General features: G+C 37.3%; 1 protein-coding gene across 3 annotated transcripts; it reads left to right on the top strand.

Moving 5' to 3' along the window:
* The first annotated feature begins 28,760 nt into the window (after positions 1 to 28,760).
* Positions 28,761 to 121,112, top strand: GNAI1 (G protein subunit alpha i1). 3 transcript variants are annotated; one of them, XM_053609699.1, is made up of 8 exons: positions 28,761 to 29,180; positions 92,581 to 92,623; positions 92,720 to 92,861; positions 102,861 to 103,018; positions 107,445 to 107,573; positions 114,340 to 114,469; positions 115,537 to 115,690; positions 120,352 to 121,112. In XM_053609699.1, exons 1-8 carry the CDS (start codon positions 29,063 to 29,065, stop codon positions 120,540 to 120,542), a joined length of 1,065 nt encoding a protein of 354 aa, XP_053465674.1. In that variant the 5' UTR covers positions 28,761 to 29,062; the 3' UTR covers positions 120,543 to 121,112. The 3 variants fall into 3 exon arrangements, with proteins under 3 accessions (XP_053465674.1, XP_053465676.1, XP_053465675.1); XM_053609701.1 differs by lacking the exon at positions 28,761 to 29,180 and adding an exon at positions 53,046 to 53,086; XM_053609700.1 differs by lacking the exon at positions 28,761 to 29,180 and adding an exon at positions 90,816 to 90,917.
* Positions 121,113 to 144,179: the final 23,067 nt, after the last annotated feature.

Genomic DNA, 144,179 nt, shown 5'->3' with positions numbered 1-144,179 from the left:
TTCAAGCTATCTTATCTTTAAAAATCCAAATGTCCCATGACTCTATATCCCTCCCATGACTCTATGTCACAGTCACGCTTTTGGAAAGTTTAATCCACATAAATTCCAATACCCTCTTGTACCTCCAGCATTCCAATGAACTGCTTTTCTCATCAGGGTCCCTGACGACCTAATTTCCAGTACTAACACACATTTCAGGATACATGTCTCGAATAAACTGCAACATTCTCTACTGCTGACTACTAGATCCTCTTGACATGCTCTTCTCACTCACCATCTGTGAATAATTTCTTTTTATGGTGCTCCTGCCTATCTCCCCTCTATGGGCCCCTTTTCTTCTGTTGAAAGATTTTTAATCTCCAAATTTCTGTCTAGGCCCTCTTATTTTATTTCCTCTCACTGGAATTTTGCATGAATATTTCTAACTATACATTTACCTTCAGAGAATACATCGTTCGACTTCCAGAGTTGTATGAGCAAATGCTTTCTGTATATATCATGGATCTTTCACAATGATCAAATCCAAAACCACGCACATTATCTTTTACCTCCACCGAGTAACATTCTTTTCTTTAACATTCTTTTCTTAATGGTCCTACCAGGAATCTCATAGCCCCATTGCTCCTTTTGTAATACCGAAGGAATTATGTAATGAGAGCAGCATATGTATGGAAGCCAAAACAAGCCGGCTTAATTCCAACTCTTACATTACCTAATTGGTAACCATTAGCATATAAAAAAAATCCTTTCAACTTCATGTTTTTCTACTTTAAAAATGGATGCCTGATCATAGCATGTCACTACTTTAAAATCGTCAATAAATTCTGATAACCTCCAGAAAATCAAATCCAATCTTCTTGTCACACTATTCAATACACATTAGATTCAGATCTCTGCCTATTTCTTCTACCTCGCCCTTTCCACATCTCCTTCCTAACCTGTGTCCCCACCTCCAGCTTTCACTAACTTTTACACAAACCACTTCTTTGACATACACGTTCCCTAACTCTAATTAAAGCTACTTATCCTACCAAGCAGCCTTCTCACAGAATGGAAGAAACTTGTCTCCTGGGGCAGAGAATATTTATCTAGGGGTAGGGGCTTTTCCAACTGCCTGTGTCCCTTCCCGCTTGGAGATTCTGATCCATGGCATAGCAGACGATGCATCATCCTCTACAGTAAATAAAAACCACCGTCACAGCAAGTCAGCACCATTGAAAGAGAAACAAGAACTATTGTTACAAAGGTTCAACTAAAGCAATCAAAATTCAGTTACCTCTCTCACCTCTCCACTCTCCTAGATTCTTACACATACCTCTATCATGTCATAAGAAGAATAGAATTATACAAACATTATGGCCCCCATGTATTTTAAAGTAATATCTTTCTCACTACACTGTAAGTTCCTTGAGTATATCCCGTGGCCATGACTGGTACACAAAATCAACTTTGAAAGTGAAAATTGACTTCAATAGACACATCTTCTAAAAGTTTTGTCAAAACTAATTTAAATTATAATAAATTCTGATATGATAAATTCTCAAAGATATTCTGAATTGTCACTAAATCATAATTTCTTTTTAGTGCACATTCCTATAATCATAATCAAGATCTCCAGGGAATAGGAATTAAAAAAAAAAGCTGCTCCTCAAATTTCTAGACTGACTACATAAATCAGAGAAGAAAGAAAGCTTAGTAAATTCATTACACTAAGAAGTTCTTGTTTCTCTTGTAAAAATTGTGTTTTTTTTCCTGTGGGCCTCTTTCAGGAGGAGGCACCTTTGAGAAGGAGTCTCTGCACTTGAAGGAAGACCATTACCCTGCAGTTTGCCATTGACCAAAAAATTGCATTTGTCATAGGTCAAAGGATGCCCTCTGCTCAGGGTAGGGCTGTTTCACTGCCAGGCAGGAGGCTTCCAAAGGCATAGGTCAGGAGTAAAACCCTCCTCTGAAGAAATCTATGCTTCCATTTATGGAAGAAAAATAGAAAACCGTAACTAGTTATGTCCTCATCAGAACTCCTGCCCTTCCCTCCCCCGGCACTCACAGCCTGGTCCCCGATTTCCACCTTGCAAACATCGGGGCTAAATTCATTAATCTTCTCATACCAATTAATGTCAATCGCTAGAAGAGACCCAAGATTCCTGGGTCATGGTGCTGCCTGGTAATTTTTCTGACCTTTACCTCACTCTTCCCATGTCCTCACACTGTGTCCACTAAAACTCTTGGTAGGCCACCTTCTTGCTTTAAGGAAAACCTGGTTTTTCCTGGAAGACCTTTCTCATTTATAGCCTTTTAAAATAACAGCTGATTTCATTTCCACTTTCTTCTTAACAATGTGCCAAAGAACCACAGGGTATCTTGCTGTTCTTTGCTACTTGAAGCCCATTCTCCTTTCATCATCCCTGGAAGTCTCCAGCTTTTAAATTTGTGTCATCAGTGTATCTCCTGTTGTCCCTCCTGAGTGTAGTCATCTGTAAATCCCAAGGTCAGCTTACCCACCTTCCTCCTTGAGTAAAGATCACTGTGTCTTTAGATTGTTATCATGCTCTCTAACATTATTCCTGTCAAACATTTTGTTGACTACAACTCAGTTCCATTGGTTTTTAATTCCTGGACTTCCTCTCTGCCAAGGGTCTCCTCTTGCATTTTCTTCAGCCACTCAATAACGTGATCTTGATTATACTGATAAACACAATCTCTTTGTAGTCTTTATCATCTTCTTTAATACCATCTGAAATTTTTCCTTTTCTTAAAACCTAAAAATTATTTGCTCTCACCAGCCTCTACAATGCATTGAGCATACCAAGCTGCCTTTTCTTTTCTTTTACATTCCTTAAGTCTTATGGTCAATCATCATAATTGCTTCCTTCTCTGTGTCCTCAATTCTCCATTTGTCTTACTTGGTTGGTGAATCCAAAACCTTGGTTGAAGACCTTGGCCTGCCTACTCCTTAATGTAGTTTCACAGCTGAGTACAGCTAGAGAAAAAGATACAGCATGCTCACTTGTCTCATTCACTTTGAATTCATGATCATTCACCCAAGTCCTGAAGCTTCTGATTGCTGTAAATCCATATTCTATTGAATCTCTGACTCACTTAGATGTTATTTCTTCCTTTATGATCAATTCTCGACCCTCCAACAATTGTTTTCCTATCTATAGTCTTAACTGATGATTTGACTTCTTTCATTAAAAAAAATTGAAGCAGGGCGGCGCCTGTGGCTCAAGGAGTAGGGCGCCGGTCCCATATGCTGGAGGTGGCGGGTTCAAACCCAGCCCTGGCCAAAAACCACAAAAAAAAAAAAAAAATTGAAGCAATCGAAAATGATTGAGCATGGGCTCACAGCACCATCATATACACCGATCTGAATCTTTCTGTCCTTGCCTGTTATTACGAGTGAACTGTTCTTTATGGTAGTCATCTGGTTAATTTGTTAAATATTCAAAGTAATATACTTGCCATAGCATAAGGTACTCTGTTGGTTACCTATTACTACATAACATATTATCTCAAAATTTGGCAGTATAAAAATAAGAAACATTTATAATTATCTCACAGTAGTTTTTGAGAGTCAAAAGCTAGGAGTGGCTTAGCTGTGTGGTTCTGGCTCAAGGTTTTTTCTTAGGGTTTTAATTAAGCTGTCAGGCAAGGCTGTAGTCATCTCAAAACTCAACTGGAATGGAAGGATCCATGTCCAAGTTTATTCACATGTTGTTTGTAAGCTTCTATTTCTCTCCAGCGGCTGTCCAGAGACTTCAGTTTCTCATCATGGAAACTTCTCAGCAGGATTATCATAGTATGATAACTTGCTAGCCTGAGAGTGAGTATTATGGGAGAAGGAGGGGGGACACTCAAGATAGAAGCCACAATCTTTTCATAACCCAATCTCAGAAGTGACTTACCATCATTTCTTCAAAATTTTATTCATTAGAAATGTAGCACTAGGTGCATCTCACACTCAAAAGATGATTGTGAAATGGCATCAGTATCAGGAGGTGAGGATCCCGGCAGTCACCTCAGAAGCTGCTTACCATACCAATATTGTTGGGGTTCCTATGGACCTCAACCTGGGATGGTGGTCAACAAGGGAGACAGCACTAGAACATCAAACAACTTCACACCAAACGCATGGCATAAAGCCTGGAAGCCTGAAATGGCATACACTGTTTCATGTGGCAGGTGGCAGCCTCAAGCAATGCAGCCCTGGTCCTGCTTCTCAGGAGTCTTTCATTAGGTATAGCCATAGAATAAACGTGTAAGAATGCACAGCGGTGAAGTTTAAAAAATAAGAGAGGGTAGATTGTGAGCCCAAGGAAGTCTGGGCTAACAGCAGGATAAACAGGGATATAGGATAATAAAACATCTGAAGTGGCCAGATAACGCCCGCAAGGAAGTGGGGTGGGGAGCAAGTCTTATCTCTTCAGGTGAACATCTTAGCCTCCCTAATCTAAACTACTAATTGATGGTTTTAGCCCACCTGTCCTGCTGATTTCCTCACACAGGGACAGTCACACGGACATTCCGAACTGGGCAACCTCCAGACTCCTTTCTTCTTAATCGGGAGTATAGGTATGTCCTGCTTGAAGGAGCTCAGCCTATCTCCCACACAATGCCAAAGTCTAAGATACTCAACTATCTCTTTATTAAAGAGACTATGTTTTCTAAAACTAACATGGACTAATAAGCATTCATCTGATTATTAGACAACTAATTTAATTTTTTAAGCATTTAAAGTAATATTGTTTTAGCACAGGGTACTGGTTTCATGGAGTCTATAAAAAGAAACAATGAATAGATTCTATCACTGTATCTTTAGGCTACTCAGACACTTTCCCTAATAGAATTAAAAACCTAAATGAATGTATGTGTAATAGTTTGACAACATTGTTTCCTGAAATCATTCCTCTCTCTTTACCATGACTTTATAGATAACAAACAGTATAAACTTGATAAAGTGAAAGTCTATTGCAAACTTATCTAAATACTTGTCTTTTATCTGAATAATATGAAAATTCCTGACAAGCCCTCTTAAAATGTTAGTGTTCGATAGTTTTATTTCTTACTGAGAACTAGCATGTGAAGCTAGCATGGCTGGGTTACGGCTGCCCCATGATTAATTCCAGTTCACCGTTCACTCTGCCAAGTATCCCCCTCCTCAAGGTGTGACCTTGACTGAAAGAAATATTGTTTCCAGAAAGTGCCAATTACAACTTTATTTTATTAGTCTCTAATGATTCATGTGAAATAATTTCCTAAAATCCTAATGATCCTTGAATAACTTTAAAAAATTATAACTTTGGCATATACCTGACAGATAATTCTGCAGAAAGATCAAACAAGAAAACTTGGTGAGCAATTTGATTACACATACCGTTTCCTAGCCATTCCTTTAAAGGTCCTCCAATGTCCTTTTAAAACTATCCTCTGTGCTTTTGTTTGTTTGATAATTACTCTACTTTTAGAGCACTTACTTACTGTAAGGATTTTAGAGCATTTACTTACCCTGCAGTGCACAGTGTGAATATGGTGGAGTTTCTGTGGTCTCCAGGGGAAGGCTACGGGATTGGAGGGGCGCAGTTTGATCTGCAGATGCCATAGGCATTGCCTGGTAGTTAGGAATGTTATAAAAACTAAATTGGGCAAGAACCAGGAGAAATTATCAGATTCCTCTGGAACATGCCTCCCTTGTCTAAACTAGTTATGGAAAATTTGCACCCAAAGTTAGCCAAGTCTAGCCAGGTCCAGACTAGAGTTAGGATTGCAAAACTGGACCAACGAAGTAAAACACCAGGGGAGAGAGAAGACTTACAAAAGCAGGGGAAAAAGAAAAGAAAAAAGAGAGAAAATGCTAATGGTGTTGTGGTAATTATACACAAGAAAAAGACCCACCTAAGAAGGGCTACCATTGTTTGGGGTCCTTCAATAGCCACTTCAAGATCTGACAGATGTTCGTGATCTTTTCCCTGACTGCCCTAAAGTTGCCTCCCCTTCTCAGAAGTAACTAGAAAAAGATAGGACACTATACACAGTAGATAAAGATTCTGAAAAGCAAAATTATTTCACTTTGACTGGATCGCAGGTAGTAAAGTGACAATACTATCTTTTTTGTAAAGCCACTGAAAACCTGGTATCGTTATCTTTTGAAATTAAAATTAAAAAAAGGCAGTTATCCATATCAAGGATCTAGATGATCCTTGATAACACACCACCAACCCCCATCCACACACAGAGAGAATTTATATTCCTAATTATGCCTTTGGTAGCTGTAGGAATATAAACAAGTTATGTAATGAATTTTAAAGCTTCTGTTTCCTCCTCTACAAAGAAAGAACACCTACTTTACAAAGTTAGCCTACACACTGTAGGAAACAATTTTTTTTTTTTTTTTTTTGTATTTCAGTGGAAAACTACATATCTTCTAGGGTATATCCATTTGGTTACCAGATTCTAGCTCTGTTCTTTTTCTTGAGTTATTTCACAATTCTTTGTAACTTCTAGGTACCCGAGAGATAAGGAAATTCTACTCTATCTGTTAGTGTTTTAATTGACTTCTTCCCCTCGGTTGAAAACTAGTTTTTTTTTTTTTTAAGATTATAGTTTTATTTATTTATTTATTTTTTATTTATTTTATTTTTTTTTATTAAATCATAACTGTATACATTGATATGATCATGGGGCATCATACACTCGCTTCATAGACCATTTGACACATTTTCATCACAATGGTTAACATTTGCAATTCATCTCAACATTCCTTCACTCCACAATAATTTGTGCTGTTGTGACACACCCTTTAACTGGTTATAACACCTACCTGGTATATTCTTTTTTTTTTTTTTTTTTTTTTTGTAGAGACAGAGTCTCACTTTATGGCCCTCGGTAGAGTGCCGTGGCCTCACACAGCTCACAGCAACCTCCAACTCCTGGGCTTAAGCGATTCTCTTGCCTCAGCCTCCCGAGTAGCTGGGACTACAGGCGCCCGCCACAACGCCTACCTGGTATATTCTTTCTTTCTAATGCTGTTGTATTTGTTGTATACTATTGGTTAACACATGACTCCAACACTTAGCTACTTATAACAACAATAAACACTTATTAACTCACAATTTCTGTGGGTCAGGAATTCAGAAGCAGCTTAGGTTGGTTCTCCAATCTTTCACAAGGTGGTAGTTAAGATGTTGGCTATAGTCTCAGGCATCTGAAGGCTTGACAGGGGCAAGAGGATATTTTCCCACTCATGTGGGGCTGGTTGCTGACTGGTGGCCTTAATTCCTACCCATATGGACTCCATGGACTGCTTGAACATGTTCAAAATATGTGGCTGGCTTTCAAGTGAGCAATGCAAGAGAGAGAAGGTAAAAACAAGATACAGTCCATGACCCAGGCTCAGAAATGAATAAAAGAAAAAAAAATCAGCCTTCTTGAGATATAATTCACATACTGTACAATTTATCCATTTAAAATGAAAATGTACAATTTATAGTGTTTAATATATTCACTAGTAAGTGTAACCGCCATCAATTTTAGAGCATTTTTGTCACCTCCAGAAGAAACCCCATATTTGTTAGCTATCACCACAGTAAACCCTAATCATTTGGCAACCCAATTCAAGCTCTTCTCTTCAGTGGAAGTAAAAACTATGTCTAGAAGTGGAATTTCTGGTAACTCTAAGTTTAATTATTAGAGAAAATGCCAGACATTTTTTCAAAATGAATGTACAGTTTTACAACATCCTTACCAACACTTGTTATCACATGATTTTAAATCTAGCCCTTCTATTGGTAGTGGGTATCTCAGTATGGTTTTGATTTGGATTTCTCTGATGACTAATAAGGTTGACCATCTTTTCATTTGTTTATTGCAGTGATTTTCAACCTTTTTTTTTTTTATCTCACAGCACACTTGAACCTATAGTTAAAGTTCCATGGCACACTTAAATTGTGTTGATCAAAAAAAAAAAAAGACTAAAGAACAGAATATTACTGTGCTTTGAACTTTCAAAATAATTTAATAAATGATCTTTAAAATTTTTCATGGCACACCTGTGATCCTCTCACAGCACACCAATGTGCCATGGCACACTGGTTGAAAATCATCGGTTTGAATCCAGCCCTGGCCCACCAAACAACAATGATGGCTGGAACCAAAAAATAGATGGGCTTTGTGGCGTGCGCCTGTAGTCCCAGCTACTTGGGAGGCTGAGGCAGGAGAATCGCTTGAGCCCAGGAGTTGGAGGTTGCTGTGAGCTGTAAAGCCAGGGCACTCTACCTAGGGTGACAGCTTCAGGCTCTGTCTCAAAAAAAAAAAAAAAAAAAAAAGAAAGAAAGAAAGGAAATCACTTGTTCTTTGGCTGAAGGAATATCTTCCTTGGAGAAATGCATATTCAGTATTCAGATACTTTGCTCATTTTTTTAGTTGAGTTAGTTGTCTTTTTTTTTTTTTTTTTTCAGTTTTGCAGGGGCCAGGCTTGAACCTGTCATCCCCGGCATATGGGGCCAGCACCCTACTCCTTGAGCCACAGGCACCACCTGAGTTAGTTGTCTTTTTAAAATTGTTTTTAAGATATTCTAGATTCAAGTCCCTTATTATATATTTGTAGATATTTTTTCATATTCTTTGGTTTTCTTTTTACTTACTTGATAGTGTCCTTTGGAGAATAAAACTTGCAAAACCCAATTTATCCATTTTTTTCTTTTGTTGCTCATTCCTTTGGTATCATATTTAAAAATCCTTTGCCAAATCTAAAGTCGCAATAATTCCCTTTTGTTTTCTTCCAAAAATTTTAGCTCTTATATTGATATATTTGATATATTTTTAGTTAATTTTTGCATATGGTGTGAAGTAAGAGTTGGACTTCCTCATTATGCCTTGCCTATCCACTTAACCCACTACCATTTGTTGAAAAGAATATTCTTTCCTCATTAAGTGGTCTTGGTACTCTTGTCAAAAATTAATTGACCATAGATATACTGGTTTATTTATGGACTCTGTATTCTATCCCATTTATCTTTATATCTATCCCTGTGCCAATAGTATACTGTTTTAATTACTGTTGCTTTGTAGTGAATTTTGAAATTGAAAAGTGTGAATCCTCTTTCTTTGCTCTTCATTTTCTGAATTTTTTTGGCTATACTGGGTCTTAGGCTATTTCGGATACATTTTAGAATCAGTTCATTGATTTCTACAAAAATTTAGTTGGTATTCTGATAGGAATTTCCTTGAATCTGTAGAGAGAGTTTTGCTATCTTAACAATTATAAATATTCCAATCCATGAATTTACGTCTACTTTTAATTCCTTTCAATATGTTTCATAGTGTTCTAAGTTTAGCACTTCTGTTTATTTCTAAGACTTTTATTCTTTTTGACACTAGCGTGTCAAAAAATTTTTTTTTTAATTTTATTTTCAGGTGGTTCATTGCTAGTATATAGAAATAAAATTAGGTTTTGTATATTGATCTTGTATTCTGCAATCTTGTATAACTTGTTTATTAGCTCTTATAAACTTTTAATAGTTTTAGTGGATTATTTAGAATTTTATGTATTTTGTATGTAAAAGTATTCCTCAAATATGTGTATAAGATCATATCATCTGCAAAGAGAAATAGTTTTACTTCTTCCCTTCCAGTCTGAATGCTATTTATTAATTTTCATTGTTGCCTATTTGCAATGACTAGAACCTCCAGTACAATATTGAATAAAAGTGGTGAGAGCAGACATTCTTTCTTATTTTTGATTCTAGGGAAAGCATCCAGGCTTCACTATTGTGCATGATCTTAGCTTTATGTTTCTGTAGATTACATTACCACACTGTGGAGACTGCGTCTATAAAGCACCCTTGGGGCCAGGTGTGGTGGGTCATGCCTTGACTTTGGGAGGATGATGTTCTGCTTGTTATTGGTGACCTTCATTATTTTCTCTGGAAGGAAGCATTTTCTTCTTTATGCCTATTATTTTGAAATGTCATATTTTGTGTTGCATTTTCTTTCATTTTTTTCTATGTGCCACTTGTGTTAGACACCTTTACTTTGGAAATTTATATCTTTCAAGTATAAAAATTATTTTTATATTTTTGATAGTTTATTATGTCTTTCCTCTCTATAATTTACATTAAGTAGTTACAGACCTTCATGAATTTATCCTCTTTTTTCTATATTTCCGATTTTCATGTATTTTCATGTGTATATATTTTAACTTTGGGTTCTTGGCTTTATTTATTAATCCTCTAATAATGTTATTTATTTCTTTCTTCTCTGACTTTTTCCTTTTCATATCATCCTACTCTTGTTATATCTAGTTGAGAATATTATTCTACATTAAAAAAAATTCCTGTACTGTCAGTTTCCAATGGGTATATTTTTTATTTGCTATGATACATCTTTCTTATAACTTTATTCTGTTGTTGTTATCCCAGTACATTTTGCAGAGGAAAAAACAAAGTAATATGTGATTAGTCATATTTTTTAAAAATCCCCTTTCCTTTATTATGTTGAAAAATATTCATTTTAGTATTTTTCCATTTATGCTAATGAGGTCTGTAATTTGGAAATTACAGACTGTAATGCATGTCTTCTCAGAATGTGTAAAAAAGGTTTTATTTGGAAATAGGGTCTTTACATATGTAATAAATTTAAGATGATCACTGATTAGGGTAGGCTTTAAATCTACTATGACCAGTGCCCATAATTAGAAGAGGAAAATTTAAGGCGGCACCTGTGGCTCAAAGGAGTAGGGTGCCAGCCTGCCCCATATACCAGAGGTAGCGGGTTCAAATCCAGCCCTTGCCAAAAACTGCAAAAAAAAAAAAAAAAGAAGAGGAAAATTTGGACACAGAGATAAACACACAAGGGAAAATGAATGTGAAGACAGAGGCAGAGACTAAATGTATCTGTAATCTAAGGGACACTAAGGATTGCCAGCATCCACCAACAGCTAAAAGAGAGAAGAAAAGTTTCTCCCTAGAGCTTCAAGGGAGCATGGCCCTGCTGACACCTTGCTTCCAGACATCCTTCCTCAGAACTCTGAGAGAGGAAGTTTCTATGGTGGTGAGTCACCTCATCTTGGTACTTTGTTAAGGAGGACAGGACACAAATACACTATTCTTCCTCATTAAGGTGAATGGAGAATTTAGCAGACGGATTGATTTGTTTTTTAAGTTGTCACAGATTAGTATCTTTTTAAACCATTCTTTTTGAGAAACAGAAAAACTCAGAGAGTTCTGAGCCCTATAATCTAATCATTCCAGGACTGACAATGTTAACTTTGCCCCTCCTGACTCAGTGGTTTCTCCTAGCCCCGTCAGTTCAAGCAACCTGAACAATATTTTCCACCCAATGATACGTGAGCAGAAAAGAAAAACAGTTCTTCCTATGTTCTAACTGAAGACAAAATTATAGTTTTCTATATTTCAGTACTTAGAAGTAGAGATAATAACTGTTTTTCATATATAATATTGGGGTCTGGGAAGTTTAATATCTTTTTCTTTACAATCAGATTAACATTTAATTTTCATTTATTCCTAAGAATTTGTTCATGAGCTCTGCTCATGATTTTACTTAAATATTTTTTGTCCCAAGACTAGTAAGAGAAAGAAGGAAATGTAGGAGACAAACAAAATAAAGGCAATTTGATAAAGGCAGTGATGAGTCAACTCTTATCAAACGCCACAGACTAAGTAAGACGCTGTATGGAAGCTGTTTTATGTGGAAGAAGTTAATGATTTTGGTGTCTTAAGGTGTGCTGGGAGAGAATAAACTGCAGTAGGCTCATGACTAAATTAGAGGTGAGGCAATAGCTATGTATGGAGTGTTCTACTCCTTCAAGATGTTTGGTTTTGAAAGGAAGAAAAGAGAAGAGTATTTTTAAAACAAAAGAGGCTAGGAGTGTCCACCTTTGGAAGGGAGCCTGAGGCCAGGTGGGAGTGGTGGCTCATGCCTGTAATCCCTGCACTTCGGGAGTCTGAGGAGGGAGGATGGTTTGAGGTTAAGATTTCAAGATCAGCCTGGGCAACTTAGTAAGACCATGTCCCTACTAAAAAAATATTCATAAAAGACAGCCTGAAAGGAAAAAGCTAGTGAAGCTGAAGAAGTTGAAAATATAGGAGACAAGGAAAAATAGAGATGAGATGAGAATGGAAAGACAGTGATAGAAAGAGGTAGAGTGAGAGAAGTCAGAACGAAAAGAGACAGCAAGAGAGAAAGGAAATCGGTAGAGAGATTGTCTTGAGCAGGAGGGCATACCGATATCCAGACAACAACATATATGTATCTGTTGGGAAGTAACCACAGCCTCTGAGAAAGAAAAATCACTTACCTGACTGCAACTACGTTTTCAGAAGAGTTGAATGAGGAGACACAGAAAATTGACAAATTTGACTCTCTGGGGAATTACAATAGAAGGCAAAATCATGTGCTGAGTGCATTTATGGAAATAAACTAAATTTAATACGCTAAAATTATTAGTTTGCCCTAAAGCCAAATAGGAATAAAATGACAAGGTAAGCAAGTATGCTGAGAGCTGTCTTTAAAACATCACAGAGAGAGAATCATTGAGTAACTCCTAGTGTCCTAAGCAGGAGTCTTCTTCCGACCCATTAACAGAACTTCTGGATTTCACAGGGCCCATCAATCTTTTATTTTTAGTTCATTTACAAAACAATAAATGACAGGTACAGACTGTGGTTTCAGATACTAAGAGACTGGTAGCTTCTGTTATTTTATCTCTGGAAGGCTCTAAGTATCCTGTTTTGGTTGAAGAAAAAAGTCAGTGCTTCCTCTGAAAGACATCTATTGAGGATGTGGCTTTATGAGGTACATTTTTACTTTATTTGCTGAAGTGCCTGCTCTTCAAAGTGTAAGGAAAAGCTGTACAAAAATGGTATTTGACTTCATCTAGGAATACTGTCGAAGCACTAGTTGGAAGTATGTGGCTCCGACATATAAAATGAAAGTTCCTGACATAAATTTCAAGAATCAGTAAAACATAGATAAGTTATTCTATGAAGTATTTTATGTCAAATTGCTTATTTAGAAAAGAAAGTGCTTTCATCAGCTAAGCATATAATTTATTCAACCCTCTCAATTAAATGAACACTTTCATAATTGAACATGGCACGAATGTTTGCTAGAACGCCAAGAGAAACACAGAACAAGACTCTTGTTTAGTAAAAAGAATTGTATTGCAATCTTTATAAAACACAAAAATTCAAGGAAGAATTTTAAAAGCATTTTAGAAAGTATTGCTCTATGTGTATAAGAGTATTCTAGACAAAAAGAATAATCACACAAATACTATTTTTGTATGCAGCTTAGGAACATAGTACTTGTAGCTAGTTTAATTTCTAGGTGAAAGATCACAGTAATTGGTATAAACCAATCCAAATTTGGATGACAACTCTGTCTATTTCTAGCAAATTCATCCATCCTACTATCATGATGGACTATTTCATGACATTTTTTCCTCCTGTCCATTGGTTTAATGATGGAAGAGCAAAGGGGCATTAAATGTGATGTCTGTCTTCTTGGTTTTTACTTTTTTCTACCAAAGATTATATCTGAATGGAATTTAGTTTTGCAAAATTACAGCACACTGTCATGTTGAAGAATGCTAAGGAAAGATCAAAAATAATTAAGAAATGATCTTAGCCACACTTAAGAACGTTTATTGTACTTATGGCAATGAGCCTGCTTTAACCAAAAAAAAGAATCAGATAGATTTTGAGGGTTTATGATTGCTATAGAAATAGAAAAACTGAATTTTTCAAGTGCTTGTTTTCTTAATAGAGTAGGGTCATATCTAGGCTTTTCAAGGTTTAGTGAGAAACAGAAGCAGGATGTGGACTGAAAGATCTTGTGTATTTCATTTAACATATAATGTATTGTATTTATGATATTTTATATTTTGTACTTTTATACTAGATGTATTAATTCTCTTAGAAAAGATAAACTATACCAGTTTTTATAAAAAGTTTGTTATCAAAGGCGGCACCTGTGGCTCAAGGAGTAGGGTGCTGGCCCCATATACCAGGGGGTGGCGGGTTGCTATTAAATAGAAATTTTCTTTTAACTATATAATAATTAAACTAAGGGAAAAATAAATATTTATAATAATATATTATTGCGCAACAAACAAAAGCACATACACATAGGACATTAATAATGCTATTATTCTGGAATCCTTGAGGAATTTCCATGTTTAATAGTATTGCCACACAGAGTAGGTAGACTGAGTTTTGTGTTTGCAGTTAAGAAACCTAGATAAGCTATACACTGATGGCTTATTCCAGTGGTTCTCAACCTTCCTAATGCCACGACCCTTTAATACAGCTCCTCACGTTGTGATGACCCCAACCATAAAGTTATTTTTGTTGCTACTTCATAACTGTAACATTGCTACTGTTATGAATTGTAATGTAAATATCTGATATGCAGGATGTATTTTCATTGTTACAAAGGGGTCATGATCCATAGGTTGACAACTGCTGCCTTATTCTGATTATCACAGCTGCACGTACCTAAATGTTTTATACTACTGTACATGAAATGATTAACTTACTGGTTTGTTGTAATTTTGGTAAACTCTTAGCTTTTAAAACAGAAAGCTCATTTTTATAGTTCTATGTCCTTAGACAATGCTGGGCCCACTGCTCAGCACCTAAGAACACATCAACATATGTAATCAAGACTATTTATGGAAATTAGTATGTTTTTATTTGACAGAATTCTCTTTATAGAGCATTCCAAATTATTAGTATTTTGTTTTTGTTTTTGTTTTTTTGGCCGGGGCTGGGTTTGAACCCGCCACCTTCCGCATATGGGGCTGGCACCCTACTCCTTCGAGCCACAGGCTCTGCCTGAAATTATTAGTATTTTGGTTGGTTTAGGGCTGGGGTCGTGGATAAGCAGAAGCCACATTTCCTGAGGGCTTGTCAAAAATGCAGAATTTCAGGCCTCTTCTGAGATCTGTTGAATTGTAATTTACATTTAAACAAGATCTGCAGGTGACTTGTAAGCACATTGGAGATGTTCATAGAACTAAAAATTTAGTGTGTTGGAAGACTTAAAGATCTCAGGTGGTGTGGAAAGAAAATCAAAGAAATGTAGTCCAAATCACATTTAACTTTACTTTTTCACATCTTGAATTTTCTTTAGAATCTATATATTGCAAGTCGATCACTGAGTGAGTCTTTTAAAGAAATAGGCATAGTTCGGAATTGTATAGAAATGAGAGATTTTATTAGTACTATAGATTGGGAAATTGCTTTTAAGATAAAAAAATGTCAAGTGATTATTAGTGACTTTTTTGTCTGGTTAATTTCTTCATTATTTTAAATGACAATTTCAACAATTTTCAATATGTCACTGAATCAAATGAAAAAGTTCTTCAACAGTGAAGTGACTAAACATTCAATTAACTTTCTTGAAGAGATTTCCAAATCTGAGGAAACTGTTAACAGCCTGCAAAGTACACAGAACAATTCACTAAACATATGTGCTGGAGGTTTTCCTGCCTTCTCACATTTAGTCCTCTGTAAACATTGAATGAATGAATGAATGAATGAATGAGAAATCAGAGACAAACACTATTCTTTCTACAATATATTGTAACAGAAAAAGATACAGAACAACATCCAAAAGAAGACACATTCAAAATATTTTTGTTTTATTGTTTATAAAACTAGAAAGCCAATTATTATTTTAAAATAAGAATTACATTTTCAAGAAGAAAAGGGGTGGGTGTGGTAGCTCAGGGGCCTGTAATCCTAGCCCTCTGGGAGGCCAAGGCAGGTGGATTGCTTGAGCTCAGGAGTTCAAGACCAGCCTGAGCAACAGAGAGAGGGACCCTGTCCTACTAAAACATAGAAAAACTAGCCAGCACTGTGGTGGGTGCCTGTAGTCCCAGCTGCTCAGGAGGCTGAGGCAAGGGGATCGGTCAAGTCCAAGAGTTTGAGGTTGCTGTGAGCTATGATGCCACATCACCCCACCCAGGGCTACAGAGTGAGACTCTATCACCAAAAAACAAAAAACAAAAAAAAAAAGGAGAAAAACAAAGGATATCTGGACATTCCCTTCCTGGAGAAAATATGTAGTACACGCAATGTTATAATCAGAAAATTACTGTAAGTCAAAGAAAAAATGCTTAGAATGGAAGCAAGAATGAACTGAGGGAGGTGAATGAGGAGCCAGTTGCTCTAGAGCCTGTGTGTATTTGTGCGTGTGTGAGCACGTGACCTCAGGTACCAGTCTGCCTGGAACATGCCTCATTTACACCTGTTTTGAATTTTCCAGGATTTTCCTTTTTTATCAAACTGTTAGCTTGCATTAAAATAATCAGGGGTGAGTTCGTTATATCTATGTATTCCCAGCTTCCATCATAGCTTGTCAGGCACATGGTTTTATCTAGAAAAAAACCAACCTTCAATAAACTTTTACCTTTTCTAAAGTCTTTCCACATTTAATATAACTAATATCTTCCTTTCATGGGTAGTACACAGTATCCTCATTGATAAAACCATTTACACTTAGAAGTGAGTGGCTGGAGACAGTCAACGCTTTGCAATTTCAGGTGGTAACAAGAGAAGTTTTGAAGCTGCAGCCTCTGCCAGGTTGCCAGCTCTGTTGTGGCATCTATCACAGCTTAGAAGAAGCAGGAAGCTACCAGTCAGAATCCAGAAGGGTCAACAGGAAATGTGGTAATGAAAGGTCTGATATACAGAATACTTCTGCCGTGTGATGGATAGAGTACTTTAAAAATCTCTTGCTAGCTTGCTATTCATTAAATCCTATAGATCTACTAATAGTTATTTTATTATTTGGTAAAGCTTTTTTAGTTTGCAAAAGTTTTTTTACCTTGGCAGCAATTAACTCAAAATATGAAAAGCATGTTTAATGAAAATGTTGATACTCAATATCCTTTTTTTGAGTGAATAATATAAACTTGCCTTTAAAGGTTTTCAATGTTACCATTCTCCGTAGGTGTGATGGTAAAGCTAACAGGCACGAGAAGGTTAGAAAACACAATCACTGAGAAAACATCAACATCTACTCCGTTAATAGCTATTTTAAGAGGAATGCTTCCAGAGACAATAATTTAATACCTGCAGCTGCTACATTCCATTCTGAAAAGCATGAGTTTTCATTTTGATAAAGTTGAGAATTTTTCTAAATAATTTATTTTCAATTTTTATTTTTTTGGTGCACACATGAAAAGTGAAGCAATAGCACTTATCTCAGTTTTATGTAAGTGCCACTAAATGCTTCAAATAAGAAATCATGAAAGTCAATTCCACTAATCTTTAAGATATTTTTCTACCAAATTCATGGAATCAAAGTGAAATCACAGTAAAAATTTTGGAGGAGGTGAATTTCTACCATTTATAACATTATATAAAATCAATTTAAACATTCAGCATTTAAGATACAATTAATTATTTTTAAGGCAATTATAGCAATACAAATTTTGGTGGAGCAAGGATTGTGGCAAAAACAATGTTATGGGCTGGTTGCAGTGGCTCATGCATGTAATCCTAGCATTTTGGAAGGGCAACAGGGGAGGTTCATCTGAGGCCAGAAGTTCCAGATCTGCTTGAGAAATGTAACAAGGCACCTATCACTATTAAAAATAGGAAAAAATACCTGGTGTGATGGTGAAAGTCTTTAGTCCACCAGTCCCAGCTAGTTGGGATGCTGAGGCAGGAGTAACTCTTCAGCCTGGGACTTTGAAGTTGCAGGAGCTATAAAGACACCACTACACTCTAAACCAGGCAATAAAGTGACACCCTGTCCCAAAATGAAACAAACAAAAAACAAACAAAAATGTTGAAGCTAATTTAAGAAACATATTGTTTTAATTGGCCATGCCACATTCTGTGGTTTAAAGCATGGATTTTCATGAGTTTGTGGTTAGTTGTCAACAGAAAGATCAGGTAATAGATAAATGCAATAATCAAGAGTAAGATGATGGTGACTCAGAGGAGTGGACAGAAATGAGGGTTTGGGTGGTAGTGAGAAGTGACTGAATTTAAACGTATGGGTGGGTTTTGCTTTAGATTGTGGCATCTGATCGTCAACTGACCTGAGCTCTAGACTGCTGACACCTTATTCCGCATGGTTCTCATCCTTCTTACAGGACTAGGAGGCTAGACCAGGACTGATTCTTCTTATGGTGACGGAAAAGGCTCAGGAGGGCAAGGAGAATTACAAAAGACCTCTTAAAACTTAAGCTCAGAACAAGCACCCTATCAAATCTATCTGTGCACTACTGGCCAAAATAAGCTAAGGGATGGGGAAGTTCACTCTACTCAGAATGACAAGGGCATGAACACAAAGAAAGAATCCAGAGAGTTGGGCCAATTTTTAACTCTACAAACACTTCTGGCAGCAATGAGCTGAAAAACATTGTACTTGGAAGTGTCCCTAGTACACATACAATTATTTGCATCCTTAGAAGTGCAATGTTTTTTAAACAAAACAGAGGAGCATACAGATGTCAAAGTTTACACATTTTATATGTTCACAGAGCAGGTGAACTACAAAATTTGGGGGCTAAAGTTTATGGTAAATAAGCTAGACATACTTCAATCTAGTACTAGCTACTTGGGAGGCTGAGGCAAGAGGATCGCTTGAACCCAAGAGTTGGAGGTTTCTGTGAGCTAAGATGCCACAGCATTCTCCCCAGGGTACCCAGGGCAACAGAGAGAGATTCTGTCTAAAAAAAAAGAAAGAAAGAAAAAAATGTGGGCCAAGGGACTCAGGCTTGCTTGTGAAAAACAGTGTAACCCGGGAAGGCCCTGAACCCATTTAAACACCCAGGTACATACACCAAATGGAAGACAGAAGCTCCTGCAGAGTCTGGCCTGAATCTGCCTGTGCCATGGAGTTGTACAAGCAGAACATAGAGTCAGGCAGTCAATATTCTGGAACCTATTTCATGTCCAAGGCTTTGGCCTACTGAGTTATTAATGCAACTTCCTGGGTGTTAGGTGTTAGGGAGCTGGTTGTAAAGGAGGCAGGGGTACGCCAGGTTCAGGAGAGGCTAACAGGTTTTCTTTTGCTACATGCATTACAGCCCAAGTCACTTTTCTTACAGGCAATCAAGGATCTGATTTTCAGTATTTGGCTGACTGACTCTCCATTTTGCATGCTAATGATGTTAGATATATAGAAGATCTGGATAATTTCACATCTGAAAGCCTCCCACAAGTGATTTTCCCCAATTCAATGACCCAGAACTCTTACAAAGGGATCATTTCCTAAAACTTTAAACATACACATATTTCCTCCCTTTTCCACACATGGAAATCCATACGTGGCCTAATGAGGTATTGATATTCAATAAATGTTTGCTAAACTCCTTAACACCGTCGTTTGGAATGATATTGCCACTGACAGTAATTAGGATGTAAATGCTCTCAGAGCTCCCCTGACTCCCTTGGCTTCTATCGGCCCTTCTGTTCCTGCTGAGCTGAACAAGAGACACACATGTCAGCTTCAGAGCTTAAACAAAGAGCTACAGTGAAAGAAAAACAGCTGCGCCAGCAGGAAGCATAAACAGAGGGGGAGGTGTCAACATAGCTATTTTTTAATCCAATGTAGTAAATAAACACACAAGCTTTAATAAAGCCAGGTCGCTCTTTCCTTGAGAAGCTAGCCTATGCTTCAAGGTTGGCCCAAGGTTTGCTTGATCCTTTATTAGAATAGTAATTTTGAAATTTTGGTCAAGCCAATCAAACACTGGGGCAAGGGAGATGTGACCTCAGTTTAGGCTTATTCTCAAAAGGAAAAGTAGAAAGTTTGAGAACCAGGAAAACACAAGGCAGACAGAAATGATAAAAAATGTACAAAATTTTGGGTGGTGCCTGTGGCTCAGTCGGTAAGGTGCCGGCCCCATATACCAAGGGTGACGGGTTCAAACCCGGCCCCGGCCAAACTGCAACCAAAACATAGCCGGGCGTTGTGGCAGGTGCCTGTAGTCCCAGCTACTCGGGAGGCTGAGGCAAGAGAATAGCTTAAGCCCAGGAGTTGGAGGTTGCTGTGAGCTGTGTGAGGCCACGGCACTCTACCGAGGGCCATAAAGTGAGACTCTGTCTCTACAAAAAAAAAAAAAAAAAGTACAAAATTTTACTGCTGTCCATCACAAGACAAATGGATAGTATAGCATGAAAGTGACTGTAATCTCTCCTCTTAGGATCTGACCTATACCTCTCATCTTAATCTTCAGAGCACTCAGTGGTACCTTATTTCCTTCATCTCTTCCTAACTTGCTCTCTCTTGGATTTGATTATTATTTTTTTTTTCCAGACAGTATGCTGCCCATGAAGCTTTGAACTTAAGAACCTGAGATCGTCCTGCCTCAACCTTCCAAGTATGTGGGACTAGAGATGTGTGACATCATGCCCAGCTATGGAGCAGAAAGAAAAATGTTCCATCATTATGCGCTATGTTGCTCAATCATCACAACAATTCTGATACCTACAGTTTTGCAGTAGAAACAGAAGCTTCTAGATTTCCATTTTGAATGAATACCCATCACCTTAGAATGAATGGCCTGCAAAGCTCTGCAGGACCTTGCCCCTGCCTACCTCGTAGCTCTCTCCTCTCCCACCAATACACTTTAGTCAGACTAACCTGTGAGTTCCTGGCTCAGGGCAACCTCTTTTCTTCTAGGCAGAGACTTTGCACTTGCTGAAGAGTGAGACTGCAATCCTCTTCACCCAACTATGGTTCCTTCTTGTTAGCTGGTTTTTAGCACAAAAGTCATCCTGAACACTCAGTGGAAAGTACCTAATTCTTCCTTCAGATTATCTGCTTGTTGCAGCCATGGGGTGCATCATTTGGATGACCTTTACAGGTAGCCTCTAGCTGCCTCATCTGTAGATCCAGGGCAGTGTTCATACCTAGGTCTGAGGCTCATTCTTATGAGGCTGCCCCGAGGCCATGACGTAGCATTGTAGAAGTACTAGACACAGGTCACTCTGTCATTTCTGACAAAAGTGGGACTCTGAGAATGAGCAGTATTTACTTGGGATGAGGGGGAGCAGAGGTCTTGCCACCAGGCCAAATTTTCTTGGAGCTGCAGCACAGGCTGAGGCTTTTCCTACTTCAAATTCCTTCTTTCCTTCTCGCTTCCCCGAGGAGTGAGAGCTGCATCCCACTTAAAGACGACTGTGTTTCCTTTGTCCAGGAATGAGAGCTGCATCTCATTTAAAGACTATGCTTCCTTTGCCCTTTAGCATTCACAGCTACTCCCCCCAATAAACCTCCTGCATCTGTCATTCTGCCTTGACATCTGCTTCTCAGAAGACCTGCATCAGTGCACTCTCTAGTGAAACAATGTTTCATTTTCACAGCACTTATTACTATTTTCATCATATGCCATTAATTGAAACATTAATTCAATTTAATGTTTGTCTAGTACCACTGCTGCCATCTCCACATCAGTGTAATGTCTTCTTCCCCACCTCCAGCACTAAGAACAGTAGTACCTGACTCATGATAAGTTTTCAATTAATATTATTGAATGAATGCATTAATGGATTTAGAAGAGTACATTTACATGTAGTACTCTAAGAGCATTTTATTCATTTTTTATAGGTACTACTCTTCTAGTTATTGGGCATAAAACATTATACAGAAGAGACAAAATCTCTGCCTTTATTTATATTCAAGTGAGAGATGACAAATAATACACAAATAATCATAAAAATATATATGCTATGTGGTAAGGGTTACAATGAAATTACAGGGCATAATAAGGGAATAAAGAGGGATTGTTGAGTGGTTAGGAAATGTATCTCTCTGATACGGTTACATTTGAATGGAGATTTGACTGAAATAGTGAGTTAAGCAGATATCTGCCTTGAGAGTGTTCAGGTAAGGCAAACGAAAATGAAGAGGATCAGTGATGGAGTGTGTTTGGCAAGTTCAAGAAACAGTCTGGAGATCAGTGAGGCTGAAATATAAAGAACAAGGAGAATGGTAGAAAATACTATGGAGAGTGGAGAGTGGACACGATAAACCAGGTAAGCCCTTGTATGTCATCATAAGACATTTTCAATGAGATTTTTCTCTAAGTCAGGTAGAAAATGAATAGATTGTCCTGACTGACATTTTAAAAAGATGACACTGAATACTAGGTAGAAAATAGTAAGGGGAAAAGTGGAAGCAGGGGGCAAAAAGAAGGCAATATAATATTTCACAGGTATCTCAAACTAGTGCTTATCAATAGAGATGGTGATCTTTGGCCAAATCCTGGATATGTCTGATGGCAGAGTTAACAGGAAGGATTTCCTAATAGATTGAGTGCATAAGGATTGAGAGAAAGGAAGGAATCTAGGATGACTCCAATTTTTGGACCTGAGCAGATCCAAGGATGGAGTTGTTAATCACTGCGTTTTCCTCTGGTCAAGCCCAGCTGTACAGACATAGACTCAGATAGACAAGAGGAGGTTTAACTAGATTTAAGGTTGTTCTTCTTGAATACAATGGTGAGGGTATTTAGGAAGTATATGCAAAGAAATAATTTTCCTGATGGACGACGAGGCATAAATTGCATAAAGTGAGAAATTAGCACATGACAGGGCAGGAGGGACAGGGAAATGGCATATGGCCAATAGAAGGACGGTCTCTGTTGACTGAAGCGTTGATGGTGATGAGGTAACAGAGAAGGAAAAATCACAGGGGAAGGTCAGAAAGTGGGGTAGCATGGTTTTTCCTTTGTATCATGACAATCTCCCCCTCAATAATACTTGAGAAGAAGAGTCACACACAAAATGAAACCACAAAGCCCAAACCACCTCTCCATCCAGCATCCCCTGTGTCTACCACTCTCCATGGTCAAAATTCTTGACAGAGATCCCCCCTTCAGCTTCTGCATCCTCAGGGTTTACTTACTCCTTCATTCCATATGGTGAGTCTTCCATCCTTGACAGTACATCAAAGTGCTTTGGTATATTTGCCAATTATTTTCTACTACTAAAATGATAGACTCAGAGAAATTAAAAATAATTAGGACCTTGCAGATAATCTAATTCAACACAATAATTTTTATAGACAAATACTGGAAGTTGAAGAAGTCAGGGGATTTTCAAAGGCCAATATGCAGTTGAAGTCAGAATTTTGAATTACTCTAAGGCTATCTTATTGTCCCACCATATCATTATTGCTAAACAACTTTTCTTTACATTTGACACCAAGGATTGGTTTTTGATGCATTTGAAATTATACAGTGCCCATTTTTCTTAAGCTTCTCCTTCCTTTATTTATATGTTATTGTAGTCTTCAAAGCTCCTTGGTCTCATCAATAATGACTCTCATCTTCAGCAGAAAGGTAAGTCGCCTGAAAGTATTCCCCAAATAGCTCTGAGAGTCTGCAAAGGTGGCATCATATTTACATGTGCTCTTACACCAGTCAGTTGGCTGAATTCACTGTCTAGTATCTTCCATGTTTTCCTTCTTCTTTTTCAGCTCTCTTTTGTCATGGTGACTGTCTATATACAAGGGAGATTGAGTATTACCATCGGTGCAGTGCTCATCAGAAGAATGACAATGTCCATACCCAAAGTGCTATCTCTAGTCATTTTTAATATATCAATGCCCTGTGCCCTGGTGGAGATATGTTTCATGCAGACACAATGGGCAGTACATTATTTCTGTGCCACAATGTTGTAAACTGCACACTCATAAATCTCTCATTACTAGTTCAATGGACTTTGTTTTTCACACTTTCTTGGAATCTCATAACATCTCTAATGAAAATGGTCTTTGTTTGTGTCTTTTTTACCTCTAACTATAGAATAGAATGATAACCCCTCTATCCTTTTAAATATTCCTAGCCTCTACCCAAGCCTAACTCTTTCCTTCTCATTTAGAAAGCAAAAATAATGCAAACAACAGAGAGGTGTCCTGGCACATTTGCTTTCAACTTAGTCCAAAGATACACATCACACTACCCTTCTGATCTCTCTCTCTGTCCTTTTACACACACACACACAGAAGATGCCCTTACTTTGTTTTCTTCTACAGTTCTTCCTTACCTTTATACTAACCCATCAACATATCAAGCCAACATGTCTCAGATATTCCCCACCTTTTCTTGTTTGTCTGATGACAGTATGGGTAAGGAAAGTAGACTAGAGGCCAGAGGAGATTCCAAGTTTTAATCTTAGTTCTGATACTAATCCTATTTACTTCTGAAAAAATACAGAATCTCAAAGTGCCTTGGTCTGTTTGTGATATTATATCAGAATACCTGGCACCGGGTAATTTATAAAGAACAGAGGTTCTGGAGGCTGCGAAGTCCAAGGTCCCAGGACTGGCATCTGGAGAGGGCCTACTTGCTGCATCATCCAAAGCAGACAGTAGAAGGTAGGAGGGGATGGAGGAAGGAAGCTAAATTCATCCTTTATCAGGAACTTTCTCCCCTTCCAAGACAAGGACATTAATCTATTCACGAGAGCAGAGCCCTTATAATCAGCTCTTATAAACGTCTCAACACTGTTTCTTTGAAGATTAAGTTTTCACCACATGAACTTGGGAGACACATTCAAACCACAGAAGAAGGGCTCCTAAAAGTTCATCTAGTTCTAGACGGTGCCAAAAATGAGATAATCTGGTCTATATTTTTACATCTTACTCATGAATGAGTTTCTGGGGTTACCTATTTCCTTTTGAGGAAATTGTGCACCATTTTTCTTTATATCGAGATAAAATTTTGTTTGCGGTAGCTTTCTTTCAATATCACCTTGAAGCCAAACAGAAAAGGGCTGTTCCCTTTGATTTATGATATATCTTCACTCCTTTGGAAAAAGCTATCATGTCACTTTATGTCATATCATTCCTCCATTTAATATCCTGTTTCCTCAATTATTTCTTATGACATACTTTGGAGTTACTCTGAAATGTGACATTCCCAGCAGAATATGTTCTAATGTGTCTCTTAACACATCTCTAACTCTTTTAACACATAATACTTAGTATGATTCAGCAACAAGAAGAAACAAAATACGGGCACACCCTGTCGTATGGATGAATCTTGAAAACTTTAGGTTAAATGAAAGGAACCACGCACAAAACACTACGTATCATTAATATATGGTAACTTTCATAAAAAATGTCCAGAATAGGAAAATCTAAAGATACAGAAATTAAATTAATGCAGTGATCTTTCAACCAGTGTGCTGTGACAGGATTTTAGTATGTTGCCAACATTTTTAAAAATCATTATTTTTTAAAGAAGTTCAAAGAACAGCAAGGATATTCTCTTTTTCACATTTTTTCTTCATCAACATAATTTAAGTGTGTCGTGGAAGTTTATCCGTTCAAGTGTGCCAGATAAAAAAGGTTGAAAAATACTGGATTAGTGGTTGTCTAGGACTGGGGGTGGGGGAAATGAAGGACTGGGAAGGAGGGTTAAGGAATACAGGGTTTCTCTGTGGAGAAATATAAATGTTCTACAATTGATTATGGTCATGGATGCACAACTAGGTGAATATGCCAAAAGTCATTGAATTGTATACTTCTAATAGATAAATTCTATAGTGTGCATTTTTTATCTCAATAAACCTGTTTAAACAAATAAGAAAAATGACATTGGGAACACAATACTCTGAAATAAAGTGCTTTAACCTCTGTAATTTCAAATTTTCTCTCTGTATAAAATAGATGAGTTCGTCATACCTGCTCCAGCTCCTTGACAAGGTTGTTGAATCATATCGTGCAACATCATAATTACATAAGTTATTAGTTTGAGTGACTCTTACCACCACATATCTGGATTACTAACACAATCCACTTTCTGGTAACTCAATCGTTTTACATATGGTGGTAAGAGAATTTTTAAAATTGATGTTATTAATAACATCTATTACCCAACTCAGGAGAAAGGGAAACTTCATATCCATTGCATCAAGTCCAACTCTTCACCTTCACCTTTAAAGCTTGAGATTTAAGTTTTCCAACTTTGTTCCACACATCCTATCATTCCTCACACCCCAATTATGTCTCAATTATAAAACAATTGCTTTATCCTACATATACTTTGCATATTCATCCTTCAGCTGGTTATTCTTCTCTATATACACATCCCTTATTATGGCTTCAATATTTGTGTCCACCCCAAAATTCATATGCTGAAGTCCTAGTCCCCAGTATGATATTATTTGCAGGTAGGGCTTTAGGGAGATAATTCGGTTTAGATGAGGTCCTGAGAGTAGGGCCCTTTTAGTGGAATTAGTGACCTTATAAGGGGAGAAAAAGAGACCAGAACACTTTCTCTCTATCATTGTCTCTGTCTCTCTGTCATGTAAGGACACATTAAAAAGGTGACCATCTGTGAGTCAAGAAGAGAGACCACATTGGGGAACTAAATCCACTGGCACCTATTTTTAGACTTACCTGCCTCCAGAATGGTGAGAAATATATTCCCTTTGTTTAAGTCTGTGGTAATTCTTTTTTTTTTTTTTTTTTTTGTAGAGACAAGAGTCTTACCTTATCGCCCTCGGTAGAGTGCCATGGCGTCACACAGCTCACAGCAACCTCCAACTCCAGGGCCCAGGTGATTCTCTTGCCTCAGCCTCCAGAGTAGCTGGGACCACAGGCGCCCGCCACAACGCCCGGCTATTTTTTTGTTGCAGTTTGGCGGGGGCCGAGTTTGAACCCGCCACCCTCGGTATATGGGTCCAGCGCCCTACCCACTGAGCCACAGGCACCGCCCATGTCTGTGGTATTTCTTATGACAGCCTAATCTGACTAATATATACTCCTTGAAACTCCCCACCAATATCCTGTTATCACTTCCTTCCAAAGTATTTTTTTATTTTCCTGTCTTAGAATTTCCCCCATACTGGTCACTTCATTACTCTGCACACCCTTACAAGTTTTGCTTCCTCTAAAGCTAATTTGTAGGTCTTACTTTGTTGTATGTATTACATTTTAACTCATCTACTTGACAATCCTTTCAAATGAGAGAGATAATGTGTAAAATTGTTATACTTTCATTTCACCAAAACACAAGTTTTGTGGTCATTTCCAGCAGTACTCACTCATGACTGCTTCCTTTTTTGCTAAAAGTGTTGGTGGTTCCACACTCTATCTGGCCTGAACTTAATGGGAAAGACTGACAAGAACAGACAATCCAAAATGACTAAAACACAAAAACACTGCATTCAAATTTGATTTTTTGTTCATTTCAGAGTTGCTGATAGAAACTAACATTTAGAATGTCAAGAATTACAAAGAGGGCAGAGGACGATTAAGTAAATTCAAAGATTTGAATTTTTGTTGTCATATTACAAAAGGTTGTAGGAAAGGTTGAGTCAGGTCTTGAAATTCCATCTATTGAGTCCTACAAACTTGGCTGTTGTAGAACAGGAAAGGGCATGTCAGTTAAGGAGGGAATTGACGATCTCTGCTAGCTCTCAGGCCTGGTCTAAATGACTCTGTCTATGTCATCAGCTCTAAAGTGACTCTGCCTATATCATCAGCTCATCCTCACCTTAAAAAAACTCAAGCTCAGTTAAATAAGGCTTCCACATGAAAACCAAAGACCAATTTCCTAAATTTAATCATCCAAGAAGATGTTTTTCTGTTACTACTATTCCTATCTTCTAATCAGTCACCATTTCCTGTGGTGTCTGTAGGGGAAAGGTATAGTGCAACTGACAGCGAGATCAGAATCTAAAACCTGGATTCAGTCAAAAGGCCGCACTCTATAATCCAGAAGGCCATATGTGGCCCCAGGGCTGCAGGTCCCTCACCCCTGGAACAGACCTGTAACCTCTGCTCATTCCCTCAGTGCTGGGTGAAATGGCTCCACAGGCCCCAGGAGTTTACTTCTCTCAGACCAGTTAGAAACCGGAAGGATAGAGCCATAGCTTCGTATATCAACTCCTCATTTTAGGAACTAAGCATCTAAGGCCTGCAAAAAGGAATGACATGCCCAATGGCACAGAAACTGTCACGGTCATAAACACTATCTCAAACTTGGCATGAAAGCTTACATGCAGCCATAGAGATGTGTTACGGTGTGGAGATTTGTTGGCGCCGGTGTGTTTCACTGCTCTTTTAAAATTTACCACTTGATTCTTTGTCGGGTTATGAGGAAATCCTTCAAAATGTGTTCTGCTTGTGAAAAAAAGCGTGAGGATGATGCAAAGGAGGGAAGGCTAGAAGAAAGAAAAGGGGAAACGGAAGAAAATCAATCTTGGTCCCCCCCCAACCCCCGTGCCCTCCCTCAACTTTCCCGTTTTCCATCGTCCTCGCCTCTGGTCTCACCACAGTTCCGTTCCCTTCCCAGGTCCCGGTGTTTCCCACGGCCCTGAACGCCAGCCTACGGGGCTTTACATCTTGAAACCCTTGCGTGGCTGCCGGCGCTGGGCATGCTCAAACGCCCAGGACCGGCTTTTTTCGGCTTCCAACTTTGGCAGCTCTCCCACCCCCACCCGGAGGGGCAGGTACGCACAGATCCCTGGGTGTGAGTAAACGGAAAGAAATTACCCACTCCCTCGCAGGGAGCGGGGTACCGGAGCGCGAGGGGCGGAGGCCAGAGCTCGGCAGGGCAGTTCCGCGCTCCGGGAGCACCGCCAGGGGAGGCACGCGCGGGGGCGCCGGGCATCGCGCGGCCCCGGGGTCGGAGGAAGCGCGGGCGCGTGCGCCCCTCGGAGGGGGCGCTGTCCGAGGGCACGTGCGCGGGCGCGCGCTCTGGGAGTGGTCGCGGGGTGGCGGGAGGGGCGGGCAGGGGCGGGGCCGCGGCGGCGCGCGGAGGCCGAGCTCCGCCGAGCTTCGCTAGGCTGCGGCGCGGCCACCGGCGGGAGGGCGGTAGCCGCTGCACCCGAGCCTTCCAACCCCCAAAGCCGGGACTCGGGGGCGCTGAGTGGCGCCCGGTCGTGGTGCTGCTCGCTCCTTTGCAGACCTCGTCGCCCGCGTCTCCGTTTAGGAAGTGGTGGGGGTGGCGTGGCAGACGGCGGGAGGCAGTGGAGCGCTCCCCGGGAGGAGAAGGAATTCACCTGTGCTTAGAGACAGCGCTCGGGCGCGGTGGGAGCGGCGGCGAGCTCTCGGTCCAGGCACCATGGGCTGCACGCTGAGCGCCGAGGACAAGGCGGCGGTGGAACGGAGTAAGATGATCGACCGGAACCTCCGGGAGGATGGCGAGAAGGCGGCGCGCGAGGTCAAGCTGCTGCTGCTCGGTGAGGGCGGCCGGCGGGACGCGGGCCGGGCGGGGGGCGGCCGGGGGGCTGGGCGCGGCGCTCCGCCGTGGCGGCTGCGAGGCCCTCGGCCTCTTGAATGCCCGAGGGGCGGGTGGCATCGGCGAGAGCCCGGCTGGTGCGGTGCAGAGCCCGGGCGGGTCCTCCTCTCCCGGGTCCCCTCGCTCTCTCCGCCCTGGCGGGTGGGAACTCCCCGCGGCGGGGCAGCGCTGCACTTCACTCTCACGCCTCAGTGTCACCCTGCAGGGAGCCCTGGAACGATTTTCAGGTGGCGGATCGCGTGTAAACCCTGCTCTTTGAAGTTTAGCTCAGCCTTCTAGAGATGAAGGGGCAGTCGCATCAAGAAAATACCCACCTCCCCTCACCGCCCCCCCCACCCCGAAAACCCTTCACATGACGTGGTTCCACGTTTGGTGAAATCTGTGCTTTTATGGGGCCTCTGTAGGATTGAAGTCTTTACTGTTAACTTCCTATGGCGACTCACTAAAGTGTTAAAAGGAGCACTGATTATATTTACCCTACACACGGAAACAGGCTGCTGTGGATGCTTGGATTTTATTGTTGTGAGGCCGTGGAAACCACCAAGTTGAGTGGAAAGGTTTGCTTCGGTAGTAGGTAGGGCAGATACTCAAGTGAGTGGCGAAAACCGCTGTGAAAGGATTGAAAGGGTCACGCCAGACAACAGGAGTCTCTCTCCGATGCTGTGGTTTCTGATGAATGAGATTTGCCAGGCTTTTATTTGTTCTTCGTACTGTTCTTTTCGTGAAACGCTACGGTGGAGGTCTTCTCCGTTTGTTTCAAGGGGAAGAAAATAAAAAGAGTAAACCAGGGTTTTGACTCAGGGAAGCATGAGGAAAATACTCACAGTTTAAGATTTTTAGATCCCTGAGTTAGGGTTTCCTTTTGTTTGCATGTTTTCCTCCCATACTCTATAAGTATGTAGGTAGATGAAAGATTTCTCAGCATCTTCCTTGGCACTTGGAGCAATTGCTTTTATTTTTTAAAAGCAGTTATCATACAAGAGAAATACTGAGCAAACCTGCTTTTAGTAAGCTTCTGTTTCATTGGCTTAATGACTGCAGAAAAAATGGTGGTTTTTTTTTTCTCTCCATTACTAATAGGTTTAGAAGCAGCAAACTTGGCATGACTAAAAGTAATAATGATCTGAGTCATTTTACAAGTAAACTGTGAAATAACTTTGCATTTTAAAGACCTTGGGTGGCTTTCTTCACCCTCCTGCCCCCAGCTTAAATCTTTCTCAGTTAATACTGTTTGCTGAAGTTTCTACATTAATAAGAAATACTGTATTTTGAGGAGCTCAGTGCATTTTTAGTGTATCACGCACAGAAGAGACACACAACTTGATGTCAAACCATGTAGACACCACTCCTTTTGTGAATTGAAACGCGCTTGAGACAAGTGTGAGATGAAAGGATTAAAAACTTATTTTCCTGTGGTTTTTGCACTGCTGCTCTGATAAATTTTTTCAGTGTATGTCTGTGTGATTCTTAGTTTGAGCCAGCCATTTATGTTTAAAGCAATTGAAAAATGAATCCTCTGTGGTGGTGTTTTTCCTTTAATTAGATAACTATTAGAGGGAGATGGACTAGGGTAAAGATCCCTGGAGCAGGCTTTTCTTTATATCCAGAAGAGAACACTGTTTCTTAGCTTTAGCACAGTTGGCATTTGGGGCTGGATAAATCTTTGTCGTGCAGCCTGTCTTGTGCGCTTTAGTAGGTCCAGCAGGACCTTTGGCCTCTGGCCATTAAATGCTAGTAACAGCCCCCAAACTGTGACCCTCAGAAATGCGTCTAGATACTGGGTAAATTTCACTCTGCAGATGAAATTTAACCTTGGCTGGGAACCACTGTTGTAGATTAACAATTAAAAATAGTTGAATGTGTAACGTAGAACAAAAAGTTGAATCTCTACAACCATCTATAGTGAGTTATGAGAAAGGTGTAGCAGAGTTTTGATTTTCAGAAGGAACTATGGAATTTTTATTCCTTCACATGAATAGCCTTAGAACGATTTCTGAATCATTAAATACTTTTTTTAGGTAAATTCCTTCAGCTGTCATTGCTAGCTGTGGTCTTCAGCTTTTCCTTACCTCTCTTCCTATGTGAAAATCCTATCCCATCTCTGTCTGGTTGGCCCAGCCATGCTTCCTCTGTCTTCTCTCCCATTCTACCCTTTCGCCCAGACTTCCAACATCTTAGCTCCTATAAACAGAATGCTGGCTTATTTCATAAATCTTAATTCTTGGAATGTTTGACAACTTTTTTTTTTTCCCCCTAACGTGACTTCAGTGGTGAATTGTGACCTTTGGTTCTTTTTTTGGAAGTTAAAGCACATGGGTAAGCAGCTCAGTGAAATGATTCTACCTAAAACATGGCAACTGGATAAACTAGAAATGTAAAATGGTTTCTAGGTAACCTGTAATGCATGTCATGGCACTTTGCCTCAGGTCTTCTTCCTTATCAATGATTTTATTTTTCTTACCAAATGATTTTTTTTTTTTTCCATTTAAGGCAGAAAGTCTCTAAAGTACATTTAGGACAGTTTATTAAATAATTTTTATTTTATTGCATTTGTTTTTTTCTTAAGGCGTATATTGTCATTTTTAGACATCTGAGTTGGTAGATTCAGGTGTAACATTTGTACATTATTAGTAAAGGTTTTGGTGCTGAGTGTCTATATGATTTAAATCAGAGGTATTTAACTATCATTAGGAACAGTGAATTAGGCCTTAACAAGAGAGGATGGAGTCTAATAGTTGATCCTAAGAAAATTAGATTAGGGTTTGGAGTGGTTTAATTCTTTTAGGTTTAGTTTTCAGACTTTAATATTAGAATAATAATCCTAAATGGAGAAGCATTGTAATGAATAAGTAGTAATGAAAGTTCCCTTTAATTGTTTGTTTACAGGCTAAATACCTTTTAGTGACATATCTTTGAGAATATTACCTTTTTAAGGGCAGTATCATTAGGCCTAGTTTGCATTTTAGTAAGATTATAGTGTACTACTAGTACTTATTCAATGTTATTTTGTTATGTATTTGGAAAATATAAGGATTTAGATTATGTGAAAGTAAAGTTTTCATGAATTGTTCCTAAATCATTTCACTCCAAAGCTTTGGGCTTTATTCTCCGTTACTCCACTTCATTATTCTTCCTTCCATTCCAGCCATCCCTACAAACAAAAATCCATACCCTTGTCTCCTTTTTTTAGCTTGGTTTAAATATGACAGATTTGGGTAAAAATGGGATGAGGAATTGGACCTCTTGTTTGGTGGATATTTTTCTGTTACTGCCGCCAGCCAGTTGGGATATGTCATTGATCTTTACTCCTTTTGAACTTGCTCTGTGACTTCTTTGGTTGAGAAATCTTGGCGTGGCAGGACTTGTGTTTTTGCACTGCTTTCCCTATTTCCATAGAATTGGCTCAGAATCTTAGATGTTGGAAAAGCCCATTTCCTTGGATAAACGGCCCTGATATTCCAACATGGATTGTGTACTTCTCCCTTAATGGTCTACCTTGTAATAATTGTTACTTTAATAGAAGCCACAGGTGGTATAAAGTATACTTTGAAAGTGCTTATTTTTTTGAATCGTAGTTTGAGTCCTCCTCTGCGTGTGGCAGCGTGAGTTCAGTAGGCTTTCCTGCTTGTCTTTCCCTCTTCTTTACTTTCTGCCGTGGGTATTGTGCTATTTTCTTGTTCAAAAACCTTTGGTAACCCATATCCTACAGAACAAAATCTTTCCTTTGGACCTGACTTCCCTCTCTGCTTATATTCTTTTCCCAGAACATCCTTCTCTTCCAAATAGGAACAGCTGGCATATGTTAAAGTATATTTGTACTTGGTGTCTGGTGTTAGCCTGTTTTCCTGTTGCTGTGAGCACTTTTATGGGCAGAGTCTTCGTAAGTTGTCTTTGTATTCCTAACAGGAGTAGTTTGTCGTGTGTATAATGAGTTCTCAATTATATAAAATTATTATCTTGGTAAAATATGAAACTTAAACTCTGCCATTTTTGTTGTCAATGGAAGTAAATAACTATCCATCCAAATATTGTAAATGACAAAAAAGACTAGTAAAAGTGTGTGATGACAAAAATAGACACAAGGCATCTAATATTAAATTGATTGTCTTAAGAATATTTGTTTCCTATTATAAAAGCTTTTCATAGTTGTTATATTACTGGTAAGTTGGAGTTGAGAAAATGGAGATGGATATTTGTTTTCTATGTTATGGTTATAATGTTATTTCTTAAAAAATGTTTTTGTAAAGGTCAATCTCATTTTCTAATCTTTACTTTTGGCTTCTTTTTATCATAAATGAAGACTTTGAGTCTTGCTAAATTTATCGAGGATAGGAAATATAATGCCTATCTTATAGAATTTTGCAGATGTTATTTGTACGTGAAAAAGTTTGCTATAATTTAATTAAAAATTGAGTATCCAGCCCCAATCCTAATTTTAATTTTGTTATGCATTTCTCACTGCCTTGGAAAATTTAAGATGAAGCAAATTTATGTGGGAAGACTCAAGTGTGTTGGTTACGTTTCTAGGTCACATATTTCTTGGCCACCCACGTGTTGTGGTTTGCAATTACCCAATGTGGGGCCACCTAGAGTGTGACACTGGTTAAGTTTAGATCCCAGATGGCATTTGAGTCTTATGAACTAAGGTCAGCTTGTAGTGCCTGGGATGCTTTCTGTCATAACTTGTTAAATGCTAATTAAAAATCTTAACATAAATAGGGGGCAAAAATAACTTTAAAATGAATGCTTGTTACCATAAACTTAGTGGTATAATTTATTATCGTATATTTTTGAGGTCAGAAGTCCGAAAAAGGTTTACATTGGGCTAAAGTCAGTGTGGAGGTTCTCTGAAAGAATCCATTCCCTTGTCATCTACTTTTTTTTGAGACAGAGACTCAAGCCGTTGCCCTGGGTAGAGTGCTATGGTATCACAGCTCACAGCAACCTCAAACTCTTGGGCTTAAGAAATTTTCTTCCCTCAGCCTCCCAAGTAACTGGGACTACAGGCTCCTGCCACATGCCCGGCTATTTTTTGGTTGTAGTTGTCATTGTTTGGCAGGCCTGGGCTGGATTTGAACCCGCCAACTCCAGTGTATGTGACTGGGCGCCCTAGCCGCTGAGCTACAGGCATTGAGTCTCCTTTCTTTTTTAACCTTTGTCTAAAGTCCACTTACTTTGGTTTCTGGTACCGTTTCCAAAATCTTTAAAGCCAACTTGGCTGGTGACATCACTTTCTTGCATCCCTTTTTAACTTAGAAGGACCCTGGTGATTACACTGAGCACACCCACATAATCCACATAACAGTCCCATTTCAAGATCCTCAATTACATCTGCAGATTCCCTACCCACCCCCACCACCTCCGCGTAAGGTAATGTATTTGCAAATTCCAGGGATTGGGACAGATGTATCTTCAGGAACTTCTATTCTGCCTTACCACAGTGTACCCTCTGGCTCCCAGAGATTCAAGTCTGTCCTGCAGATACAAGCATTCACTCTCAAAATCTCCAGAAGTCTCAACCCATTACAGCAACAGCTCAAATCCCAACATCTCATTCAAAGATTGTGATCTAACTTAAGAATGAGTAATATTCTGAGTATAGTCCTTACCAGGACAAAATTTTCTTCCCTATTTGTGGACCTGTGAGACTAGAAAATGAATTGTCTGCTCCCAGAATATAATGGTGAGACAAATGTAGGTTTTCATTAAGTGGAAAGACTAAAAGGAGTCATTGGTCTCCATCACTTTCAAAACTCCGTTTTGTTTTGAGCCCTGGGAATAGTCCTCTGAGACTCTGCTCTGCCTTTTGGATACTGGACTCCACCCTTGAAGTCATCCTCCTTTTCTAGTGAAAGGTAGCACACGTTTGCAGTTGTGTGATTTCATCAGCCTATTTCTTGCCCTTAGAATGGTAGTGATTTGAAAGCATCATTTAATTTTGTTTTCTCTTAATACACTTTTTCTCTACTGTTTTAATGTAACCAGCAAGAAAAAAACAGGCCACATCTTCAATGCTTTGCTTGGAAATTTTCTCATCTAAGTATCCAAATTCGTAGCTTAGAAGGTCTACTTGCATGTCACTGCTGAACATAATTCGGCTACACAGTTTGCCTCTATATAACAAGGATCCCCGCCTCTCATTTTTATCATGTTAACATGCTTCACTTTTCCATCCAAGTCGTCAACAACAGCACAGTTAAAGTGCGTGTATCCATCAATAGTCTGTTCATGAAAATATAGATGTTTTGTGCACATGCTCCTTAGCTCCTTCTAAAGCTTGCTAGGAGAGACATTAACATATTTCTACTAACAACGTGTCAGGGCACTCTAGACTTTTTCTGTCTTGCTCTTCAAAATTCTTTCAACCTGTGCCCATTACCCAAAGCTAAGGCCATGTCTGCATTTTTAGGTATTTGTTACAGAAGCACGCCACTTCTAGGTATCTGCATTATAACTTTCATGTATAACTTGAAGGGACTGCATAGCAGTTGTAATTTATATTCTCCAGTCCTTCATAATCTATGTAACTATCATGGTAACACTAAAATTACCAGTTTCTGACCCTTCATATTGAACCATGGTATTTTACTCGTCATAATGTGAAAAAATAGACTTGTCTTTGTTTGCCCTACTTCATTGTTGATTTTCCAGTCTAAATTTAGTCTTCCTTCCTCTCCCTTCTTAATTACACCATTTTGAAATCACCTTTGCATTTACGTTTTTATTGCCTGTTGCCTGTCTCAATGAATCTTGTCTGACTTGTTTCTCTCTTGATGGGATGGCATGGGTAGCGTTTTCGTAAATGTAGATTAAATGAATGAATAAATTCTTGAACATTTTGACTAGTACTCCATTAAAGGGAAAAGTTGATACAATTTCCTTGTGCCTTGTTAATTTGAATTTTGGCCCAGTGTATCCCCACTTATCTTTTTTTTTTTTAACATCTTCTTGGTTATAGTAACTCTAAAACCTACTATATAATTTCTTTTTTTTTTTGTAGAGACAGAGTTTCACTTTATTGCCCTCGGTAGAGTGCCGTGGCGTCACACAGCTCACAGCAACTTCCAACTCCTGGGCTTAGGCGATTCTCCTGCCTCAGCCTCCCTAGTAGCTGGGACTACAGGCGCCCGCCACAACGCCCGGCTATTTTTTTGTTGTTGCAGTTTGGCCGGGGCTGGGTTTGAACCCGCTACCCTCGGTATATGGGGCCCGCGCCCTGCTCACTGAGCCACAGGCGCTGCCCAACCTACTATATAATTTCTAACACAATCTTAGACACTAAATTAATACTGGGAACCAAATTCTTGTTGCATGGTCAGAAAAATATTGTGAAACTTTGGTAAATTAAGTGGTAGAGTGAAATGTGAATTTTATGTTTGTACATTCTGGGTACCTTGCTTTTATCAGTATGGCATTGTTACATATTATTTTCCTGCTATCCTTAAATGCATACAGTAATACAGCAAGGCCTTTAGTATATTTGCACAACTATATATGTCACCCAGGATGATGTGATTGTGGGTAACCTTGGCTTTCCGGAGCCAGCAGAGCGCCCAGGAGCTCACCACCAGTCTGTTCTTTATTATCTTGCTTGTCCTTCAGTGGTGAGAATTATCACCAGCTACATTTGCGAAGTGTGTTCTGTGCTTTCCGTTCAAGTTATGCTTTAGCCTTACTGAATACTTAAGAGAGTTTAGAGTCTTCCTAGGGAAATAAAATACATGCACGTACATAAAAATAATTCTTCATAATGGCAAATGGAGAAGACAAAGTAATAATAGATACTAGATGGAGAAGCTGAGCATCAGTATTGAGGACTTTCATGTTGCATATTTTCAAGCTTTTACCATTTGATCTCCATTGGCAATAAGCTCTGTGTTAATTGGAAACTTACAGCCTAGAAGAGAGTCTGCTATATATGCAAAGTCAGTGTACAGTCCTTTTCTCACCTTTTCTATTTAAGGAATTTTATCTCTCCAGCATTTGTTCAGCTCTGTGGGGAGACTCTCCAGCTAGGAAAAGGCAGTTGACCTAGAACACTGAAAATACAATGTTTCCCACGGGACCTCGGACAAGTTAATCCAAATTCTTTAACCTTCAGTTTTCTACAAATGCTGGGTAATAAATGTATCTACCTCACAAAGATAGGGACAAAGTAAGCTAATGCATCTGAAGTACTTAGAATAGTACATGGTGCATATGTTCTTATTAAATATAAGCTGTTGTAAATACTTCAGAGACTCTCTCAGATCAGCCCTTCCTTGCTATTTCATCCATTTATGGTCAGAGACATTAACTCCTTTCCTTGATATATATATATCATATATATATATATATTTTTAGCAAGGGTGTATAATGAAGACTTGAAAAAGTATAAAATTAATTTTAAGTAATAGTTTCTGATCCCACCATAACTTCATTGTGGGACTTGGATTTCTGTTAAAGAATTCAGGGGTTAGACCATGTAAAGATCTGTGCTATTTCAAGAATACTTTGGAAATGATTTTTAAGTAATTGGAAAACTTATGAATTACTTTTTAATCATTTGTAAATAATTTGCAACTGTAAATTATTTACAAATGATTAAAAAGTAATTTGCTCTTTAGTTTGTTAATAATTTTTAGAATAAATGGTGTTTTTTGGAAACTTTATTTTTCTTGAAAATAAAGCTGTTATTGTACATTATTGAAACATTTGAGTTGATTGTCTTCTTCTCAGACAAGTTTGTGATTACTTCTGACAAAATTTAAAATCTTACTAAAACTTTCTGTTCTGTTGATCCAAAAGAGATTTCTGATACAACTCCAGGATTACCATAAAGTTGCTTTTAGAAGAAACATCTCTTGAAAAGTGTTAGTAACCTTAATACAGAAACAGAACTATTACATCAGTGATAGTATTAGTACCTTGTAATAAATTGTGAAAGGAATTTGTTAGTTTTGAATTATCTGGAACTCCTTCTGTTTACCTTTTCTAAGGTACAGTCTAGAATTTTTTTCCTAATACTTTATCTACTCTGAATTATGGATGTTTCCTGCTTGAGTACCTGCCTCTCACTTGACAGCCTTTTTCAGAAGGCTTCCTAATTTTGTTCATCAGGGTATTTAAGACATATGGAAGTTGGAAGTAAACCTGCAGTTAAGATCAATATAATATAGCAGGAGTTAGAGGAAAACTGCCATCTTATATGAGTTGATGTTTCTAAAATTAATCTAATTTCAAGAGTTCCATTTATTTTTATACAGTTTAAAATTGATCCATGGTATCATTTTCACAAACTGAGTATATCAATGCATTCAGCAGTCAGATCAAGAGATGTATGCAAGGAATGTGTTGTGACTCTAAAAGTTGTAATCCTAGTCAGTAGAGTTGCTGGAGGTGATGACTAATAGCCTAATCTGCCTTTGATAGATTTATTTTTAAATTTTAATGGTGACATTTTTATTTCTACAATATATTTCTGATGTCTCTTTAAAAAATTGTTTATTCCATTTCTTCTAGCTTTGTAAAGTCACTTTCATTGTATCATGTCAACTTCACAGTCTGGCAGATGTTTATTATGTGATGTTCTTAGGGTTCAGATATTTGTGGTGCTTGATTCTGTCTCACAGTAGATTGTATCCCCCTGTAAGTTCTTCATTTTGAGCATATATTTAGGCAGTATTTTATCTGTGTAAGTCCTATGCACCCTGAGTTGTCTGCAGTTTTCCTTTCTAGCTTGGGGGGCTGAGGTCTTCCCGTCTGTTTTCCCAGGCAGCTCTTTGCTGTAGAGCTGGTACATAGTAGCAGTAGCCAGGCTCCTAGCTATCTTGAGTGCTCTGCCTTCTCTGGTCATCTCAAGCATGAGGAAAATTATATGTTGTGTCCATTCCACACAGTTGCCATGGGCGTTCCCTCTGCCTAGCCATGTTCTCCACCAGGCTGCTTGAATGCCTTGCTGCCTCGGAGACTTTCTTTTCCCAATAAGCCTCTCTGTCTTTGGCAATCTCACCTTTTCAGACATAACATTCATCTCTGTAACTTTGGCCCAGAGAGGAGATCAAAATAAAGGTCTGATTCGCCACTTCCCTTAGACCCATCGGCCTTCTGCAATTATTACTAACTGATTGCTCTGTGCCACCCAAGCTTGTAGACTCTGCCGGGATCCCCAGGAAAGTAAGCCATTGTACTTTTCCACTTCTGCCTGGATGACAGCAACGTCTGCCTCTTCCCCCATTACTCATGTTAATGCAAAAAAGAAAAAAAGTATGTTAATAATTTAAAAAATACTTCTCCTATTACTTTCTCTATTTTTCTGCTCTGAAGTTAGCCTCCCTCCCCAATCGTTCCTGTTGTATGTCCTTGCTATATACCACATGTACTGACCTTATTTTTCTAGAGATGCTATTCTTAAACTGGAACTTTAATATTGTACAGAAATTATTTGGAATCTTTAAAAAGCATATTCTCATTTAGTAGTTCTGGGGTGGGGTCCAATAAGAGTTTGCGTTTTTCACAAGCTCCCGGAGAAAGCCTGGTCTGCTGGTACACAGTTCGGTCCACACTTTGAGAAGCAAAGGCCTAGAAGAAGTGATCCTCAGGGCTCTTTTCTGTTTATCTATTTCATAAGCGTTTTTCAAGTCTTATCATGTCTTTGCTACATTATGAACCCTCCTGTTACTTTTGTCAGTACCCTGCAGAGTACCACTCACGCCTTTTACATTAACACATATTCACACACAGAAATACAACGCCTGCCGGGCTTGTTGTTATCATTGTTCTGTGGTTACTCTTCTTCTAATGTTAATCTGGATCCTGGTGTTTTTAGCTGTGCGTTTTAAGAAAAATCACTTGGTATTATTGTTCGTGGAAACTTCTGAAGAGTGACCAAAACCTATAATTAGTGGTAATGAATCTTCTATGTATTTGGCAAGCGTTCTTTAAGTAGAGTTCTTCTTTTGATGATATGATGAGACAGGTCAAGTTGAAAGTGCCCCCATAATAATGTTTCTCTGACAGTTTTCATCTGGAAGTATTTGAGATGAAATTCATTTGTCAGAAATAAGTCAAAGATGGTTGCTGCTGTGGACTGAATGTTCATGTTTTCCCAAAATTCAAAATTCACATGTTAAAGCCCTAACCTCCAATGTGTTAGTCTTTGGAGTTGGAGCCTCTGGAGGGTAATGAAGGTTACATTAGGTCATGAGGGTTGGGCCTTCATGATGAGATTAGCAGCTATATTAGAAAAATAAAAAGGAGATATAGGAGCGCTTTGTATGCACACACCAAGGAATAGCCATGGGGGGACCTAACGTGGTAAGGGCCCTTCCAAGGAACCAGAGCAGGCTGGTGCCCTGATCTTTGATTTCCAGCCACCAGTACTGAGAGAAATAAATGTTTAAGCCACTCAGTCTCTAGCATTCTGTTACAGCATGTCGAATGGAGACAGTTAAAAACACTAATAAAGTTTGTAGTCATTGGGCTTGAAATAATTGCTCATGCTATTTTTATATTTTTATAACTTCAGCTCTCCTAATTATAGATGCATCCAACATAATTTCCATGGCTTTTCTTTTGTTGTTGTTGGGGATTCATTGAGGGTACAATAAGCCAGGTTACACTGATTACATTCGTTAGGTAAAGTCCCTCTTGCAATCGTGTCTTGCCCCCAAAAGGTGTGGCACACACCAAGGCCCCAACCCCGTCCCTCCTTCCCTCTCTCTGCTCTTCCTTTCCCCACCCCTCTCAAATCAGAGATCAATGAAATTGAAAACAAAAGAATCATTCAGAAAATTAATGAAACAAGGAGTTGGTTTTTTGAAAAAATAAATAAAATAGATAAACCATTGGCCAGACTAACTAGAAATAGAAAAGTAAAATCTCTAGTAACCTCAATCAGAAATGGTAAAGGGGAAATAACAACTGATGCCACAAAGATACAAGAGATCATCTCTGAATACTACCAGAAACTCTATGCCCAGAAATTTGACAATGTGAAGGAAATGGATCAATATTTGGAATCACACCCTCTCCCTAGACTGAGCCAGGAATAAATAGAGATCCTGAACAGACCAATTTCAAGCACTGAGATTAAAGAAACAATAAAAAAGCTTCCAACCAAAAAATGCCCTGGTCCAGATGGCTTCACACCAGAATTCTGTCAAACCTTCAAGGAAGAGCTTATTCCTGTACTGCAGAAATTATTCCAAAAAATTGAGGAGGAAGGAATCTTCCCCAACATGTTCTATGAAGCAAACATCACCCTGATACCAAAACCAGGAAAAGACCCAACCAAAAAGGAGAATTTCAGACCAATTTCATTCATGAATATAGTGTAAAAATTCTCAACAAAATCCTAGCCAATAGATTACAGCTTATCAGCAAAAAAGTCATACATCATGATCAAATAGGCTTCATCCCAGGGATGCAAGGCTGGTTTAACATATGCAAGTCCATAAATTTCCATGGCTTTTAAAAGGAAATTCTGACATTAGAAAAGTGCCCTTCCTGTTAGTATTTAGTGATATATAATTAGAAAATGTGAAATATTTTAGGATTAAACACAGTGCGAGTATTCTATCGCATCAGCTTTCATCATGGTATCATTTGCTGGTCGGGCTCAGTTGAAGTGAGGTACGACATCTGGTTCTTCATGGAAATTCATTCAACAATTTTTTTTTCTTATATTTCCAACTCTATGGCCTGCATTTTCTATATATAATATCTGGGAATAGAATAATCTTCAGGAAGCTGATACATTGAAGTAAAGAAAACTTTCTTTAAACATTTTACCATTAGGTAAAATAATATTGGTTATTTTTGCTTGTTATCAGTATTAAAAAAATGGGTCATGGATGTGTTCATTTGTCTTAATATACTTGTGTAGTGATCATCTTAACTTTGTTTTGTATGATTGCGCTTTATGGGGCAGGTTGAGTTTTATTACTTGTTGCCAAAAACTTTCCAAAACTTTCAGAGCTAAGACTGAGTGCTGAACTCTGGTAATTTACACTATGCACATGGTGATGCTTAAAATTTTTGAACTAATTTCCTGACAGATGTGTAGTCCATTGTAGACTTAGCAGTCACATCTGAAATAACTTAAACCCTAACTTAAAAAGTAGTATAAAAAGTGATTCTGAAAAATATAAAACTCTTAATGAGGTCTGTTTAATGCCACTCTTCGGAAAATCAACAGGACTTATGCTTTAAAATTAATAGACTAGTGTGTATTTTCAGGTGTATTTTGGGTGCATGTGGATGTTGTGTCCGTTAGTGAGCAAATGTTATTTTAAAATTAACAAAAAACAGAAAAGCATAGCCAATTTGAGCATCTGAACAAGCCTGTCAGATAAGGAATTTATTTTTTTCTGAATAGTGAGGAATTTCTAGAATGAGGAACTAAGTTGGGAACTGAGTTTCAGTATTTTAGAATTGTATAGATGTATTCCAGATATGATTTAGCATAAAGATGTATCTGTATTTCTGCAAGTAGGGTTGGATATTTAGATTTATGATAGTTTTAATCATTAAATATGTGGATAAATTTATAACCAGTGTTGTCAGCTTATTTGATAGAACTTTTGAAATGAAAGTATAGAGGCATAGCTTCCTTGTAATATACTTCTCGTAGACAGAGTCTGGGACTGAAGAAGATTGGCTGTTGATAATGTACATATCATCGACATTCGTGGCATCTTCAAGGTTTAGTTAAATTGTTTGAAACTCTGTATGTGAGTGCCTTTTAAATAGAAGCATTCAGTCAGAGTTCTTCTGTTGTTCTATCAATCTTCTGAGTACCTTTCTTCTTCTAATAAGGAACTTTATAATACACATCCAAGATTCTTTCATACGGTTGTTCTTTAATACAACTACTATTATAACTTCAGTATAGAGACTTTATAAAAGACACATTCTGCAATTTTCTTGGTCATGAAATATTATATTTACAAAGTGCTTTTCTTTTCTAGCTGTTTCTCCACTTTTATATTTAATGTTTATATATCATTTTGTTTTCTTTCTTTTTTTTCTTTTTTTGAGACACAGTCTTATTTATATCACCCTCGGTAGAGTGCTATGGCATCACAGCTCACAGCAATCTCAAACTCTTGGGCTCAAGCGATGCTCTTGCCTCAGCCTCCCAAGCAGCTGGGACTATAGGCACCCGCCACAACACCTAGCTATTTTTCGTTACAGTTGTCATTGTTGTTTAGCTGGTGTGGGCATGTATATACCCGCCAGCCTGGTTGTGTGTGGCCGGCACCCTACCGACTGAGCTATGGGCACCGCCAGTATATCATTTTCTTAGAAAAAATTGGCATCTGTTCTGGTAGGTATGGTAAATATTTGGCATGATGGGAGAAGAACACTGTGTGTGCTAGGAGGAGAAACTCCTCAAGCCAATTGCAGCAAGAGGGTACAGAACCCTCAGAGGAAACCCAAGGCTGAACTCTGTCCAGCTGGTTGGTCAGGAGTCAGCAGTGATGCCAATGGCTCTGGAGCTGCATGGCACTGCCAAGGTCATTTCTTTACCTTGGAGCTCATCATATTACTCACTGCCTCAAGCTCTTGACTACATCCCCACAAACAGGTAAGTCTGATCTGCTCATCTCTGCTCTGTCCTGGGCTTTGGAGTCCTAAGCCTTGGTCGGGTGAAGACGGGGCAGACATCTTGTGGAGTGCTCCTTCTGGTAGGCAGTTTTGGGGTGGGGGTTGTAGCGCTATGTCATGGTGCCCACTTGTCAGCAAAGTCAAGGGAGGAAAGGGTTGGAAGACTGTTAAAAAAGTTATGGTACTGCTTCCGAGTTCTGTACATCATCAATTTCAAAAAGTGACTTATTTATTGTCTTTTTAGTAACAACAAAGAAATAGCTTTTTATTAAGCTGTTCTACCTCTTATGACATACGTGTTAACTGTTTCGTGTTTTGGGGTGTTCAGTCTTAAGATTGATAGGAGATAATACTATCTAATATTGCAATGTAATTTGTTTGTTTTTTTTTTTTTTTTTTTTTTTTTGAGGCAGAGTCTCACTTTGTCACCCCCGGTGGTAGAGTGCTATGGTGTCGCATCTCACAGCAACCTCAAACTCTTGGGCTTAAGGAATTCTCTTGCCTCAGCCTCCCACATAGCTGGGACTAGAGGCGCCTGCCACAATACCCAGCTATTTTTAAAGAAAGGGTCTTGCTCAGGCTGGTCTCCAACTTCTGATTCAGGCAATCTACATGCCTTGGCCTCCCAGAGTGCTAGGGTTACATGTGTGAGCCACTGTGCCTGGCCTCACAATGCAGTTTGAATATCTTGAGTTGTACGTTGCAACCATGTGTTGTTATAGGGAGAAAATATTCTAGTAAATAGCATTTAATTATTTTCAAATGTTGTTTCTTTAATTATATATAAAGTATTATGTATACACTGTGGATATTTAGGAAAATAAATATTTGAGTACTTTTCTTTTTTCTATGTATTTTGAGTGGTTAATATTGTACTGGATATGTGACTGTGTACTTTTAGGGGCTTAAATTTTTACCCATCTTTACACATTTTGTGTAAATCTCAGGTTTGGTGGCTACATATAGTCTGTTTAATAGATGTGCCATCCTGGAGTGCAGCCATGTTTATTATTGAGGCCTTCTACTTTATGTTCATGTTTTATGCTGCACTGATCCTATTTTGTGTATTGTCATTGCCTGTATTCCCAATTAAGCCCTTAAGTTACTGGGTTAAACGTTCTTTACTGTTTTAATTCTTATGATGTATGTGGGTAGGTTTCTGCTCCCAGATGTTCCACTTTCTGTCCTCACAGGAGGTATGTGAGACTGCTGTGTTTCCCCTCGCCCTCATCAGCATTGAACATTCTTGTAATTATCTGTGCTAAGTTGATTGGTTAAAAATGGCTTCACATTGCTACTTTAATCTGTAATTTCAGATTTGCTGAGGAATAGTTGAAAGGACTTTTTATTCTAGGGAAGTTAATGTTACTCATTTTGAGAGTCATTGGAATCTGTCCTGTAATATTTTGCATATTTTTTTGTATTTTCTCTCTCTTTTGTACTTCTCAATTTTGTTGCTTTTTGACATAGCTTGTTTTACTTTAAGTGAGAAGATTTAGAGTTGTTTAAATTGTTGGCTTGTATAACTACTCCTTGAGTGGTTTTAACAAGGCATTTTTAAATTCACTTAATTTTATGTATCTTCAGGTTGTACAGTCTAAGAAGTTTTGTATCAGAAGTGGAGAAGAATTTCTTGACAAGAAAAATGCATAGTATAGTAGACAAGATTGATTAGTTAATTGGTGTTAATGTTGAGGACATATGTACCATACACAGAATGTGGCAAAAAACATACCATTTTCACCTATTATCAAGAAAGTGCAGATTAAAGTAAAATACCATTTTGCATCCATCAGAATAAGATAATACCAGTTGTTGATCTAGACAATTTTAAAATACTGTTGGTTGGAGCATCTGGTAAAACCATTTTGGGTAAAGCTTTGTCTTGGGGGAAGGACTCAAATTTATAAGAGGGGCTTTGCTTAACAAATGCAAACAATGCAACCTAATTCGTTGTACCGTCAATTAACCTGAACAATAAAAAAAAAAATACTTGTTGAAGATAATCTGTGACTTTTGACCCAGTAATCTCACTCCTAGGTATAGAATTCAGCAAAAGTGTTGTATACCAAGGAGAGTATTCACTGCACCGTTGCAGTAATAGCAACATTTGAAATTAGCCAAATCTTCATCATGAGTGAATACACTTGTGAGCAAGAATGAATAGAGTATGTGTTGAAATATTATGTTAGAAATGTACACATGAAGTATTGTACAGAGAAGCTGAATATATGATAAATATCAATAAAAATGTTAAATATACTGTTTGGAGAATGATGTACTCTGTGACATACTCAGATAAAGTTAAGTTAAAAAATCCTCAGGAGTATGCCATACATTTATAGGTACAACATACTCAGGAAAAGTGTAAAGACACGCAGAGTTTGATTTTGTCTTAGAAGGAAGGGAGTGAAGAAGGATCCGTGGTGGTACACTGTTTTAATTCTGAAGCTGGACGCTGGACACACAGATGTTCGTTATCTTATTTTCTAGATATTTTTGCATGACTGAAATATTTCATAAATAAACATTCTGTTGTCGTAGACTCATCCTCTTTCATTTTGGAGTCGACTCTTCCTGTGCTTTCACATCCAGTTGTTTTCCAGGCTTTGTGTTCTCTTCATCGGCATTGCCCTGTCGCTCATGCTCTTTATTCTTGTACCTTGGTCTGTTGTAATATCCTCCTGCCTGGTCTCTGCCTACACACTTCCACCTTCAGCCTGCATCAACCCTCCAAAATAACAGCTTTGATCTTGTCAGTAACTGTTATGAAGTCTTGGGTAGTTTTGATTGTTTATAGGATGTCCCTGTTTGTTAGAGTGATATGCAAGAGCCTCTGTGGTTTGGCATTTCCGTGTTTCTCATGATTGCCTCTTTCCTTTTTGAGAACTCCCTGTTCTCTCCCAGCTTGATACTCTGGTTCATGGTGTTCCTCTTTCTAGGAGTGGCCTTCCACTCTTATCTGCTTCCAGTCCTGCCCATGTATATATATTCATGAGCAAAGGTTGGGAAGTTTTTCTCAAAATTGAATAATATCTGGATCCCTAATAAAGCAGTTCTTATGGATTCCTCATTTTGATTTAAATGTCAATTATATACACAATATCACTTAGATACACACGTAGCAAAAGCATATTATTTAAATTATAATTTGAATGTCACTTAGATATACAATATCACTTAGATACACACATGTAGCAAAGCATATAATTAGGTGTAAGATCATGTTTCTCACTCCTTGGTAACCACAAAGCCAAAAAATTACAGATTAAATTACAGACTAATATAATTTTCATTAACATTACTTGTTTTGTGTTGGTTGCAATGACGGTGAGCCATGGACTGCTTTCAAATTCGGCCTGCCTGCCTCCAAGTGCCACAAGACATCTCAACTCTCTCCTCCCCTTTGTCTGCCTGCAAAGCCCTCCTTCCTGGGATGCTCCCACTTCCTCAGTGAGGCATCATCTGTTGTATAAATTATAAGGCTCAGTTGTGTTTCCACCAAGTGCCTGCTTTTATATATGAAAAAAATTTATATGGCTTAAAATTTATATAAATATATATACTATATACATACATATACATACAACTTCAAACTGCCTAAGTGCAGATAATTATCCAATAAATATTAAATTAACTACCGTCTCCTATGGGTGTGTGGAGGGTTGTGTGGATCCAAACATATGTCACACATAGATCCTGCATTCAAAGAGTTTAGAGGAAAAAGAAAGCAACAGGAACATTATGGGCAGGGTAAATGTGAAGGAGTGGGATTTGTACAGGGAAGTACCTGAGTTTCAAGTCAGAGCTGTTAGCCACATAGACCTTCAGTTATTAAAGTGAACAAGCGAGAACATGAAGTTGGTATGTTTATTTTGAGTTGATTTCCGTATGTTAATATTTATGTTATTCAGGTGCACTGGTGATCCCAGCTACTCCAGAGCCTGGGGTGGGAGAATTGCTTGAGACTAAGTGTTGGAGACCAGCCTGGGCAACATGGAAAGACACCATATCAAAAAAAAAAAAGAAAGAAAGAAAGATGGTCTCTTTGCATTGCCTCTTTTCATTACTTGTTCATGGACCCTATGTTTTTGAGTTTTCTAGAACTAAGGTAGACAACGTTAACCTCATATTACAAAGCAGAAGGTTTAGGCCTTTTCAGGTAATTTGTCCAAGAACATACTGCAACTATGTGGCCAGGCTGGGTGTTGTCTACCTTTATGTCTGATCTCTAGCTCTTAACCTTCTTGGAGTACTGCCTCTCAGTCCTTTTTTTAGTTCTGCTTTTAAGTTATTTCATTTGCAAATAGGTAATAAAAAGTATTTTTTCCCCTATTAGGAGGGCAGGGCCTGGAGAGAGTAGACACTAAGTAAATACTTGTTGAATACATTAACAATTATAAGTTTGACTTAACACACCAGTATTAACTGATATACCTAATCAGTGATGTAATCATTTTATTTAAAGGGGTGACTAAATCATATAAATCAGTGTTAGTGTTTTGTTTTTAAAACAATGAGTTAGAGAAACATCTTAAAGGTATAACCTTTCTTCCATGTTCAGTATCTACAACTAAAGTATTTCAAGTGAAAAGTGAAATTTATTTAAAAAAAAAACAACAAAAACCCGAGGCAATTACTATCCTGAATCTTTGAAGAGAGAGTTAATTATACTTAATACATTATATTTACCGGAGAATGTAGACTCTTAACATTTTAGATTTTTTTTTAGCATTAATGACTTTCCCCTTAAGCTAACTAAAATATTAAATTTGTGAGACTCTAGCATAATGTAAAAATTGACAGGCTGGCCCCCACATCATGGTGATAGAGCTTCCAAGAGGGCAGATTAAATTAATCAAGCTCGTCATGTCTAAGATTGTCTTCAAGAAGGATCAATGTATTTATTCAACTTTGCATTCTTTTTCTCTTTTGATAAAGTCACAATATAGTTTTACATCCTAGTTTAAAGTTTTAGTTAAAAATTAGTAAGTTGTATTAAAGCTTGTGTTTTTCTAATAACTTTTATAAAATGTGTTTGAACACTGACTTGTCTAATTATTGACTTAAAAGTAAAACTACTTCCAGTTTTACAAGTTAACTAGGAATATTGTTTGGGGTATTTTTTCTCTGACACGGAAGGAGAAACAAGACAGAAGTGGCTGGGTTGGAATACTTTTACTCCATCCAAAATGCTGAAATGCTGTAAATACACACGGAAGTGTGTCTGTTCGTTTTGCTATGAGGGGTCATATTTGTTAAAGGTCTTAACATTCTGAAAAGTGACTCTAATGTATTTTCCTCTGGAAGCAATCAAAAAGAGACTCATCCTTCGTGTGTTGTTCAAGAAGGAGCGGAAAAATAATTAAGGAACAGAAAGTAATTTTTTTTTCCTTTAAATTTAGGAGATCGCCTAGTTTCCTAATCTTCTGTGACTTCTATTTTGTTTCCTCTAGTATAACCCTAACCCTAGAAATCAAGCAGCCGATTTACATAATTTCCTACGGAAAAAGGCTTATATAGTCTCTGAACTGATTTTTAAGGATAGAGATCGGAGGGCACACCTTTATATCAGTTGTTATTTCCATGGTGTTCAGGTGAGTTCTGGTTTGTGAACATTTTCTGAAGGGTGTATTTTTAGGCCTGTGCATGAATATGGTGAATTCTGTACTTGATGGAATTATGGGAAACTAGGATTTGACTTGGTACAAGGAGACTTTAGAAATAAAGCCCTAATGTTCCTCAAGTCCTTGGGATTTGCCCTGGAAACAGTGGTAGGCATGGAGTGATATTGTGATTATGAAAACTCTATCTGTATATTTATTTCCATAATGAAGCTATCTGGGACTTCCAGTTTTTATTTGGGTACTTTTTTTCATAAACAAGCCTCTAACATAATTTATATTCATTACCAGAGTAACTTGAATTAGGCTTATAATTGACAAATAAGGCACATCAGTTACATCATTTTTTAGTTTTTTTTTCTTTAAGTTCAAAAATGACGTATACAATTTATATTTTGGAGAAGACCATATCAACTGAAAATAGTGTTTTCCCCAGATTGCGGGAACTTGGTTGTGGAGCTTTGGGCTCAGCAGTAGCTTTCTGGGCTGTGTTCCAGGATTGTACAAGGGGTATAATTGTGAAAGACTCAGACTTACAAGTTAGTAGGTTATAGACAAATTTTTTAAAAGTGGGGTTTTTTATAAAATATAGTTTCATCTTTAATGAGTTGTATTACTTTATGAAAGATACTATAGGAAAAGTGAAATAATACACTTTTTTCATTTTAGCCTGCTTTTGAATTTATTTTCAGTGCATTGTTTATAAATGTTGTGTTTCTAATGAAGTGTTGGAATTTTTCAAAATTACTGACTCAGTATGTGGGATTATGCAACTTTTGAAGTATTGCGCTCTTCTTGGTTAAAATGAAACTTAATGCCTTTTATAGTGTCTTCTTGCATGAAGGATAAAATATTCTGAGTTATTATTAATGAAACAGGAATTATTTTTTCTTTGTTTGTTTATTTTTGAGGCAGAGTCTCACTTTGTCGCCCTTAGTACTCACAGCTCACAGCAACCTCAAACTCTTGGGCTCAAGACATTCTCTTACCTCAACCTCCCCAGTAGCTGGGACCATAGGTGCTCACCACAATGCCTGGCTATTTGTAAAGACGAGGTCTCCATCTGGCTCAGGCTGCTCTCGGACTCCTGAGCTCCACCAGCCTCGGCTTCCCAGAGTACTAGGATTACAGGCGTGAGCCACTGTACCTGGCCACAAACAGGAATTATTTTGTTTCTTGGATATTTCAATCATTATTGAATTGTTTTTTCTTACATAAAAAGTAAACAATATTTTCTTTGTGATATTATCGATTTCAAATAATTCTTGATTCTCTTTCTATCAAATAATGCTTCTATAATGCATAAAAATGATTTTATGTGATATATGTAAGGGCTATAATTGTTACAGGTTTTAGTGATTTAGGAGTTTGGCTGTTAGAAGTTTCATTTTCATTCTGAAATTAAATGATTTTATCAAGATTAAAGCAAAAACTCCTATGTGCTTACCTTCTTCAAATATATTTTATGTAGTCTCGTTTTCAAGACTTTGCACTCTTAGTCATTAAGGTGTCAAAGTCAGTGAGTAGGCTGGTGTCTTTATTATTAAAGATCAGTGATTATAATTGAGGTTTTGAAATTTTAAGGAGCAGTGGCATTCCAGGAGGAATGATAGCAGAGTTATGCAGTTAGATGTTTAAGAAAAAAATTCAGTGTGTCACTGAGCAGACTATTAGAAAGCTAACGTACATATCAGCAAGCAAGTCTGCCTCTCTTCCCGGTGATCTTAAAGATGAAGAGCTCTTGGAACAGGCGGTCACTGTCTGAGGATACTGTATTCATTTGCATAATCTTCCCACTTTGCCCCGTCTTAAAAAAAAAAAAAAAAAAGATGTATTCATTAAGCATTTATTGTGTGCTTATGTACTATCTGTCCTTTTAAAAGAAGTGAAAGAACAAAAAAAAGGGAAGATTCTTGTACTTTGGATCTAGCAGCGAGTGAGAGATTTAGGTTTTCTTCTGTAAGTTAAAACAAACCCCCAAGTATATATGAGGTCAGATAATTAAGTTAGGGAAGTCATCCTAGAAAAAGTGTTACATACTTTATTGCTGTATATATTATGGTCACCAGATGACCAAGGGGGGAGCACTTTGAAGCTGATGGCTCTGATAGTCATTCCAGAAAAAGAATTCCAAAATTGCTTTGAAGAGTGTACTAGGCACTGGTATTGATGCACAGCTTCCGCAGGGGAGTACTTCACAGGTGACCATAGTGATATTCAGAAACGAGGTAGGTAGCACTTTTTCTAGGATGAGCTTGTGAACTTAATTGTCCAACCTTGTATATACACTTGTTATAAAGGAAGGCTTTTGAGCACTGAAATGAAATTTTTGCTTTTTAAGCCTGTAACTTTGTTTAATAGACTGTATTTTAGAGGAGTGGCAGGTTCCAGACATACAGAGCAGAAAGTACAGACTTCCATTTTCTCCCATCTTGAAGCTTGTGTGTACATTGCTGCCCTTACTAGCAACATCCCCCACCAGAGTGCTACATTTGCTATAATCAATATTACCCAGAGTTCCACAGCTCGTGTTACAGTTCACCTTGGTGGGGTACATTGTGTGAGTTTGACATTTAGCCTCCACTAGAATCACAGGGTAGTTTCACTGTCCTAAAAATCCTGTGGTGTTCTTATTTATCCCACCTCCGACCTAAGTCCTGTAATCACTGATCTTTTTCCTTTTGCTGTATGTCAGATAGTTGTAATCACATTTATGTAGCCTTTTCAGATGGGCTTCTTTTGCTCAGTGAGGTGAGTTTAGGGCACCTTTGTGTCTTTCATGACTCGATAGATCATTCCTTTTTGGCGCTGTATGTCAATCCATTGTCTGGATGCACCACAGTTTATCTGTTCACCTACTGAAGGACATCTCGGTTGCTTCCAAATTTGGCAGTGATGAATAAAGCTCCTTCCTGTAAGCATCTATATGTAGCTTTTTTGTGGATGTAAGTTTTGAACTTCTTTGGGTAAAGAGAGAGCATAATTGCTGGGTCTTGTTTATGGCAAGAGTAAGTTTAGTTTTGGGAGAAGCTGTTTGTCTTTCAAAGCGGTTGTACAATTTTGTGTTCCTATCAGCAACGAATGAGAATGTTACTCAGCGTCCAGACAGCGTCAGAGTGTCAGTCTTTCACCTTGGTCCTCCTGTAGGATTGGCTACTCTGGATCTTTTCCTTCTCCATGTAAATTTTGGAATTGGATTGTTGATACCCACAAATAACTTTCTGTCTGATTCCATTACTCTGAATGAGGTGTTTGATTAATCAGTATGATAATGTTTAGCAGTGTAGGTAGATTATTTATTAAATTCTTCTTTTCCAAAGAGGTGACCTTTAAGTAAAAAGTCACAGTGCGAATGGTGAAATACCATTTTCTTGGTTTGTGCCAATGAACATTCTCATTCATTGCTGATAGGAACACAAAATTGTACAACTGCTTTGAAAGACAAACAGCTTCTTCCAAAACTAAACTTGAAAGTCCATCTGTTTCATATTCCTCCCACTTTACCCTGGGATTTGTCAGGGAGGACCTCTCAGCCGTGATCTTTAGACTAGGGCTCTTGCCTTCTCTGTGGATGCCGTGGTTTGCTGCTGTCTTGCTGTGACTTTCGGTGGTGGTGTCTGCTACAGCTGCTCAGGTGAGAGGGGGCGCAGCCCACCACAGACGTGCGGAGATTGCTGTGTCTGTCTTGCGGCCTCATGTGGTGGCTTGTGATGTTGCCCGTGTCAAGCTGCGAGTACCATCCTGGGCCACATGATAAATAGATCTTGTGCTGCCGGCATAAGTTCTAGTGCTTTGTGCTCTCACAGTCCCCAGAGAGTTTTGTGAAACAGTTCTTTTAGGTTTTACTTGCTCATTTATTTTCCACGTCCTTGTGCCCTTTTCCAGTGCAACTCCAGATGGGTTCCTGAATAACAGAACTATAGGTTTAAGGGTAGGTAGTACTTTGTTTTTAAGTCAGGCTGTGTGAGTTGATATCCCTACCCTCACCTTGACATGTGTCTAGAAAAGCCTAATTTCTAGGTGAGCACAGCTTAAGTTCAAGCAATACTCTTATTGGCTCATAGCAAACACCTTAGATAGGCATTTCTATCTATGGTCATCTTTTTAAAAGGAATTTATAATTGACCCGTAATTTGTTCATAATTATGGGGTATAACGTGATGTTTTAATACATATATACACTGTGTAATGATCACATCAGGGTAATTACCATGCCATCACCTTAAACATTTATCATTTCTTTGTGCTGAGAATATGAGCCCAATTGTTGACGTTTTAATTTAAAATATTGTTTCCTCTTTGGATGGTGGAGACTCTGTAATTGTGGTTGTCTCCAGACAGATTTTCTTCATTTCACTTTTCTGTGCTAAGAGTCTGGTGTTCAGGAAGAATTCAACTCCCTCACTAGTGAAGTGATCATAGTGCATTTCTAAATTTCTGAGGAACTCAGTGTCCTCATCTGTGAAATTGGCAGAAAGCACTTGTCTCAGAGATTGTGTGAGTTTTAAAGATGTGCGTCCAGTGCTGAGTACATGCTAGATTCTCATGTGGTGCTAATGTTGACCTCTCTGAGTTGTTTGGGTCACTTATTAACTGCAGGCAAATAAATGGCTCCCTCCTGTTAACTTTGCTCTGTCGGTCTGTGTTCAGAGGCGGCTCTAAGCCTCTCTGGTAAGATGACGTCTTCTTTTTAAAATGATCACACCAACATCTCACAAATGACTTTTGCATACTGTTGTAGTCTCTCTTGTAAGTTAGATCATTGCAGACAGTTTTTCCTTAAAAATTGAGAGAAGCAGAGCTGTTCACATAGATGTGAATTTGCAGTTTCTAGGTAAACACAGCTTAAATTCAAGCAATACTCTTGTTGGACCATAGCAAACACTTTAGATAGATATTTCTATGTATGGTCATCTTTTTTAAAGAATTTATGATTGACACATAATAATTGTACATTATTATGGGGTATAGTCAGCAGAGTATAGATTAAAGAAAAAAAATCCCATGGAGCTCAGTGTCTCTGTAAGTTTTCTGGACCTTTGGTTGCTAGGAAAAATGGGAGTAATGAACCAGACGATCTTTTAAGAACATTTTTGTGTGTTTTTAAGAACATGATATTGTGTTCATTCTTTCATAAGAAAAGACCTGCTGTGCTCACCTTCGTATTTTAGACAGGTGGCTGCCACATAACTAGGTTGTATTCTGTCTTCCCATTATGGATTAAGTAGGCATCCAGGAGAAATTCAGAATAAGTCAGAGTTTGAAAATTGACCAGGTAGCTCCTAGCCCCTTTCAGTTGTGACCTTCAGAGATTTTTCATTACATTTTAAAAATGAATGCATGTGATACCCATTTATAAATCAAAGTCTTCATTTTAAGTTGCTTGCCAGTGTTTTATCTGTAATGATTTTTATCAGTTACAACTTTTAAGAAGAGTCTTATCTTGAATTGTTATATTCTTCAGAACCTTATGTGGTCTCTTTTATTAAGGAGAATATTTAGGTAAATATTATTAAGGAGAATGTTTTGGTAAAATTTGAGTATTTCCTAAGGAAGACAGAAATATATTTTTTATATTCTTTGTATTTAGTAATGATACTGATTTTTAGAGCATAATATTCTGATAATGTAACTGTTGGTATTGTGTAGTATGCTGTCTTGCAAACAGACTTCTGCAGAACCAATTTTCCTAAAATAAATAAAATGGCTCCTACTTTAAGAAGTGCTGAGTTAAAGTTAACAGATTTTTAAAATGTGATACTATTCTGAATCTTTAATATGCTAATATGAATTGTGAATCTTCCAAAAAGAGAGTATAATACACATCTCATTAGACTATGTAGACTGTTATCCATTGAATACGTTTTCGCATTCATTATAATGTTAGGGTTCCAAGGAAACAATTTTTAAGAAGCTGGTAATGTAACATTTTGTAGTTTATAAAGTATTGTTGCATTTTCAACTTGTTTGATTCTCCCCACCCTGTTAGGTGGTGTTTTACTGGTCAGGTAAGGGAGCATCTGAGAAACTTGCTACATTATGAAGGCACATACTTATTTACTCTGAGATTAGTTTGTGCTGAGAAGAAATTAGTTCTTAAGTCAGCAACAGCATGGTGTTTGCAGAAGTATTTGAGAAGTTAATTGAATACAGCTTTGGTGATTCCAGAGGCATCCATTAGAAGACATTGATACAGAGATGAGCGTTTAGAAATGTCAACTGTTTACCACTGGGGCATGCCGGTGAAATTTTCCACTCCTTAATTATGTTTGTGTCAACAACAAAGAATTTTTTTAAATGTCATATATTTTTAGAAGTGCCTTATGGCTCTTCAGTATAAATACTCAGAGCTTTATTAAATTAAATTTAAATATATGTTAATCTATGATGCTATCACTTGTTAAAGCTGTGTTTGTTTCTAAAGTAGGAGCTCCACGATCCAAAAGGATCTCAATCCTAAAATGATAGGAAGTTGAGTCCAAAGAGATTTTTAGCATCCCTTGTCTCATCAGCCTCTTTAAAAGGTTGAAATTATCCCTGAAACTGCTGGGTCATGGAATTGTGTAGCATGATCACTGGAACAGTGTTCAGTTTTACTATTAACAGATATGTAGTGCTTCCTGTTTGGCAGACAGTATCCTAAGGGACCTCTGATATCCATCAGATTATGTCATTAATAGTTACTGAGTGTCCTTGCTGTGGACTGAATCGGTCTCTCCAGAAATTCGGTGCTGAAGCCCTAATCCACAGTGCTGGTCTTTGGAGATGGAGCTTCTGTGTGGTCATCAGGTTTGGATGAGGTCATGGAACGGAACCCCTGTTGTAGGATTGGTTACCTTACCAGAGGATGAAGGGACCAGAGCTCTGCCATGTGAGGACACAGCAAGAAAGTGGCTTTCTGTAAACAGGAAAAAGGCCCCCACTAAGAACCTGACCATGCTGGCACTCTAATCTCAGACTTTCAGGCTGCAAAATTAACATAAGTATTTGTTTAAGGTACGCCATCTATAATTTTCTGTCCCAGAGTGTCCCAAACTGACAGCATGACCGTGTGCCGGGTAGTTAGCCTGGCTCTGATGTCTTTATCTGACACATTTTATTAAATCCTAGAGCAGTTCACTGAGGAAGCTTGTATTACTGTACTCATTTATAGATGAAGAAACAAATCTTCTGATCTGACACTTCTCACACTGAAGGTGCGCAGCTGTATGCCAAAGTTGGCACAGCAGTGTGTGCAGGACTGTCCTGTGTCTTCAAGGCTTCAAGATTTGGCTTTGTTTAGGTGAAAGCAAAATTAGATGAATTCTTTGTCTTGTTTTCCAAGAGAAAGTTTTATTCTTGGAGCTACCACTTCAGTAGCAGTAGAAAATTTCCACCTAAAAAGAATTCCATTGTGAGTCTAATGAATACTTTGAATAGCTCCTTAAGGTTGGGGAGAAATGGTTAAGATACTTGGGAGATGTAATAAATGGTCCTTATTAAGCAGTACACTAGGACTTAGTGTAGCTCAGCGGTTCTCAACCTTCCTAATGCCGCGACCCTTTAATACAGTTCCTCATATTGTGGTGACTCCCAACCATAAAATTATTTTCGTTGCTACTAAATAATTTTATGGTTGGAAGTCACTACAACATGAGAAACTGTATTAAAGGGTTGCGGCATTAGGAAGGTTGAGAACCACTGGGGTAGTTGCACGTGTTGGGTGGATTTTGAGACAGTCTATGACAAGAGATTTAAGAGAGTTGAGGTGGTCTTCCATGAAGAGAAATGGGAAGGCAGAATGGATGTGTGTGGTTAATATCGATGGGTTTCTCTTTGGCATTGTGTGGTGTAAATCTTATTCCTTGTCCTTCTACAAAATCTTTACTAAATGGTTATTTTAAAACATCATTTGTTAAGAGTGGATTTGTTTTAGGGAATGTGGCCAAGTACTGACTATAGCTTCAAGGGAGACTTAGAGGACTTGGTGAGGCCCCAGGGGAAGCTGACACAACTAAGTTTAACTTGCCTTTCTGGAATTCTGTGTGTCGTTTTTAATATAGCATCTGAAGGTTTGAAGTGTCCAAAGTACAGAATGATCCCCACCACTGAACCCCTCAAAGTTTTATGTAAGGTAAATAATTGTGGTTTTGTCATCATCTTCATCACATTACCCCCAGACATCTCAGCTTCCTGGTCTTCCTGTGGGTGGGTCCATACTTATTTGCAAAGCAGGGATGAATCCTGAACAGTTGTGAGATTTTACACCTTGCTTCACCTCTAAATGTCTTCTCAATAAATGGTCTATTCAGAGTAGGTTCTCCATCACCCTGTGTTTACCACACTCTTCACCATTGGTGTGTTAATTGTATTCTAAGGAAACGCAGTTAGGTAGCTACTTAGCTCAAACCAGTAACACAGATTTGAGAAATGGGGCCTTTTGAATCTAAGTTCTGTATTTTACATTAATTTTAACATACGCAGAGATAGTTTATATTAGCCCATTATTACTGAATTTTGTAATTATGTAGAGATACTAGTTTTCCTTTCATTTTGTGCCCACCTCTTAGTCAAAATATGAATCTGTAGCCTATTATGCACACATTGATGCTAATACAGTAATCAGCATTCTTTAATCAGATTGTCCCACCCAGTATAGACTCATCCCAAGTGAGTCAGCGTCTAGCATTGTATCCTCATATGGAAGACAATTTCATGAGACATGCTGTTGGAGCCTTGCTGCGATCAGGCTACTCAAGGGCTCAGGTAATAGTTATGTCTCTTTCCTCTATGGAATGGTCCTATTAAGATAGACCTGACCTTTTTTTTTTTTTTTAAGGCCTTCAACTAATTGGATGAGGCCCACCTACATCACCAAGGGGAATCATATTTACTTAAAGTAAAATTTGTTAATGACATTTGCAAAATACCTTCATAGCAACCACAGGTGATGACTTATTCCTGTTTGACCAAATAATTTGGTGTTATAATCTAGCCAAGTTAAAACTAACCATGACAGACCACAACTGCCAGAGCCTAAATTTTCAATTCTTGGAATAAGTCCGTTCAGGTTTAAGATAAGCCCTGAAAGACCACATCTCAGTCTAGTCGCATTTTATGTAAAATGTACAAACTAATCCCAAAGAACAATATATTCATATATTTGGATGTTTTAATAAAGAATTTTTTGAGCATCTACTTAGAAGCCTAGCACTGTTTTGATTAAAAATGAGAAGTCAAGGAGTATAGAATTATAAGACATTCTTTATCTTTAGAAAAATCTGAGTTTAATTGAGGAAATAAGAAAATTAAATTAAAGAAAAACTGGCTGTATAAATTTTAATTTAGTCCTTATGGTCAGTGAATAAAATCTATAATTTATCTCTTTTAAGAATTTGTGGAGGTTTTCTTTATTACTCATTACATATACAAATATCAGGAAAGTTCCCCTAAGTATTTTTTTCTTTTCTTTTTTTTTATTGTTAAATCATAGCTGTGTACATTACTGCAATCACCTGACCTTTTTTAGGAATCTATACTACTTCCCCAGACCTGTGCTTTCTTTTTTGAATACTAATAATTTACCTTTTAATGAGTTGCCTTCAGAATTGTCAGAAGTTGACTGTAGGCTGTACCGAATTTTCTCATTCCCGTTTTAATTGGGGCCTTTGTCTATCTCTGGTCTGCACGAGCATGGTGATTTCTCAGATCCTGCTTGATGAGTTTATAAAGATACTCACGACTGGGGAACCACAAGTGATGACTTAATAACATCTGGTTGACATTTCAGAATATTGAAGTTCCACCTACTTTCTGTTTGGCCTTTTAACACTGATGGAGAGGCATCAGAGAAAAGTGTTTACAAAAAGTTATAAAATAAAGCCTATGAGAAAAATCAAACGATGGCATTATTTGTATCCTCAAAAGAGAAAACTAAGGCTTTGGAGGTAGGGGTGTGTTGGAATGGCCAGCTGTTTCACACAGACCACAAAGCCCAAGCAGAAGGAAATGAATTTAAGCTGTATTATTCAGGGATTTACGTTGAGTATAAACAGGGATTTTTTTTTATTCTGAGTATTGTTTCTCTCTGGATTAACTTTTTGGTGGAAGTTGTTGATTTTTCTCCTTTCTGAAGTCTCTAAAAATAACATTAGTTTTCATCTCCCAGTAACATTGTCGTCTTAGAACACTCCCAGGGGCTAGGAGAGAGACTCAGTGACCTTTCCATGTCCTTTCTTGCTCAGTGATTCTGCCTTTCCACAAATTTCACCCCGCATTTAGAGATGTGTTGCTTTAGACCGGCTTCTATTCTTTCTCCTTCGTTTGAAGTGCTGTTAACATTCGTCCTGAATCTGCTAATGGAAGGTAGCCGCGTGGCTGAGTGTGCCATTCTCAGTGAAAAAAATCAAACTCTACTTTGTATGTTTACATAACATATAAACACTGCAGGCGATATTTCAGTAATTTAAAACATCCTGAGATGATAAATTACTTTTTAAGACAGTCTTTATATTTTCAGTTTTACCTTTAGGGTTTTGGCACAGTATTTTATTTTTTCTGTTGTGAAATTAAACGTGCCATGCATTTATTTTTATTCTTCCCTTCAAACATTTCATTACTGGTTAGTTCTTTTAAATATTCTGTAGCTGGATGTATTTTTCACCACAATACTTTTTAAAATTAGGTTACTACTAAGCAAGTTAATATTGTCTATGCTATATGAATGCATGCGGTGTGGGACTATCATCCATGCAAGTTTCCGATGGGGGGATAAAATAAATCATAGATGGAAACAGAGTATTAAAGTAAGTAGGTCAGACGTTTCCACAGCAGTTACTGCACAATTAGTTTAGCATCATCACAGTTGACTTTAGTTACTTTGTACTTCATTGATAATTAAAGATGAAGAAGGTTCTGCTTACAAATGGTGTCTTTGGGCAATTTGTTTAACCTTTGTTAAACCTCAGTTTTACCATTTATCGTATAGCATAGTAATGACACGGTACTTCAGGTTGGAAACATAAATGTATAATCCTTAGCATAGAGCTTGTCCACATGGTAAGAACTATAAAAATAATTTTTATGCATTAAAAAAAACAGACTTTGCTTCCTGCTGTTCACTGGGCGTTATCCTAGGCACAAAGCCTGCTCATGCTTACATGGGAAATGTAGGTAGAAACAAGTAGTGTGTGAGGCACTGTAGTCATACAGAAAGTGGGGTCAGATAATATCTTAACCTGATCATTGCAGAAAACAAAACTTCCACATTGTTTTTACAAAACGGGGAGGGGTACTATTTCTTTATATTGTTTTCTTTTGTGCAAATAGTTTGATATGTTGTTCTTTTTTTTGTAGAGACAGAGTCTCACTTTATGGCCCTCGGTAGAGTGCCGTGGCCTCACACAGCTCACAGCAACCTCCAACTCCTGGGCTTAAGCGATTCTCTTGCCTCAGCCTCCCGAGTAGCTGGGACTACAGGCGCCCACCACAATGCCCGGCTATTTTTTTGTTGCAGTTTGGGCGGGGCCGCGTTTGAACCCGCCACCCTTGGTATATGGGGCTGGCGCCTTACCGACTGAGCCACAGGTGCCGCCCAATATATGTTGTTTTTATAAGTACTCAAAGGTTAGTGGTAGAAATACTACAGTTTCATTTTTATAGCTTCATTATAAATGCACATAGAACATGATTGAAAGAAGTGAACAGTTGCATTGTGAATATTTACATATTGATATTAATTTAATATTCTAGGTTGACTTTAGGAATATTCATATTGAATTTTTATTCTAATTTTGTTTCTCTAACTCTGTGTATTATAATTTAATTTTAGTCCCTTTAAACTACATAAAAGTTTGACAGTAATATCTATATTTATGAAATTATTTTCAGTTTCATTTTCTCCCCATTAATCCTACTGTCATAGGTTACAAATGAGTATTCTACACATAATGGTTTATAAAATATATATATATATATATATGCGTGGTTCTTAAAAGTTATTTGCTTCACTTGCCCAAGCATCTTCCTTTTAAGTCGAGGTTTATAAGTGGGCATGGTCTATATACTATTTGTGCCATGGCAGGTTTGTTTATCATAATTAGAGTATATTAATTGAAATGTCACATTGCTCCTGAGAGCTGATGAGTAGGTGGATGACTTCATTATCGATAATAACCAGAGAGAGTGAATAGGTTAATAGATTGCTATTTCCCAGTACGCTGAAGCCCTGGGAACCATTGGTGGTCTCACAGACTTATTAGAGTTGGAAAGAGACTTGGAGTTGTGGCGCTGTAGCCTCCAAGCTAACATAGGAATGACCTTTGTAATTCTACATCTCTGACTAATGACTTGGGCCAGTGCACAAGGATGGGCAGAAGAATGAGAAGACAGTTTTTCCTTGCAATGCTTAGCTTTCTACAGAAGGTGGACATTTATGGTGTCTGCAGTGTATAGCAGGAGTCTCATGGAATTATTTCACTTTATATACCTAAGATGATCAGTCTCACTACAGTGCAGATGGAGTCAGATGTCTGGCAAAGGAAAAGATGGCTTTATTTCACTTGCATAGCACAGTAGCTTCCATTCTATCAGGCCCAGTGCCCGCTTTTTTTTTTTTTTTTTTTTCTTTTCTTTTTTTTTTTTTTTATTGTTGGGGATTCATTGAGGGTACAATAAGCCAGTTACACTGATTGCAATTGTTAGGTAAAGTCCCTCTTGCAATCATGTCTTGCCCCCATAAAATGTGACACACACTAAGGCCCCACCCTCCTCCCTCCCTCCCTCTTTCTGCTTCCCCCCCCATAACCTTAATTGTCATTAATTGTCCTCATATCAAGATTGAGTACATAGGATTCATGCTTCTCCATTTTTGTGATGCTTTACTAAGAATAATGTCTTCCACTTCCATCCAGGTTAATACGAAGGATGTAAAGTCTCCATTTTTTTTAATGGCTGAATAGTATTCCATGGTATACATATACCACAGCTTGTTAATCCATTCCTGGGTTGGTGGGCATTTAGCCTGTTTCCACATTTTGGCAATGGTAAATTGAGCTGCAATAAACAGTCTAGTACAAGTGTCCTTATGATAAAAGGATTTTTTTCCTTCTGGGTAGATGCCCAGTAATGGGATTGCAGGATCGAATGGGAGGTCTAGGTTGAGTGCTTTGAGGTTTCTCCATACTTCCTTCCAGACAGGTTGTACTAGTTTGCAGTCCCACCAGCAGTGTAAAAGTGATCCCTTCTCTCCACATCCACGCCAGCATCTGCAGTTTTGAGATTTTGTGATGTGGGCCATTCTCACTGGGGTTAGATGATATCTCAGGGTTGTTTTGATTTGCATTTCTCTAATATATAGAGATGATGAACATTTTTTCATGTGTTTGTTAGCCATTCGTCTGTCGTCTTTAGAGAAAGTTCTATTCATGTCTCTTGCCCATTGATATAAGGGATTGTTGGCTTTTTTCATGTGGATTAATTTGAGTTCTCTATAGATCCTGGTTATCAAGCTTTTGTCTGATTGAAAATATGCAAATATCCTTTCCCATTGTGTAGGTTGTCTCTTTGCTTTGGTTATTGTCTCCTTAGCTGTACAGAAGCTTTTCAGTTTAATGAAGTCCCATTTGTTTATTTTTGTTGTTGTTGCCATTGTCATGGCAGTCTTCTTCATGAAGTCTTCCCCCAGGCCAATATCTTCCAGTGTTTTTCCTATGCTATCTTTGAGGATTTTCATTGTTTCATGCCTTAAATTTAAGTCCTTTATCCATCTTGAATCAATTTTTGTGAGTGGGGAAAGGTGTGGGTCCAGTTTCAGTCTTTTACATGTAGACATCCAGTTCTCCCAACACCATTTATTGAATAGGGAGTCTTTCCCCCAAGGTAAGTTCTTGTTTGGTTTATCAAAGATTAGGTGGTTGTAAGATGTTAGTTTCATTTCTTGGTGTTCAATTCGATTCCAAGTGTCTATGTCTCTGTTTTTGTGCCAGTACCATGCTGTCTTGAGCACTATGGCTTTGTAGTACAGACTAAAATCTGGTATGCTGATGCCCCCAGCTTTATTTTTGTTACTAAGAACTGCCTTAGCTATACGGGGTTTTTTCCGGTTCCATACAAAACGCAGAATCATTTTTTCCAAATCTTGAAAGTACGATGTAGGTACTTTGATAGGAATGGCATTGAATAGGTAGATTGCTTTGGGAAGTATAGACATTTTAACAATGTTGATTCTTCCCATCCATGAGCATGGTATGTTCTTCCATTTGTTAATATCCTCTGCTATTTCCTTTCTGAGGATTTCATAGTTTTCTTTATAGAGGTCCTTCACCTCCTTCGTTAGGTATATTCCTAGGTATTTCATTTTCTTTGAAACTATGGTGAAGGGAGTTGTGTCCTTAATTAGTTTCTCATCTTGACTGTTATTGGTGTATACAAAGGCTACTGACTTGTGGACATTGATTTTATATCCTGAAACATTACTGTATTTTCTGATGACTTCTAGGAGTCTTGTGGTTGAGTCTTTGGGGTTCTCTAAGTATAAGATCATGTCGTCAGCAAAGAGGGAGAGTTTGACCTCCTCTGCTCCCATTTGGATTCCCTTTATTTCCTTGTCTTGCCTAATTGTATTGGCTAGAACTTCCAGCACTATGTTGAATAGTAAAGGTGACAGAGGACAACCTTGTCTGGTTCCAGTTCTAAGAGGAAAAGCTTTCAGTTTTACTCCATTCAGTAAAATATTGGCTGTGGGTTTGTCATAGATAGCTTCAATCAGTTTTAGAAATGTGCCACCTCTGCCTATACTCTTCAGTGTTCTAATTAGAAAAGGATGCTGGATTTTATCAAATGCTTTTTCTGCATCTATTGAGAGGATCATGTGATCTTTATTTTTGCCTCTGTTAATATGGTGGATAACGTTTATGGACTTGCGTATGTTAAACCAGCCTTGCATCCCTGGGATGAAGCCTACTTGATCATGATGAATGACTTTTTTGATGATAAGCTGTAATCTATTGGCTAGGATTTTGTTGAGAATTTTTCCATCTATATTCATGAGTGAGATTGGTCTGAAATTCTCCTTTTTGCTTGGGTCTTTTCCTGGTTTTGGTATCAGGGTGATGTTTGCTTCATAGAATGTGTTGGGGAAGATTCCTTCTTCCTCAATTTTTTGGAATAATTTCTGCAGTACAGGAATAAGCTCTTCCTTGAAGGTTTGATAGAATTCTGGAGTGAAGCCATCTGGACCAGGGCATTTTTTAGTTGGAAGCTTTTTTATTGTTTCTTTGATCTCAGTGCTTGAAATTGGTCTGTTCAGGAGGTCTATTTCTTCCTGGCTAAGTCTAGGGAGAGGGTGTGATTCCAAATATTGATCCATTTCCTTCACATTGTCAAATTTCTGGGCATAGAGTTTCTGGTAGTATTCAGAGATGATCTCTTGTATCTCTGTGGGATCAGTTGTTATTTCCCCTTTATCGTTTCTGATTGAGGTTATTAGAGATTTTACTTTTCTATTTCTAGTTAGTCTGGCCAATGGTTTATCTATTTTATTTATTTTTTCAAAAAACCAACTCCTTGTTTCATTAATTTTCTGAATGATTCTTTTGTTTTCAATTTCATTGATCTCTGATTTGATTTTGGAGATTTCTTTTCTTCTACTGGGTTTAGGCTTAGATTGTTCTTCTTTTTCCAATTCCATAAGATCTCTTGTGAGATTGTTGATGCGCTCTCTTTCTGTTTTTCGAATGTAGGCATCTAAAGCGATGAATTTTCCTCTCAAAACTGCTTTTGCAGTATCCCACAGGTTTTGGTAGCTTGTGTCTTCATTGTTGTTATGCTCAAGGAAGTTAATGATTTCCTGTTTTATTTCTTCCTTCACCCATCTGTTATTCAACAGAAGATTGTTTAATTTCCATGCCTTTGGGTGGGGTTGAGCATTTTTGTTAGAGTTGAGTTCCATCTTTAGTGCCTTATGGTCTGAAAAGATACAAGGTAAAATTTCAATTCTTTTGATTCTGTTGATATTTGTTTTGTGTCCCAGGATATGATCAATTTTGGAGAATGTTCCATGGGGTGATGAGAAGAATGTATATTCTTTATCTTTGGGGTGGAGTGTTCTATATACGTCTATCAAGCATAGTTGGTCTAGGGTCTCATTTAAATCTCTTACATCTTTGTTTAATTTCTGTTTAGAGGATCTGTCCAGCTCTGTAAGAGGTGTGTTAAAGTCCCCTGTTATGATGGTATTATCAGATATCATATTGCTCAGACTGAGTAAGGTCTGCTTCAAGAATCTGGGAGCATTTAAATTGGGTGCATAAATATTTAGAATTGAAATGTCTTCTTGTTGTAGTTTTCCCTTGACCAATATAAAGTGACCATCTTTGTCTTTTTTGACTTTAGTTGCTTTAAATCCACATGTATCTGAAAATAAGATTGCAACTCCTCTTTTCTTCTGAATTCCATTTGCCTGAAAAATTGTCTTCCAACCCTTGACTCGGAGCTTTAATTTGTCTTTTGAAGCCAGGTGTGTTTCTTGCAGACAGCAAATGGATGGCTTGTGTTTTTTAATCCAGTCAGCCAATCTATGTCTCTTCAGTGGGGAATTCAAGCCATTAACATTTATTGAGATAATGGATAAGTGTGGTAGTATTCTATTCGTCTTATTTGGTGAGAGTCCATTGCTTAGTTTTATCTTTTGCATCAGTGTGGAGGTTAGGTTCTGTCCTTTGATTTCTGAGTTCTTACTTTGCTGCTGATCCATTGTGGTGGTCAGTGTGCAGAACAGGTTGAAGTATTTCCTGTAGAGCTGGTCTTGTTGTGGCGAATTTCCTCAATGTTTGTATATCCGTAAATGATTTGATTTCTCCGTCAATTTTGAAGCTTAGCTTAGCAGGGTACAGAATTCTGGGCTGAAAATTGTTCTGTTTAAGTAGATTAAAGGTAGATGACCATTGTCTTCTTGCTTGGAAAGTTTCATTAGAGAAGTCTGTGGTAACTCTGATGGATTTGCCCCTGTAGGTCAACTGGCGCTTACTCCTGGCAGCTTGCAGAATCTTTTCTTTTGTCTTGACTTTGGACAGGTTCATCACAATGTGTCTTGGAGAAGCTCGTTTAGAGTTGAGGCGACCCGGGGTCCGATATCCCTCTGAAAGCAGTGTGTCAGAATCTTTGGTGATGTTTGGGAAATTTTCTTTTATAATATTCTCTAGTATGGCTTCCATTCCTCTGGGGCATTCTTCTTCCCCTTCTGGAATTCCTATAACTCGTATGTTGGAACGCTTCATAAAGTCCCATAATTCTGACAGTGAACGTTCTGCTTTCTCTCTCTTCTTTTCTGCCTCTTTTACTGTCTGAGTTATCTCAAGAACTTTGTCTTCTACCTCTGAAATTCTTTCTTCTGCATGGTCTAACCTGTTGCTGATACTTTCCATTGCATCTTTAAGTTCCCTAATTGACTGTTTCAGTTCCTTCAGGTCTGCTATATCCTTTTTATATTCTTCATATCGTTCATCTCTTATTTGATTCTGTTTTTGGATTTCCTTTTGGTTATTTTCCACTTTATTAGCAATTTCCTTCATTGTTTCCATCATTTCTTTCATTGTTTTCAACATGTGTATTCTAAATTCCCTTTCTGTCATTCCTAACATTTCTATACTGGTGGAATCATCTGCAGTAGCTACCTCATGGTCCCTTGGTGGGGTTGTTCTAGACTGGTTCTTCATGTTGCCTGGAGTTTTCTGCTGATTCTTCCTCATGAGTGATTTCTTTTATCTGTTTGCTTGCCCTAATTTTCCTTTCACTTCCTCTTGCTCTTTAAGTTCTTGTGCCTGTGGACTAAAGGTTACAGGACCAGAAGGGTGAGAAGGTTGAAGAGCAAAAAAAAAGGGGATGAAAGAAAGGAGGACCGAGTGATAAGAAAAAAAGAAAGATAGAGAAAGGAGAGGGGGTGGGTATAAGGAATATTGACAAAAAGAAGAGAGGCACAGAAAGAGGGAGACAGGGCAATATAGGTGTACAGTAGGGTACTTTGACACAACCTTAAAAAACCCCACCTTCTGGGGGTGCCCAGTTGCGTGGTTCCCTTGAGGTCAGCAGCTCTTTGCTAACCTGATCAGACACAGTACCCCACCTCCACCAAGTAGAGAGGAAAGACAAAAATGCTATAAATCAAACCAAAAGAAGCAAACAAAAAACTTTACAGGGATAAAATTGGGTGAAAAACCAAATTATATCGGTAGAAACACTAGCAAAAATGAAGTTGAAGTTATTAAAAAAAGCAGCAATGGGAAATTATAATTAAACTAGGAAAATTGAGAAAGAAAAAGGGATCTGTGTGGAAAAGATTGAAATTAAAAAAACAAAAGAATATCAGCAACGCCAAAATAAACAAACAAAAAAAACAACCAAGCAAAAAAAGAAAGAAAAAATACACAACCAAAAACAAATTAGTTTGTATATGTTATTGAATATTGTCTGGGCAACACGTGGTCTTCTGGGGTATGAGATGTTAGTCACAGTTCTGATACGACTGGAGGCTGCTGATTACTCAAACCCCAGCAGGTAGACACCCTGAATCTCTCTTCAGCCTACTTAAAAGGCACTTCGAAGTTGTAAACTTGTTGAGCAGAAGCTTTCCCAGCTTTCTTGCTGGAATCGCTACTGAAGTGGCTATCCACTTACTCAGTGTGCCAAAACCGGTCTCACTCTGCCCCTGAGGGTTAGGGCTGCAAGGCGGCTCAGACCCCACCCTTAGGCTACTTGGTTGCTGGGTTACCAGCTCCCACCCGTTTCTAGCTCTGCGACCCTGAGGGCGGAGCTTGCCGGGGCAGATCGCTGACAATGGATCCGTGTGACCCACCGCCAAACACTATTAGCTCCGTCTGGCTCAGCGGCTCAGACTCGGGCCCTAGACAACGGCCAAAGTTCTCGCACTCCCGCTCAGGCCTTCCCCAAGGCAGTTCAACTCAGTGCCAAGTCCAAGGACATCAAAACAGTTCACAGGTAAGGCCTTTCTGGTTTGCAGTCTCGCTGCTACTGAACTTACAGTTGTGGGCGGGTTTAGACGGATTGAACACACGCGACCACTTGCCGGTTTTCCACGGATTTAGTCCTCCTCTTGGGGTCCAGAAGTCTCTCGCTGACTCCCTGTATCCTCATAGGAGTGATGATAGGCAGTTCCCACCAGCCAGAGACGCCTGGAGTCCTATCTCCCCAGACTCACGGTGCCCAGATGCAAGGAAGCTGTTACTCGGCTGCCATCTTGCTCCGCCTCCGCCTTTTTTTTTTTTTTTTTTTTTTTTTTTTTTTATAATGTAATTTTAATGCTGCCTATAATATACCAAAGCAAATTTTGTGGATAATAATAACTTTCAGCATAGCGTACCCAACTCTAATGTCTAATGTATTACTGAAGTAGAGGAATTTGTTGTACATTTTTCAGTATGCAAATGTTCAGCTACAAATATATGTTATGAAAGCTAGGGACTTGTTTCTATGCATGTAATCATTTATAGTTTGCTACACATGCGAACTGCAGCAGGTGTGCCATTGAAAATATGTACGATAATATAGAAATGGTGATCATCTTTTCTGAAATTTCCAAATGATGAGGATTTAGTCTTCTCTCTATTTATGTAGTAGTTGCATTCTTGGAAAAATCCAGTATGTATTGAAATCATACAAAATGGTCTGTCTTTATGTGGAAAATGTTTTTTTATAAACCATTATGAGTTAGTTTATAGATTGAGATATTTCGAACTTTTTGTCTTTTAAACCACAAGGATGTAAGGTTTGTTAGAAAATTGTGCAGAGCAGGGGAAGTACTTCATTGACGAGATTGTTCTGTGTATCACAGTAGTAGATACCCAACAACTCCAGTGACCAGCAGGCTCCCACAAATTTCTAGGACACTCACTGCGTTCAGGGAGACACATCCATCCGGGGACTCACTGCCCGGTGCTGACTGTACTAGAACTACCACCTGTGACGTGAAGTCTTAGGAGCTACCTCAGACCAGAGAACTGAAAAGAACCAAGAACCTGTGCTAGAAATCTGTAGTTACGTATTAACCCACCTTTCACTCATTTGCTCGATTTTCAAAAAGATGAATGTGAAATTTATTAGAAACAGGCCCCCGAGAGGACAACGGTCACAATTAAAACACCAGATTCACTTTTTAAAACTTGGGGCAGAATATGCCTTACATAAAATTCACCATTTTAATTATTTCTAAGTGTATAATTCAGTGAATTAAGCATAGTCGCCTTGTTTTTCAATCAACACCACTATCCGTCTCCAGAAGTTTGACAGCGGCCTGGACTGAAACGTGCACCCATTAAACAATAACTCCCAGTTGCCTCTTCTTCCTGACTTCTCCTGACAACCCTGTTCTACTCTATGTTTCTGTGAATCTGACTCTTCTATGTTCCTCATGCAAGTGCAATTGCACTGAAGTATTTTGCGCTTTGGGGACTGGCTTATTTCACTTCGCATATTGTCTTCAAGGTTCATCCAAGTGGTTGCAGGCAGAATTGTTCTTTTTAAGACTAAATAATGTTGCATTATCTGTCTCTTTCTGTGTATGATCTTCACACCACATTTGTTTATTCATTCATCCGTCAGTGGATATTTGGGTTGTTTCTTTTCTTTGGCTGTTGGGAAAGATGCTGCAATGAACAGGGGGGTACAACTATCTTTGAGACCCTGCTTTTAATTCTTTTGGGTATATACCCAGGAATAGAATTGGTATATCAGATAATAATTCTGTTTTTACCTTTTGGAATAAAAATTCTATTTCTAAATTTTAAACTGCTACACCATTTTCCATGGTGGCTGTACCAGTTCACATTTCTACCAATAGTGCCCTTGATTTCCTGTTTATCCACATCCTTACCAGGATCTGTTGTTTTGGTTTTATTTGTTTGATAGCAGCAGTCCTAGTAGGTGGGAGATGGTATCTCATTGTGGTTTTGATTTGAATTTCCCTAATTATTGATGTAGCGTATCTCATTTATCTTTAGGGAAATGTCTATTCAAATCCTTTGTCTATTTTTAAATCAACTTGTCTCTTTGTTGTGAAGCTGTAGGAGTTTCATATGTATATATTCTATCCCTTATCATATTTATGATTTGCAAATATTTTCTCCCATTCTCTAGATTGCCTTTTCATTTTCTTTTTGGTGTCTTTCGATGTACAAGTTTTTCATTCTGAAATTCAGTTTAGCTAATTTTTGTTGCTGTTGTTTGTACTTTTAAGTGTCATGCAAGAAATCGTTGCCCAGTTCTACGTCATGGACCTTTTCTTCTGTGTTTTCTTCTGAGTTTTTATGAGTTTTATCTTTTACCATTGGGTCTTTTGTCCATTTTGAGTTAATTTCTGCGTATTGTGTAGGTAAGGGTCCATCTTCCTTCTGAACTGGATTTCTGATTTATTGGATTTTTACCTTTTAAGTTTTGATTTAAAAAGTTGTCATTTATAGACTTAACTATCTTTCCATTTTAATGTCTTAATCCCTCTTGTCACACGTAACTTTTTTCTACTCAATTTTTAAATCGTCCCACATATTTTTTCTAATTTGTGCTGTGCATTTACTCTTGTTATCCTATATGTGAACATTTTATTTTCATGAATTTCTCCACTTACAGCTTTGTCCTCTTTTTAATCCATTCTTTCATTTTTATTTTTTGAGACACAGTCTTTCTCTCTTGTGTAGGCTAGAGTGACATAGTGACCTCATCTTAGCTCAATGCAGCCTCAAACTCCTGGGCTTAAGAGATCCTTTTCCCTCAGCCTCCTGGGTTGTTGGGACTATAGGCACACACAACCATGTCCAGCTAAGTTTTCTGGGGTGTTTTGGTTTGTTTGTTTTTTGTAGAGATGGGGTCTTGGTCTTGCTTAGGCTGGTCTCAAATTCCTAAGCTCATATAGTCATCCCACTTCAGCCTCCCCAAGTGCTGGGATTACAGGTGTGAGCCACTGTGCCTGCCTCGGTTCTTATTTTTAAACATCATACGTCTTACCTCTTAAGTTTTTTCACTTGCCTACTAGGTATAATGTTGATTTTGAACACTACTTTTCCATTGTAGCTAACTTTTTATTATAAAGTGGTATTATATGATTAATATGAAAGGATTTATAAAGTACAATATATAAATTGAAAAATAAAGACCAATTATAAGCCCAGCCTCAAGGGATAATAGCAATTAGAAGCACCGTCTTTCAGATTCTGATGGGTTGGTTATGTGTCTGTATATCCGTAATCCATGTTTAATCTGCTCTGATACTTTCATAGCCTACCTTTTTTTCCTCTAATGCACCCTGGATGTTTTTTTGTGTTGACTCATGTAGAGCCATCACATTTTTAATACTTATTTAAAATTATTTACATCTAGCCATATCGTAATTTAACAACCCTCCCGTTCCTGGACATTGATGTTGGCTATACTTTTTTCCTTATTGGTAAAGTGCATAAATCTGTTTAGGACATGTTGTTAAAAGAGATCATTGTGTTTGGGTTTAGGATGTATTGTGAGTTGCCTTCCAAAAGGTTGTAACAGTTCTACTCCCAGAAGCAGAATGTGAGTGTTCTCCCCCAGCACACCATTTCCAAAAATTTACCATACTGGTTTGACTAAAAATATTTTATTACAGGTTGTGTTTTGAATGATATGCGAAGGTGGAGATTAGTTTCCTATGTTTATAGTGCCTGTATATTTCCACTGTTTCCAGTTCTTGCTTTATTTTCTATTTCTATATTAATGCTTGTTTTATCTTTTAAGTGTAAATTATATTTTTCTCATCACGCTTTTTCTGTCTCTGATTCTTTTGGTTTTATTTTCCAGAATCAAAAACGTTCTCATGATTTTCCCACTTTCAAATGTTCTTGGATTTAATACGAGGAGCAAAACCATGAGTGGAAAGATGAGAAATGTAGGGCGACCCCACATCCCACACGTGACGTTTGGGTGGTGTCCCTTCTCCTTGCTCCTGCAGTAGTCCTTCTGGCTCCGTGTAATAAAGTTCCGTTACAACTGCTAAATGGTCTAAAGCGTTTTAACTTTTACAGGCTAAAATTTTCTCCTGAGGGAATATTTCACTAGTACTAATACCATAATAAAGTAGTAGGAGTACGACAATCTCTTATATTACACAGCTGTCGGATCTAGGTGTAGAGTCTATGGAGTCTATTTCATGTAAAATCAGCAGTCTTGCGGGTAACAGTGTGGTCATAAATGCCAAGCAGTAGAAACACAGAAGAATGAAGGTTCCATTTAAGAAAGATTTGGCGTTGTGGCGGGCCCCCGTAGTCCCAGCTACTTGGGAGGCTGAGACAAGAGAATCGCTTAAGCCCAGGAGTTGGAGGTTGCCGTGGGCTGTGACACCACGGCACTCTGCCGAGAGTGACATAGACTCTGACTCAAAAAAAAAAAAAAAAAAAAGGAAGAAAGAAAAGAAAGATTTGGTCTTACATGATCAAGGAACCAAGTGTTGTTAGTCAGGGTTTCGGGATGACCTCAGAAGAGAGAGTTCAGTGAAATGTCTGTCTTTTTTTTTTTTTTTTTTTTTGCGGTTTCTGGCTCGGGTTGGGTTTGAACCCACCATCTCCGGCATATGGGGCCTACCCCTTTCAGCCACAGGCGCTGCTCCGTAATCAGGTTTTTATGTATCATTCCTAATTTTTCTTGCTAATTATTGATCACCAAATTTTTATTAACTTTTAAAGACAACTTTTCTGAGATGTAATTCACCAGCAGTTTTTGGTATATTCTTAGTGTTGTACAAACATTACCATAATTAATTTTGGAATATTTATATTACCCCCCCAAAGACATCCTGTCCCCTTTAGGGGTCATCTCCCATTTCTCCCAAACCCCACTCCCAACCTAACCAACCAGTAACCTACTTTATGTCTCTATAGATTTGACATTTCCGTCACTTAATATAAATTGAGTAATACTGCAGTCCCCAGCCCCTGGGCCATGGGCCAGTGTTGTCCATAGCATGTCAGGAACGGGGCCACACAGCGGAGGTGCAGTGCAGGTGAGTGAGCAGAGCTTCCCCTGTATGCACAGCTGCTCTCCATCACTCGCACCACCACCTGAGCTGCCCCTTCCATCAGGGGTTACATTAGATAGTCAGGAATGAAGCCATTCCATGAACTGTGTATGTGAAAGACCTAGGTTGTGTGCTCCTTATGAGAATGTAATGCTTGATGATCTGAGGTGGAGCTGAAGCAGTGATGCTAGCTCTGGGGAATGGCTGCAAATACAGATGATGAGTAGCAGAGAGGTTTGACTGCATAGAGACCCTTGTCCCACCTCCCCAGTCCATGGAAAAATTATCTTCCAGGAGTCCCTGGTGCCAAAAAGGTTGGAGATAGCTGATATAATACACATCTTTGTCTTTTTTCACTTAGCATAGTGTTGGGAAAGTTCATCCGTTTCATGGCCAGATAGGCCCATTGTACAGACATTCTGTTGCTTGTCACCAATTGATGGACGTGTGGATTGTTTCCACATTTTGGCTGTTGTGGATTATGCTGCTTTGAATATTCATTTTTAACTTTTTACATGGGCTTATGTTTTGTTTCTTTTCGGTATATATGTAGGATTGGACATGTTGGATCAAATGTTAACTCTGTGTTTAATTTTTTGAAGAACTGCCACATTGTTTTGCAAAGTGGCTGCACCACTTTTATTGCAGCCAGCAGAAGGGCTCCAGTTCCTCCACATCCTCACCAACACTTGTTATTATGAAGCATTCTGATTCTAGCCATCCCAGTGGGTGTTAAGTAGTATCTTTATTGTGTTTTAGTTTGCATTTCCCTGGTGATTAATGTTGTTGAGCATCTTTTCGTGTTTATTAACTTTTATTAACTCTTAGAACCTTAACATACTAAACCCTTGTGGAAGCTCTGACATGGCATTTGTATCCTTTCTTGAGGGATCTCGGGGACATATCATATTCACTAATTCTAAAAAATACATTTTTCACATTTGACATTACTGCACTGCTGCCTTGTACACTACATGTGTTTGACTTTAGTAAAGATGGTTTGAGAAAAGAAAATTCAGTTGACAGTTAAGAGGTTTTTTTTTTGTTTTCTGATTCTGTACTCCTAGAGCAGCTGGTCCAACTAGAAACTGAAGTGTTCTCAAATTAAAACCAAATAATTCCTTGTCTTACAGATCATCAGATTAAAATTTTAAATCACTCATGCTATACAGCCGGTTTACCTACATAAACCTTTTCTGATGAGTTTATCAGTATTTGCCAACCTATTGTATCAGATACTAGCGAATCCTAAGAGATTTGATACATTATTAATCTTCATTTTAAATAAAAAATAGCTTCCTTTTTTATTTTAAAAACCTTATGAATTTAGTTGGTATTTACTCAAGAAGGTTTTCTACATTTTTTATAAACGTTGTCACTGTGTGTCAGTGTGGATGACGGAGTAGGGTGATTTAGTGCACGTTGCACCATCATTTATCACCATTGGACGTATTCTTGTCTGGTGGAGACAATTGATGAAAGAAGTAGCAAGGGTTTGTCTTTATTGATCTGCATTGGACTTTGACCACATGCAGAAACTAGTTATGGTCAGAATGTGCACACTTAATATCGTCATTTATGTATTTTTATTTATTTTTGCCTCTTGCCAAGCAAACAATTTTAATTTTTTAGGGTGTGGTAACCATTTTTTTTTTTTACATGTGTTTATTAGGTTTCCATTTTTTGCCTTCACAAAATTAAAGAAGCTTAAAATTTAATAACAATAACAATCTTTAAGATAAGTACTAGAAACAAAAACCTCAAAGAATGAACGAACATAAATACATTCAGAAAAGAAATCAGAATTGATGCATTGAAATATTAAGCAATAATAATAATAATCATGATGCAAAGAAAGTAACATTCACATTGTCAAATTCTATTATAGAATGCTTTGACTCTGAGATTCAGTATGGAGTCATCAGTTAACTTATTATTTTTTTTTAAGTCTCAATAAATAGACAACTACTATTTATAAATAAAAGTAAAAAATAATTTCAAAAAACAGATCATGCCAAATCTTATAGACAGTAGAAAAAGAAGACATACTTCAAAATCATTCTACTTGATCTGGGTACACCTGATATTAAAATTGGAGAGAATATATTATTATAAAGGGGAAATTACAAACATATTTCACTTATAAATGAGGATGCAATATCCTAAACAACATATTGACAAGTTGAATTAAAAATTAATGTTTAAGTAATGTACTTTGGTCAAAATTAAATCCAATTTATGTGAGAATTAGTCACTATTTTCTTTTCTTGTCTTTTTCTTCTTCTTCTTCTTCTTTTCCTCTTCCTCAGCCCTTCCCTCCTTATCTGTCTAGTCTCCCCTTCTCCCATGCCCCACTGTGTCATTAATTGTCGTTAATTGTCCTCATATCAAAATTGAATACATAGGATTCATACTTCTCCATTCCTGTGATGCTTCACTAAGAATAATGTGTTCCACCTCCATCCAGGTTAGTACAAATGCTGCAAAATCTCCATTTTTTATGGCTGAATAATATTCCATGGTATACATATACCACGGCTTACCAATCCATTCCTGGGTTGAAGGCCATTTAGGTTGTTTTCACATTTTAGCAATTGTAAATTGGGCTGCGATAAACAGCCTAGTACAAGTATCTTTATAATAAAAGTTTTTTTTTCCCTGGATAGATGCCCAGTAATGGGATTGCAGGATCAAACGAGAGGTCTAGGTTGAATTCTTTGAAGTTTCTCCATACTCCTTCCAAAAAGGTTGTATTAGTTTGCAGTTGCACCAGCAGCGTAAAAGTGTTCCTTTCTCTCCATATCCACACCAGCATCTGCAGTTTTGAGATTTTTATGATAATAGGCCATTCTCTCTGGGGTTAGATGATATCTCAGGGTGGTTTTAATATGCATTTCTCTAATAATTAGGAATGATGAATATTTTTTCATATGTTTGCTGGCCATTTGTCTGTCATCTTTAGAGAAGATTCTATTCATCTCTCTTCCCCATTGATGAATGGGATTGTTGGTTTTTTTCTTGTAGATTAATTGAAGTTCTGTATAGATCCTGGTTATTAAGCTTTTGTCTGATTCAAAATATGCAAATATCCTTTCCCCTTGTGTAGGTTGTCTATTTGTTTTGGTTGTTGTCTCCTTGGCTGTACAGAAGCTTTTCAGTTGAATTAGATCCCATTTGTTTATTATTGCTGTTGTTGCTATTGCCACGGCATTCTTCCTCAAAGTCTTTCCCCAGGCCGATATCTTCCAGTGTTTTTTCTATTTTTTTCTTTGAGGATTTTTATTGTTTCCTGCCTTAAATTTAAGTTCTTTATCCATCTTGAATCAATTTTTGTGAGTGGAGAAAGGTACGGGTCCAGTTTCAGTCTTTTACTTGTGATAGCCAGTTCTCCCAGCACCATTTATTGAATAGGGAGTCTTTCCCCTTTGGTTTATCGAAGATTAGGTGGCTGTAAGTTGTTGGTTTCATTTCCTGGTGTTGTATTTGATTCCAAATGTCTATGTCTCTGTTTTTGTGCCAGTACCATGCTGTCTTGACCACTATGGCCTTGTAATACAGCCTAAAATCTGGTATGGTGATACCCCTAGCTTTATTTTTATTACTAAGAACTGCCTTAAATATACAGGATTTTTTCTGGTTCCATACAAACCTAGAATCATTTTTTCCTAGACTTGAAAGTAGGATGTTGGTATTTTAATAGGGATGGCGTTGAGTAGGTAGATTTCTTTGGGAAGTATAGACATTTTAACAATGTTGATTCTTCTCATCCATGAGTGTGGTATGTTCTTCCGTTTGTTAATGTCCTCTGCTATTTCCTTTCTGAGGATTTCATAATTTTCCTTATAGAGGTCCTTCACCTCTTTTGTTAGGTGTATTCCTAAGTATTTAATTTGTGGGGGGGCTATAGTTAAGGGAGTTGAGTCCTTAATTAACTTCTCATCTTGGCTGTTGTTGACGTATAGAAAGACAACTGACTTGTTGACATTGATTTTATATCCTGAGATATTAATGTATTTTTTGATGACGTCCAAGAGTCTTGTGGTTGAGTCTTTAGGGTTCTCTAAGTATAAGATCATATCATCAGCAAAAAGGGAGAGTTTGACCTCCTCTGCTCCCATTTGGATGCCCTTTATTTTCTTGTCGTGTCTAATTGTATTGGCTAGAACTTCCAGCACTGTGTTGAATAGTAATGGTGACAGAGGACAGCCTTGTCTGGTTCCAGTTCTAAGAGGAAAAACTTTCAGTTTTACTCCATTCAGTAAAATATTAGCTGTGGGTTTGTTGTAGATAGCTTCGATCAGTTTCAGAAATGTGCAACCTATGCCTGTACTCCTCAGTGTTCTAATTAGAAAAGGACGCTGGATTTTATTGAATGCTTTTTCTGAATCTATTGAGAGGATCATATAGTTTTTGGTTTTGCTAGTGTTGATAAGGTGAATAACGTTTATAGACTTGCGTATGTTAAACCAGCCTTGCATCCCTGGGATGAAACTTACTTGATCATGATGTATGGTTTTTTTGATGATAAACTGTAATCTATTGGCTAAGATTTTGTTGATAAGTGTAATTTATTACTGATACTTATATGAAACCTACATTTTAATATGAGCACATGAATCAAGATTATACAGATATTTTTAATTGTTTCCAGTAATGTAATCTGCCTCATTTATCTATTGACACAAAATGGCATCTAGTGAAACTATATATAAAAAATGCTTCTCGGTCGGGCACTGTGTCATGCTTGTAATCTTAGCACTCTGGGAGGCCACAGTGAGCAGATAGCTTGAAATCAAGAGTTCGAGACCAGCCTGAGCAAGACTGAGATCCATCTCTACTAAAAATAGAAACACTAGCCAGGTTTCATGTTGGGGACCTGTAGACCTAGCTACAATGGAGGCTGAGGCAAGAGCGTCTCTTGAGCCCAAGAGATTGAGGTTGCTGCGAGCTATGATGATACCATGGCACTTTACCTAGGGCAACATAGGGAGACTCTGTCTCAAACCCCCCAAAACAGAATTGCTTCTCAAAATAGACAACAAGGATGGAGTTAAAGGTGGCATTCCTCTTGACAAGGATGTAGTTTTATGGATTCTGGTAGCAGATTAGTAATAGGTTATTTCTTTTCTGGAGGCAAACTTGCTTCTGTACTACTTCTATTACCATTCTTAATTTTAGTCCCTTTAATGATACGTAGTGTAACTTCTCATCCCAGGTGAAGGCTTTTCAGTTGTTTATCAGGCATTTTATTTTCACTGAGTCCTTTTCTTGCCTAAACATTCTTTCCTTCCCCAGCTTTTCCTCAAATGAAATAATTTATAGTTTTCTATTCCACCATTCTGGGCATAATCCTATTTATCAGTGTGCTTCCTAGAAGAATGATTTTACAAATAGTATTTGAAATGTCAGAGGACTATAAAAGTATAAATAGAGCTGTAGTTTTTGTACATTTTTTTGGTCTCAGCTTTTCTATAATCTTTTACTATCATTCTTTATTTTCATTACGTTTTTACAGTGAATTATTAGATAAATTAATTGGTTGTGAAGATGTACTAATAGCAGGTGTTGGTATATTATGTAAACTGTCCACATGGATCAATCGCTTGCTTTCCTTATCACACAATCTGAAGTATTTCTTGCCACCTGTTCCTCCTCCTCCTGCCCATGGATGCTGTTCCCACTGACACTTCTCAGTGTCCAGCATTGTGCCTGCCATACATTTGGGAGCTTGATACATATTTTTTTTCTTTTTATTTATTTTTATTAAATAGCTGTGTACATTAATGCGATCATGGGGCACCATCCACTGGTTTTATACACTGACACATTTTCATCACACTGGTTAACATAGCCTTCCTGGCATTTTCTTAGTTATTGTGTTAAGATATTTACATTCTACATTTACTAAGTTTTACATGTACCCTTGTAAGATGCACCGCAGGTGTAATCCCACCAATCATATATATTTTGAGTGAAAAATGTAGTCATTGTGATTATTCCTTTGCTTGTCTCCTTGTAGTCTAGATTGAATGTTCTAGAATCAGGACCCACATCTTACTCAACTTGGACTTGATTGTTTAACAGAATTCTGGCTGTGTGGATTAGGTAGGTTATTTTGGAGATGTAAATGGCTACAGAAGGCCTGGAGGCCTGTACAGAGAAGTGAGACAGAAAGGCCTTTGGATCCAGTCCTAGGAAGCTGGGAATGCCATGCTAAGTAAGATGTTTGCATTACAGAGTTATACAGATTTAAACATTTGAAAAAGTACTTCCAAGAGGAGTCTAAAAATTAGGAGAGAGAGGTAATTAAGTTCTGAATATTTAGATATGTAGGGTTGAAAATTCCTCTGTCCTGGTGGGATTAGAATTCATTTCTTAAAAACAAGCTGTCTTGAGGGGACCTTCTAAAAATGAACATTGGAAACATCCTTTGAATATTTTATTTTAGTCAGAAACATAAGTATACTTTCATTCAGTGATCTTTTGATGTAGGGTTGTGGCCTCTTTTTTGTGAGGTATGATTCTCTGATTATAGTTCATAGTTATCTTTTTGGCATATCCAGAATGGACCCCTTATTTCCAGTTTCCGTTTATTTCAAGTGAGAATTTAAAGATAATTGCAAAAAATCTAAATGAAGAGTCCTTCCAGATTTTAAAGTTCTTTTCTTCCCTGTGTGACACTTATTTCATCCTTCCCTAATTCAATAGCCTTTGTTAGCTGCTTGCATTATTTCTTGTCTTTCTAAGGCATCCAACTTAGTGTTCAGGAGAAAAACCAAAACAAATTAAAAATAAAAAGCCACAATTTAATTTGCATGTATTGATTTGCATAACATTTAAATTGTAAAAAAGTTTATCTTAGGGCAGAGGAAAGAAAAGAATAGGCTTATGAAGTATGGCAGAGACTTCTTTCTGCTTCACCCTTTCTGGGTACATAGTGAGAGGTCTAGTTTCCCGGCCTTGTTAAGACCCCAAGATTGGGTTCTGGCTGTGGGATGTGAGTAGTGTGATGGGTATAATTTGTAGGTTGTACCCTATGGGAAAGGGTATTCCCTCCACTTCACCTCCTCTTCCTCTCCCTACCCCTGACTACAAGGTCCAGCTACCAGTGGGCTCATGAACAGGTACTTTACGTCTGAGATGGAAGCTACATCATGAAGGTAATAGAGCAAAAGCATAATAGTGTTTTATGTCATGCCTAAATATGCTTTAAATATGCTTGGAAGCCTGTTAACCATATATTAATAGGATTATAAGAATGAATTCACACTATACCTTAGTAGATACCAAGTAAAAAATTATTTTACTTTATTATTTTATTTATTTTATTTTTTTTTGAGAGAGAGAGTCTCAAGCTGTCGCCCTGGGTAGAGTGCCGTGGTGTCGCACAGCTCACAGCAACCTCATACTCTTAGGCTTAAGCGATTCTGTTGCTTCAGCCTCCCAAGTAGCTGGGACTATAGGCACCCACCACAAGACCCAGCTATTTTTTGTTGTTGTTGTTGCAGTCGTCATTGTTTTAGCTGGTCTAGGCCGAGTTTGAACAGGCCAGCCTTGGTGTATGTGGCCAGCACCCTATCCACTGAGCTATGGGAACCGCCCTAAAAAATAATTTATCCTAAAATTAGCCTATCTTCCGTGAGCCCCTACCTGCTGATTAGCAGGGAGAAACTAGAAAATGTTCAAAAATTGCAAAATCCTTTAGCCTTACTCCTGTCTAATAATTTCAGCAGTCCATTTATGGAGTGTTGCTGTGTTCCTCTCCTGCTGTTGTCTTTAATTGGTGTGAGGGACAGCAGCAGGTAGGTAGGAGGGGAGAAAGAGCAGCTACTGGAACCCTCTGTATATAGCAGGGACAGTCTGGTCCCACAGATGTGATATGCTCTGCCTCCTCCAGTCTCACAGGTGAGAGCTCTCACCGAGGGATTCCTGGCATCCCAAACTGAAGTCTCTGGCACTGTAATACATGGCTTGCTGCGCCCTGGCCTGCTTGGGCTTCCTCTAACTGCAGGCCTCGGGCTCTCACCTGAGACCCTGGGTGGATCCAGGCTTGGTGGGTGTCCCTCCTGCTGCCGTATTGGGCCATGTAACAGCCCGTCTCTGTCAACTGAGTTACCACACTGTGAAAATTGGAGGTGCTTGGTTGGCAAACTCAACTTCAGAGGCACTCCTGCCTAAGCATGGTGTGGTCCTTTTTAGAGCCCATGTTGATAAGATGTGCAACTTGGGAGAAGGCCCCAGCGAGGAATGGAGACAGGGATGATCGGGAAACTTTACAGAGTAAAAGTAACTTTCTGTAACTAGAATGTGAGATTTATGTGCATGAGTGATGACATAGGAAGGTAAAGTGGGTAGATGCAAATGAAGTTAAAGATGATTTTATTCCCCGTCAATCAAAGGAGACAATCAAGTTTTTCTAAATAAATTGCATAATTTCAATCCAGTGTAAAAATTTGAAATTTACAGCAATATTAGAGAAGTAAAATTATATTACTTATATATGAACACTTAACCTTTTCAATGTATTTCTTTACAAGCACCTTTTTTATGGTATGAATCTATGTTTATATGTAGCTTTAAAATACTATATATGCTGTTTTTTCACTATAGATTATTTTTTAGTCTCTCGCTGTTCTGTTAAAATACTGATATTTTTCTTGTCAGTTAATGTGAGTTCATTATGTATTGTCTATAGTGTGATGCTTATTAGTTATGTTTTTTTTCTTATTTTTTAGTTTGCCTATCTTATTATGATCTTTAAAAAACACACTGTAGGTTTGAGGGCTTCTTAGTTCGTTTATTTTGTTTATATGTTAATATATTTATATACTTGTTTTTTTTAAATATTTAAGTATAGCCAACTTTTAAAAAAATCGTCAGCATGGAGGTCGAGCTCTCATATCAGGGAAACCTAACTTCACCGTGGCTTAAGGAAGAAACATGCTTGGTTCTCCCATGTAACTAATAGAAAGTTGAGTAGTGGCTGGGTGCGCTGCATCCATGGACATCCAGGATCCAGGTTCTACTAGTCATTCTTCATTACTGTGCACTTGGGATAAAAGAAAAAGCTGAAGCAGTAATAATTACGATTTTTATTTTACTGTGAGCTGTAAATATGCACCCCTTTAATGTTTTTGTGATCCAATGGGAAGTATGCCTAAGGTGCTTCTGCTGCAGACCACAGTGTGAAAGTTGGTCTTGAAGATAAGCAGTTGAGTGTTTGAGGTAGACGAGTTGAATGCCTGGATTCGTTGTTCTTGGAAAAAGAACATTTTTGCTTAGAGGATAAAATATGGTTAATCCAACTTGCGTATTTGGCAGAGTTAACCTTTTGGTAACTTCACCTAACAGTATTTGTTGCCAGTAATAAAATTCGATCTTTCAAGCAAAAACATAAGATAAAATGATTAAAATAATAAACTTGTCCCGGCCACTGTCATTTTCTGGACTTCTTCCCCAGACTTAAAGCCTTTTCTGATGAAATGGGTAATATGAAAAAGGAGATTTAAAAAAATATATTGTATAAATGTATAAAACCAGTGGAGTATGTGGATATGTAATTCTGCATAATTCAGTGACCCAGCTTCCAGGTCAAACATGGGTAAAAGACTCATTCAAAGTACCAGATGGACTGGTGGATTTAAGGCACGGGCACACCACAATTTATTGCTCTGTGTTTTATTGCACCTGTTTTTTTTCTTTCTTTTTTATTGAAGATTAGTGGCACCCATGCTTTGGAAAAGTCTGTGGGTACCGTTTTTTCCAGCAGTATGGACTTGGGCTTACTTCCTGTCTCTGTGTGAAATTTTGGTAATTCTCAAAATATTTCAGACTTTTTCATTGTTATATCTGCTATAGTGATCTGGGGTTGTGATCTTTCACATTACTATTGTAATTGCTTTGAGGCACTACAAACCATGTCCTATATTCACAACACAGCCAACTGAAATGCTGTGTGTTCTAATTGTTGCCCTGTCTAGCTGTTCCTTCCTTCCCCCTCTTTGGACTCCCTTTTCTCTGAGACACAACATATTGCAATCAGGCCAATTAATGATCCTACGATGCCCTCTGTGTATTCAAAGGGAAGAGTTACATATCTCTCACTTTAAATGGAAGGCCAGAAGTGATTTGCTTAGTGAGGAAGTCATATTGAAAGCCAAGATAGGCCAAAGCTAGGCCTCTAGTGAGAAACAACCAAGCTGTGAATCCAAAGAAAGTTCTAAGAAATTAAAAGCACTGCTTCAGGGAATGCACAAATGATAAAGTAAAACAGTTCCATGCTGATATGGAGATAATTTTAATGGTCTGGGTAGAAGATCAGACCAGCCACAACATTTCCTTAAGCCCTGGCCTAATTCAGATGAAGGCCCTAATTCTTTTTTTTTTTTTTCCTTTTTTTTTTTTTTATTGTTGGAAATTCATTGAGGGTACAATAAGCCAGGTTACACTGATTGCAATTGTTAGGTAAAGTCCCTCTTGCAATCATGTCTTGCCCCCATAAAGTGTGACACACACCAAGGCCCCACCCCCCTCCCTCCTTCCCTCTTTCTGTTTCCCCCCCCCCATAACCATAATTGTCATTAATTGTCCTCATATCAAAATTGAGTACATAGGATTCATGCTTCTCCATTCTTGTGATGCTTTACTAAGAATAATGTCTTCCATATCCATCCAGTAATACGAAGGATGTGAAGTCTCCATTTTTTTTAATGGCTGAATAGTATTCCATGGTATACATATACCACAGCTTGTTAATCCATTCCTGTGTTGGTGGGCATTTAGGCTGTTTCCACATTTTGGCGATTGTAAATTGAGCTGCAATAAACAACAACAAAAATAAACAAATGGGACTTCATTAAACTGAAAAGCTTCTGTACAGCTAAGGAGATAGTAACCAAAGCAAAGAGACAACCTACACAATGGAAAGGATATTTGCATATTTTCAATCAGACAAAAGCTTGATAACTAGGATCTATAGAGAACTCAAATTAATCCACATGAAAAAAGCCAACAATCCCATATATCAATGGGCAAGAGACATGAATAGAACTTTCTCTAAAGATGACAGACGAATGGCTAACAAACATATGAAAAAATGTTCATCATCTCTATATATTAGAGAAATGCAAATCAAAACAACCCTGCGATATCATCTAACCCCAGTGAGAATGGCCCACATCACAAAATCTCAAAACTGCAGATGCTGGCGTGGATGTGGAGAGAAGGGAACACTTTTACACTGCTGGTGGGGCTGCAAACTAGTACAACCTTTCTGGAAGGAAGTATGGAGAAACCTCAAAGCACTCAAGCTAGACCTCCCATTTGATCCTGCAATCCCATTACTGGGCGTCTACCCAGAAGGAAAAAAATCCTTTTATCAGAAGGCCCTAATTCTTCAATTTTTTGAAAGCTGAGTGAAGTGAGGAAGCTACAAAAGAAAAGTTTGAAAGTAGCAGAGATTGGTTCATGAGGGTTAGGGGAAAACACCATCTCCATAACATAAAAGTGCGAGGTGAAGCAGCAAGTGCTAATGTGGAAGCTGCAGCAAGGTTTCCAGAAGATCTAGCTGACATCATTGATTAAGGTGACTTCACCAAACAGATTTTCAATGCAGGAAAAAATAAATAAATAAAGCCAAACAGGCTCATATTGGAAGAAGATGCCTTCCAATAGCCTGTTTTAAGATGATGCTATCTAGGATTCTCACAGATAAATAGGAGATGTCACTGTCTAACTTCGAAGCATCAAAGGCTTATTTTCTTCTTAGGGGCTAATCCAGGTAGTGACTTTTAAGTTAAAGCCAGTGCTCATTTGCCATTGTGATAATCCCAGGGCCGTTAAGAATGATAAGTTTATGCTGCGTGTGCTTCATAAATGGAGCAGCAGAGCCTGGATGGTCGCACATCTGTTTACAGTATGGTTTACTAAATATTAAACCCACTGTTGAAACCTACTGCCCTACTGTTGAAACCTACTGCCCAGAAGAAAAGATCTCCATTAAAATATTACTGCCTAGTGACAATGTATCCGGTCACCCAAGAGCTCTAGATGGAGAAGTGCAAAGAAATTGTTTTCATGCCTTCTAACACAGCATCCTTTTTGCAGGCTATGACTCATGCGGTGATTTCAACTTTCAATTCTTACTATTTAAGAAACACATTTTCTAATACCTATAGCTGCCATAGGTATTAGTGATTACTCTGATCTGGGCAAAGTAAATTGGAAACCTTCTGGAAAGGATTCATTGTTCTACATGCCATTAAGAACATTGACGATTCATGGGAGGAGGTCAAAATATCAGTATTAGTAAGAGACTGGAAGAAGCTGGTTCTAACCCTCATGGGTGACTTCAAGGGATTCAGGATTTCAGTAGAGGAAGTAATTACAGATATGGTGGAAATAGCGAGAGAACTAGAATTAAAAGTGGAGCCTGAAAATGTGGCTGAATTTCCACAATCTCATGATAAAAAGCAAGGGGTTGCTTATCATGGATGAGCAACGAAAGTGAGTTCTTGAGGTAGAATCTACTCCTGGTGAAGGTACTGTACACATTGTTTACATGACAAGAAAAGATTTAGAATATTACATAAACCGAGTTGATAAAGCAGTGTCAGAGTTGGAGAGGATTGGCTTCAATTTTGAAAGTTCTGTTGTGGGTAAAAGGCTATCAGACAGTATCACATGCTACACCAAACTTTTCTGAAAGAGTCAATCTATGTGGCAAACTTCGTTGCTGTTTTAATTTAAGAAATTGTCACAGTCAGTCTAACCTTCAGCAGCCAGCACTCTGTTCAGTCAGCGGCCGTCAACATAGAGGTAAGACCCTTTCCCAGCAAAAAGATTGTGACTTGCTGAATGTTCAGATGATTGTTAACATTTAGTAGTTAAGATATGTACATTGATTTTTTTTTTTATTGTACACTTAACAGACTGCAATATAGTGTAAATATTCAAGTACAACTTTTATATGTACTGGAAAACAAAGTTTGTATGTTATGTTATTGCAGTGGTCTGGAACTGAACCCAGAATATCTCTAAGGAACACCTGTGCCAAAAAGTTCATAGAAATAGCGCCTGTGGCTCAGTGAGTAGGGCGCCCGCCCCATATACCGAGGGTGGCGGGTTCAAACTGCAGCCCGGCTGAACTGCAACCAAAAAATAGCCGGGCGTTGTGGCGGGCGTCTGTAGTCCCAGCTGCTTGGGAGGCTGAAGCAGGAGAATCGCGTAAGCCCAAGAGCTGGAGGTTGCTGTGAGTCCTGTGATGTCATGGCACTCTACTGAAGGCGGTAAAATGAGACTCTGACTCTAAAAAAAAAAAAAAAGAAGAAGAAGAAATAGCGTCAGATACCACATTGTAATCAAACTTTAAGAAGTTACCCCTTTTCAAGTTTGCATATAGATTAAGACAAGACTGTGCACAAGTATCTATAAATGCTATTGAAAACTCTTCCCTTTATTCATCCAGACTGAAACTTTGTTCCCTTTGACCAGTATCCCCAATATCTCTGCCCCAAGCACCTGGTAATCACAGTTGTGCTCTGAGTTGGACTTTTTTAGATTCTGTGTGTGTAAGTGCAGTCATGTGGTATTTGTCTTTCTGTGCCTGGATTCTTATTTTACTCCTCCAAGTTCATCTGTATCGTCACAAATGGCAGGATTTCCTTTGTTTTAAGACCACATGGTATTCCACTGTATATATACGTGGGTGTACATGCACACCCCATATTTTCCTTATCCATTCACCCATGGACAGACATTTAGTTTGGTTGGCTATTGTGAATAGTGCTTCAGTAAACATGGCCTTGCTGATGCCTCTTCAGCATGCTGATTTCATTCCTTTACGTGCATCATAGTGTGATACCTATTGCAGAGATTAATGATGTGGGGAGTGGTTTTATGGGGAATTAAGATTGGGGGAAGTGGGATCATTTTGAGGCTTTAGATTTGGTATTTTGGTGTTTACGGTCACTATCAAATTATTTGTCCATCCCGGAATGTCAGATACATCCCACTATATGTAAATATGTGTTCAAATATAAGCCCAGAGCTTCTTATAGCTAAATAAGATTTATAGAAAAGACTTTAGATTACCATTCCAGTTGGGAAATGATAATTAAAACCAAAATCTTCTCTGGACCCAGAAGTCTTCTCCACAAAATAGTAAAGAAGGAAAACATTTTTTATTATTAAATAAGCATTAAACCAGATCTGATATGCATCACTGACAGTCTGCTAAGAGATTGTGTAGACATCTCTCATCCCTTTATATAGCCAAGGCAGGGCAGCCCATTACTTAAATATTTACAAGATAAACATCAACTGTGTCCTCCAGTAAGAGGATTTGACAGCACCTGTTGTCACACGTAGATCATCCTAACTTTACTGTGGTAATTGGGATGACCATCTGGGTTAACTAATTGGCCTTATCCTGAAGAGAAACAAACCTTTATCTTTATGACTGGAGGTAGTTTTGCAACTAGGAGCAAAGTGTCATGGAAGTATTTCCCTTGATGTTTACCTATCAAAGAGAAGGCTTCAGGTCTTTGAGACACTGACAAGACCTATGTAGTTTTCAAAAGGATATATTATATACATTTCAAAGAGTGGGGAAAGTACTTCCAGTTATAATTTTTCTAAAGTAAGTTATGCTGTAAGGAAAAGTAGGGGAGGGAAATCTTCTTATTTTCTTTCAACAGGGAGAGTTAAGATTCTTACTTTGTTATTTGCCTTCATGGACTTTGTTTGCTTCTGTCCTGGATGTTGTTAATCTTACAATAGTGCTATGATAAACAGAAGTGATTTTAAATGCACTTTTAGTATTTTTTTATGTGATTTAATACTAACCTGCAGTTTAGTTTTATTCAGTGTTAACATTTTAAATTATTAAATTCTACATATAAATTGAGATTACTTAAAAGAAGACTAGTGGTGTCTGGAATTCAGCATAAGACAACATGACGATATCACCACATTGTTACTCAACAGCCTTGGGTGTTGGGCAGCATACAACTCTGAAGCCAAGAAAAAAGTGAGACAAGTATGTCCTTAAGCAGAAAGTGGAACAGAGACTCCCTTTAAAAAAAAAAAAAATGTTTTCTAAGGTCAGAGGTGGTTTTTGTTTGTTTTGTTTTTTTTTATTTAGAAGAAAAAAAAGAAAAACTTTTCCCAGCAATAAAAACTTGAATATTTTCTATACAAACCCTCAACAAAATCAGAGGCAGATGCTATTTGTCACTTTTATACTAGTAAATTACAGAATTCTATTCAAGGAATTAGCAAGGGTTACTGTATTTAGGTCCTGATTGGTTTTTTAGTTCTTCCTCCTCCCCCTCCATTCTTTATCTTGGCTCAGCTCCATTCATTTCCCTTTCTTGGATCCCATGAGTAGCTGTTGTGTGTTGGAGCTCCAATCTGCAGATGTGTCCTCTCTCCTAGTGACTGCGCTGGTGCTCCTTGCCCCCCCCCCCCACCTCCCAGCATCCGTGTGGTGCAGTCTTAGCATTTGCGGGGCTCCCTTTCAGACACCTGCTGGCTCAGTGTTTTCTGACAGCTGCTTCCTCTGTGCAGGAGCCCTGAGGGAGACCTTTGGGATACCGACTCCTTCTCCCTAGGCTTGCCACCTCTGCTTCACAGTCACAGGCCTCCTCCAGCCATGGGACACACACTCTTACCTTCCCGTACCTCTGCAGTGCTACTTCACAGCTTACTGACAGTCCTTCAGGGGCCACTTAGTCACCTTGGCCTGCTAGGCCTTGTGTCCAAAAGTGGTCACACCCTCTGATCTTTCCTGACTCAGGCAGTCCTTATTTCTTCTTTTGGTAAGATGGGCGCACATTTTATCCCACTCTCGATGTAAGTGCAGTGTAATAGCAACCTGGCTGAGTACTGCTGAAAAAAAATGTACCAATTTCCCAAGCCCATGCTCTGCCACTCCCAGTGTTGGTTAGTTGGTTGGTTTGATTTTTCTTTACACTATTGCTTCCTGCCAGCATCTCAGAAGTAACTGTGCCGACGGAGATGTTTTAGAGAACAACCATTGACTTTTTCCTGTATGTTGTATGGAGAGAAGGCCAGTATTTAGAATGTTGAAACCTTAACCGCATGACAAATTACCATTTGTAATTTTCCCCTGAGGAATCTCACTGCATGGCAGTGAGAATTGAAAATGAATCGTGTAAATTGTTAAGCTTTGAAAGGTTTTTGCATAATTTCTGCCTGTAGATCTCAGAATAATTTGTGACTGGTAAAGAAAGTAGAAATGCAGTTAATATGACTGCTATCTTCATTCTCTAAGGTTCAATAGATTTCAGAGTGTTTTTGAACCACGAGCTGTTGACTAGATGTTCATTGCAAAGTAGAATTTAAAGATAATGTCCGACATTAGGAAAATTTGTTTTTCTCTTGTTAAGGTTTAAAAGTTCGACTGGAAACAGTCGTATTCTTTAGTATTTCTGATTTTCTTCCTTGAGTGGAACACAAACTAGGTGAGATTGCTCGAACCTCTCTCGGGGCCTTTGAATTTTTTCACTAACAAAATGGACCATGGGTGGCTATTGAGAGAAGCTCGTTATGTCTGTGGAATCACCACTCTTGTGTGTGGATGTAGGGATCTAGACGGTCTCATCATCACAGCATGGCAACTGTGACTCAACTTGCAATAAGGACTGTGGAAACCCAGAGCCGTCTCTTAAAAGACAGTTATGCTAAAAACTGTGTAAGTTGTGTTACTTGGGTGGACCGTCCCTGGATTAGAGAAACATGTGAGCCATTATGCCTACAACTGTGCTTTTCACAGAGCCAAGTACACTGTTGTTGATTAATAAATAATGAGTTGTTTATCTTGGAATTGTTTTTATTGGCAGATACCCTGAAGGATTCAAAGGCTGCCTGTGAATGAAGATGCCCTCATTGTTTATCCAGTGCCTTGCTTTTCTGTTGTGTGAGGGTATTTTGGAAAAATTTCTCGATATAAACCAGCAAGTAAAATTCAAGCAGTTTTATCTTCAGATTTTCAAATAGGCCGTTTGGCTACAACCTGTTTTCAGATGCCTTTGATAGCTTGGATGCACCGTGTGTTTCTGTCCGTGTGGCTGGAGGGCAGGAAGGGCAAAGGGAGGGATGGAGCCCAGAAGTCAGTCTGGCCGCAGTCACCATCTAATTGTGTCACTCACAAATAGCTCACATAAATTCAAGGACGTTTCTGGTTGGTTGACTGTGTGTCTAGCACAAGCTAGCTGCGGAGAATTCAAATATAAACATGCAGAGTGAGAGGCAGCAGCGGTCACATGCAGAGTAAGTCAGGAGAGGCTGGCAAAGGGGTCAGGTTGGTGGCTGATAGAACATCACCAAGCTGGCAAGAGCCGAGCAAACTGCATTTTGCCAGGGGAAACTGTGTGTTTGAAGATATGTGGTATGGTCAGCAGTGGGCGTTCTTGGAACTGTAAGTTGTGCAGTAATGCTGAGCAAAGAACTGTAGGAACGGCCTTAGGAAAATGGGAATATGGGCCCAAGTACTTAAAGTCCTGGGCCCTGTTCTCAGACAGTAATAAATTCCTCTAGGATATGTGAAGGCAAATGGTAGTAGGTTTTCTAATATCTTCCATAGCTTGTGTCCAGTGCTCAGATGTTTTGAACACCCAGCAATCAAGAGGAGCCTGACAAATCATTCATCTAATTTGGTATCAAGATAGCAGCTGTTGCTAAGTGGACAGGCTGTTTCAGAGGGCCTGATTTCATAAGTGACCATTTCATTAATAATACTTTCAAGTTAGGATAGTATAATGGTAGGGACTCAAATCATGGGGCGACCCTGTGTATGGAAAGAGTGACAGAGAGTTTTGAGAATGGCTTCTGGCTCTCGGACTTACATGGGAAGGAAGAAGAAAGAAACTCAGAAGGGGGAGGCACCTGTGGCTCAAAGGAGTGGGGCGCTGGCCCCAAATACCAGAGGTGGTGGGGTCAAACCCACTTCTGGCCAAAAACTGGAAAAAACAAACAAACAAAAGGGAAAGAAAGAAACTGAGAAGGATACATTTTTGTCTGTCACAGCATTGTGTCTCCGGTGCTTGCAGATCATGTCTGTTGTGTATTAGGTGTTTTAATAATGGTTAAACAAACATTACATGAGACATAGCTATACAAACATCTGATATTTAAGAATTCTTTCTCATAGGGTTTCTTGGAGCTATTGTTGTCTACTTCCCAGGAGCCAAAGGTTAAAATTAAGATAATTGGTTAAGCAGTTAAAAATCGTCCAGTGGGGGGCGGCGCCTGTGGCTCAGTGAGTAGAGTGCCGGCCCCATATACAGAGGGCCCAGCCAAACTGCAACAACAACAACAAAAAAAATAGCCGGGCGTTGTGGCAGGCGCCTGTAGTCCCAGCTACTTGGGAGGCTGAGGCAGGAGAATCGCCTAGGCCCAGGAGTTGGAGGTTGCTGTGAGCTGTGTGACGCCATGGCACTCTACTGAGGGTGATAAAGTGAAACTCTGTCTCTTAAAAAAAAAAAAAATCTTCCAGTGGGGAACAAAATCTTGATTTATAGTGCATCCGTTTAACTTGGAGAAGAAGGAATTTTTTAATACTTTAGAGAATATTCATAAACAATAGTGAAAACATTTTTTTTCAGTTGAGTTTATTGAATTGAACTATTATAAAGTAACAGGCAGATGGGCCTTGTTCTATGTGTTTAGAAACCAATACAACTCATTTTTATTTGCAAATAAACTTTACTCTGTATGTTTAAAGTATATAGCATGATATAAGATATATATGTAATATATATCTATTTATAGTAAAATGGTTGCTATAGTGAAACAAATGAATATATCCATCATCTCATATAGTTACCTATTTTCTCTCATGCAAGAATAGCTGTAATCTGTTAATTTAGCTAAAATCCCCAAATGCAGTAATCTGTTATGAACTGTTGTCCTTAGGTTGTACATTGTATCTTTAGACTTGCTTAGCCTTCATATTTGCTACTTTGTTTCTTGTTTAATATAAAATAAAATTCAGGTCCCAGAGACAGAGAGTGTGTGTTGTGTGTGTTGGGAGGTGGTTTAATTTAGTAATAATAATGAATATAGAATTTTTATTTTTTTAGGTGCTGGTGAATCTGGGAAAAGTACAATTGTGAAGCAGATGAAGTGAGTAGATTTGAACATTAAATTTGTTTTCTATATTTAATTTTACCTTTTCCTCAAAGGAAGCAAGTATTCTTTTTTTCCTTTTGTCTTGTTTAGAATTATCCATGAAGCTGGTTATTCAGAAGAGGAGTGTAAGCAGTACAAAGCAGTGGTCTACAGTAACACCATCCAGTCCATTATCGCCATCATTCGGGCCATGGGGAGGTTGAAGATAGACTTCGGTGACTCAGCTCGGGCGGTAAGTTCTTAAGGTATTAACATTTGTCATAGCAGGTCTGATTGATGAGTAAACAAAATAACTTGCATGTCAATACCATACTATATATAACAGACATGACAACTATCAGAATTGTTTTATAAAGGGAGTCAAAAGTGTAGAAGTGAGTTGAGAGCCTTAGAAGTGAGTGAAGTGAGAGTGATTATGTGGTCCTTTATAGCCAGGCTTGTCAGATGATTTGATTAACTGAATAGAAACTGCAGTGTTTTCTAAGAGCCTGTTATATTGCATGCTCCAGTGTCCCAGTGACAACTTTCAGGAGTTAGTATTGAGTAGACTGCTTAGACTGGCGCTCTGCAAATTCCATTCTATAATTTGGAATGCTGAAATGATCTAATTATTTATACTCATGTAAAGACTAAAAAGCAATCTGATCTTGAATAATGAAAAGTGTATAAACATTTGCTTTGCTTTGGAATAGGAAAATATTGGCTAGGAAAAAACACATATCAGAATTTTAGAGCTAAAGGAAGACCATTGGAAATAAACTAGTTCTATTCTATCCCTTTGTTTGGCCAAAAGAAACTGGAAGCCTGGAAACTGTGTGATAGAAAAATTGCCATATAGCTAGTAACCAAGGCACTGTGCTGTGCTTGCTTATTTGAAGCAAGAACGTGCTTCAGTTTGATTTGAAGAGCCTTGGACTAATCCCATAGGATATCTTTTTTTTTTTTTTTCTTTTCCCTAAGGTTCTTTTGGTTGTTTCATCTGTTTATTTCAAGTTTGCTATTTGTGTATAGCTCATACTTTTCTGATTCTTTTTTTAATGAATGTATAAAACTTGACCAGAAAGCTGTAACCAAATCCCTAGGCTAATTTTTAACATTTTTATACAAAGTAGATGTATTTTTATATTACTATTTCTACTGTTTATTTTTATATTTCCTTTGTATTTTTATGTATTCAATATATGTGTATATAACATATAACTATTTTGTTTTGTCTTAGTGTTGGCTAAATTTTTTATTTTTAACACACAGGCCCAACTTATACTTAATACAAATGAAAAAATGAATGAAAGTGCCATAAGGGAATATACATTGGCAAAATCAGTCAAATAAAACATCTTTTTTAAAAAATAAGTTACTTTAAATTTTTTTTATAAGTTACTGGGCCATATTTACTTGCTAAGTTTTTTGTTTTAAACAAATATTCAAAGGCTTTGTGTGATTAATAAAAATTTGTCAAGTATATTTCAAGATCATCATTAATAATTTATACATACATCATTTATTCATTGGACAAACGCTTTTGAGCTCAAAAAGCATTTGTTGAATGAATAAATGATAAATGCTTAAAGTACAGCTGAATGGGTTAGCAGATAAGGCAAAAAATATGATAAATATGATCAAATCTTATTTCATAGAAGACAATTTAGAAGAATGTTACGAATAATTATTAAAAATGATCTTGAAATCACACTAAGCTTTTTAATCGTTGCTTAAAAGAACTATACAGAAAGAAAACACTCTTAGATTAAGCAGAAAGAATTAATGTAAATTGTACTTTATAGCAGTTACGGTTATGGTAATTTAAACTTTTTATCAAATTCATGTAAACAGTATTCTGCATTCAGATCTTGTATCTGGTTATAATAGAGAAAGGTTTTGTAGCCTCCATTTTAGGAGATTATGAAGGGTCAGTGAAGCAGCTTTTATGAGCTCTTTTTCATCTTGAAATTTTTCTCTTAAGGAGTATTCCCCTCCCCTGCCTGTTTTTGGTTTGTTTTTTTTTTTAAGAGAGAGTCTCAACTTCATTGCCCTCAGTTGAGTCCCTTGGTGTCACAGCTCACAGCAACCTCCAGCTCTTGGGTTTAGGCGATTCTCTTGCCTCAGCCTCCCAAGTAGCTGGGCCCTTCCACCCCACCCCCCTTTTTTTAAACATGGGCTTAGTTTCAAGACTGGAAATAACTACTTTCTCACCATAGGCTTTTTTTTTTTTTAACCATCTTTCTGTTCCTTAGGAATCTATACGTGGGACTGCTTTTGCTTGTCTTTGTTTTGACCCGCTCTTCCAGACTCACTCTAGCTGTACGCCAGCAAGTCTTTTCTTCCTGCCTTCAGAGAATTATTTGATTGCTTCGTCATCATTAATGCACGCAGATGCCTTCACATTCTCGTATTGCCTCTGAATGGTCTGCTGCATGTTCTGTGTCGCCTCGCCCTTACATTTGCTTTTAAAATACTACTAGGGCTTTGGAATTGTGCTGAGGAATGCAAGCTGAATTAAACATGCGCTGGACATGAGGAAGGGACGTTTGAACCTAGTATTGAAACATGCATAAGAATTTTTTAGACAAAAAACAGGGGAAGAGCATTATACGAATAAGAAACAGGCAGTGTGAATATATTTCTGTGTCCGAAGTATCAGTTGCTAGAAGTATTAACCCTGAGGTAAAGATTAACCAGATGTTTAATTTTGATAGGTACCAGAGATTTACTTTCCAAAGAAAAGCAACATTAATAAACTTTTCTAACAACCATGCATCAATGTTTATTTTCACAATCTCACAACAAAGATATTATCAGTTTTTCATTTTTTAATGTCTGATGAATGAGAAATATTGCTGTTTTTCTTTTCGGGTTTTTATTATTTTTTTTAATCTTTTAGTCAAGCTAAGAGTTGTTTTAAAATATTTTGTCTATTTGTATTTCTCCTGTGAACTCTTTTTAGTAATTCTGTTCAGCTGTTCTTTTCACATTGATTCTTTTTGAACTGTTAGGGATATTAGCCCTCCATTGTATATCATATATATCTTTGGCCAACATATTTTTTTTTACTTTCTTAATGCTGTGACCCTTTAATACAGTTCCTCATGTTGTGGTGACCCCCAACTACAAAATTATTTTTGTTGCAATGAAAATAATTTTATGGTTGGGGGTCACCACAACATGAGGAACTGTTATTAGTTACAGCATTAGGAAGGTTGAGAACCACTGTTCTAGAATGTTTATAGTTTATTTTTAATATTTATCTCTTCATGCACCCGTACTTGTTATTTGCATTTGTTGCTAGGTTGGATCGAAATGAATTTTATAATCTGATCATCTTCTGCCTTACAGCCGTTTAATAGATAAAGCAGTCCATTCCTCAGTGACTTGGAAATGCTACCCTTAGCATTAAATTGAGTGTTTGTGGACTCTGTTTTTTAAATTGATACATATATATTTTTTCCACGTCACTTATTAAATTATTTAACCTCTAAACTTGTTTCCTCATAGTAAAATGGAATCATGATAGCATCTACTTTGTAAGGCTGTGAGGAATAATGACATAACGAATATTAAGGTCCTGCCTTAATATGTCATCTGAACAGATGCTCAGTAAATACTGTTGCTGTAATTGTTTTATTTTGTAATTCTTACTATGCTACCATTACTTTTGTCAGAATCACATTAATTTCTGTCACTTCATAGAATTAACTGGTATCTGGTAGAGTAAGATCACCCTATGCCATCCTATCATTCCTTTACCAGATATCAAGGGTGATCATGAATTTGTCTTCCAGGTACTATTGAGACTCAATTTAATTTTCCTGATTCTTAATGCTCCCCGAATTAAAACAAATCTCAATACCCCCCAGGATTTGTTTTAATCCTGTTGAAGTAAAACAACCAACAAAAGCTGGTTGATATTTTGATTGGAATTACATCTTATTATGAAGTTTGATTTGGTGAGAACTGAGTAAAAAGATGTAAAATTTTAAGAAGTGACTGATTTTCTGTGGTTTGCTTCGTATTTAAAGTTATCAGATTTGCAAGAGAGATTGCACATTATTCAAAAGGAGAGGGAACAAAATTGTTTCCAAGGCTAGCATAGAGCAGTCAAGTTTTATGCCTAGTCCTTACAGGACTTCCTTAAAATGAGGGTTGTCTATCTGTGGGCGATAATCCACTGATAATTCAGATTAATATTTTTCTAATAATGTGAGGTTCAAGAACCATTACATATGGGCCTATTAGTATGTCTCAGCCACTAGACATGTACAACAGTGGTGTGCAAAATGTGGCCCATGGATCACAAGAATAAGCACAACAGTAGTATAAAAATTAGGGTAAATGTTAAATTTATGTTAACTCTGATAGTTTTTAAAATACAGATTTTTGTTGTGTGTCATTTATTTTTCTTGTACTTTTGTGACATAGATTGGAAAAAAATACAAATAAAATAAAATACCACTCTGGTTCTTCATCAGAGATAGTTTAAGAAGCACTTACTTGAAGCACATTAGGCTGAGAGGAACTTTGCTTTGCCTTGGGGTAACCTAACCTTTCTTTTTATTCAAGTCATCGAATGCTCTAGCCTAGCAGCCACTTTTCAGTATCAATAATTTTGCTGATCATTTTCATTAGTTTATGTGTGTCTTCCATATTTGCCAGATTGCTTTTGAGAAAGATTGTATCAGTTTACCTTCCTTACCATAGTTTATGAGTACCTTTTCTTAGCACTCCAGGCCACCAAAATTTATGAGTCTTAGATTTTTAAAAAAAGTCTTTGCTAACTTGTTATTAGTAAATTATATGTCAGTTTAACTTGCATTTTTACTTTTTAGTGTAGTAGTACAAATTTTCATATCTTTGTGATTGTTTTTATTTCTCTGTTTATTGTCCCTTTAGTTATTTACATCTGGGAGTCTTGATATTTAATTATCTGTTTTCTTGTTTACAGGTCCATGTAGATTAACCTTTTGTCCACTAATACAAATTGTTTCTCAGATTTTGCTTATTGCCTTTAATGTTATGGTAATACTGTGTTTTTTTTTTTTTAATCTTTTTCTATTATTTCTTCCATTGTATTTAAATGTGGAAGATTCTTTCTCAACCAGAGATGTATATTTTTAAAGAGTTGTAGGTTAGTGAATTTTAACAATTGTTTCTTCAAGCCTTCTGAAACTAGTTTTGTTGTATGCATTGACTAAAAATCTACATTATTCTATTCCCCTTTAGGTGGGCATCTAATTATCAATCTGTGTTTTTTTTTTTTTTTAGTTTTTGGCCATGCCGGGACTGGGTTTTGAACCTGCCACCTCTGGTATATGGGGTCAGCGCCCTACTCCTTTGAACCACAGGCGGTGCCCCAATCCATGTTTTTAAATTTTTTAAAATTTTTTTTTTTTTTTTAATTTCAGATTAATATAAGGGCACAGACAGTTATGCTACATTGTTTGCATTTGCAACCTCCAATTCTTGGGCTTAAGTTCAGGTTGCAATTGAGCCCTTCACCCGGGAGGTGTTTGTGTTTTTTAAATTTTTGCATTTTTTCTTACTGATTTCTCTTGCCAACATTTGTCATTTTTTTTTCCTCCTGTTGATCAATATTAATACGAGACTGTTCTGCATATTGTAGGCTTTTAATATCTGGTAAGATGATCCCTCTTTCTCCAGTCTTTTTAAAACTGTTGCTAGTTATTTTTACTTTTTTTTTTTTTTGTAGGCAAATACTTGAATCATTTTTAATAGTGTTCTGGTTTATGTTTGAGAACTAAAATGAATTTTTTTTTTTTTTTTGAGACAGAGTCTCACTATGTTGCCCTCAGTAGAGCTGTGGCGTCAGAGCTCACAACAACATCCAATTCTTGGGCTTAAGCGATTCTCTTGGCCTCAGCCTCCTGAGTAGCTGGGACTACAGGCGCCCCCCACAATGCCCGGCTATTTTTGTTGTTGTTGCAGTTGTCTTTGTTGTTTTGCTGGCCCAGGCTGTGTTTGAACCCGCCAGTCTCAGTGTTGTGGCTGGTACCCTAACTGCTGTGCTGCGGGCGCTGAGCCTGAAAGTTTTTTTTATTATTTTGATTCTGAGAAATACTGATGTATGTGTATGGCAAAATGATATTAGCTATCTCTTCAGATTTATATGTCCTTCCAGCATAGTTTATATCTACCTTCCTCAACTCACTTATCAATAATCACATATTTCTGTGTCTTTTTTTGACAGTAGATTCTATTGTTGATATAAAGAACATTTAAAAATTAATAGTTTTCCATTTTCTTAATTAAAAAATGTTTATACATAATCATATCATTATATACAGTTATGATTTAATAAAAAAATTAAAAAAAAAATAAAATAGATCTGTATATTTATTATATTTTGAATATATGCATACATGTATAATATATTTATCAGTAATTTCCCTTCTTGAGTGACACTTATGCTTCATGGTAAATTTACTACAGTTTATTTAAAAATTGTGCTTTCTTTTATTTAGTTAAAATTAAAACTTCAATTATTTTATTTTTAAGTTTCTCCTCCTTTTGAGCAATTGTCCAGAAAAAATAAAACTGGCTTCCTATTTGTTTGCTTCATGTCATTTTTAGTTGGATTACATTTGTGTTTTTAGAGAAAATGTGTTTTATTTTTAAACACATTTTTAAAGCAACTTTTCAATGTCTGATATTGGCACAATGAGCCATGGAGTGATGAATTTAGTAAAGTTCTTAGGATTTCCTTAAGGGTATGTTTACTTTTGTAAGAGCACTACAGTCTGTCTTAGACTTACAAGAGTGATAATGCATGCTATAAAAGTGTGGTAGATTAAATATATAAATCGGCTATGTTATTCATGAAATAATCACACTATATTGAAATGAGATTCCATTTGTACATCACTGATGACATTATTATCCCAATGGCCAAAGTTTCAAAGGTATTGTTTTCTAAAACTCCTTTATTATATTATTTAGCTTTTATTTTAGAAGGGTTTTTGGATATTTTCCATTTTAAGTCTTAATCTCATTTATACATCCTGTCTGTTGTATACCGAGTCATCAAGCCTTTGCTAAAAACACCTGAATCTCTCACTCTCCTTCCCTTTTCTGTTTTTTAGATGGCTTTGATTGTTAAAAAGCGTTCCTCTTACGGAGTTGAATTGGGTGTCTTCTGCTCTAAGACTGTTCCTTTTTCTGCTCTGTAGCTAATACTCTTTCTTACCGTTTGTGGTTATTAATATATGTGAGAGGACAGCCATTATGATCTCTCCAAGTCTTCTCCCCATCCTGGGAAGACTCTTCTGAATGCTTATGAAGTTGGTAACAGCTTTAAATAAAGTGCACAATCATTAAATAAGAACTATTCCAGCTGTTCTCTGACCATCACTGGGAAGGAGGACCTATTATTTGTCCCTTGACAAAATGGCATTTCATAGCTCCTTTCTGCGAACTGGAATTTACATTATCTGAGTCACCTTATTTTAGTTATTATTTGAAAATATTTACCTTAGTTATGTCCACGTATTTTTGCTTGCTACTCTCTAATAATTGCCTTGCAAATAACATGTCTTTTCTTTTTCACTCCACAAAAGAGTTTCTTTCTTTAACTTGTAGCCCTCCTGACCAAACTCCAGTCTCATCTTGTTCCATGGCAAGACAGGACCATTGTCATTGTTTTGCAGTTTTTAAATTTTTTCCTGTTTTAGACATTGGTTATATACTAATTGTTGACATACTAATTTATATGATTGGGTGCTTAATTCACCATTGAACTTTAAGTTTCTTCACCTCTCTGCCTTTTTATACTAAATAAAATATTAGGTAGAATAATTTCTACAGTGTCTTACTGCTCAGATTTATTTTCTGAAAGCTCATCTGCAGACACCTGAAGGTTCTGCTGATAACAGGGAGGTGAATACTCCAATTGGTTTTTCAAGGAAAGTAGGCTATTTTGTATTTTGTGAAGGAAAACCTCTAAAGGAAGTAAATTTTATTTGTGGTTCACAGCTTGATATTATGAGATACATATTGATAGTAACGTGTTTACTGAGGGGAAGCAAATGAACATATCCATCATCTCACAAACTTTTTTTGTGCCAAGAGCAACGAAACTCTATTTATTATAACAAAAATCCCAAAAATACAGTTCAAGTTTATTAACAATGACCTTTACATTGTATATTTGTTCTACATTGTATGTTTGTTTTATCCTTTGAACTACATCTCCCTATATTTATTTTCCTCACACCTGCCTCTACTGACTACTGTTTCATTCTCTGTCTCTGAATGTTTGACTTCCCCTCTTTTGGGAGGGGAAGTTAGGGAGCCCAAAAGACATTATATGAAGTGAAACAACCCAGATGTAGAGAGAAAAATATTGTATGATCTCACTTATATGTGGAATTTAAAAAAAGAAGAGACCTTTTTTAATGCCACGGAGAGAGTGAAACTTACAAATATAGCTTCCACAGTTCCTTATGTCTTTAGGGTCTCTTCCTGAAAGATTAAAGAGAATGTGATTTTATGACCCACCCTGTAGGACATTAGTCTTTTGTGTCAAAACATTTGAAATTGATTGAAGATATTATGAAGAAAGCCTATTATAAACTTAGATGGAAGGTACTTTTCTAAAATAGAAAAATTATGTTTGATGTAGTTTAATAAATAAAAATGGTCAGATTCAAAAATTGTATAGATAGTTGTTTGGAAAAGTGAATAATTGTTTACTGGAGTTAGATTAATGGTGCTAAGAATGGCTTGGAAGTGTCTTATGTGGGGTTTATTAAGGATATTGTGCACACGTTGCCTGCTTGCATGCGTTTCTCTTGTGCTTTACTAAAAAGGGAAACATATGCTTGAATAATATGTTCTCATGCTGAGAGACTTAATTATTTTCCATGATGGGTTCCAGCTGAAGAGAACATTTTTCGTGAATTGGCAACAGGATGAATTTATACTGTCAGCTAGTACACGGTGCTAGCCTGTGCACTACACGCTGCTCCTCTTCTGTACACTTTCTCATAACGTGTGCCATCACCACAGAAGCATCTGCTACAAGAGAGAAGTTAGGCATCGTCCACTCCCTCCATTAACATAAAGCTACATCTCTCAGGCTGACAACCTCACGTCTCTCTTCTGGATTAACCATGTTATTACTTGTAGACTAGAGCTGTTACCTGGTGTAGTAGCTGCTACCCACATGTGGCTGTTGAGTACTGAAAATGTGTCTGGTCTGAATTGAGAGGCACTATAGAGTGTATAAAATACACAACAGATTTCAAAGACTTAATATGTATTAAAGAAGAATATGAACTATCTCAAAATAGTTTTATATTGATTATGTGTTCAATTATTTTTATATAAGTTAAGTGTGTTGATAAAAGTAATTTCCCCATCTGGCTTTTTTTTTTTTCTTACTTTTTTAAATATTAGAACATTTTGATTGCATTAGTAGTTCACATTATATTTTTGACTAGCACTGATCTAGAGTGATTATTTGTCCATCAGAACAACTGTGAATATTAGTAGCCTCAAAATTTAACTTTTATACAGTACTTCATTTAGAAATTTTTGTATGTGATTTCCTGTTTATTATGAGTATTCCTACTCCAAAGATGTGCTTGTTTTCTATGTCTGGATTAGCAAACCTCCTCTCAGCTCTTATCCCATGGAGTTGAAATGTTTGCATACTTTAAGGTCTCCTAAAAATCTTAGACTATTTTGTGATACTCACATACTAGTCTTGCTTACTCCACATTGATTTCTTTCTTTTCTGAACTTGTTTTACATCTATAAATAACATGAGAAAGCTAGCATTTATATTAGGGTCATTTCTAGAGGTATGATGTGTTTTTAGATTAGAAGCCTTTTAGGAAGGGAGTAGCAAGACATAGGTTCTTCTGTTTTCTCAAATATGATCATCTTCAGTACAACAAGCTGATAGTGAATACATGGTGACTGTTCTCTTCATGAATTATAACTTTAGTCATTCTTGCAACTTCCCAATGCCTTGATAGGTGTTATCAATGGCAAAGAGCATAGATTTGTGACTCATACTTACACTCTTGGGTAAGCCAATTTTAAGTGGTACTTTAGAGTTAGAAAAGTTAAGACTTCAGTAATGACATGAAGAAATCACTACAACATTTTAAAAATTTATGTTTTCCTTTGGGAAACTCCTTTCCTTTCCTTTTTATCTCTACTGTCTACCTTTGTATTTAAAAAAACAAAACAAAACTGTTCTTTGAATGTTCAGGATGATGCTCGCCAGCTCTTTGTGCTTGCGGGAGCTGCTGAAGAGGGCTTTATGACTACAGAACTTGCTGGAGTGATAAAGAGATTGTGGAATGATAGCGGTGTGCAAGCATGTTTCAACAGATCCCGAGAGTACCAGCTGAATGATTCTGCAGCATAGTAAGTAATCATAACTTCACAACTAAACTATCACGAATAATTACTTGCAAGTCAAATATACCTCCAAGTCAATTTTATTGCACATTTGGCTGACACGTTCCTGTACTACTTAGCATATTCAGGATGGCAGTATTTGAAAACTTTCTTTTGTGTGTGTTTGTAGATAACAGTGCTGTTATTTCTTACATGTTCAGTGGTGTCTCTAGAGACTAATGCTTATGCAATTTTAGTTGAAACAAGCAGAATGGGACTGTTTCCAGTATATTTCCAAGAAACTAATTGGACTTCCCTAAAATTCACTGTAAATTTAGGGGTATCTCTAGTTTACTTGGAGCTGGGCATATGAGACAAGTGATTAGAGTTCTTTTTATCATACTGATGTTGCCTGAGGAGAACTACTTCTTCATTGAGTAAGGATTTCTTCAAGGGATGTGTTTCAATCCTAAAATATTTTCTCAATAAATAAAGCAATTTTACACTTGAAAATTCTCAGCTATGTGTGCCCTGTTGGATTAAACACTGTTTAGAGATACTTAAGTAGAGTTTTTAGAAGGAAAATTTGCCTTTATTTTCCAGGCAATACTCCTAGAAAATTTGTAAAGCAAGTTACTATAAAACCTCAAGAAGCTTTCTGTTTGGTAATCAACATAGAATTTTTTAAAGTATAAAACCTCAGGAAGTTTTCTGTTTGGTGAACTACATAGAATTTTTAAACATGAATTATTTCTTCCTATGATTTGGTGCGCATACTCTGTCAGGTATGTGTAGGGCTGTTTGGCCTTTCAAACATGTGCTGTGCATTCATTTTATTTTCCAAGATTGTTCATTTTTCTTGACAGAGCTGTTGGCTCTTAGGAACACAAGTAAAGATTAGATGAAAGATGACAGGTATGGGAAGGTACATGCATGCACTTAGCCACAGTGAAAACACAAACGGGCTGTGGTTCCCAAGGACCTAATACTTACTGAATATCAGAGCAGGAACTATGTATTACATGATTTAATGTGAGTGAATATATAATATGTTATCATTGTACCACCCACAGCAATCTTTATAAACCTGCATTTCTCACTCTACATTTTATACTTATTATAAATCATGTATAGTACTACATATGTGGTGTGTGTGTGTATGTAATGTGTATATATATGTAACTTATTCTTATTGAATATATAGTCCATTCTCCAACTGATGCCATCGCTTCAACAAGGAAATACTCTTTTACCCACTGAGAAGTTCCTTTCTTCCCTGTCTTAGGCACTCATAATGCAGATGTATTTTTCCTTCAGATTTATGTTCACCTTGAGTTATTTGATTGATATTTACATTCTAACTCTTTGATGATTTTCTGTCTCTGCCACTACACTGTGAGTCCAGCAACATCTGGTTTTGCCCAATGGTGTATCCCCACATAGTCAACCCTCAATATGATATTGTTTAATAATGAATAATAAGACTTCACTGAGTTTAGAAGACAAATCAGGAAAATTACTTAGAGGAAGAACACAACACTTAAGCTGTTATGTTTGCTTTGGCACCACTAGCATCTGCAGACACATTTAAATAGGAATCACTATTGCAGTGAGAAGATTATTCTGAGCTGCGCCCAGCAAAAGTGAGCATTACTTCAGTAATTCACAGATTAATGCTGCTTGGTGACAATAGATTGATGTCCTCTGCCTTACTGTATGGGAGGACTTCTAGACTCCCTCAGTCTCTTTACCAAGACCCTCTGTCCTGTGCACACTGCTTAGATGTGCATTGGGGGAAATGTGTTGCTTTGGCTTCCCATTATTTCATTTCTAGTAATTCTGACCTTAAAATGGAATAATGTAGCCATTTTTTAAGATTGCAGGAAACAGTGGAAACCTTTTTCTCCATAGTGGTTACAGAGCATCTTGATGTTGAAGTTCTTTTTTTTTTTTTTATTAGTATTAGATCATAGCTGTGTACATTAATGTGATCATGGGTCACCATGCACTGGTTTTATAAACAGTTCGACACATTTTCATCATACTGGTTAACATAGCATTCCTGGCATTTTTTTAGTTATTGTGTTAAGACAATCATATTCTGCATTCACTAAGTTTCACATGTACCCTTGTAAGATGCACCGCAGGTGTAATCCCACCAGTCACCCTCCCTCTGCCCCCACTCCCCCCTCCTTCCCCTCTTTCTCCCCCTTCCCCATATTCTTAGGTTATAACTGGGTTATAGCTTTTCTATGAAAGCCATAAATTAGTTTCATAGTAGGGCTGAGTACATTGGATACCTTTTCTTCCATTCTTGAGATACTTTACTAAGAAGAATATGTTCCAGCTCCATCCATGTAAACAAGAAAGAGGTAAAGTCTCCATCTTTCCTTAAGGCTGCATAATATTCCATGGTATACATGGAAATTTGTACACAATTTATTGATCCATTTGTGGATCGAGGGGCACCTGGGCTTTTTCCATGACTTAGCAATTGTGAATTGGGCTGCAATAAACATTCTGGTACAAATATCTTTGTTATAATGTGATTTTTGGTCTTCTGGGTATATACCTAGTAGTTATAGGATTGAATGGCAGATCTATTTTTAGATGTCTCAGTGTTCTCCAAACATCTTTCCAAAAGGAATGTATTAATTTGCATTCCCACCAGCAGTGTAGAAGTGTTCCCTTTTCTCCACATCCACTCCAACATCTCTGGTCTTGGGATTTTGTGATATGGGCTAATCTTACTGGAGTTAGACGGTATCTCAAGGTAGTTTTGATTTGCATTTCTCTGATGATTAAAGATGATGAGCATTTTTTCATGTCTATCGAAGTTCTTGAGTGGAGGTGGTGGGATGCTGCCAGGCTGCTCACTAGGACCACGCTCACTTAAAATGATTGGGTTTTTCACAGTACTTTCTTTTTTTGTCTTGCTGAAACATAAATAAGTATTATTTTTAGAAACTGTTAGAACGACAGCATTTGTAAGCAAAAGAATTTGTATGTAACCAGAGCACATAATAGTTAAATGAGCTGCTCACTATTTTAAAGGAACAATCAGTAAAATACTGCCCTAGCTTGTTTTATTAAGTTTATTAAATCAGATTTTCTTACAGTAAAATATTATGTATGTAGAATTAAAAGCACAAGTAAAGTACTGGGAGAGTATCACCAATGTGATAATAAAATTCTCCTAAATTCATTAAATACAGGTGACTCAAGATAATAGTATCAACACCACTTCATATACTGGACTGCCTAAAATACTTCTGTTGTTAATTCATAAGTATTTGGATAATTTCGCAACTCTGTCCTCAACACATCTAATAAATTGAACTCCTTTTGTTTGTAAGACCAAGTTCTTGGCCAAGAAATAGGTTCAGAAGGTAATTCCAATTTAAAGGTGTAGTTGTTGGCACCTCTCTTTACCTGAGTGTATTTCTAAGTTATTGGTCATGTTGCTACTTCAGAATTATAGAATACTGCAGTGTTGTTCCACACAGCTGGCTGTCCTGAGGACACATTCCAGACTTCCTCCCTATGTAAAATAAGGTTTTACATAGCTTATTTGTGGCTTTACTTTCTGAGAGAGAAAAACATGACTGTTTTTGCCTCCCTACTGACTTACAGCTTCTCTGGTATTGGTAACATTCCCATTAATCATGATTCTGTTTATGCCTTTACTATTAGTGAACCCTTTTAATCAGCTGGGTCCACATTACCTTCTCTATTTAAGCCCTTTGTGAATTATCAACTACCATATAATTTGACACAAAATAATTTACTCTCTTACACTGTATGGTATAACACCACCACGTCTTCCTATCACTGCATATCCAGCATCATTGGCAGACAGTGTTTGATGAGTGACTGACCCAGGTATTGATTTGGAGAGCAGAGAAATGCGGAGTGAAGGACCATGTACAGTGCTGCCCCCTGTGTAGGGTGAGGCTGGAGGGAAAGAAACATCCCACTCCGCCTTGGCCCCAGAGTTCCTGACTGCTTGCTTCAAAATCAAGTTTTGTAAAATCTTCAACAAAAGACTGATGTCTGGATTGCAGTGTTTTTAAAAAGCATAAGACAGAATTTTAAGAAACAAACTCATAGTGGGCATTAATTGGGGAGTCTTTTAAAAAAGTTTTTCTCTTTGAATTACTAATCACTGTCATTAAGATACAAAGTATACATTTTAAAAATACTAAAAGCTTTGTGGCTGGAGAAGAATAAATGCTTTTATTTCCGTGGGAGTTACGTAGATGTAAGCGTAAATTGGTTATTTTATCAATCAATGATATAACATCAGCGTAAATGTTATATCATTTACATTGAAATTTTAAAACTTATAGTGATTTCAAAATATTGCAGGCATTGAAACATGTTTTGCTCTCTATATAAGATCTTTATTGTTGTGTTTACTGTTAACATATTGTTTTGCTTATTTTTTTTTCAGCTATTTAAATGACTTGGACAGAATAGCACAACCAAATTATATCCCAACTCAACAGGATGTTCTCAGAACTAGAGTGAAAACTACAGGAATTGTGGAAACCCACTTTACTTTCAAAGATCTTCATTTTAAGTGAGTAACTTCAAAACATATGATTTCTAAATTTACATGTAAAATACATTACTTTAAAAATAAAAGATGTAATAACAGTTCACAGCATTTTTACAGTTGAAATTACAGTCGGAAGGAAGCTTTTCTTAGATAATTGGATAAAGGAATTTTGAGCTTAGGGCAAAAAAAGCATTTTTAGGAAGAATATTTTTATTTTTTAAAAAGCCAGGCAACTTCCTTTGCCTGTAGTTTTTGACAGCGATTTAATAAAAATAGTTTTTGGCTTCAATTTCTAAATAGAAAATACTGTTCTAATAGTGTTGAGTTAGCGTGGCCATCTATTTTTAGGTAAGAAGAGTTTTACTGATAGAATATATGCTTATTTATGAAAATGTTATAAAAAAAGAAGGTTGTACTTTTTAAAAATTTTTATCCACAGGGAGGTGATGTTTGTCCTTTTCATATTCGTTTAATTAAAGTGTGCTGAATATTAGCTTACCGAGGTTGAGCAGAGAGACACTGAATTGTAGCTGTTAGAAAAGGAAGGGATCTTGGAGTTCCTTTTGTCCGGTCTCCTTGTTTCATAGTGAACCTGGCTCAGAGAAGTTCAGGAAAACTTACATTCAAGTTTACCGAACTGCATTTCTCTTTTGCCAATAAATAACACTTCTCATGTTATGCACACACGAGAAAAACTGTTGGGCTTACAACCAAATGTACTGTTTTAGTTTTCGGATTCCTGTTTTATCTGTTCAGGCTTCCTGGTCAGCTACTTAATCCGTTCTCCTCTTCCAGGCCGACTCCCACCTGATTTTAGGTGTCATGGCCTTCCTCTTCTAAATGCCCCACTTACTAATTTCACTCTTCACGCAGTGAAAATTGCCATTAAGTGTGTGTAATTATTCACCATTTCTATTCACTTCATTCTAGTTACAATTATAACAATAAAATCATGAGGAAATTGGTTGCATATCTCATATAAAGATATATACATGAGTAACATAATTTTTAACACTACAGAAACTTCTACTAAAATGAAACTGTGTCATAGAAATCTCATGTGACTATCCTGTTAGTTGATCTTAAAGAATACCAATTAAAAATAATTTACAGATTTTTCCTCTTAGTATTATTTGTTTCAGTACACTGAAGCTAAATAAAGGGGTTAGCAGAAGGTCTTTAGAAAAATAAAAAAATAAAAAATAAAGTCTGCTAGTTTCTCATAATTCAAATTCATTTAAAAATGTCACATTTCCTAAGTGCCAGAAGGGACATCAAGCGTGGAGCCCTACAGAGTTTGTGAGGGAGGCCATTCCAAGTGCCAGTGCCTAGTTTATGTAAATACGCTGGTCACTTTATTCAGACTGTATTAAAACCCATGCATTCCCTATACCATATAAATTTTACTAATAAATATTCTTAGAAATAAAAATAATAAAAATGCTGGAATTAAATGCATTGTAGATATATATAGGGTTTTTTTTTTTTGCTGTTCTTACCATTTTTGTTAATTTAACAGATAGGTTCTTTTGTTTTCTTTTTTTTTTTAGAGACAGAGTCTCACCTTGTCACCCTAGGTAGAGTGCTGTAGTGTCACAGCTCATAGCAACCTCCAGCTCTTGGGCTTAGGTGATTCTCTTGCTTCAGCCTCCCGAGTAGCTAGGACTACAGGCGCTCGCCACAACACCCGGCTATTTTTTTGTTGCAATTTGGCCGGGGCTGGGTTTGAACCCGCCACCCGGTTCTTTTGTTTTCTTAACCCACCTAAGGTTGAGGTTGATTTTATGGAAGATTGCAGCTGCAGTCCTGGGCATCAGTGAGATGCCATCTCACTCCTGCAGATCTTTATAGATACATTGACTCAGACTAAGGGTACATGTCAGTTCTTACTGCAGAAAATCAGATTAGAAAAGGCATTTATAATCTGTTGTATTTTTTATGAAAACTTCCATAGTTTTCATACTCCATATTTTTATGAGTTTTAAATTTTTTTTCAGAGTATTTTTAATGGAGGTTTTTGGATTCTTTGTAGAAATTCACACTTCACAAGTCTGTTGTACAATATCCTCCTAGCTTTTACCCTACTCCATCCCCATGATACTAAAAATGTAGAATACAAAGAAGGAAGATAAAAAGCAAAACAACAAACTGTCAGATCATCCTTACTTTGTCAAAAAGTAGTTTATCTGCATTTGGTTTGCAAATAGAATACCCCATACTGTTATTAAAACTTTTTCTTCTTTTACTTAATTAAAAATTATGATTCAAGATAATCACTCGAAATAAAACTTTAATGTGAATTATGGGTTACACTTTGCTTCTAATACTCTGAAACAGTAATGATAAGCAGAATTTCTAAAAGCATCTTTAAGACAGCTTCTGAGTCAGGGATTACAAGTTCACCTCATAAAGAAAGTTCACTGTTACAAGTTGTGAGCACAGTTAAATAAATGCAACTGTACTTCTGACTGCTTCCCGAAGTGTATTTGTTACTATACTATTAAGTGTATTTGTTACCATCATTTGTCTCTAATTTATCAGTGGTTTGTGTAATTAAATTTCTAGAGAACTAAAGTTTAATTTCAATTCTCCATGGCCACTTTCCCCCAAAAGACAACATTTCCCTGCTCTCTTAAACAAAGATATAGATTATAATTAGTTTATCTGGCAACATTAACTGTATGCTTTAATATATGGCATGGTTTTGCATTTGCTTTTAATTTTTTTCTGTTTTCCTTTTTTTTTTTGTGAGCCCTCAGTGGACATCTTTTGCTGCTGACACTATCTCTTATTGAAATCATGTACCTTCTTTTAGTGTGCTTATTACTACTTCTAGAATATTAAATAATATGTCTTATCTGGGGACTATTGTAATATTTATCTTAAAAGTGTGAGTGATTTTAATCATAAATAAGTTTACTGTTAGAATGAGACTTTAAACTTTTCTTTTCAACTTAGTACATCTTAGATTCTGATTTTTTTTTCTTTTGGTTTATCTTGTTTTAATAACCGTGTTCTGAAGCAAACTTAAATTACGTTAAGTTAATGACTTACAGTGGTCTCGCCTTATCTGTTGGAGATACATTCCAAGACCCTATGTGGATTTCTGAAATGACTGATAATAATGATGAACTCTGCGCGCGCGTGCGCGCGCACACACACACACACACACACACACACACACACACACTATGTTTGTTCCTGTACATACGTGTCTATAATAAAGTTTATAAATTAGGCAAAGTAAGAGTGACTAATAGCACTAACTAATAATAAAATAGAAGTTACAAAAATATAATAAAAGTTATGTGAATGCACTGTTTCAAAATACTGTGAATATTTTCAGATCAAGGTCGAGGGCAGGTAAATGAAACTGCAGTAAGGGGGTGTTGGAGATGACTATTGCATTTCAAACAAGTATAGTCTGAGGAGAAAATTCATGGAGTTGGGGTTAGCAAGTAAAGATTCTAGACCTAGTTTCCCCTTTTAATTACCTAAGTAAACGCAATTAAAATTCTTAACAGGGAAGTTATTACAATCTTGCCCTTTATCAGAGGCTTAAAGATGAAGTGAGTTATTGCCTCAGTAAGTAAAAATGTTATAAAGGTGAGAACTCTATAAATGTTAATAAATGGCAATTGCAGATATTAAATCATTTATTTGGTACATAAGGCAATCTGACTACATAAAATTTACTTTTAATCTTGGTTAGATGCACTTTTAAACATTTATTCCCAGACCATACTTTTCACTTTCAGCCTAGGTTTTTCAAAATAGTTATTTCAACATTGCTTGGTAAAGTTGACTGTCACTGTGATCCTTCCAGGAAGTCTATTTATCTACTCCATTTAGGTTCCTTGGATGACATAGAATTTCATGGGATATATTTAGTTAATGTTTTCATTTGCTGAAGTTTGTTAGGAACTTCAGGTAAACTTGTCTTATTTTGGATGTGAATTCTGTTAAATTACTATCATTGCTAACATGTGGTTCCAACTTTGCTTTTTCTGTGTTAAGTGAGTCTCAGATGAATGAGGGTAAAAATGCATTTAGAATAATTCTGCTAGGAACTCTTGAGTGATGGTCATTGTGTATGTGTTTGATTTTAACTGCTGTATAAAATTTCAATTTCACCATCTTTTTGTGTGTTTGGTATTCAATTAAAAATGAGGCAGTAGGGCATTTTAATATAAGAATTTGTGGGTGGCACCTGTGTCTCAAAGGAGTAGGGTGCTGGCCCCATAGCCCTGGCCAAAAACTGCAAAAAAAAAAAAAAAGAAAGAAAAAGAATTTGTATTATGTCTTTGTCCTAGGTACTTGGGACCAATATCTCTGTGGAGTATTTTGCTTTTAAGTAACGAATCAACAGTTTTATTTTACTATAATATTTTTGTCAGGTATAGTTTTTTCAGATCCATTCTATAAAATTATCATAAGACAAATTTTTATTCCTTTTCTAGAAATGCAAAATGGATTTTGGAATTGAACATTGTGTTTATGAGTTGATTTCTGTATACACATAGTCAAGCAGCTTTGTCCTAGTCACTTTTGGTCACATATCAGATGATAGTCTAAGGATAAGTGGGAACCTCTCAGCATTTTTTTCTTTTTTCATTCTTCCCTCCAAAAATCTCTTAAGAAATCCAAAATTCAGTTTCCATTTGTTGTTAGTTAAGTCTCATCTTTTCACATAAAGGAGAAACTACTATACTTTCACCTTCTTTTTTTAAAAAATAGAAGTTCTGTAGGTTTGGCACCCATAGCACAGTGGTTAGGGCGCCAGCCATATACAATGAAGGTAGTGGGTTCGAATTTGGCTCTGGCCAGCTCAACAACAATGACAACTGCAACAAAAAATAGGCATGTATTTTGGGGGCCACCTATAGTCCCAGCTACTTGGGAGGCTGAGACAAGAGAATCACTTAAGCACAAGAGTTTAGGTTGCTGTAATCTGTGATGCCTCAGCACTCTACTGAGGGCAGCCTAGTGAGACTGTCTCAAAAAAGAAAATAAATAAATAAATAAATATTAAGAAAGAAATTCAGAATTTAAAGAACAGCATATAAAATAATTATACCATTTCTAATGTCTGTGTGGAGCAATTAATAATGCTTATACATTTTTATCTGCCTTTTCATGGAAAATGAAGACAATGATAACAATGTTTCTTCTTGATATTATCGTCATCTGCCTCTTTCTAAATGCTAATAAACTGCTAAACATAGTCTGGTCATTTGTAATATCAGTTCTTAATCGATGTTGTTCCTTGGCATACGATTAATTACCAAAAGCAAGGTCCTGAGACCAGTAATGCTAGTACTGGTGATTCTGAATCTCACCAAAGTTTGAGACAACTGGCTTAGACTAAAAGTTTTGTTGTGATCAATATATAAAAAAAAAAAAACCTAACCATTACAGAGAGAAAATGTGGGATGTAGTATGTTGAGTGGTTATTTTATGTCTGTAATGGGTGGATAGGAAATATGTGACATTTGATCAGAGAAGGTATCTAAGAAAGACTTTCTTTGTAGTAAATTTATTTTCAAATTGTATTCCTAGGGAGTTTAACAAATGACTACCCAATTAAAATTATTTTAAGTTATTTTGTTTTGTTCTTGTTTAAACTCTATTACCAGCTATCCTTTTTGTATCTTAACTATTTTGATGTATCATATGGTAGAATCATTTTGTTACGTAGCATACTTAAATTTAATGAACACTTTATTAGCAACACCAAAAGAATGAAGACTGCTTAAATGGTGATAAAAGTAACAATACTAGCTAATGTACTTGGATTCAGTTTATAGGCCAATACCACTCTATGGGGAAAATTCTTTTTGCCTGGGAATTAAATAGGGACTATTTTAATTAGTGTACCATCTAGATAAATGGAGCCTTTAAAAATGTACCAGTTCACATAGTGTTTTCATTATATAAGTGGTTATTTTTAGGTTGCATAATGTAGTCAGAGCAAATTTAAACTTTTGTTTGACTTTGTAAACTCTTGTAAGAAAAAAAGAGTTTTTACATTTATTGATATCATCGTTTTTACATTTATTGATATGTTGCTACCTCATACACTAACCTACAAAGGTTCATATTGTACAGAAGTTGAAGATTTTCACTCTAAATTTCAAGGTTATTCATTTGGGCCACCCATGTATATCATATTTCAATTCTCTCATTTTTTTTTTTTATACATTGGTTTTACTTTTTGAAGTAGGCAAACCTGTTTGCACCGTCTGAATTTGGTTGGCTGGCCCTGCATGTTCTTACCTAGAATGGTTTCTCTTTTATATCATAGTCCTGTTCATTGCCTTTGATATATAAAACACTGTTTTATAATAGGAAGAGAGAAGCCGTGACCCCTGCCTCTTGTGTTCCCTGACTATGGGAGATCTCTGCCCTTTGCAGGTGCTTTATGGAACTTCTCACTGTCTGTGCATAATGCTATCCATTCCCAGTATTTGCTTTAATGTACTGAGTGTTCTATATTAATAAATGTCTTCTCTTTTTTTTTTTTTGAGGATATTTTTGTTTATGCTTTTGTTTTAGAGATAACCTCCCTACTGCAATCAAAACTTTTTTTTAAAACAGCAGAATTTTTCCCCTTTGAGAAATCCAATTTGTAACATTGTTTTTCTCCCATAAAGTCTTTCTCTCCTTTCTTTCCATCCTGTAGTCCCCTCCCCCGCAGCTAACTGGAGTTTTTTGGTTAGCATTACACAACCCCTCAGAGCTTTTGAACATTGCATGTGATGGCAACTCATTATTTTTCCTCTGACAGAATGTTTGATGTGGGCGGTCAAAGATCTGAGCGGAAGAAGTGGATTCATTGCTTCGAAGGAGTGACTGCCATCATCTTCTGCGTAGCCCTGAGTGACTATGACCTGGTGCTGGCCGAAGATGAAGAAATGGCAAGTGGAATCACTTTTAAGGGTTGAGCATGAAATATGAGGCTTGGATGATATTGCCAAAGAGTTTTTCTAAGAACAGTTCTTGAGAAATTTTTACTAATGCCTGAATTATTTGTAAGTTCAGAGTCTGAACTGTAACTTCTCTCCTTGCATAATAAAAGGGAAGTTTACTAAAGAAGCACAGATGGAGCAGGAGAAAAAGAAAACATTGAGAGTCAACCTCATCGCAACCCTATAAGCTTAACTGTGTTTTCTTTATCTGGTGTCTACGTGCTGAATGAAGATCAAGTTAATTGCGTAGTAGCCCAAAGCTTATTTTGCTTCCCTGTTACCTCTGCCAGTGTAGTCATCTTTGACACATAGTGTGTTTTCCTACTGCCGTGTAATTTTTACATGTGTTTCTATACACCGTTCATCTGAGGGAAATACTTCTAAGTAGAAATTAAAAACTCTGTCCTTTCAATTAACTTGAACATAAAGTGAGAAAATAAAAAGGTAGAAATGCCAATTTTGTATTTTTAAAATCAAGTCTGTGCAGGTGTAGTGTGGTAGACCACAGAGTCCTTTCCCTCATTTCAGTACTATACAACATAGCAGTACCCTTTTTGAATAAGATCCTGCAAGGGCAGGAAGGAATTGGAGGTTTCTTCCCTAATATTTGGAATTTGGGGCTAATTGAGTTTCAGCTTGCTCAGTTAAAACCTCTACTTATCTTTTGACGGAACTGTGATGAACTCTATAACAATGACATTTCTTTTCAGAGTTCACACCAGCATGCCTAGGTTATAAGGCCCTGCAGCGGGATGTTCCTGGGCACAGCACAGGACACAGTGGGTGCTCAGCAAGTGATGGCTGAATGCAGAAAGCGATGTGCAATGATTAGACACTTGTCTGGCCTAAAGTCAAAGTGTGCTTGCTCTGAAATGGCAGAATTGTATTTTTGTGGCATCTTACCGGTTTTTCAACAAACTGAACTCTGCTTAATTATCATTCGTGTTATTTTTTAAAAAATAATTCCTCAAAGTATTTGCTGTGACAAATTGGTTTCATTTTTTTCTCTATTACAGAATCGAATGCATGAAAGCATGAAGTTGTTTGACAGCATATGTAACAACAAGTGGTTCACCGATACATCTATTATACTGTTTCTAAACAAGAAGGATCTCTTTGAAGAAAAAATTAAAAAGAGCCCTCTTACTATATGCTATCCAGAATATGGAGGTATTTTACTTTTTGTAAATAACTTATTAATTATATATTTCTAAGTGAAACTTTCCTCAAAGCAAGATTTCAGTTGACTTGAATCTCTTGGTTTATTAATTCTTATACCTTTAAGGGATATTATTTATCAAACTGCGTATGAGCACAAAAAGTTTCTTAAGATCTGGATGAGATTACTGAAAATAACACTGTCATTTTAAGGAAAAGCTATTAGTAATTTTCAGTGACAGCTCTAGGTCTCTAAATTTATTTATTTATTTATTTTTAGGTCTCTAAATTTAAACTGTTGGCTTCCTCATTTAGGTAATAGATGCTGTATGTCAGGTGTTGTGTGATGCGCAGTAAATAAGATGTGTCTGCTCACTGCGTAATGTGAAAGACAGACACTGAAAACAAACAACATATAATAGCAATACAGCATGCTGCTCAAAAGGAACATTATCATAAGAGGGAGAATGAAAAAGAAATCAGCGAGGCAGCTAGCTCTTCCCGAGAGCTAGGGAAAGTTTCACAGAAAATCTAAACTTGAGTAATGAGACTGTTTAATGGTACTTTAATTTTACTACTGCAGAAAAATGCCCTGTAGTGAGAACAGTAGACCTGAAGTAGAGTCCTGGCTCTTTCATAATTAGTTCTTTGATCTCAAACAAGGCAGTTAATTTGCCTAGGTCTCAGTACTCCACTTGCAAAATTAGGAGTTAGATTAAAACATTGGTTTTAGCTCTGTTTAGTTCCTTCGAGCACCTCATGGGTTGCTGTAGAACAAGGTGCTGAGGTGGGCCTGGCTACTCACCCTCCAACATCACAGCTCCTTCCTCATTAAAGCAGAAACTCAAGGACAGCCTGAGCAAGAGGGAGACACTGTCTCTACTAAAAATAGAAAAATTAGCCAGGCGTGGTGGCAGGCACCTGTAGTTCCAGCTACTCAGGAGGCTGAGGCAGGAGAATCTTCTTGAGCCTAGGAGTTTAAGGTTGCTGTGAGGTAAGCTGACACCACAGCACTCCAGCCTGGGCAATAGAGTGAAACTCTTGATCCAATAAGTAAGTAAGTAAATAAATAAATAAAACAAAGAAACTCATTTTCGTCTATTTTACATTTTGGGCTTCTGAGTAAGATTTTATGTTAGCAAAGAAAACTCTATGACTTAAAAAGTTTCATTATTACAGGTTTATGTGATTTCTAAATCTAGCTAGTCTGCAGAGTTTAGTTAGTTACCCTCACCACTATTTTGTGTTACTTTTTTGTTGAGACTGAGTCTCATTTGGTCACCCTGGGCAAAGTGCCATAACATTATAGTTAACAGCAATCTCAAACTCTTGGGCTCAAGTGATCCTCTTGCCTCAGCCTCCAAATTAGCTGGGACTACAAGTGCCTACCACAATGCCCGGCTAATTTTTCTTTATTTTTTTAGAGACAGTGTCTCGCTCTTGCTCAGCTGGTCTTGAACTCTTGAGCTCATGCAGTCCACCCACCTCAGCCTCCAAAGTGCTAGGATTACAGACGTGAGGCACATGCTTGGCCATCTTTCCTGTTTTAAACTTCTTTCCTTACAAACAACTTTATTCTTTTATTGAATAAATTGTATGGTGAATGTGAGTATTTTCTGTCACTTCACAGGCGATGTTAAGATAGTCCTGTGATATCAGTGCTTAGATCTCCCCACACACGCAGAACACCTAGGGGAGCACCGGGCTTGATGAAGCCACAGAGTCTACATCCAGACCCAAGTCCATGGCACTTCCGCTCCCAGACCACTAACAACTAGGTTACATTTTAATTAAATTCCCATTGGAGCCAAAATGAGAGGGGCCTTTGATAAATGCAATCCTGTTACTTACTTTTATAGCCCTTTTTGTATACTATGAAGTTATATGTTAGTTAGAAATCATTTCACATAGCTGTTCACTTCTGCTTCCTTTTGGAAAATCAGTGTCCGAAATCACCTTATTCAGAAACATTTTTTAGTGTTTATTAGGAATAAAATTATTTGTAATTGTAATTTCAAGATTGAAGTTACCCAGAATCAAGGTGACTTGATTTTTTTTTCCCTTCCTTGAATCTACCTTTCAGTTTATTTTTATCATTTCCTATGATAATAGAGATTTTGTACTAATTCTTATCACTAGGGGCCCCATATGAATCCGTAAATACTGTGCACCTTCAGGGATTTCACAGCAGCCAAGAATGTACTCGTTAGCTCTTTCCTTGCCATATATAGAGTGTGTGCAAGAATTTTTGCTTATGTTATCAAGTTAATAAGAATGCCTGAGCTCAGAATCTTTGCACAAAAAAGAATATTACATAATTTTTTCACATCCTCAGTGTTAAGATTATAATTAAAAATCTCCACTTTATGCCTTAAGTATTGATTCGGTTGCTTCTAGCGTCAGCCTTAATCCTCAGTTCCTGTGACTGCTGCTCCCTATAGAAGTAGCTCTCTCCCAACTGCTAGATTCATGTCCCGTCTTTGCTCCTATCATCCTCCTCCTTTTTTTTTTTATGTATATTTCCATTTTACCAGACTCTGTATCATATTCCTCCACCTGCCCCCACTTCACTATTCTTCTTTCTTAAGACTTACAATCAGATGGAGGAATGTTTATTCAGGTATCTCGTGGCTTTTATAGTATAGTGACCTAGTTACCTACCAGAACATACGGCAGATTGAGCTTTTCTCTCTGTATAAGCTACGTCCCCAAAACATATTTTAATTTAATGGTTTCATTAGCTTCTGTGGACCCACGAGACACTGTTTATTGCTTAGAATTTTGGAGCACCAAACGTATTATGATTTAATAAAATCTTATTTTTAAAAAGTAAGCTAGTGACATTAAAGAGTTAACATGTAAACCTATTCAGAGTTGTGGTTTCAGTACCTTTTTGTCCCTAACATAACGCGTGCCATTTATGCTGTCACAGCACTGTGAACACAGCATCCCTAGGGGCGTTTGTCTCATTCTACAAAGATTATGTGAGGTATACAAGGAAGACGGACGCTGTGGGATGCGATGTTTATTCTTCTAGTTTAGAAAACGTAACACTTAAAAGAATTTAAGTGTAAAGCAGTAAACAAACACTGAAATATACAGTCTTTCTACAGTACAGAGGAGGGGAAGCATTGTTAAGCCAGGGAGAACCATCTGGATTTGATGCGTTAGGAAAAGTTACATGGACTGCCCATTTTGAACAAACGTGAAGATGGAGATCTCAGCCGGTGTAGTACAGCAAAGTGACACCCTTCAGTCCCACAGGCAGCAGTGGGTATGTGGGATCCTTATAACATGGCGTGAGGCCAAGATACAGAATAGAGGCTCTCAGAATGGCATTGCACAGCAGGATGGGGAGCAGAGGACCTTGAAAGCCTGGCAGATCATTTTGGATTATTAGTGCAAAGGAGGAATGTCAACAGTTTTTTAAATGAACATTTTAGTCAAGTATCCTACACATTATATACATTAATACACATGCACATTATTCCATTATTCTGTATGTACGTGTGCAGACATACATATACACACATATGTCCTCAGCGTCATTGTGAAGCTCATTGAATTCCTAAAAGTGAACATCCACTACTTAGGTCAAAAATTAAACATTTCCAGAACCCCACAAGCCCTATCATGGCCCTTCCCAGGCTTAACTAATCAGTATCTGGGCTCTGCCCCCACCAAAAATAATCAGTATCTTGACTTTTGTCCTTATGAATTCATTTTGAGCATTTTTCAAACACTTGGCTCCTGCAGTAGAGTCATACACTCTTTTTGTGCCTGGCTTCTTTTGTTCAGCAGTATTTTCCTGATACTCGTGGTTACTGTGGACAGCAATAGTACTTTGATTCTCATTTCTTACTACTGTGTGTTGCCTCTTTGTACAAATATACGAGGATACATTTATTAGCTTTTTAGGTTATTTCTTACAGTAGAAGTTAGTGCTACTACTAAGAATCCTTGTATGTCTTTAGGAAATGAACATTCATGAATATGTATATAGTTCTATCAAGTGTACACCTAGAACCCGAATTGTGGGGTTGAGTATACATGTGATTTTTGTGAGACACTGCCAATTTCTGTAGCATTTGTGCTTAGAGGAAGTCTTCAGTCAATAGCCTGAAAGCAGGAGTGTGTAATTCACTTTTTTTGTACCCTCATAGCCATAGACTACATTTGTAGACCCTTGGCACAATTTTTGAATGAAGAAAAATGAGTGAGAAGTGCCAATTAATGTGTATATATAGGGAAGGGAATAAAGAACACTGATCAGTGTTCAGCCAGCACTTCTTGGTCCACCACTGGGCAAGATCTGAAATAACATGACACCATAACTCACTTGAAGTCGAGCATTGGTGTGGATAAGAGAAAAAAAGGAGATCTGGCATTTGGAGACTGAGGCAGGAACAGAATTGTGGCAAACGTGGAACACTATGCAGGAAGATTTTCTTTTTTTTAATTTTAGGTCTAACTTACAGTCATTAAATGGAAATTAACATGGAATGTTTTCCATTTGGGTGTAGTAGTTTCTCCCATTTTAGAAGGGAAAATGCACTTAAGGTATCCGCATGCTTGATACGTATGAAACTGACTGCAGTGTTTTAAAGTCCATTTTGCTTAGGAGTATACTTACCATTTTACTTTTTGCATTATGTTTCCTTTTCCCATCTCAGGATCAAACACATATGAAGAGGCAGCTGCGTATATTCAGTGTCAGTTTGAAGACCTCAATAAAAGAAAGGACACAAAGGAAATATACACCCACTTCACATGTGCCACAGATACCAAGAACGTGCAGTTTGTTTTTGATGCTGTAACAGATGTCATCATAAAAAATAATCTAAAAGATTGTGGTCTCTTCTAAGTTTTGCAGTTACTGGTAAAATGCATTTTCAAGCCAAATGAGTACTTATATCTGGATCTCTCTAGACTAGAGTCTTGCAGCAACACAGAATGTAGTATACAGCAGATGCATCTGGGACCAGACCAAAGTTGGTTTTTTTTTGTTTGTTTTTTTTTTCTTTTTTTAAACTGAAAGTAACAGAGGGACCTTTCTTAAATGTAAAAGGTGGTCTTGTAGTGTGAAGCTGAAGGACAGTGTTAAAGCTGGGCTCTAGTGTACTGATTTCTGCGTAAGTGTAAATATGCAAATGTATGTATACATGTATTTATGATGTTAGTTTCCCCACATTACTTTTAGGTTTTAAGAGTGGCAACTGACAATTCTAGCGCGATGGCTTTGGAAATAGCATAAATATTAAGAACCTTGTACTGAATGACAGACGATTACTACGTTTGCCAGTTTTAAACAGATTTATTTATGTTCATGTCCTGTGAATTTTTAAGTACAGTGATCAATATTCAGAAACATTGCAGCCCTTATCTTGATTATATGTATACTTGTATTCATAAAAAAATGTTATTTGTATAAACAGTGCACAGACTATTTTAATAACATGATTTGTTCTTTAATATGTTTTACTGAAAAGTTCTTAAAGAGGATGAGTTTGGATCAATTATTTAAACATGGTGTGCATTTTGATTTTTCCTTTAAAAAAATAATTTGATTTTACTTTAGCTTCCATGTTAGATTTGGTTTGAAAAACTAAAATTTCAGATTTTCGAGGATATGTTCTCTAGACTTATTGTAAACACTTAATTTTTATTCACTTGGTTTGTTTTCACTTTGAATTTTAATATTTGGCTAGTATTCATGCATTGCCTTAAAGGTGATACCAGATTAATTTTTATACATTTTAAATAACTACATTTTTATTTATAACTAAGTTTTGGTGGATGTGGAGAGAATTTTTGTGGGCAAAACAAATGTCAGCATAATGAATTTTGAGACATTCATTTGTGTATTTCCTTTGGGAAGTCCCTTGTACCCAGCATACACGATAGTTCCTTGTTTGGAAGATAACAAAAAAGGTCTTTGAATACTGTGTTGCCGATGTAATGCAAGCTTTAAATTTATATATGTAATAAATTTTAAATTTAATTATCACACTATATTAGAAATACTTTTTTTGGAAGATATTTAAATTTCCTCCACTTGCTTGAGTTTCTATTATTTCTTTTTAAATTATGCTTTTATCTCTGAGAATAAAATGGACAATTACACTTAGAAAATGAGTAATAGTATTTAATAAAGTCAGTGATTGTATGTATGTTCAAATAAGTGTTACATAACAGCTAGATATTGAACTTTGATAGAATAATTTTCTTTTGATTATTCACAGTGTATCTCTGTGACCTGTTTCCACAAAATGAACAGCACTCCCCACCCCATTGCCCCTTTTCTTTCACTCATCTTGAAAAAGACTAGTCTTTCAGTAAGTGTTTCTGGTAAGTAGTGAGTTTGGGTTGTCTCGTCATTTTGTTAAAGTACTTGTATGTGTGTATGTGGATAACCATAAATTATATTCACGTCTGTTTCCTTTGGGAGATTTTCTTTGTAATGTAAAGAAATTCAGTGTTATCAGAATTCCTGAAATGTGTTAGATTCTTTATGTGCCTTTCATGAAAGATACGTTTTCATTGATTTTACTGATGGAAAACCTGTGCTATCCACCTTGTGAAGCTGTGTATGAAATTCAACTACCATATGAATAAATTTGAATCATGAGAAAACTGGTTTTAAAAGTTACAAATAAGCACATATTGGTGACCATCATTGATGAATTTCTGAAGTTTATTCTGTGTAATTGTGTTACTAATAAATTCTAATAAATTTACATTTTTAAAATTTTACAAACCTGTTGGCTAAACCCATTTTGCATTAGAATCCAAGTACCAGTCTGTTGTACGTTCATTTCTTCCTTCTCGATGGTCTTGTGTTTGTAGGATTTCTTCTACTCTGGAAGTCTGAGTTTTCTGGGCTCCACATATTGGTGAATAAGCCGATCATCATCATCCTCCCTGTAAACCAGTTCTCACCCCAGCTGTACCGTTTTTGCTATTAAGTACCTTCTCCATTTAGTCCTTCAAGAGGGAACTTTCTAGCCACTTCTTATCACTCGTATCCATCTCTATTTACTGACAGTTGCATTTTTCCAATGCCCCTGTTTTTATTTACTTTTCCATTGCTATTACTGGATCTTTGCTGAATTTCCACTAGAACTGGCTTGTTAATTAAATTCTCCACCTCCCATTTTTACCTCTTCTAATCCAGGCTGGCTATTTTCATATAGAAATGTGACTATGTTGCCTTCTGTGCATTGACAAACTGCATTGGCTCTGACTTAATAATGAAATGAAATACTTCTTAGCCTCCCACTCAAGGCTTTTCATCATCTGATACTTCCTCCCTACCCCCCCTTCACTGCATGCAAATAGTACCCCGTGTATAGCCGTGCTTTCCTTCACATACTGTTCTGCGTACATGTGGTACACATAGAACAGTGCCTAGAACATGGGGAATGTTCATTTCTGTCTGTTAATGCTGTTATTTATTATGAGCACTTACATTTGTGATATCTTTTTCAAATTCTTCTGGCATCTGTTCTTCATTCTGCCCTTCTAGGAACTTCATGAATCCGGTAGGACTGCCAGTCTAATTTCACTTCCCTGGCTGACCAGTCTTAGTTTGCCTTCATTGGACACGTCACCACACGTCACCCAAACTGAGCCAGAGTCCCAGTTCCCATTCTGAAACTGCCTAAAGCTCTGTGGTTTCTAAAGTTCTCTTCATTTAGTTGAGTGCCCTCTGAGAAACTACTTCGATGCTTGATCTAACTCAATCATGTTAGTCTCTTACTGAAAAACCCATCTGTTGTTACTGAATGCTGACAGTAACTGTGAGATAAATCCAGAGAGGCTCAGTGAGTGTAATGAATTTGAGCCAAGAACAGATCAGGTTTTAAACTCAGGACTCCTGACTCTGTCTGTCAGAATGCTACCTTATTTCCTGAAAATGTATAAGTCATCTTTCACCTAGTCTCCGTCTGCCCTTCTGAGTTTCTCTGAACGGTAATTCTTTTTAGATTAAAAAAAAAAAAAAAACTACAGGATACCTGGTAATTCTTGCATCATAGCTATTTGTTTTCTTACTACTTGTTAGATTTGAAGGAGGAATAATTGTGTGCATTTTTATATCGTTTGCATAATGACCACGATGCCTTGTGTAAATGAATTCAGTTAATGTAATCAGAATCACGGATGTTGGCATTCTCATTGTAAAATGTGTTATTTTAGGCAGAAGTAGAACTTGATGGTGAAAGCCCCATACTCACTCGGGCATCTTCTGGCTTGAAATCCTGGTTCTTTCTCTTATTAACTGGGTAATCTTGCACAATTTATTTAGTCTTCCTCTCCTTCCTTTTTATCATCTGAAAAAAGAGGTATTAAATAATTAGCCCATTAATGGTGGTTGTCAGTATGAAATGAGTTCACGCTCCATGTTAAGCACTTAGAAGGGAGCATGGCATGTGATAAGCCCTCAGTGGATTTTGCTATTTGATTATAAAGAATATTCGATTTTAGGCTGCCTTTAAAATCTTAAGCAGTGCTTAAGAAATAATTATTGATATGAGTTTTGAATGAAATGACTAAAAAACAAAATAACAATCACAATTCATCTTTATAGTAAAATTTCAGAGTGTCTCACATTGATATGCTAGAAAATGAATGAGACAAAACTAAATCTCTAATCTGCTTTAGGATACTTTTCTACTTTAATGTAACCAATAATACGGAATATTTATCTTACTTTGGGAAATTTTCAGTGCTTTTCAAAACCCTATTTTAACAGATAAAGCACAAGAGTGTTTATTTCACAACCACACTGGCCTATTTCCCAAGCATTTTTTCCTTAACCAACAACTCTTGTTTTGGTGTCTGTTGTGATTTCTGTTATTTATTTGGATTTTTTTAGTTACTTTAAAAGTTATGAAATTTCACGTCTCAATTCCAGAGACACCCAAATATGCATACACAGGAATCAGCTGCCATTGTCCAGGCAAGAGCTGATGAGACCTGAACCGTAATAGTCCCACCATATACCACATTTTCCTGGGCACTACGTATAATGATTTCTAGCTTCTTTGATTTTACTGGCCCATCTTCCTGGGTCTCCATCTATAAAGTAATAGACTATCACTGTAAACAGCTATTTCCTCAAATTACAAATATAATCAATTAAAAATTAGAAAATAATATTGAGGAAAACAATTCATAGAAGGGCAGTCTAAGCAGAGACTATTCCAGCAGATGATACAGTGCCACGAAATTTCAGTAATCAAAGTTGATGTTTCTTCCTGAATACCTTTAGTGTACCACCTAAAAGAAAGTACAGGTGCTTTTTGATTTACCACGTGGTTACCCCTTCATAATCCCATCATAAGTTCAAAGAATTGTAAGTTGGAAATGCACTTAATACCATGCAACCTATCAAACGTCACAGCTTGTCCTGGCCTACCTAAACACACTCAGAACTCTTTCATTAGCCTACAGTTGACAAAATCACACCAAGCCCATTTCATAATAAAATGTTAACTATATTGTGTAATTTATTGTATTCTGTACTGAAAACGAAAAACAGGGTGGTTGTAGAGAGATGGTTTCTACTGAATGTGTATCGGTTAGTGCACCATTGTAAATCAAAAATTGTAATCAGACCATAGTAAGTTGGAGACCCCCTGTCCATAGAGTAAGACCCTCGAGAGCCTAAGGGTCAAAGAAATTCTTCTTCCACCTGCAGTTTCTGCAAAGACTCTTAATAATAATTTTAAACTAATAAATTTAAAATTAAATTATTCCCGTGCAAAAACACTATATGTATATTCTCTATTTTACCAGGACTTTTCTGTTTCCGCTAAATTAGATCACAATTCTGCAGTTATTTTTTACTAAATTGGAAAATATTTGTACAATTTTACTGTAAAGCTAGCCTTCAAAATAAATTACTGTTAAGATTTGATATTACCTAGAATTTTGTTATACACTGTTGAGTTTCAATTATTTACTGTAGAAGTATCACGGAGTTACAGCTCTGATCCTTTTCTCACTTTTGAAAATCAAAAATAAGTAAAGTCAAAGCCACCTCCAAACACCTCTGCCTTTAATTTTTTGTTAGATAATACAGGAGAGCCTCCATAGTTGACTACCTCCTTACCTCGACCCCATTTTCATAGACAGACATGCTCCACATGTACATACGCGTGCAGGGGCCTCGTTCCTCTTGTTGGCCACCTCTGTGCGTGGATTAGTTTGTCGCAGTCCCTTGGGTGATCACCTTACAGACATTCTCCTGTAGTAGTGAGTCGTCAGTTTTGTAGCTCGTGGAATGTGGCCTGTTGCACAGCAAATCCATTGTGTTTGCATGGGACTCACTTTGCAGTACTCCATTATAAGATAACATGATTTCCTATTTACAGATACATGGAATTACCTTTTCTTTATAAATAACCAATTCTAGCAACCTGCTTCACAAGGTAATAAATTGAACTTTTTTTGCAGACTCGGGTGTACATTTTAATTCATTCTTAAATTCCTTATTAGAGTAGGTCGTTTTAACTGTGGATCTTTTTCTAAAGAAAGAAGAGTCCAATCAAAAGTTTTTTCTGGCGGAAGCTGGAGTGGAAAGCTTAGTATAAAGTGCCCTTTTGTCTCTCTCTGAGAGAGCTCTACCTCTGATCTATACTTAAGGTTTCCAAGTGCACACTAGAATCAATTCTAAATCTAGTCCCTTAAAAAATCTTCTAACATTGTAGGATTTATTCAAAACTGTAAACACATGCATAACCTCCAATACGTTACAGATAACTTGTCCTGTTTGTACCATATGTACAGAGAAGAAATGCATACATAATACATTTTTTGAATGCCTGCTGTGTGCTAGACACTTTTCTGGAGGCTTTACTGATGTTTTTGTTTAGTCATCATAGCAGCCTTGGAATGATGGTAAATTTTTATTTCTTACATGAGACATATTTAAGACAGGTTAGTATTTTGGACAATGTTGACTACCTAGCAAGTAGTAGAGCTGGTAGTAAAATGCAGGGCCAAAAGTCATTTGTTAGCCATGTCTTCAAAATCCAGCGACATGAAGTTTTTCCTAAGGGTACCACGTGATGTAGCGCAACGTGCCCCGTGGTATTGCCTGAGCAGATGCTAATAAGCATGTGTGATGCACCTTAGTACGTCAGTGGCTATGAAAACCATTGCGGTAAAGAAGTGAATAACGCTGAGTTAGCCATCTGCTTTATAAATGCTGGCTGTGTGCTAACAGCAGCCACTACCCATATGTAGAGCACTTAAAAATGTAGCTCATCCAAATTGAGATGTACTGTTAGTATAAAATAAAAATATGCATAGGAGTTCAGGGATTTATACCAAGATTAGAATTAGTTCAAGTTGAACTAATAATGTTTTTGATACAATGGGTTTAAGTATATATTATTTTAAATTCCATTTTTAAAAACATTTTTAATGTGGCTACTGAACAATTATAAGTACTTGTGTCTTTGCATTATAACGTGTGTGTGGGAAGTGGAACACCTTTTATTTTCTCCTTTCCACAGCAGCTCTATTTGCCTCACATGCAAACATTTCCAATTTCAGACAAGCAGGTAAAATGGTTAGAAAGCTAAAATTTGGATGTGGAAGATCTGGTCCTTTGTGTCTTGAATAAATCACTACTGCAGAGATTGAAAACGGGGGCCCTCAGTGAAGGATTGAACTTTTCCAGTTCTAAATGCTATGGTTTGGTTGGATACAGCCTTTCCTGTGGGAGGAAAAAAGCCTACCTCATTTTCACTTTAAATATGTCAGCTATGATGGAAGAGAGAAATACACATTTTAAAGTCCATACTCTAAAACTGAGTTTTGAAATTAGTATCATTATTTTTAGTTCCAATACATGGAGGAGGAGTCGACCTATGGAAAATTACTAAGCCCTGGTTTACAAACCCATCTCTTGAGTGTTCTGTAGCCAAATCACAAGATTTTTTTTTTTAATGTTATTATGTTGTGTCTTGTTTTTTTAACATGTTTCAGTTCTCCCAGCCAAATTCCTTTCTTCCTCCACACCTCCTACAGGACTGGGCTGAGCATAGCCATGCATTAAAAAAGCTTCCAAACTTCTTTTGGAAGGAGTAGCTCCCTGGAGCTGTGGTGGAGGAGGACAGGAATTTGATATTCTGCAGGACTTAAATCAGGATAAGGCATCAAATGTTCCAAAGTCTTAGATGTATACAATAGAGTCTGCATAGTTCCTTACCTTGACCACTTCCTTAAGTTGACCGACTTTTCATAGACCAGACATGCACCACATGTATGTATCAGTACAGGAGACTTAGCTCCTTATGTTGAGCAGTTCACATGGTCCCTGGGGTGATCAACTTACAGAGGTTCTACTGTATTTTGCTTCTTATAAGAACAGAAGACTGCAAATTGTTTGCTCTGTAAGGCTCAATAAAATCATTTCTGCTAATCTGTATGATTGAAGCTTGCTAGATTCTCAAACTTCCCTCAAGATTCGAGGTCATTAGTTTAACAGGATCAGTTAGAAATGTATTTACCTTTTTAAATTATTATTATTAAATCATAGCTGCGATCATGGGGCACCATACACTGGTTTTATAGACCATTTGACATGTTTTCATCACACTGGTTAACATAGCCTTCCTGGCATTTTCTTAGTTATTGTGTTAAGACATTTATATTCTACATTTACTAAGTTTCACATGTACCCTTGTAAGATGCACCGCAGGTGTAATCCCACCAATCACCCTCCCTCCGCCCATCCTCCCCCCTCCCTCCCCTCCTTCTCCCCCTTCCCCATATTCTTAGGTTATAACTGGGGTTATAGCCTTCATATGAAAGCCATAAATTAGTTTCATAGTAGGGCTGAGTACATTGGATACTTTTTCTTCCATTCTTGAGATACTAAGAAAAATATGTTCCAGCTCCATCCATGTAAACATGAAAGAGGTAAAGTCTCCATCTTTCTTTAAGGCTGCATAATATTCCATATAAAAAAAAAGCAGAGGAAAGAAATGTATTTAGCTATCGCATCTAACACATGGGTACTGCTTACTAAGTAGCAGACTTCCCACACTTGGCTGTCAATCGCAGCCCAGGGCTGTTTTCAACATGACTTATCTAAAATTTAGCAGAAGAGTTCATTTAAGAAGTCATATACATGTTCCATCTTTTGTAATTTAATGTTATCCTTCTTCTTCATGAACTTTTGGCAAAAACGCCCTTTCTGTTTAGTTACTGTCACAGACAGTTGGGAAACACTTAACCTGTTAAGGAAAATACAGCTGCCAGCTCCACGTACACTGCAGTTAAATTCTAATCAAAAAGTATATGTTGCCAAATTGTGGAAACAGCCTAAATGCCCACCAACCCAGGAATGGATTAACAAGCTGTGGTATATGTATACCATGGAATACTATTCAGCTATTAAAAAAAATGGAGACTTTACATCCTTCGTATTAACCTGGATGGAAGTGGAAGACATTATTCTTAGTAAAGCATCATAAAAATGGAGAAGCATGAATCCTATGTACTCAATCTTGATATGAGGACAATTAATGACAATTAAGTTTATGGGGGGGGGAAGCAGAAAGAGGGATGGAGGGAGGAGGGTGGGGCCTTAGTGTGTGTCACACTTTATGGGGGCAAGACATGATTGCAAGAGGGACTTTACCTAACAATTGCAATCAGTGTAACTGGCTTATTGTACCCTCAATGAATCACCAACAATAAAAAAAAAAAAAAAAAAAACTGCTGTTCAGGGCTTGACTCCTCGGCTCCTAAAAGAGTTGTGAGTCAAGCCCCAGCATGCTGGAATAAAATCCTCTTGCTATTTTCAAAAAAAAAAAAAAAAGACAGATTAATATGCTATCATTGGATTTTGAATTTAATTCCATCTAACTCTCCATTGGACTATACAATCTTTGGGGAAATGATTCATCTTTATATTTCTAGTGTCTAGATGTTTGTTGAATGACTTAATACATAAATGGCAAAGATTAAAAAAAAAGTATATGTTCCTTCTGATAACTTATTTTGCCAAATCAATTCTAATAATTTTAATTTATATCTGCAAAGACTAAGAACAACATTTTGTATGGATAGCTTTTAAAAAAATAGACAATGGTTTGGCTAGAACATAAACTGTTACTTTGATGTTGTTTAAATCCTAAACTTTTTTTTTCCCCACTAATATTTAGAATTATAAACGTACGTGTGTGAACCTAGGTATCGTTTGCTTTTCAAATGACTACTGAGTACCTTGTCTGTGAACAGTCCTATTTGGGGATTCAAAACAAGAATAGCAATAAAGAAGCCAGACTGAAACTAAATCCTTACCCTGACAACTCCTATTGTGTGACCTTGAGCAAGTTACCTAATCTTTCCTTGCCTTGGTAATTCATCTGTAAATGAGGATAACATTAATGCCATCCTCCCATAGTTGTTGCACAGATTGAATGAGTTATTAATACAAGGTACATCATGTGCCCTACACATAGTAAATGTGATGGAAATTTTAGCTATGATTGTCATGGTGGTGGTGATGTTATTATGAAGAATAGAGAGGAAGGCATGTCAGTAATTATAATTCAAGGCAAAATGAAATGGGTACTATAGTGGCAATATCAAGTAGCATTACCATCTGTCCCAGCAAAGTTCTATTTTATCCCTGATGTCCTACCATAATTATTTTGTCTCCTGCCCTCTCAGAGGGGCCCTATGGTCTCATAAATAAAAGCAACCAGATTAGAGAGGCGCGGGGATGGGCTTAAGACCTCGTGAAGGAAAAGTCTTCTGAGCTGACTCATAAAAGCAACAGGGGTAGAGACGAAAAACCATTTCTCTGTCCCTTGCCAATCTCCTGATGAAAGCTAAGTTTTCCTTGAGTTTTCAGCAAAGCAGAGAAAACAAAAAATCCAAATAAGACTGTATCAGTTTCTTGTTTCTGCTGTAATAAATTGCCACAAAATTAGTGGCTTAAAGCTATACAAATTTATTCTGGAGGTCAAAAGCTTAAGATGAGTCTGAAGCATTGCACATCATTTGGAGGCTGTAGGAGAGAATCTATTTTCTTGCCCTTTCCAGCTTCGAGAGGCTGTCTCCATTCCTTGGCTTGTGGCCCCTTCCACTGTCAAAACCCACAGCCTAACCTCTTCCCACTGACATGGGCTTCTGTCCTTGCATTTTCCATATGTGCTGACATTCCTGTCCGCCTCTTATGAGAATCGTTGTGATTACAGTGGACCTAACTGGATAATCCAGGATAGTCTCTGCATTCTAAGATCTTTAATAACATCTGTAAAATCCCCTTTACTCTGTAAAATAACATATCCACAGGTTCCAGGAAATAGAACATGGACATCTTTGGAGGGTGTATTGCTCTCATTGCTCTGGTATCAAAAATACAGTGCCTTGTAGCCAAATGCCACCCAATTAAATATGAAAGATTCAATATTTTAACAATTTCAAGTACATGGTAAAATCAGCTAACTGTAATTTCCAAAACCAGAATCAGGAACTCATTGAGAAAACAGGGTTCAAAACTTCAGTGTGACACTTTGATACATGTTTCAACTAGGAGAATATGAGTGTAGGAAATCCACATTATCTGAGAGTAATTGATAATGTAATATCTTAAAATGGTTCCCCTGAAGATAGGGAGAAAAATCCATACTAAATAACAATAAACAAGGTTGACTGCTTTCTTCATAAATGAAACTTAATATTCTAAAGTAAGCATGCTATCTTATGTTTAACAAATTTAGATAGTTCTCTAATTTGTAGAACAAAGAGCAAAGCAAATTAATTCTTTGAAGAAGAAGTGCCCATCGACCCATGAATGGATTAATAAATTGTGGTATATGTATACCATGGAATATTATGCAGCCTTAAAAAGATGGAGACTTTACCTCTTTTATATTTACATGGATGGAGCTGGAACATATCCTACTTAGTAAAGTATCTCAAGAATGGAAGAAAAAATATCCAATGTACTCAGTACTATTATGAAACCAATTTACAATCACTCACACTTTCATATGAAGTATAGATCACAACTATGGTCCAAGATGAAGAAGGGAGGAGAGGGGGATGGGCCGGGAAGGGGGAGGTCAGATTGAGGGAGGGTGAATGGTGGTATCACACCTATGGTGCATAATGCAAGGGTACATGTCAGATCTATTAGTATAGAGTATAAATGTCTTAACACAATAACTAAAGAGATAAAGTATATATTAACCAGAGTGATGTAAGCATTCCTAATTCTACATGAAATCAGCACATTGTACCCCATAAATGCATTAATGTATATTTGATCTGTGTGTTTATGATTTAATAAAAAATAAATAATAAAAAAGACAGGCACGTGGCCTACATCATCCTTAATAATCAGAGAAATGCAAATCAAAACCACATTGAGATATCATCTAACTCCAGTAAGAGTAGCCCACAGATGTTGGCGTGGATGTGAAGAAAAGGGAACACTTCTGCACTGCTGGTGTTTCATTTTTAAATGTTTTTCTATCAGAGTTTGGAGTAAGCATCTGTGTGTACTACCCTGTTTCCCCAAAAATAAGACATCCTCCAAAAATAAGACCTACTTACAGGAAAGATAAGACGTCCCCTGAAAATAAGACCTAGCGCATCTTTGGGAGCACACCTTAAAATAAGACACTGTCTTATTTTCGGGGGAACAGGGTATGCAGTATTTCCTCTTGAATCATTTGGAGGAAATAATCTATAAGACATGAGGTTTGGTTTGTTCAGCACAATCTACAACCTTGGATTATACAGCTTGGAGGAACAGACTCCACACCTTATAAACCTTAGCCCTGCCTGACCATTCATTGGACTTCATCCAGCCCATGTATTTTCCACACTCTCTTTCTGCATACACTGTATGCAGATGAGGTATATATTAACCAGTGTGATGTAAGCATTCCTAATTCTACATGAAATCAGCACATTGTACATTCTTTTGATGTAGTATTATTTTTTAAGTACAATAAAGCATGAATGCCTTCATTTGACTTTCATAGAATAACTACAAAGAGTTCTTTCTTTTTTTTTTTTTTTTTTTTGGAGACAGAGTCTCACTTTGTCACTCTTGGTAGAGGGCTGTGGGTGGCATCACAGCTCATAGCAACTTCAAACTCTTGGGGTCAAGTGATTCTCTTGCCTCAGCCTCCCAAGTAGCTGGGACTATAGGCACCTGCCACAAGGCCTGGCTATTTTTAGAGATGGTGTCTCGCTCTTATTCAGGCTGGTCTCGAACTCCTGACCTTAAATAATCCACTCACCTTGGTGGGCAGCATCTGTGGCTCAAAGGAGTAGGGTGCCAGCCCCATATACCAGAGGTGGGGGGTTCAAACCCAGCCCTGGCCAAAACCTGCAACAACAAAAACTCATGCATTTAATCCACTCAACTCGGCCTCCTAGAGTGCTAGGGTTACAGACATGAACCACCAACCCAGCAAGTTGTTTCTGAAAATATATTTGAGGGCTCACCATTTTTCTCAAGCATATTTTCTTATTCACTTATGAATTATCTATTTTATAATTCATATATATATATTTATTTTTGACAATTCTAAGCCAGCCATAAGTTATTTTTATGGACATTGATACAGTATTTCTCCAACATTATTTTCATTAATGTAATTGAATCCTATATTCACAGTAACATTTCTAATTTTACTTTATAGTCAATATGAATCATATTTGCATGGAACATCAGATCATACAATGCAAATACAATAATTAAAATCTTGGGCAGGCAAAATGTTGCTGTCCTGGATGGGTCTATGAATTCCTATTCACAGGAGAGTAATGTTTGAGCAGTGACTAACATAATCAAAAATTCTAACTGAATTTTTTATTATTGAATGACTTTGTCTATGCAATTTTTTTTTTTTTTTGGTAGAGACAGAGTTTCACTTTGTCGCCCTCAATAAAGTGCCATGGTGTCACACAGCTCACAGCAACCTCCAACTCCTGGGCTTAGGCGATTCTCTTGCCTCAGCCTCCCAAGCAGCTGGTACTACAGGCGCCCACCACAACGCCCGGCTATTTTTTTGTTGCAGTTTGGCCCGGGCTGGGTTTGAACCCACCACCCTCAGCGCACTACCCACTGAGCCACAGGCGCTGCCCTGCAATCTTTTTTTATTATGACTAACTCAAATAATAAATTCCCAAATAGCCAATCCAGCCTTTTATTTGAATATAGTTGAAATAATTTGGGGAAAAAAGGAGGCTAAAAATTACATTAAATTTGTCTTAAAATTATGTCTCTTGTTTTACTATTATATGAACTATATTTAATAGGTGATCAACTTATAAATTTTTTCTTGTATATAAGCTCCATGAGGGCAGTCACTATGTCCATAATTTTCATGATTGTGTTCCAACCACTAACATAGGTTCTGTTATAGAAACTCATTCAGTTTTGAGGGAAGAAGCCAGATATAAAAGGTTTTAAATGAAGATTGATGCATTGAGAGAGCATTCACTTATAACTGTAATATTTACCAGAGAATTTGTTAGCATGTCAATGAAGAGTTCATTTTACAAAGTGGGAGAATTCAATACAAATATTTTATTACTAATATTTAATGTAAAATGAACATATTATTCCTTCACTTTGTGCTTTGAGAACATTCTTAGTGGTAATTCAAATTTGGTATTTTCCATATTTTTTCTACTGAACACAGTATTATCCAAAACAGAGGAATTGTTTTATGAAGGAAATCTGGAATAAGTAATATACTTTGTCCTCTTCTTAAAGTCCTAATCACTCTGGTAAGTCTTGATGCAAAAAACATTTTTTTTTCATTTGCTATATAAATTTGATAAGAAAGCCTTCACCACCAGCAACTTCACTGTTCAAGCCCCCTTCAAGCAACTTAGAATAGTTTCAAAGAAGTACTTCCCTTCTCTTTTTCCCTTCTTCCTACCCCATCTCTACTTCTTTGAAATTTAAGCACTTTACAAATAGAAAATGAAGGAAAAAATATAGTAAGTAGGGGGAAAAAGGAAGAGAAAAGGAGAAAAAAATGTTGAAGGAGTGGAATTATTCACCAAATGTGGACTAGTTGGGTGGGTGAACAAGAGTGTGTACCGGGGAGCTGTGGTTGCCAGGTGAGGAGAGACTTGGTAAAGCTGCTCGACTATGGCGTGGGTGGCCATCATCCACAGGAAGGCTTTATGGGAGGAAGCCACCCAAAGTCACAGATGTTTGTGGCTTGCAAAGAAGAGGTAGGGGAGAGTTGTATTTTGGTCCTTCCTCTCTCAGAAAGCCTCTGAAATTCTTACGCAAATAGATCTTGACCTCCCTAGAGTTTGGGGAGCCAGTGAGTCAAGGGAAGCCATGAAGGGGTGCAGATGTGACTTGTACTTATGTAACCAAAGAGCCCACCTAAATAAATCTTTGTAAGATGTCTTTATAAAAATAGTTTTAATTGTGAAATTATGTATGCGTGTGTGTGAATGGGTGTGCATAACACAATGTATAAGATAAATAGATATGAAATATATGTACGGTTTTAGGAAGAATAAAAAGAACACTTATGTCCTCTGCGGTATGTAAAGACCCTCTGTGTCTGCCCCGCATCACACCTCTCTTAGTTCCCTGCAGAGCTAAGCAGAATCCTTAATTTTTTTGTAGTTGTTTTATTAAGTTACCACTCATATGTGCATATTCTTTAACTCTATTGTTTAGTTTTTCATATTTTTTGAACTTTACACATACTGCCTCCAACACTAGGCTTCTATGACTTGCTCTTTTTGCCATTTCATTGTGAGATTTATCCATGTCGGCATACCCTTCATTTATACTCATTGCTAAATTTTAGCCCATTATATGACCAAAGCATAATTTATTTCGTCTCTATTTCTGAACATTTTGATTATTTCCCTTTCTTTGGTCACTGCTGTGAATATTCTCATTTGAGCATATATTAGACTTAGGGAGAGGAATGATTGGGTACAAATGTATTTACATCTTGACCTTTGCTAGATGTGAAATTATTTTTCAAGGTGGGCATAGCAATTTATACTCCTACCAGCATTTTATAAGACTTGCAGTTTATTTCCATCCTCCAGATCACTTGGTATTGTTAAAGTTACAACCAATTTGTAGCAGGGTAGCAAATTTCCCTCCTGAATCAGCTGCTAGGAGGCAGAGCCTGTGGAATTTTGAGTTTACCCTCTAAGAACACATCTGTGCTGCTTCCCTGCGAGTCAGTATGAGTTGAGATCCAGCCAGTCTGTCTTGTATCCTGTTTTAGGAAACAATATCTGAGAAAATAAATATTTACCTACAATCTGTTCTTGAAACTAGATCACCACTCCATCCTGTACAGGTTATCTGGACTGGCGGGGGCACCCCTACGAGAGGGCAGACACATCTGACTTGACTGTGAGATGCATGAGAGCAAATCAGTGGTGGATGTGGACTAATTTGACCTTCCAGATCTCTTCTTCTGCCAGGTGTCTGGAAGCAGAACTAATCTTTGCATTGAGTTAGTCCTGTGGCTCTTAAACCATTCAGTGTGGTGTTGGAGTGGGAGTGCAAGGGCCATGTCAAAAATGGAAATAGAGGACTTCATGCTGTAACAGGAAACTTGAAAGCTCAAATAACTGGAGAACAAGAAATGTGGTTTTATTTATACTGCAAGCTGTTTTAAAAGGCTGAGTCCACGTTATTAGGTGATATCAAAATCCTTCAAAAGCTTCCTATTTCATTCTTGCTAAATTCAATTTCAACTTCTCTGATAATCTGCACCCGAATTCAACACTCTTGTAACTAGCCATTTTTATTTTTCACAACCCCCTCCAAAATATCATCTTGTCTTGTCAGTTTGATCTTCTCAAAGCCTTGTGAGTATGCCAATGCTGATCATCTGCATTTCTGCATTTTCCTATTTTTCTTTCTCTGGAATAATCTCCTCTTAAGTCTTCCTCTGATCTATGTAGTCTGAGGTTAAACTTAACAACCATAACTTTAATAGTAGCTGTAATTCTCCCCTAACATTGCTTAAAGATGTTCTAGTAGATGTAAGGACTCCCTTTTTCTAGAAATACCCCAAATTTTCTTGAGGTCAATTATGAAATATTTCTCATTGGTCTTATGCTTCATGACTCCAGGGAGTAATACCTGAAATAAACTCCATTTCCGAATACTTTCCATCTGCAGATAAACACTGAGAAAAAAAAAAGCTCTTTCTTTTGGTTAATAAGCTATAAGAGAATATTGACTTGCGGCTGATAGGAGCCATCTTTCCTATCAAGTCCCATCAGGTGGAAAAAAGGTTTGTATAAGAATAAAGTCAGTTGACTACAGTCCATGTGACATCGTCAGTGATTTATTGCTGTTCTTCCAAGTGGTGTAGCTGGACATAAAATGTCACTGGTAACATTGCTGGCAGGACTAGTACGCCTGCAAATCTGTGGCTCACCTGAACATCAGCCAACGCTTCCTGAATTCCCAGTGCCGTTGGTGTCTCATTTACTCCCCAGGATCCGAATGAAAACTTGTTAGTGGCTCTGTCCCTTGTTTGGCTCCTTGTGAAAGGAAGGAGGGACTATTCATTAGTCAAAACTCTGTCAAAGAAACTAAACACCGATTCAAGCCAGCTTAGATAAGTAAGAAAGTAGGTAAGAAAAGTATTACAACTGGCAAGTCTAACTAAGCACGGGGTAAACTTTAAGTACATTTCCATCTAGGGTTTCTAACAAAATCGTCATAGTTTCTCTCGTTTCTGGGCTCTGATTACTTCTGTGTGATGACTTCATTCTTACACAAGCCTTCTTTCCACATGATAGCTCATGATAGGCTTACTCCTGTAAGCCTCAAGTCAATTTTCTCTCACAGCTTATTAACCAAAAGAAAGAGAGCCTTTCTTTTTCGCAGCGTTTATCTAATTTCATGAAGGGAAGGACTCAGGTCCTGCTTGGGTAACATATCTACCCTTTGGACCAGCACACTCATAGATTAGGGAGATACCTTGTTGAGATAAAGGTCAAGTCTCAGCCCAGGCCTGTGGCTGGGAGACCGTGGAACTGTGTGATTGACAGACTCTTCCGAAACCACATCAGATGGAAGAGGAACTTTTCCGTGTAAATGAGCTACAGCAGGTACTCATGAATGCACACACTGCCTCCTAGAGCCTTCTGACCAAACCCAGTTAAGGATCCTATACTAAAGACCTGCATGGCCCCATGTAGAAAAGCTTTTCAAAGGTGTGGCTCTTTCTTACAGAAAAACTTATCAGACTATCCTCTGTAAGTTTTCCCTCAGGGCTGAAATGGCTGCTTGGAAAGTTCTGGAATTAAGCATGCAATGTGCCTGAAAATCAGCTTTCTTCAGATAACAAGACCTTGGCACTAAGTGGGTTCACTGGCCCACCTTCCCTTTGTGAGGTGAATTCTTTTTGAGAAACTAAAGATTGAAGAACTGCCAGCTTCACTTAGTAGTTCCCCTCTGCTCAATCAAATGAGCTTTTACGCATTTATATTTCAGTGGTCAAGGAATCAGTGCCTCCCCTCACCCCCTACCAAGAGACTCCTAAATATAAATTGATACATGGCGTAGAGGGGGCCTGCTAGATTCCTCCACTAGCACCCAAATCCTAACTTTGGAAATTAATGATGCCTCATTCCACTATTCAACATACTCAAGTTCTGAGACTCCAATAAAGTCCTGTATAATTTTCCCTCAGTGTCCATTTAGCTCTCTCCTGTATCCCTAGCTTTTCCATGTTTATTTCACCTGACATTGCTATACTCCCCCCACAACTGTTATGCATTTATAGTAAGCACCATTTGCATGTTCAAAAAGAATATACTAACAGAAAGAGCTATTCATTATACATATACAGTATTGCATATTTAATACATATGCATGTTTAATACATACTTCTAAGTAATCTTGAAGATACATAAGTCACTAGTTTTTTGTTAAGCTCACAGTTAACATAATTTAGAAAACAATTCTTATCCATCAGTTTCCTGAGAGATGAAAGCTCTCTACCCTTCTATCTAACATTTTTCCTTAACTCTCTTGGGATGAGACACTTAATTGATTCATTTAAGCTAATGTTTCTCAGACTGTTTCACTGACAATTAACTCAGCAAGATGTCTCTCAAAAGAACTGCTTACCATTTCTCCCTCTGGAGATTTATAAGGCTTATTAGCATAATAAAGACTCTGAATATGTCTACATTAAAGAAAGCTGCTTAACTTAAATTTAAACCAGCACCTCCCAAACTTATACCAGAGAAGTTCTTATATATGAAACATCTATTAACATCTTGTACATCTAGCGCTTAAGAAACACAGTCTGGGAGGTGCGACAAATCAAGAAACGTGGACTTTTCTTTAACTGCATCTCTGAAATGTTCTGCCAGAAGATAGTTATTCCACGAAAGATGGAAAGAAAAGGCTAGATGCTGGAATGGTTTAAGAATAGGATATTTACCTAGAAGAACAGTCAGCTGGGCCCTATGTCTGTCATAGTACATGTACTAATTTCACTTCTTACTTTATATTATCTCAATGATTTTTTTTCTTTGGTTCATTTCTTGATTACTTGTATTTTTTTTTTTTAATTTGCTTGTATTTCCTGTCTTTAGGCAATACCCGCATTGCCTGTTTTAAATTCATGCTTTCATTTACATAATGAAAGTTGATTAATTACATATAGTCTCTGTGCTAGTAATGAGAATGAAAACTTTTTCTTTTTTTGCATTTTTTTTTTTTTTTTGGCTGGGGCTGGGTTTGAACTCACCTCCCCAGTATACGGGGCCAGCGCCCTACTCCTTTGAGCCACAGGCGCTGCCCTGTGAGAATGAAAACTTAACAACAGATATATAAAAGTAACTTCTTTAACTTTCCAGTCCACTGGGGACTTTGGACAAGCCAGCAGTTTATAAAAAGAAAATGTCATAAGGGAGACTCTAGGGTTTTTCAGAGAGTGCCATCTCACGCTCAAATGATCAGGTACTTTTTCTTAGAAAAGATTATATCAAAGACTAGAAGGATGATGGAGTGACAGAGGTGACCATCTGTCAGGGGTGGAGTTCCAAGTCAAAACAGCAACATGGGTTCTGCTGATAGGAGGAGAAAGAAAACATTCTGGATTCAAGAAAGCGAACATTTAGTGCGGCTGTATCGTTGAAGGGATTTGAGAAGGCGAATTGCGGGTAGATGAAGTGGGAAGGTTATACTGATCGTAGGCAGAGCCTCACAAGCCATTTAAAGAGTTTGGACATGATCAGATTTGCATTTTAGAAACATAACACTGACAACAATGTGAAGAACAGGGAAGAATGGGTGGAAAACAAAACAAGGAGATCAGTATATGGCATAGTAGGCTGATGTTTCAATGGAATATAAAAGTTTCCAAAATGAGAGTAACGCATATGAACGCTACTCTAGTAACTAGATATGGAAAGGGAAAATTAACAACAGATATATGAAAATACCTTCTTTAGTTTTCATGTTCTTTGGCTTTCTGTGGCTTCAGCTAATGCAATAATGAGGAACAGCTGGGAGTCAGGAACAAACAAGCCAGCAACTGTAACCACACATTCATAAGTGCTTAAGATAACAGCAGGTTGACCTACAGAACACGCACGTGTAGCTCATATTAGTGTTTATCCTACCTGTTCATTAGCACCACCAGAGAGCTTTTAAAAAATGCTGATTTTAGGGCAGAGATTCTGATTCAGTGGGGTCTTGGAAACATCTTCCGGTGTGGCTGCATGGGCAGCTGTGAGATCCAGTGAGAACCCAGGAGTCTACAGAAATTCAGACTACAGAAATTCTCTCTTTGAGCTCTGTTAATGTTCCACAGCCCAAAGGCAGTTTTTCTCAAACCCTAGAAACAGAATTAGCTGGGAGGCTTGCTGGACCGCACTCTGAGAGCTTTTGATTGAGTAGGCCTGGGTGGGACCTGAGACCATGCAGTTCTAACAGGGACTCCTGTTAGAGTAATCCTGTTAGTGCTAACAGGTACTTCTGTTGCTCCTGGTCCAGAGACCAAGCTTTCAGCACTCCTATTTTAAGGCAATCATTCTGGAAAAGAGGATCTAAAAATATGGTTTCTTTTTTGCTGGAGGAGCTAACGTCTTATTTTATTCTTTTATTTATTTAGATATGTGGAGTCTTTTTAGTTTCACACATGTATACTGCAAAAAATACCAAAATGGAAACAAAGATTAAGAAACTATGATATGCTTTATTTTAGTATAGACTTGAGAAGTAAATACAGGGCTTTGAAGAATTTTCTCAAAATACTTTCTAAGCTGAAACTTCTTTTAGAGAATGTTATTCTGATTCAAATAATGGAGGAAACCTTTGTTTTTAGAATGATGCATATACAGTGAAAGAATATAAATCATAACCTGATGATTTCACCACTGTTCATGATTTAGAAAAAGCTTGCCCATCATACTTATTAAAATTATGGGTCTGAATTACATTTCTTCCTGAAATTATTCCAGAGCTTTTTCCAAAAACCTAGTACCTCAGGCTGTCTGACTGTTTCATAACTCAGAGGCAGAAACACTGCTGTCTGATCACCTTAATTCACTATTTTTACGTGCAGTATTGTTTTTCTGATTTTCTAGGAATCTTGGTTAGTTTATAAAAGACTCTTTTTTAAAAAGTAAAATTGTCCCTCCCCCCAAAACTTGATTTTATAATCAAGGCTGACCTGTTTTCCAAAGGCATACAAATCATTTCAAAGTTTCTGTTAAAAGTAAAATCTTTTTTTTTGAAAAAATACACATGACTTACATCAGATATAATTTAGAAATTATGTACAGTCATGCCTTGATTAACAATGGGAATACTTTCTGAGAAATGCTTTATTAGGCAATTTCATCGTTTTGCAAACCATAGCACATACTTATACAAACCTAGGTGGTACACCCTACCACACCCCCAGGCTGTATGACACAGAGTGTTGCTCCAAGGCTACAAACCTGTACAGCATGTTACTGTACTGAATACCATAGGGAATTGCTACACAATTGTAACTGTTTATGTATATAAACATAGAAAAGGTACAGTAAAACTACAGTACAAAGGATTAAAAAACAGTAGCATACCTGTGTAGAGCATTTACCGTCAATGGAGTTTGCAGACCTGGAAAGTGGTCCGGGTGAGTCAGTGAGTGATGGTGAGAGAATGGGATGACCTCGGGCGCTACGGTACACTGCTGTACTCTTTATAAACACTGTACACGTAGGCTGCACTAAATTTATAAGAAGATTTCTTTCTTTAATGATAAATGCACCTCGCTTTATAGTAAATTTTTACCTTGTAAACTTATTTTCTTTAACTTTCTAATTTCTTTATAATAACGTTTACCTTAAAACACAAATGCATTGTACAGCTATACAAAAATGCTTACTTTTTATTCTTATATTATACTCTTTTACTTGTTTTAAGATTTTTTTATTTTTACTTTATGTTTTAAACGTTTTTGTTAAACAATAAGACACAAACACCACCTTAGCCTGGACCTACAAAGGGTCAGGGTCATCAAGACGTTACTAGGAAACGGGAGTTTTCAGCTCCATTATAATTTTATGGAATCACCATCTTATATTCAGTCCATTGTTGGCCAAAGCACCATTATGCAGTACACAATTATATTAAATTAAAACATATATCATTAGGAATTAAATCATTCTTTCACTAAATAAAAATATAAGCATCATTAGCATTGCTCATTCTCCTGAGGACATTAACATCACTTGTGCCTATTGCTAAATGAAGTACTATGGGTAGCAAGGAATTTTCATACTATATAATTTATTTAAAGTATGTGTTTTAAAATATTTGGCATGCTTTTTACATGCATACTTTTTCTTTCACTCATATTATATTTAGCTGTAACAAAATCACATTTACTCAAGGCCCCAAAGCCTAATAATCAGTATAGATTTTATTTTAAAAAATATACCAATAGGAAATATTTTAGGAACTATGGATATGAAAGCAAAGCCATCAAAATAAAATGAAATGGTATAATTTTTAAATTAAGGAACCAGTTGAATTCTTTTCAATTAGGAAAAAGATCTGGCTAAGCAGATGGCTCCTGTACTGAGCCCTGAGGCCAACATACTTGGCTTTATTGGGCTTGACCATGAACCATGAGCCATGGCTTTGCCCTTTTCTTGTCATTAACTCATAGCACTTTACCAAACTGGAATATTCTAAAAATAAGGTAACTATTAACTTACCTTTGCAGAGCATCTTAAAAACTAATAGAAAAAGCCAACAAAGCAATACTTTTTATTCACTTAAAATTCCAGATTGAGTCTCCAAACATGAGAATTTTTAATCACTTTTGGGTGTTTGCTGAATCTCATCTTTATCAAAACTTTCTCTGATACACCTTTCTTTCATAAGATGGTTCCTGTACTTAACCAAAATTCCATTATGAAAGAAATAATATTTCTACCATCTCACAATTGTGAGAACATGCCCTAAGAACTCATAATTATTCTAGAGCAATTTCAGCATTTCAGGATAATAGAAAACTATTTAAAGATATGTTAAAATCATAGACGAAACCCCCATGAAGACTTTATTTAGATCATGCCAAAAGTGCTTTCTTAAATAATTATTTGTTTTAGAATTCATGGAGTGCTTGATCACTGGTCAAAAAATATTTACTAAGTACTGAGTACCGGTGCAAGACATTGTGTTAAGTACATTTCAGTGTAGGTTCTGTATATACATAAACCATATATACAAACTTGTATATTATTTATTCATAAGTTTAGAAGACATGTTTTAAATCAAAACAATAGTCTAATGATTAAGCATATAATCAAGTTAGCCATTATTAGAATATATATATATATTTTTTATTTTTTTAGAGACAGAGTCTCACTTTGTCACCCTCGGTAGAGTGCCGTGGCATCACAGCTCAGCAAACTCCAGCTTTTGGGCTTAGACGATTCTCTTGCCTCAGCCTCCCAGGTAGCTGGGGCTACAGGCGCCCGCCACAATGCCCACCTGTTTTCTTGTTGCAGTTTAGCCAGGAATGGGTTTGAGCCCACCATCCTCAGTATATGGGGCTGGCGCCCTATTCAGTGAGCCACAGGTGCTGCCAAGGATATATTAATATATTAATGGGTTATATTTTTATAATAGAGAATATATCTGTCTAAAATTAGATATTGAGATAAAATAGGATATTATTGACTTTTCAATGTTTTAAATGTTTGTGTCAATAGGGCTGATAAACTTGAAATATTTTTTGCCATTAGGCAGTACAGTAAATGACATGGTCTAGGTGTAGAGCCCCTAGGATGAAGGGAAAGTCACGTAAGATAACTTATGTTTCTTGGAAGCAGCTATGTGTATAGGTTGATCAATGAACAATTTAATCATAGCACTTTGGAATAGGAAGATAAATTAGATATGATCTATTTCCACACTCTCATTTTACCCATGAAGAAAATGAACCCCAGAGGTAATACCGATGCTATTGGTAGGTTT

Source organism: Nycticebus coucang, chromosome 11 (genome assembly GCF_027406575.1).
Source record: "Nycticebus coucang isolate mNycCou1 chromosome 11, mNycCou1.pri, whole genome shotgun sequence".
Classification (NCBI taxonomy): Eukaryota; Metazoa; Chordata; class Mammalia; order Primates; family Lorisidae; genus Nycticebus; species Nycticebus coucang.
Note: the sequence above shows the minus strand (reverse complement) of the source record. Positions and strands in the feature narration are given on the sequence as shown.

What these genes read in the sequence shown, in the direction of transcription:
- GNAI1 (XM_053609699.1), top strand. Translation starts at nt 29,063, where the DNA reads ATGGGCTGCACGCTGAGCGCCGAGGACAAGGCGGCGGTGGAACGGAGT. An exon ending in TGGCCGAAGATGAAGAAATG is followed by an intron (nt 114,470 to 115,536) that starts GCAAGTGGAATC and finishes TCTCTATTACAG; the next exon opens with AATCGAATGCATGAAAGCAT. An exon ending in ATGCTATCCAGAATATGGAG is followed by an intron (nt 115,691 to 120,351) that starts GTATTTTACTTT and finishes TTCCCATCTCAG; the next exon opens with GATCAAACACATATGAAGAG.